Below are 103734 nucleotides of genomic sequence, written 5' to 3'. Positions count from 1 at the left end.
TCTTCCCAGCGGTAGGAGAGGCCTTCCCTGGAATTCCGATCCTCCCATCCCCTCTTCCCAGCAGTAGGAGAGGCCTTCCCTGGAATTCCGATCCTCCCCGCTCAACCTCTCACGTCAACAGCTCCTGCCCTCAGGTCCTCCCGCCTCCTTTCTCTTCATTTTTTTTTAAACTTTGTGGTGTCTGTATTTGCCTTTTCTTAGAAGCTTTGTTTTGAGGAAAAATGCCTACCTACCGTTGTAACATTTTCAAGTTGTACATTTTATTTAATTTGCATGTAATAAAAAAAAACAGTGATGATTGAAAATATATATAAATATAAATATATATATATTCCTTATTGAGAAACCACTGCCTTACTGTACACTTAAACCAAGAAAAAAAACAAAAACAAAAAGGTGCTCAAAAAATCCAGTGTACACCTTGTACATGAAGGGCATTAGCCAAACAGAGTTACCTGCGCTGCCACTTTTCTCAACTTGTACGTTCTGCTTGCTGCTGTTTTGAAAAATACTGTCTCATTTAAAAAGTATATATATATATATATAAAAAAAACAATAAAATCTTGATACTTTACAGTGTCTCCATTTCCTGTTTTTCTGCTTGTGTAAATATTTCTGAACTGAGAGAAGTTAAAGAAAGTCAAGTTACAAAAGTTCCACCCACAAAATAAATCCTAATTATGGAATGAGGTGGCTGCTGGAAGTGTATTTTTTTTGGCTGCCTTTTCTGGTTGTTTACAGATCTCATAAACTTAAGTTGTACCTGGGCTCATAGCACTTGAGACTGGGCAATATTTACTTCATTCAACAGTTAGGTGAATTTATTCAGTGCTGGTTATGCCTCTGTAGGTAGACAGATGAATAACAAGTCATTTATCTGGGTTTTAGAGCAGAATCTGGTAGGCAATTTCATCTCCATGCTGTCATTTTGGATTGGCTTAGCTTAATTTCTAGCACACCACACTTGTTAAACTGTTGGTTATAGCTGAGTTAGCCCCCTTTTTTTTCTTTTCTCTCTGCTATAGGAAAAAAGAACATACAGGGATCATGATGCTATTTTTATTTGAGTATAAACTACTTGTTTTTGAACTACTGCATTTTTGATGCATTGATATGTGAAAGTTGATTGTTTTCTTATGGGAATATATATTAAAAAATACAACTAGCATGAAGAGGCAGTCTGCAAAGCTTCAAGCAAAGAGACAGCGGGATGGGATGATCCCTCCTAGAAAGCAAATATGAAATGAGCACAGAAAATCCAAACTGGCAATCTGATCACCTGCGACTACAGATCTTCTTTCTCTAGTTGTTTCTTTTAGCCACAAAGCAGCATTTTAACATATTAATATATTAAATAATGCCATCTCTTACAAACTATTATTCCCTAATTATTTTTTGGCAAAAATCCAGGGTCACCGCAGCAACTAGATCCCACTTTATCTACGTGTTTCACTAACAGGTCTGTTATTGAAGATAGACCGATTTTGTGCTATGAAATGGGAATTTTCCTGCTACCCAAGAGGAAATGAGACCTGCCCGCTGCTCACAAACTCTCCCAACATCTTTTCAAAGGTCACCGTCTCTTTTGCACTTCCCTGCGCCTGAGCCTGCTCTTCGTTTCAGCACGAGCTCCCACATCACAGCCTGGAGCGCTGCCCTCAGCAGCACGTGGCCATTGGTGAGTCTGCAAAATCCCTGTTGGAGCCGGTGGATAAATTCTCTCTCCCCCATCACCCTTCAGAGACCTTGGCTGGAAGCAGAGCACGCTGTATTTTTCATGCCGCTTTCATTAAGGAAAGGTCTGAAAGGAAAACTCGCTGTGCTTCGTGAAGCTCGGGGAAATTAAGTCTTCAAGGAAATGTAATCTCCAGGTCTTTATTTGCCTGCAAATGTGTTAATTTAATTGTATCATCTATCAACAGAGTACATATAATTATTACCGCTATATAATGGATTGGAAAAATTTTACTGTCGCGCCTGTGTAATCAGATATGCTCTTGTTACTAATTTCTAAACAGCAGAGATGGAAAAAAATGACCTTCCAGGCTTAATTTCATGCCCTACTTCCTGAAATATTAAATGGAACATGAACACGCAAAAAAAAACCCAGCACAGATGTAGAGAACAAGACTGGTAACATCTGCCTTATGTGCTGCCCCCTCTGCCATTCACATAACTGAACTCATTTCCCTGCCCTTTGATACTACATTTCAAACAAAATCTTGAGCAGACCTCATCAAAATAATCCTCCGGGCATTCCATTTCCATTCCCGCTGTCTTGCAGGTAGGAATTATTATTTCATTTTACATGCACAGGGACCCTGAAAGCCCTGAGCAGAAGTATGAAATAGAATATTTAATGAAAGGCAGCAGCTGAGCTCTCCGAGAAATCAAAAAGCTGCTGAGCTTCAGGATTCATTGAAGGAATTTTTATTAATCTTATTACCCTAAAGAATTGCTTTTTATATATATTTTTCAAAGAGCATCAAACTCTCATCAAAACAGGCACTATAATGAAAGCAAGAGACCTTCTGCTGTTGACAGAAGGAATACTCTATTTGCACATGCTTTTAAAGATATTTAATGAGGCCGACAGAACGTGACTCGAGCAGTACTGTGGTAATTTATTATCAGTATTGTTATTATCGGTATTTATTATTTAGTATCTATAGGCAGCAGCAATCCAGCATGGTAGGAAGCACCTCTGCTTCCTATTAGAGCTTGAGGCCTTCTGAACGCCCAGAGCTTTGTGTGCACCAACCTAGCTCTCCTAGCAAGCGTGTTCGTGTACGTGTCTACATATTTATGTCACATTTAAAAGCCCTGGATGTTCCCCTAGCAGCAATGCCACCCTCAAAACTTAATCTTTTAAAGTCAAACCTTAAACCAGGAACCTTAAAGTTGGTATTAACCTGACGGCTGCAGCCTGACGACCAAGGTGGCTTAGGAGGGAGCAGCTATTGCCCAAGAGCAGTGACAAGGACCGGGCTGCAGGTCCTTGGCTGCCAGTTTGTGACAGCTGGAGCTGGCAGGAGAGGCCATCGATGGCTGCGTGAGCCAGAGAGCGGCACGAGAGAGCAGCAACCGCCTGTACAGAGCCCAGGGAAGGGACGCCGAGGCTGCCAGCTGCTTCCAAGTCTCCCACATCCCTTCGTCTCCTCCGGACGTCCTCTCTTCCGCCACGGTTCCACATGGAGTTTTCTCTTCTGATAGGCAGGACGGCTCCAGGCTCACTGCTGCAGAGAGCAGCCGGAATCTGCAGGGAATGACACAGACACAGGGGCCACAGAACAGGGACAAGATTCCTGCCGCGGTCGGAGCTGCCCAACCTTCATCATCACAACAGGAGCGAACGGGTGTTCGTCCAAACACAGCTACAGCCAAGCAGGGCCGACCCCGTGGAGACGGATGCTTTACTATCCCCCAAAAAATGTTTTTGTAATACACATAATCTACAAACGTAAGCTAATTTATTCTCATATTAAATGAATGCAAGAACAACATGTTTGAAATAACATTTTCTGCAAAAAAAAAGGATAAAAACTGGCAGTACTTTGTTATGACACCATACTGCACTGAAAACATTTTAACTGAAATCACAACTCCTAAAGCAAAATATATAATATCTGCTGAGGTCCTGCACTGGCTGGAAGTTGTGCAGACACAAGTTCAACATCACATCCAAGGTAACAAGCTGTTCCCAGACACAGGGCACCTATAAACCACACAACTCCTGCCTGGTTCAGGACAGAGGCAGAGCTTCCTTTTGAGCACCCTGGCCTGGCATCCTCAGCATCACACCCGTTGCTATTCACCAGATGGGACTGCTGGTATTTTTAGGAAAAAGCCTAAGGTTTTAAATCTTTCCACCAGGAGAGGGCGCATCTAAAAGCCATGTACATAAAATACTTAAAGTTCAGGAAAAAAAAAAGTGTAGAAAACAATCACCTTACGGTATCCAAAATTACAATTATCATCTACTGCCTTGCTTTGGCTCAATGTTCTCTATATTCAATGACATGAAGTTTATTCCTATTGCTTCTATTAACTTCAGCACAAATCTGATGAACGTAATAAAAATCACTTATGACATGAAATTAGTCCTACAGATAAGCACTATTTGGGCAAAATTATTTCACTACAACTATTCCATCCCAGTCCCCGGGAACAAGTCACCTGAGCTGTTATTTTAAGAGACCATTCATTTTCTGTAACTTGCAAAAGAAATTGAATTAATATGGATTTGGGTGCTGGTTTTAGTAAGAAGTGGCCTGAAAATCAATCTACAGAGTTAAGCTCCTTCAAACACTTCCAGAAGCAGAACGCCACAGTAACCTCAGTGCAGTACTACAGGTATAATGAATTACCAAACCATGATTATTTTTCAAATAATAAAACCAAAAATCACCCACTCTGGGTCACAGACACTCTTTTTAGTTGCAGCATCTCATATTTAGTAAGTGGCAAGTGAAATTCACCTTTATGGAGACAGTTCATGCACGGCCCTTTGAACTAACTCTTCATATTAACTACAGAAACGTGATAATTTCAGAAGGTCAGAATCACTCAACATACTTGGTCCCATTTTGTAAGGTTCTGCTAGAAAGATTCAATTAGAGCGATAAAACAAGAAAACTTAGACTTGAGTGAGAGTCCCTATGCTTAGTTCAAGAACACAACAGCAAGGTTTAAAATCAGTTTTTCCCAAAGAAACATTTTTTTTTCCAGGGAAACATCAGTTTATTTTGGTGGGTCTGTATTAATTCCATATTTTTCTTTGAGAAGCTTAAGCTGTTCTTCTTTCTTCTTTGTATCCATCTTCTGGAATGCCTGTAATTAAGAATAAAACAATCTCAGTACATACTATTTCCCAGGAACTGTACTTCATCCTAATGAACTAATCATTATTTCCTACGAGCAGTGCTGCTTAATTCTCAACCTTGGAGAATGCCACAGTGCACTGGATATTATCAGTGCCAGAAAAGTGTCAAGAACTTTGAGGATTTTCTACTTTTAAACAAGATCTCACACCCATAATCACACAAGAAATCTTGGTGTTGCAACTGTTAAGCTTTTAGGTCCCCGCTACCTCCTCCTCCAAGTACTCACCAGAAGCACATTTTTCATATCCTCAGTCCCAATGTATTTTTTGAACATCAATCAAACAATCAAAAGTGAAATCTCTAACCAGCCCCTTCCCCTACCAGTCTGGATTTATTTCTTAAAAATTATCTGAGCATCTGCCTTTTCAGACTGAAAGGAAAGTTGTTTATGTTAAAATAGGTGCACAGGTATCTCAAAAAAAAATAAAAAAGAATTAAAATAAGAGTGCTTACCCTGTTTGCGTTATAGTACAAAACGACAAGGTATCTGTTGCACACGTTGAATCCTGACAGGTGATCACAAGCATTTTTGGCATCAAAGATGTCTTCATAGACAACATACGCTGTTCCTCTCGTTTCAGGAGTGTTCCCACTGCACAGCAGCGTCAGGTTTAATATTAAGCAACACAAATATAAAGCACCTCTATTAGTATTGAGCAATGACAGGTTAGATCAACTAGTCTGTCTTGGAAAAAGATTATTTTTAAGTATTTCTTCTAGGTACTGAAATGTAGCCCTGCTTTCCAAAATGATCTTCCTCTACAATTTAGAGTCAAAAATTGCATCAAAACCTAACAGGATTAACAGCCCCACACCGGATGGTACTCCAAGGACAGCCCATCGCTCCACAGAGAGCACTGGAAACTGTTGCCATTAGCAAATTGTTTTAACAGTAATTAAGTGGTTAATCAGTTCCCTAGACAGCAGTTCCCTAGATCAGCAGCACAACCTGTCCTAGGAATGGTGCTTTTTGCACATCACAAGTTAATTTAAGACACTCACACACCAGCCACACTGGTGCAGCAGTGCTTGGGATGTAGCAGTGTCACCTACCAGCTTCCTTTGCCTGAGGAATATGAGACATCTCCAAGCACAAAATCCTAACTGCCCTGGAAAGGTCGCAGAGCTGACAAAATCACTCAGATCTCAGCAAAAAGTGAAGATAGTTACAGGAAAGCTGGTTATCAGAACACTGCTCTCAGGTACTCACTATGTAGGTTATAAGCAGAGAGCTCCTGAGGACAGACAACAGGGCACAAGCCCACACCGGGCTGTGGAGGAGAATTAGGATAGACTGAGAATCGAGCAAAGTGATCAAAATTATTAAAAAAAAAAAAAAAAAAAAAAAGCTCAAATGAATGATTTTACCCAGTTTTACCCAGTTAGCTGAGAGGCTGCCAGGAGTTTCCCTGAGAAAGCAGATTGCAGCAAATCTCACCTGATGGACCATCCCTCTAATACTCACACTGACTCCTAGTTAATGTGAGTTCTCTTAGTGAGAGCCCCTTGTCCCTTCAGCCACTTCCCCCATCACTTTAGTTGCTCTTTGCTATGGAAGGCAAGACTTAATCAGCTACACATTCCAGAACAGTATTATATAAAGAGCTCATTTCTCTCTCTGTTCTATTTGTTTGCTGAAAGCAACTATATAATTAAGACACCTTTGTTCTACACACTGAATAACTACTTTTCAATTTTGACAGCTCTGACTAAAAGAAGCCTCTCTATCTGGAACCGTAAAGCTTGGCCTGCTTAACTGAGCCCGTATTTACGTCCCGCGTGGTGAAAACAACTAAAACGTTTGGTATCAGTGCACTGGTATCAGTCACTCCAACCAATCTTTCTACCGTTCTCAGCAGCTTTTCCAAAACTGCAGCCTCAGCAAACTCTTTCTGCCTCAAAATAAACCAAAAAACTCAGAGAACATCAGAGCTCAGATTCACAGAATCCCAGAATGGCTGAGGTTGGAAGGGACCTCTAGAGATCATCTAGTCCAACCCCCCTGCTCCAGCAGGGACACCCAGAGCACGTGGCACAGGGTGGCATCCAGGCGGGTTTGGAAGATCTCCAGAGAAGGAGACTCCACAGCCTCTCTGGGCAGCCTGTGCCAGGGCTCTGTCACCCTCACAGGAAAGTTCTTCCTCACGTGGAGATTAAATCCTTAATAACTGAGAGCACTAAATACTTCCTATTTTACTTCGTGGGGAACAGCTTCAGAAACAGCAGAAATGGTTATTTATTTTTAATTAGGTTGGCATCTAGCACTTACAAAACAGAAAAGGAAAATTGGCTCTGCTCAACCTCTACCTTTGCTTTGCAGGCTAAGGTGGTGCTTACGCAGGAGTCTCTTATCCTTATGAAGTTGTTTAGTAGCTGTAAGAGATTCCTGGTTCATCCTATGGTTCCTACGGGAGCAAATTTTCACCTTTTACTTGCTTTAGCTTTTTCACTTGTTTAAGGGCCATTTTCTTGTCTAAAACCATAGCGCATAACAGAAAAGCCACACGGACAGCTTTGGTCTCTGGGGCCCCCAATAAAGCGCTGAACTTTTCCACCTCCAGCTGCAAATCGCTGCGAACAGGCCAACCCGGGCACGCTGCAGCACGGGCCACGTCGCACCGCGCCACCAGCGCGGCTTTCCCGGCGCGCGGGCACTTACACCCTGATCTGCCGGATGGGCCCGTACTTCCCGAAGATGTCGTACATCTCCTCGGCCGTGATCTTGTAGGGCAGGTTCCTGATGTAGAGGATCCGGTTGACCTCGGGGGGCAGCCGGATCTGCGGAGAGACAGCGCGTTAGGGCCGCGGGGGTCGGGATGGGCGGTCGGGATGGGCGGCCAGGGCAAGCGGCGGGGGCGGGAGGCCGGGGCGGGGAGCGGGGCGGGCGGCTCGCGGCTCACTCACGTTGGCGCGTTTGGCCGCCTGCATCGCCATGACGGCGGTGCGCGGGGGGCCGAGGCCTGCGGGGAAGCGACGGAGCCTTGAGACGGCAACGAAAGCGGCGGCGGAGGCAGCGGCGGAAGCGAAAACAATCCCGGCCTGCCCCACGGCGGCGCGCGGGGAATGACGTCACGCCCGGCGATAGGGCGCCGGCGGGTGGGAGAGGTCACGTGACGCGCGCGCCGTGCGCGACCGCGCCCCTCAAACACACCCCGCCCCTTCGGAGCGACCTAGCCCCGCCCGCAGTCTCCGGGCCCCGCCCCGTCAGCGATCGCCCCGCCCGCCAGGGATTGCCCCGCCCCTCCTGACTCGCCCCGCCCCTTCTCCACCTCCCCACGCAGCGCCCCGCCCCCAGACACGCGTCACGCCCTCTCGTCCCGCCCCCAAACAGCGCGCCCTCTCGCCCCGCCCCAGACATGCGTCACCCGCTCTCGCCCCGCCCCCAGCCCCGCCCCTTCTCCGTCGCCTGAGGCGGGAGCCACCAACCGTCCCCGAGGAAAAACCCAAGAGGGGAAAAAACCCCGCAAATGAGCCCAAATCTGGGGCCGGGCGTGCTGGCCTCGCCACAGAGCTTGCCTGGGTCACGCTCCTGCCTCCGGGAGGCCAAGGCAGCTGCTCATACCCTTTTATTAGAGCTGTGGCTTGCTGCCAGGCTCCTTCCGCACAGCAGGGATGACAGCTCCCCCTTCCCCAAACGCCGCCAGCCACCCTGCCTGGTCACGGCTGCCACACTGCGCCTCTCCTTAGGGCGCAGGTGGCATCTCCACAACGATTTTGCCAGTGTTCCTGTTTTCTTCCATGGCCGCGTGTGCCTCGGCGATGCGGTGCAGGGGGTAGATGCTGTGCACCAGTGGCCGCAGGCGAGGGCTGGCGCCCGTGCAGAGATGAGGCAGCACGGTCCTCGTGAAGGCCCCAACCAGCCGCTCCTTGTACTGCCAGAAAAAAACAGAGTTTCCACCGTTATTCCCAGGCCTTTCGTGCCCTGAGGTGTCCCTGTGCAGGGCACCCCATACAGGCCCATTTCTCAGAGAAACTCTTGACTTTCTGACCATGTTTCAGACACAGAAACACTAAACTGCAAAGAAGAAACCCCTTAGATGAATTGCAGTGTCATGGGATGAGGTTCTCTCGGGTTAGACATATTTGAAACTCCTATAAAGCTCTTGAGACAATTACAGATGATCTCAAGGGCAAAATCCAGCCTAGGGCACCTCTTGGTGTGATATCGGGGGTGGTTTCCAAATAAAGTCTTTTTAGTTTATACTTTCTGGGCTTCCAAATGGGCCTGGGCTCTACTCACACGAATGTGGCTGCAAGCCATTTCATAGGGGTTCTTCTCTCCCTGGCCCCGACTTGAAGCAGTCTGATCTTTTAAAATTTGTTTCTTTTAGGACTAATCTATCAAGGACAGTACTTAAGAAATACATATATGCAATTCTGTATCTAATTCCCTTGAATTTAGCAGTTATAAATGGGTAGAAAGTAGAAAGAAAAGGGAAAATATAACTTAATTTTGCAGTGCTTTCCCTGACAGGTAGTAATAGCTCAAGGTGTTGCTTTTTCTACTTTAGCACAGATATGAGAACACAACTCTCAAAACTATGAGAGAGTTTAAGACCAAACTGTTCTATATTATATACGCTGTTGATAGTCATCACTTGCCTCTTTTTCTCGGGATCTTAGCTGACTTGTGTGGATGCTCCCTCTTTTGGCAAACAACCTTGCCAAGAAATCTCCGTGCACTTCCCCGCCGCTCAGCAGTCCGTATAGGATCCAGCGGCCATCAGTCTTCAGACAGTTGAGATTCTTCTCCCAGTATGAGGCAGCAACACAATCTAAGATAATATCTACTCCAGAACCTCGGGTGGAAACAAAAGAGTTTAGAAAATGTAGGGTGAGCACAAGTTCTGCAAAATTAGTGTCTTTGAAAAGACGATTGAACCTCCTGGTTGAAACTGAGTTGTTGCCTTAGGAGGCCCAGCCTGTTCCTCAACGTCTTCCTCTTGGAGGATCTTACCTTGGGTGAAAGCCAAGACCTTTTCACTGAAATCTTCTGTCTTGTAGTTGAAGCCCGCAGCCGCTCCAAGGTTTGCCGTCGCTTCCAGTTTCTCCTGTGTTCCAGCTGTTACAATGGGAATGGCCTTGGCCAGTCGGACCAGCTGAATGGCCGCTACTCCAACTCCGCTGGCGCCGGCGTGGATCAGCACGGTCTCACCTTCCTGTATCTTAACTGATTAAGACAGGGAGCTGATTAAAATTTGGCATCACCCTGGGACTAAAATGTGATCAAGGGGCACAAAAATGAAGAGCAAGCTGAAAGAGATGTCCTTGACCAGTGTAGAGCAACAAAGATGATTAAGGGACTGAAGCATCTATCGTATGAGGAAAGACTAAGTGAGCTGGGCCCGTTTAGTCTGGAGAAAATAAAAATGAGAGGGAATTTGATCAATATGTACAAGTACCTGAGGGGAGAATGTAGGGAGGATGGGGCCAAACTCTTTTCAGTGGTGGCCTGTGGCAGGACAAGGGGTAATGGGTACAGGTTAAAACACAGGAAGTTCCATCTCCATGTGAGGAAGAACTTCTTTCCTGTGAGGGTGACAGGGCCCTGGAACAGGATGCCCAGAGAGGTTGTGGAGTCTCCTTCTCTGGAGATCTTCCAAACCCGCCTGGATGCCACCCTGTGCCACGTGCTCTGGGTGTCCCTGCTGGAGGCTGGGGGCTTGGACTAGATGATCTCTAGAGGTCCCTGCCAACCTCAACCATTCTGGGATTCTGTAATAGGATTTTCCAGTAGTTTGGAGACCATGTCACTTATTTCAGGGTTTAGGCGAAGTGGAAATTGTGATTCAAGCCAAGAAACATAGATGCAAAGAGATGTCCATCTCCTTCCATTTTCCTCCCTGTGAAAACACAATCTGTGGCTGGCGTTGCAGAATTGGGGTCTGTGGCATGCCAAAAAAAAAAAATAACCCAAAACAGAGTGTTTAATCAAGGAAATGAAGACCAGCTGTTTCAGTGGGATGGATTTGCATGTACAAAATACAAACCTACAAAATGCAGCAGCTGGAAGGCGGTTAGCCAGGCTTCGGGAATGGCCGCGGCCTGAGCGAACGTCATGTCGGCTGGCACGGGCATGAGGTGGCCCTCGGGGACGGTGACGTACTGCGCGTAGCCGCCGCCGGAGAGCAGGGCCATCACGGTGTCACCCACCTGCCAGCGGCCCTTGCAGCCGCCGCCGAACCCGGCCACCGTCCCAGCCGCTTCCAAGCCCAAAATCTCACTGGCTCCTTTGGGCGGAGGGTATTTCCCCCTCCTCTAAAACGAAACACAGCGAGAGACAGGGAGGTGTTAGGGGCCCCTCTGGAGCCTTTCAGCTCAAAATGGAGCAGCTCGGACAAGAGTGGGACAGACTGTGATGTTCTGGGATTCTGTTTACCATGTTGGACTTAGCCAAGGGAACATTTCTGTGTTTGAGTATAAAGTAAAACCAGGAAGTTCCACCTCCATATGAGGAAGAACTTCTTTCCTGTGAGGGTGACAGAGCCCTGGCACAGGCTGCCCAGAGAGGTTGTGGAGTCTCCTTCTCTGGAGATCTCCTAAACCCACCTGGATGTCACCCTGTACCACGTGCTCTGGGTGTCCCTGCTGGAGCAGGGGGGTTGGACTAGATGGTCTCTAGAGGTCCCTGCCAACCTCAGCCATTCTGGGATTCTGTGATCTCTAACGCCCGAGGAGCTTTCTGAGCATCCAGGCAGACCGAGGCTCCCATTTTACATCTCACCCGGTCTCTTGTCAACATTTCAGGTGGGGACTTGCAAATCTGAGGTCATTTTCAGGCACGTAAAGCCACTTAATGTGACAAACCTGGAGTAAATCAGCCCTATTGAGCGCGCTGGCAGCGACCTTCACGAGCACTTCCCCTTCTCCTGGATGTGGCTTCGGCACTTCCTTCACATAGAGGTTCTCTGGGCCTCCCGGGCAATCGAAATGCACAGCCAACATGTTCTCTACAAAAAATAAAAATTAAAAACTAAATAAAGGCAGCAGGAAGGCAGACACACTTTTACACAGATAATATGGGAAATTCCTTGGATTATGCTACCCGCACAAGAAAAGTTTGTGCTTAAATGATCGCTATTAAGACTAAATACTAGACCAACGTGGAAACCTTGGGAACGTCAGCCCCCACGGGGTGGTGCTGTGTGGCTATTTTATGGTGAAAAAGCAATTGCCACCAGCGATAAAATTTAAAGTAAAGAAAGGCTTTTCTTTCGGACAACTGTTTATTTGTTTCCAGCTACAGCATTTAATCTAATACCACCAAATTTGCCTATTTTAGCACAGAAGTGGAATGGGAAGCCAGCTCTGCTGCGACAAGAGCCCTTTGGCTACCCTCGCATAACAAGTGCTTCTAGGCTCTTTTCCAAATTAAATAAATTAAAACACATAGGCAAAATGAGTGTTTTAGGGTCTTACATCTACCCCATAGTCTCTTCGCTAAAGGCCATGTTTTTATCAATGCTCTTATTTGCTGCTAGAGGCTGAGCCACAAAAGTGTAAGAAAAATGAGCAAGATAGCAAGGCTGTGTTGCTTTCAAATACAGGAATAGCAAATGTTGCTCACTCCTGTTTTTGCTGCACCCCTTAAATTCCAGAGATGGGCAGTGATAGGAAAACTGTTTGAAAATAGAGATTGATTTCAGTCAGCACTTTTCAAAAAAAAAATTCCCCTCAGTGCAACCATTTCAGGTCATCCGATATCTTAGCAGAGGCCCAAAACAACAACTTAAAGCAAATATTTGAGTCTTGTCTACTATTTCCGGCTCACCTTTTTGCTGGAAAGAAAGGAATACTTCCTCTCTGTGGGACGAACCCCAACCCGTCCTTGGGAGCAGAGTTTGCTCCCGTTTCCCCTTCTCCAAGCTCAGCCCCTTGAATCAGCTATTCCCAACCCAGCCGAGGGGGTGGGAAGGAGGACACTGTGCTTTACGTCGGAGTAAAACCCACAAACAGAGTCAGAAATACTGGCTCGTTTCACCCTTACTTCTCCCTACAGACCTGCTTATTCCCCCGATGGAGGCAGGAATCTCCTTTTCCCTTTGAACAGGAGGTGAAGGTTTAACGCTCCCCCCGCGGGAAGCAGGGAAGTTGGGTCTGGTGCTTTTACTGTTTTTCCTGCTCTTTGTATGCTCCTAAGCAAGTGTTCAACTGCTGCTTTGCCCTCTTGATTTTGACTTTTTTTTATTCAGGTTTTTAAACTTTTACTTGAAACCAAACTCATTTTAAAATCAAGGAGCTAAAAATTTGTTGTCATAGGGCTCCAAGAGCTGGTACCTCACTAGTTTCTGCAGAGGACATGATCATGGGGCCTGCTCTTCACCTGGTACAACCAGAACCTCTATTTTACCTCCTACAGAACCAGGGATCACTCCCACGTGGATTCCTTATGGTCCAACGCTTAGAAAAGACTCATTAAATCCTGGTAACAACATTGTCCCTCCTCCTCCTTATCCTTTTTCTCCTTAGAAGAGGGAAGAGAAAACTCTGCAATTCACCAGTTTTCAAGCTTTGTAGAGCAGTTGATGACAATGCAGATCAGTATGTTAAAATGTGTTTTATTTGTAACATTCCAAGGTACACAGGGCACTGAAAATTTGCTAATATAACCATTTTCCTCAGTTCCCTGAATATGTGGGGCTGGGCACAGCTGAGAGAAAGGCTACAACTGTCTCAGCTGAGGCAAATTCTTAGTTTTCTGATCTGGAAATAGGTTAAAAAAACAACATACGAAAAAATAAGCATGTTAAACCAAATGTCTTGAGGACATCACTCCCAATTCTATTAAGAAACTTACTTTCAGGGTAGTCCTCTTATAAGCAGGTGCTATTCAAAGTTGTTCTTTACTTGCTATTGAAAAAAAATAGCAAAAAAAAAAAAACCAGAAAAAAAAGAACCTCAGACCCCAAGGAGGAAATAAAAAAAGTGGGATTTTGGCTGATTGTCCCTGACTAAAGGCTTCCCTCAGCACTCGGGATGTTGTAAAACACAAGTTTCCTTCTTGAATTTAATAATACTTCAAACTTCTGTGTTGGATTTTCCAGCGCACTGTCCTTACGAGTTTGATGAAGTTTTCTGCTGATTCAGCTCCCCTTCTCTCTGAAGTAGTCCGCTACAAAAACAAAATTAAAAAAAGGGAATCGAGAATTACAGAAATCAAACACCTTTGCTGTCAATGGAGATGCATTTTTCAAGTTCAAATCCATTGCAGATCATGATGTAACTGAACAGACAGCAGCATTTCGAGATGAACATTAAAAATATTATTATCTACACACATGAGGTTTTTTTTCTATTCTACAGAGTAAACTACTGAGCACTTTAAGCGTAAATCATTGGCAGAAACTTCCCATAACATGCAAAGAAAAGTCACTGCTATTTTATTTTCTCTGCACAAAGAAATCACTCAGAACAGCAAGAATAAACTCCAGAAAAATGGACATTACCTAAACCTCTAAAAATCTGACCCTGAAAAGAGAACATCAGAAACTTCAGAACAGCAACTTCATTCAAGAACAGCCACTACAGACACTGTGACTATTTGCAAGACCAAATGACTTGTGTGCCAGTTGTCAGAGGATCTTGCAAGTGTTGACATTTTTTGTGGCCTCCAAACTTTCTGCCTTCCTTCCATGGCAGCAGGGAAACTAATCTGAATTTGGACATGGCTCCAGAGTCAGCTAGACTGACACGGTGCTCATTAACACAGCAGCACCGTTAGGAAATGCTCCAATAGATCCACTCTGAAATCAACTTAAAATACAAGGCCCAGCTTTTACATTTAGTAACGCTCTTTAACCATGCCCTAGATGGAAACAAGCTGTAGGGAAAGTTTAAAACCCTTAAAGAGCTCAAGTGTTTCTGAATAGACTGTGAATAAGTATCAAAGCTGATGCTCTGAGACAGCATCTTTAAAACACTGTGTTGATTTTATTTGTGTTATTACAGGGCACCAAGGCACCATTTGGTTGAGGGGAAGTAACCTTGTCCCAGGAAATGTGCCACATTTCCAAGGAAATGTCCAAGGAAAGAGAGTTCTGCAACATATTTATACATGTAGAGACCCTGGTGCACGTGCACATCGCCCAGTGGGATAGAGGCTCTGGAGAGGGCTTGGCCACATACCAGCAATTTCCCAGATTTCTGGGATTTTGTCGTTTGTCACATTAATGGCTGCAGCTGTGTGCAGGGGCAGAGCTAACCCGTGAGCTGCTGGTGCAGACGCTGCATTTCTCTCACCTAGTTTCTCCACGGCTTCGACACACACGCTGGGATACATGCCCGCTCTGTAGGTAGCGATCAGGAGGAAAGCGTTTGTCTTCACAACTATCAAGCCTCCATCTGGCTAAATAACAAAGAAAATCAGCATAAAATTACAAAGTTCAAAAATAAAATGGATGTATAATACACACTGGTTTACATTTTTGGCTAATTCCAGGCATTTTCTTTGTCAAGATACCTGTTTTCCTGCAGGAGAATACTCTCTGAAAGCCTAGCCCAGAATGCAGACAAACATTGACAGTGCATGTTTTTTGAATATTATTTACTATTAAATCCATCGAATGCTTTATTATATTGCATAGTCTCGCTTGTATTGATTAATGTATCACTACGCAGCATTTTTGAAACGTTTTACCTTAGTACTGCATGTAATATGCAAATGTTTTATGAACCCTGCTTGGCAAACTACCTCACTGATCTGTAGTAATGAGTGGGGAAAAAAGCCACTGAAAAACACCGCATTTTCTGAAAAAGGATCCAAATTTAAGAGTTGCCTAACTTGAATTGAACAGTGTTCCTGTTTCATTGGTGTTACATAGCTGACAATTTCTGTGCTCTGCACTGATTTCACTCCACACCTGGGAAGGTGGTAGCAACAGAAAGAAAGGAACACATGAAGGATTTCTGCTTGTGTTCAGATATTCCCATAACCAGGCGGTGAGGGAAGAAAGCAGGAATTCTTCCCAAGCGCATTTCTCAGGAATGCAGCAGCTCTTGGCAACGTACATTGTGGAGATAGAGGGAATGCTCATCTGCTCGGACACACTTGTAGTATTTCTCCTTGAAGTAGAGGCCTTCCCTCCTCACTTGCACCAAGTCCTTGTAGAAGGCATAGATGAGGTTTAAAACATTCTCTTCGGGCACCTGTGTTTATAAAAGGCAGCGTTATGGACCAACCATATGCAATCACAAACACATTTCCACCCTCCCACTTTCATGATTTGCTATGGTTATAATTGTGGTATCTTAAAGGGAAGATAAATGTGCCTGGTTTTGAAGCTAGAATTCTAGCCTCCGTACAGTGAGATGGACTGTGCACTGTATCCTGCTTTTCAGTGTCTCAGCTGAATTATTCCGCTTGGCCTCTGGTTACTGTCCAATTCCTCCTTGCGTCATTTAATTATGGTACAGGACTCTGTACCATAAATAGAGCCACAAGGATGCCAATTTCAAATATTCTTTAATTAGGGAAGTGTAACTTGGAGGAGGCTAAAGCCTCACATCCCAGCGGAGCAGCAGACACAGGAGCCCATTTCGGGCCGTCACACATTGAAATTGATGAGCTCCAGGGCTTGGTTTATGCTTAACGGAGTGGCTGAAACGGCAGATTTATGCCCAGTTGGTCGGCTGGGATGATCCAATGATCCCTCCTGGCCGGAAATTCCTTCAAGCCAACGGAGCCTACGACAGTTGCCACCAGCAGAGGACTTTGCTCGAGTCCTTGGCGCGCAGCGCGCCTTGCTAAAGGCTGTGCTACGCATTAAAGACCCTCTACGTAGTGAAGACTGTGGCTTTTTGCACTAAGAGCACCCGGGCGCCGCGGCCGTGCGGCGCTGGCTCCCGCAGGGCTCCTCACGCGGAAGCCGGCGGTGGCGGCGCAGACCGTCCTGCCCTGCAGGCGCACGAGGGCCGCGCTCTCCACGTGCCGCGTTGCCAGCAGGCTGGCGTCGAGCAGGGCCTGCAGCTCGTCCATCGGCCACGTCCCGCTTCCCAGGAACCGGGCGACTTTGGGAGCGGAGGCCGTGCTAGAACGAAAAGGATGATACAAAAACTGTGAGAAAGAGGGAGCAGCGGGAGAACGGCCGCTTCCCTCAGGCAGCCTGTGAGCCCAGCTGCGTTTCTGTACTGTAAGCATTTCTATGTTCTTATTCTTTCCTTCTTTGTTTTCTGGTATTTTATTTTCCTCTCAGTGAGGAAACAGTCCTCAGTAAAAATACTAGAAAAAAAAAAAAAGGAGGGGAGGAAGAAAAAAAGAAAACAAACAAACAAAAAACTCGCTACCTTCAGCAAAGCAAAGCCGAAAACTCAGGAACTCAGTATTTTGTGACAATGTAGCAAACCCTACTGCATTTAATGACAAGATTAACTCTGGATAAACCCTGCACCCTTACCGCTACGTATCCTAAAGGATCCTCATATATATATGAGGGTATAGAAAAATAATATCACAGTCAAATGAAGCTGCGAGGCTTCCACCGGGGCAGCTGTCACGGGGACGTCAGACTAGATAATTATTAACACCAGCCGCCGGCTGACGAGGATTTAAATAATTAAATAACTGAAAATGCAGTGCGGGGGAGGGCGCGGGCCGCTGCCATGGCGACCGCGCCTGCGCGCCGCCCCGCGTCCCATCCGCCTGAACTACGATTCCCAGCATGCAGCGCGCGCTCCCTACCAGGACTCGCCGGCGGGGCGGGCGCGAAGGATGCTGGGAGCTGTAGTCCCCCAGCCGCCGCTGCGAGGCTGGGGAGAGGCGCCCTTGTCCGCTCCCCTTTCCCACCTGGGCGCCCAAAGGGGAGAGCGGTCCTCGCTTCTGATTGGCTCGCTCGGCGCGGCGCTCCCTTTCTGATTGGCGGAGAGCGCGGCGCGGGCGGGTGGGCTCCAGTCGCCATGGGAGCCAGGGACGCTTGGCTGGCCGGGCAGCGGCGGAGGGATTCGAACCGCCGTGCTGCTCGTCGCCCCGTCATTGCTCGGGGTGGCCGCCGGGCGGTGCTCGCCCTGGAGACGGAGCCCTGGCTCGCTCTGCGTTCCCCCTTTCTCCGGCTCCTCCTCCCGCCGCTTTCCCGCGGGCATGAGGGCGGCGGGGAGGGACTACTTTCTCAGGCGGAGGGGCACATCACAGCGGGCCGAGGTACCTCCTGAGGCGGCGCCATCTTGCCCGCGCCGCGCGGAGGGGGAGTGGCGGCTCCGCCATGAGGCGCTGCCGCCCCCCTCCTGGAGCCTCCCCGGAGCCGGTGAGGGGCCTCCGTCCTTGGGGTCCCCTGTCCTGATCTCACCTCCCCGCAGGACCTGGGTCTCCCTCAGGACCCGGCTGGGGCGGGCGGAGGTCGGTCTAGTGTTACTGGTGCTGCCCTCTCTGCAGCGGGGCTCGTGCTGGATTTGCTGACCTTATCCATTAGCTTAATGTTCTGTCTTCCGCCCCCAAGCCATGGGCTGCTGCTTAGCTGCTGGCGTTCAAATCTTGTTTTATCCATTCAGACTTTAGAAATAGCTCATGGTGTTTCTATCATAACAGGTGGCCAAATTTTAAGACCCGCAAAACAGCGGGTGTTCAAACAAGTAGGTCCTGCCTTGGTTAATCAAGAAGAGTTGCCATCTTCTACTAAAAGTCCAAGTAAAATAGAAAAATAGTCAACACTTGGCGACAGCTTGATTTTTGAAATTAAGAAAACTGCTAGAAACTTTATAGCTTGTGAATTCTTTAGCAGATAGATGCTTTCAGCAGGCTGATTTACTAGATTTGCTCTATTTTTTTCTCTCCCCTGTGGGATCTCAGTCCACTGTGATTTAGGATACTGTGATTTAGCATACTGTGTTCTCACAGAAAACCTCCATCTCTCTTTGTCAAGATGGATTAAGAGGGAGACTTAATATTTCTTACTGTAAACAGATGGAGGGGCTGGTCATGTGCTTTTTTGGGGTGCAAGCTTCAAAACTATTGAAGTGTGTATTTTCCTTATTCTAAGCTTGCCCAGGGAATTACAGCATCCCTGTCACAGAAGAACAGAAGCCTAAATACTTCTAGTGGAAGAAAATCTGCAAAAGATGGTCCAAAGCAAGAGCCCTTGCCACCTCTGCAGGTAGATAGAGTTTTATTGCTTATAGGAAAGTACAAGCACTTGTGTCATCCGGTCACCAGCATTTTTCACTATCTTCATGTCCATCAATCCTCAATGTTTTGCCTGCTTTATGTCATAAATGAGTTCAGTGCTAGATTGGGGTGCACTTGCTGTTCCTTCTAGTACAGGTAATATAATGCACAGACCCTTTGATCACTCATTGCAGTGTAAGAAAAACTTTTAGAAGCCATGAAAACTTCCTGCAAGTTTAGAAAAATTGCAGAAACCCTGAGATCAGATGTGTTTTACAGTCTGGGGCTTAGCAGTTTGGGGCTGGGTGGGAAAAGGAGAGATCATTTTAAGGGCTGGGGAGGCCTCATGGAGAACCCCCCGGGTCCCCCTTTCCTCTGTGGCAGACACAATACTCTGCATTTGCAGGCAAAACCCCTCATTTCTAGATGGAGGATGGCAGCGGGTAGTAGCTGCTTAGCAAATCATATAGTAGTTTCCTCATTGTAAACCCTTTCCGTGTGTGATTCTGCTTTCTCCTTGTTACAAATCAATCCAGAGATGCTGATACACATAAAATAGAGTATATGGAATTTCCGGGCTGGATCTCACAGTTAACGCTTTAGCATAAACTTCATCTGTTAGAACGCAACTAAAAACCACTAAAATGCAACCAGCCCTATGGTGGAATGCAGTAATTATTGAAAAGGAACTTTTATATAACTGCAAAGGGCACAAAAGAAAGAAGTAAAAGTCAGGAGGTGGAATCTCATAAGTCTTGAAATGTTTTCAGAGATGACAAGCATTCTGGAATAATTTGTGAACCACTCTGTTCTTTGAAACGGAATCTGCTATGCATTTAACATGGAGCTCAAAAAAGACATTTGCTAGGGGAGTTACAATCCAACTGAAAACCTGACATTTCATCTCCTTCAGTGTAATATACTGTAATAGAAAAGATATTGTCGTTATTAGTTGACAGCAATTAGAATTTCTTTGGAGATTTGTTATGTTGTTTGGCTGGAATTGTAAGAAAACCATATATATATATATATATATATATATATATAAGTGTTTATGTGGTGGTTTTGTGTTTTGGAATGTTTTAATGCTTCTCCGAGGCTAGTCCAACAACATTTAGTATGCATAGCCCAGGGTAACTTACTGGTTACTGAGGCTTGAGCGGCCAAGGTGTGTGACAGAAGATGATCAGCAAAATCTTTGGCAGGTGGATTGCTCTACTTGCCATCAAGTGTAAATTCTGCTGTGAAAAAACACAGTTCCGGACACCAGAAATTGAGACCCCAGGACATCTGGGTGCAGTTGAGTTCCTATGTCCAGACTGTTGACTCAAGACCCACCAAATTTATCTGCTTTCCAGGACTGCCTTTGCGGTGTGTGCCCGAGTTCATTCATGAATCCTGCTTAGATCCTGGGGCCATCCCTTTTGAAGTGTGTCTAAACCATTAAATCATTATTTTAGATTGGTGTATCCAATTTCCATCATTTTTGTTTCATCTGGGTGAAGTGTTCCCTTCTTCCTATCCTATAGTATTTCTGAGAACTGCTAAAACAGTGCTTTGTTGTCCTGACTGCTGTGTTATTTGAACACAAATAATAAGGTTTACAGGGCAACATGATGTTGAGATGTTAAATCTACAGTTATACTCCAGTTTGTAACCTGATTGTAGAACCTAGATGTGAACCCAATTTTTATAAAGCAGGTTGACTTTTAATATGGACCTTTTCCTTTTTAAAATCTGTTCAGAGATTCTCCTCAGCACCAGTGAAGAGCAGCACAGCAAATGCTTTTGGCTGCAGTGCTTGTTTGGGAAAGAAAAACACTACCAGAGATTGGCTAACACAGAGGGACTTCCATCATGTGAAGGTAGGAATGGGAATGTATCTTCAAGGATGGAATGAAAATGATTTTGTGCAAATTCCTGTAAAGTCTGAGGTGTGTATGTCATTGGAAGAGGAATGAAGATCTTTAAAACTGTTAAGATATCTTTTGAAGTAGCCGTATTGAGTTCCATGCAATTTGGGGTGTGGAAAGGTTTCATATAATGCCTTAAACAAGCTTCTGGCTAGCTCTGTAATTTTTTTTCCAAGAATATCATCCTTAAGGGAAGCTTTTCATTTTTTATCAGTGCAGAGTCTGTGTGAGTCTCTGGGGTCGAGAGAGGGCTGGGCTTCCCTGTGTTCACAGAATCCCAGAATGGCTGAGGTTGGAAGGGACCTCTAGAGATCATCTAGTCCCACCCCTCTGCTCCAGCGGGGACACCTAGAGCAGGTGGCACAGGGTGGCATCCAGGTGGGTTTGGAAGATCTCCAGAGAAGGAGACTCCACAGCCTCTCTGGGCAGCCAGTTCCAGGGCTCTGTCACCCTCACACTCTCTTTCACGTTGTGGCTGAGCTCTCTTCTCAAATGGCACAAGAGGGCAGCACAGCTGACTTCGAGTTCGCTCTGGAAGCCACACAAGGGGGACAGTAGGTGTAGCAGATGATTTCAGCCTTGCCTCTGGTTTAGCTCTAGGTTGCAAGTAAGGCTGAGTTAATGTAGGATTAATCTACTTACATTGGTGAAAATGTTTAGCATAGATGTACTGAAAGTAGTTTGAACTTTTAGTGATACCTAAGCTGATGTTAGCCTGAAATGCAAGGGCTGCTGGTCTTAAACCATGTTTAAGCCAGTCCTAATGTTTGTGGTGTGGAGAACAGTTTCACCCCAGTTTAATCTTCAGAAAGGGTGAGATGAGGACAGTGCTGGAGAACTTGGCTGACGCTGTGAAGGTCCTTGAGTTTTAAAATGCAGGCAAAGCTGTGAGCAGAGGCAGAAGCAAGGCAGTTTCCTGCTTTGGAAGGGTTTTTCTCATTATCTTCCCTTTTACATCTAACTCTTTTCCTCTATTTCCCTTTTACACTTGCATAAACTTTATACAGCTGCCATGTTGCTGCTGCTGTGTCTAACTGCTCAGAGTAAGTCCAGCAAGGATTTCATTGCCTGGCAATCTGCCTACCTCTGGCTCACAGCATAACCTTAACCACAGCACAGTAATTATCTTGAATACAAAGGTAATTCTAACTCCTCCTCTTGCTTCCCATTTTCTGTTGATATTTTGTTAGGCAGAACATGACGAAAGTCAAGACATCATTGCTTGTGCTCAGTCTATCTTGGAAAGAGAAGATTATTTTGTTAGGGTAAGGAGTGATGTCTCTTTTCTCATTTTCTCACGCTTTCCTGTATGTCAAAATGTTTTGTTACACTGCAGTTTACTGAATTTAGAGTCTGGATGCCAGAATCCACAGAAGGCAGAGTTTGGAGCTTAGTTATGGGAAATTGGGCTAAAAAAGAGCAGAAAGAAGGTCTGGGAAGCAGGACCTTGGCAGCAGGTGGGGTTAGTCAGGCTGGATAGCTTCACTCTTCAATGTGGTTGCCCAATAGGTTGGATTCTATTTTTCCATTCCTCACTTAGGAGGTGGACAGGTATTTGAAGCACAGTGATTTCTTGCGCCTGAGAAAGAAGGAGATCCTGTATAAGAAATGGCTTGGGGATGTTTCAGAGCCACTGCTGCAGAAAATCGAGGAGAAAGTTGACAGCAAATCGAGTGAAGAAATACGGAAAAGAAACGAAGAGCAACTCTCCCTATATATAGACTACTGTAACAAGAAGGTATCAACAAGGGGTAAATTTCTGTAAATTTCCTGAGGTTTGCAGACAAGTAAATGCAGACCCAAGCCATGGTTCTGTAGTTCCAAGTGTTTCTGTACTCTCAAAAATTGCAGTCACTCTAGGAAATACTTGCTGATCATTCAGACTGCCGTTGAGCACCACATGCCATGACTTAAATTGCAGCATCTCAGAATCAGATATATAGAGCAAAAAGAATAAGTACACCGTTTTGTCAGCCAAAATCATGGTGATTTCCTGCTGCCAAACGATTTTGTGCTGCCTGGCTGGGTTTGGTAAAGGTGACACTCTGGCCTTGTGCCTTTTTTCCTCTTTGTCCATTTCCCTTAGCTGTTTAGATTAACTGTTTGAAGTATAATGTTTCCAGTTCTAAACTTAAAAATCACATCCAGAGACCTTCAGAGATAACTGTGTAAGGATTTAGAGGGCCAGAGGCTGGATGCTCCTGGGACCTCTGGAATATTGTTTCCATAGGAAAGCCAGAAATCTTAGCTGAAAACATTTTGCAAAAATGAGACTGAGCTGAGATACTAAGTAGAACTACTGTGTGTGCCCCTGTAGCCATTGCTGATGGCTTCTGTTCTTTTAGGTTTTCTGCTTTATTTTCTTGTCTCTACAGCCCTTGTCAAATGCTATTTCATTGAGTCTAGTCTTATTGACTATAAACATTACAGTATAATTTGGAAACAAAAGGAGGTAATCAATTCCTCAGCATGTTCAGCTTTTTGACAGCCTGTTTGACCTGGGGCTTTTGGGGTCTTGACAGGAGCAGTGAAAGCTGGAGTTTGCGACCTGCTCCCTGCTTCTCTTGCAGGGCTACGTGGCTTTGGATACTTACGACCCTTCAGAGTACGATCCCCTTTTCCTGAAGACGTGTACGGACTGCTGGAAGGTGGGTGGTTATTTATGTTGTGGATTTTAGAATCACCCTTTGACCTGCATGAAGTTTAATGGTTAAAGAGGAGGTAACATTTTGCTACTGACTTGCTGCTCTGGGGCTGGTATAAAACAGCACGTCCTAGTTTTACTGGCTGAGCAAATATGGATCCCAGCTCCTTCTGCAGGAGTGTTTGAAAACGGGTGTCTCTGGGAGTAGGGTTTGGAGAGTAAACACAGGCTGGAAGGCACAGGAGGCAGTGGGAGCAGGTTTGTTTTCCTGAGCTCACATTCGGTGGGGTCTTGTGGGAAGCCTCCTGTCTAAGGAGGGTTGGCTGCCTGACAAAGTGCTTATGTAGCAGGCAGTAATTCTCTCTGTCACAGGTTTCAATACCAGCTTTACAGGATCCGCTGTTAAAAGACATGCAGAGAAACCTTACTGAGAAAGGCATCATCAAGCAGTGTGAAACAGGTATCAAGATCATCAGGAATGCTTTTTTTGGAAGCACTTCATAGCGAGGGCCATCCTTGCTTGTGACAGTAGTTGCTCACTCTGTGCAGCTATTATTTTCCTCTCAGGAAGGCGCTGTTCATCCAGAGACCTGAGTGACCTCCGCAGAGCAGAACTGCCGCTGCTTCCCTTAAGCCGCCAACACGTGGATGCAACCAGGTGGCTGAAGATCCTCCAGGCCTACATCGCCAGTGAGGTCCACCAAAGGAAGCGGTAAAAGCCAGTGTGCTTAGGGAGAGGCTGCCCAGGAGCTGCAGCACACAAGCTCTGTGCTTGGCTGCGTAGTAGAAGTGCTAAAAGTGCCAAAATTTCACGGTGACTGCGGCTTTTCACCCAAGAAAGGAGTGTTGGGGAAGGGAAAACCTTCAGGTATGGAGTGAAAAGCAGGATGTGGTAAAAGTCGAGCTTGGTGGCTAAGCTGAGCCTTGCAGTAAAGCAGCACTTGGTGAAAAGTTTCTTGCTGTTCGTGTAAAGGAGCTGCTTGTCCTCAGGTTGCTAAACAGCACCCCAGAAAGCCATACCCAGAACTCAAGTTCATACCAGGTTCTTCTTGGCTAGAGGGTACTTAGATTCAGAACACAGTAGCAGTCACTAACACTAAAAGGATATGGCAGAAGATAAAATAAGAAATGATGATTTCTGGGTCTGCCTGTGGGCTGAAGCAGAATGCTCAGCTGGGGTCCTTTCAGTGTCCTAGTTGCAGGTGAAGGGTGTTGAGCAGCTGCAGTGAGTTCTGGGCTCTTGTGACTCTGCAAGCACTGAACTGGCACAGTGATGGCAACTGCTGCTCTGCTCCCGAGCTGGGAACAGCAGAGAGCACCAGCTGGCCGGCCCCACAGGCCTAGAAGCCTTTGGGCTGGAAAGGCAGGTTCTGTTTTGTTTTGAAAGTCCCAGGGCTCTTATCCAGCCCTGCCAAAAGCTGCCTGGTTCTGCTTCTCCATACACAACATTTAGGGGAACTCCTCTTCCCCAGCGACAAGAGCATCAAAGCTGAACTGAGAGCCTGATCTTGCCCACTCTATTCCTGCTTTCCGTGCTTCCCCCCCCTGCACTTTTCTCATACGATAATTGTTTTAATGACTGTTATTGGCCCCAGGCTTCAAAGCTGTGTATTATTTAAAGCTGTTACAGGTAATGGCAGGTTTTGGGAAGAAAACTGGTCACAAAAACATGTTCCCTGGAGTGACTCAGTGGGGAAAAAGCTAATGCAGGCAGTTGTGCTGGGCTGCAATCACAGTGCTGAATGCACTAGTAATAGTTTTTATTTCTGCTTAAAGGCGCAAGGTTGTTGAGCCCCCCAAAGACAGCAGGAGCTCGGGCCACCTGTCCTCACGCAGCCATCAGTGAGAAGGTACCGTTGAAATATGTGTTAGAGCTTCTGCCAAAGCAAGTGGTAACAGACCAGTCAGTCTGGTAGTCTGCAATAAACCTAGCCCCTTAAACATGTGATTCTGAAGTATTTTTTTACACAATAGCCAAAGAAATGTAGGAGATGTTGCTCCTTTTATTTCCAGCTCTTTGTGTGGATCCAAAATAATAGTTTAGGAAACTTAATTTAAGCTCGGCCCTAGGAAGACATTGCAGAAGTTCTCTAGTTTATTATAAGCTAATGGGTGTCTTTGTATTAAAAGAGACAGAACTAATGAGAAATTCTAAGCCACTCTTGTGTGCAGCATAGACTCTCTTTCCCTAGGACTGGAGAGAGCTACAGCTCTGAATCTGCTGTACCTCATATTACAAGAATATTATACAGATTACAGGAAGTGTGAATCTAAGCAGCGGTCAGAGGGGAAAGCAGATTTCACCTCCAGCTCTTCCCATTTTGCAAAAGAAGCTCAAAAAGGTTAACTGAAGAACCAACCCTCTCTTTAAATGACAAGGGAGGTGCTCTTGGCTTTGTGTGTGGTTAGTGGACATGTACAAAACATTTTTCTTTAAATTTCTATCAGAATTCAATCACTGAATGTCTTGCAAAATAATACTAGGGCACTACTACCAAGGCAAGGTAGTTAGAAGGTTTTCTCTGACAGCATGCATGAAATCAACCTGTATGAAATACATATGCATTGCTTTGAGAGGCAGGAAATAATTATATGATCCACACAGGGAGATGGTGTCTATTCTTGTGGAGAATTCTGGTACTGTGCAGCTGGTTTCCAAACAATAAAAAACAAACAACAGAAGCTGCCAGTGCCCTATAAATTATTTTTTTCTTGTCCCATTAGGGTTCCCATTTCTCTGCTAGTTTAACTCATAGGAGCTCAGATGTAAAGACCCACAAGATGCACAGTTTTCTCTGTGCAGGTGCGGGAAGTTCTTATCTCCCCCTGTACAGACACGATCTCTCCAAGAGTTGCCGAGACTTCATTTTATTTAGGGTTAGAAATTCTGAGCCACCGAAAGCTGTCAGGAGTGACAGGTCTCCTCAGCCCTGTAACAGCAGGGCCTCAGGCAGCAGGAGCTCCTGCAGCGCCCGGGATAAAGAAGGGCACGCGGCGCTCGGAAGTGCGTGAGGTGCTTTATCAACAAAGCAGTAGAAGGAGGCAGTAAAAGGATAACAGTATCAAACACTTCATCAACAAACTCTCTTTTAGCATCCCTGACATTAGTGCCAAGAGAAAGATTTTGTTTTACAACCGCTCTCATTTTACAGATTTTTGCTGGGCTTAGCAGCTGCCCAGAATAAACATTTAAACTTATTAAACTTTTCTTGAAATCAATCCTTTAGGTTTTTCTCATTATTTCACATTCTTTTGTACAATAAAATATACTTTTTAAAAAAATCACTATGCATCAATAAACATCTGTAGACAAATTACATTAATAAACTTCATATTTTACTCTCTATATACATGTTGGCAATGACAAAGATTCAAGATTCACGTGGAGGTCTGCAAACCCGAGGATATGTACATAAATAACTTAGATTTAGGAAAAATTAAAAGCTGAAGGGTATTTTGCCACATAAATGTGGGTCACAGTATTTAAAATATTTTTATAGTTATTCTTTACAACATTGTCTCAGTAGAGAATGATTAATTAAACTGAAGCAGAAAGAAAAATCAAGTTGCAGTGACTGATTCAGTGCAGAACTAAGTAAAGAGCAGTCAAGTAAAGAACTACATTTGATTTTTAAAGAACATATAAGGTATTGGAGACTCCTCCAGTGCTAAGGCTTCTTGAGCTTTTAATCTTTAAAGTTATCATCCTGAGATGGGAAGGTTCCAGTGGATATCACTTTTCTGATTTCAAATGGAATGATTATAGCACTAAACTAAACCATTCCTCAGTCTATATGTTAGACTAAGTGGTAAAATACATACATCTTGATGCCACATTTCTACTTAATACTTTTTATGGCCCTGAAAATGGAAACATTGGCATCTAAAACCAATATATTTCAATATCATAAAAAGGCACTGAGCTATACTACTGTACACATACACGTATATAGCGTACATGTATGTATGCTGCATACAGCAACGTTTTTGTTTGCATAGATCAACAGCAACTTTGAACACAGCAAAGAACTCAAACACAACCTGTAACCAAGAGGAATATGGAAGCAGCAGGAATTCTTGCTCAGTAATCAGCTTAGGGCAAAGAAGCTTTTGGAAAAAAATGTTCAGGCTGATAGCTTCGTTTGTCCTTCATAAATTAAAAACGTGCTTTTAAAGGAGTGTTTTCTGCTCAAAGAGCTGCAGGTCGAAACGGATCCAGACTTCACCAGTGGGAACTTCATGCAGCAGCAAGTGTTTCGTTGTGGGTCCCTTGCCTTCTTGGTCTGCTCTGATTTTTGCTACTGGAATTTCCGTGCGACCCAAGAAATCTGTCGGACAAATGCAAATGAGTGAGAAATGTCATTAAACAAAGACCTGTTTGCTTGGAAGAGCTGAACAACTGGATGCCAGTATCGTCTAAAGAGGAAGCCATCCCTGACAGACAGCAGAGCTCAGGTCTACGCAGCAGTTTCTCCTGCTGGCACATGTAGCATCCTTACAATTTTTTTTTAATCTCTTTCTGCTTTTCATCTTTTGCTGCTATCATTAATGTTGCTGTACTATCACACTTCTGTCTGTAGCAACTAGAAGTGACAACATGTGAGAGTCTCAACATAAAAAGCAAGGCTATAGGCATTAAGTACTAAGTACCAGAGCACTAGCCTCAAGCTTCCTTGTGACTGGACTTTCACTCTTGTGTAAATCTGACAGTACTGACAAAAAGGGGGCTTTTTAGAAGACAAAATGCTATAGAATGAGAATGGAAAACATGCCTCTGTCACAGCTTGATCTAAGGGCTTCAAAAACATCAGTTCCCTTTTCAGTAATGTTGTTTGGAATGTCCTCCAGTCTTTGTGTTGGAAGAACAAAATTAAGTGATGAAGCACAAAAAAAAAAAAAACCCTATTTTGTCTCAGCCAACTTTTAATTAGACTTTTAGATAGATAAATAGATTGATCAATGAACCTGTCATGGTTTTCACAAGGACAATGACCCTGAAAAAAACACGCTAACAGGTTTACAGCCCTGTTCAAGAATGAGGTACCTTCTCTGTGGCCATTTCATACCCAAACGGGTACGTGCATGAGTGGATGTGTGTGGAAAGGTGCTGATGTGTATGGAAAGGTGCTGGTTCAGCAGGAGCAGCTGCAGGAGGGGGCAGCAGCGTCGCACTGCCCCGCGCGAGGACAGGGCCAAGCCGGGCCGGCACATACGGCAACTCCACTCAAGGCAAAATGATGTGAACTGTGTTAACCACCTGTGTATCAATGCCCCGAAAAAAAGGGTTGGCCCTTTCAAAGCCTATTGCAAACTGCTGCCTGCCAAGAATGTGCTCAGTTTACAAGGGAAGAAAGAACAGTCTGCAAATATAACCTAGCACCTTATTTTCAGGCATTGGCTGTATGATAGAAGAGAGTTCTGCTTTCAACAGTTCTCTCTGCCCAGCTTAACAAAAAATAATTCTGTTGTTGGTGCACAAGATGGGGTATGATGTGACTGCCCAGACCTCTGGGCTCCTCCAGAGGAAGGAGCCATCATTTTTATGGATTTCTCAGAAGGCTCTTGGTGACAAACTACAAACCCCAAGTCACACACACACAAAAAACCCACATTCTTTTCCTGAAAACAGATGTTCGCACTTACCATCAGGCGCAAACTGATCCCTGTCAAACATGGTGATGCAGAGGACATCCTGATAGAGATCCTTAATGAAGAACTGGCAGGTGAAGTTCCACTTGGGGTTGAGGGTGTCCTGCACGGTCCGTGTCGTGTAGCTCTGTGAGCCCATGCTGATCTCACAGTACGGGTTGCTTTTCCCTAGACAGAAATTAGGGAAACACCTCAGCAACGCGAGGCCACTCGGACCCATCAGCTCTGCTACCATCCAGAAAAATGGGCCTGTGCAACCCGTGCATCCTGAGGCAGCACAGAGCTCGTCCTTCGCCCGGTCCTCTAGAGCTCAGTGGTGGCCAGTTCGTTCAGAAGCTGTAGCTGAAGCCACAGGGTTTCTGAATCACCAACCTGCTCGCTACCAAACAGGGCAGGGATAAAGTCAGTTACCACTAATAATCCCTTCACTTACCATTGGGTTTACAGGCCTTCAGCTCCGTTGCCTCAATCACGTGCACCATCAAGCGACCTATTCCCGAGGTCTTTTGTGAGCGAGCTGGGAACAAAAAGGTGGAACTGAGCGCGTTGGTTGCAGACAAAGCAACACACGTAGCAACAGATGCAGAGTGAGAGCCCACACCGACACCACTGTGTCCTCCAGGAAAGGCCCCGCGCCGGGGGCAGGTGGAGGGGGGCAGGTACCTTGATAGGCCTTTTCACGTTTCTTCTTCTCCGTTTCGATGTACTGCTCTGATGCTGCTTTGATTTTCTGCACCCAGGCAGTCCTGCAAAAGAAGCAACCCCCGTGGTCTGGGCTGGACGATCCTCACTCACCAGTGACTCTATCTCAGTATCTTTTTTACCATTTTTGCCCCCACTGAATTTCAGAGGCATCACAAATCAGTCAAGTTAATTCAATGACTAAATTTAGTTATGGAGCTTTTGGATTTAGTCTTATGCCACATGTCCACATCAGCCTAAATAAGTGGCATTGGAGCTGCCTTTTCAGTCAAGATTGCCGGGCCACATTCAGCACTGACGAGGACTGTGGAAGAATCCTATGGAATGCAGGACTTGGCAGTCCTGAGCTATTCTCTGTACAACTAAAGCATCTCGGAGTGCTACTTGTATCTCTGGGCTCTGCTGCAAGAGCTGCAGGACAAGCAAAACAACCCGAGAGAATATTTCAATTCAAATGAGAGTCAATGAGTTTAACTTCTGATTGAGAAGCTAAGTCCTGCTTTCTGAGCCCCTAACCCCCCACTCTGTCCATAGGAAACGTTTGAAGCGTTTAATCTCCGAGCAGCGTTGGCCCCACTCACCGCTCGTTGATGTTGTCAGTTTTCAGTGTGTAAACCCTGTCAATGTGCGATATGTGAAAAACGGGTTCGTCGCTTGATGGGTCTGTTGGCAGCTTCACCAGGACCTCGTTCAGGAAGACAGGCTGAGGGAAGAGCAAACGTCACTGAGGCAGCGTCGCCCTCACCATGAGCAGAAACACTACACGGGTGTTTAAACAGCCCGCTTCACTGCGTGGAAAAGGAAGTCCTGGGACACGAAACCAACAAGCAGATCACTGTGTCAAGGTGCCAGGACTGAGAGGAACACTTAAATTCTGGCAATAATGTCTGTTCTTCTGGGTTAAGAGCTTTGCGAAAGGGGTAGCGATGCATAAGGGCAGCAGCAGTGTGGATCTTGGAGACCCTCTCAGGACAAGCTCAGGTGGCTGCTCTGAATGCAGCCACCGACTTGTCCTGCGGACACTGAGCATGACACTGTGGATACACACGAAGGTGTTGCAGAGCGTGGCTCTCATCTCTGTGCACGTTCCTAAAAGCTGCTTTCAAAGAGCGCTAGCCCTTCTGCTGTCTTCAGAAGCCCAGCTATTTTCACGCGAATGCAAGACCTTGCACAGCCCAAAGCTCCTGACCCTCTCAGCAGTGTTAGCACAGGCACGATGCTATTTCTGGCTTGTTCAACCCAAGCCAAAACACTTCTCCTGTGTGAGGGACTCGGCCAAGCAGCCTCTGCGTGTGCTGGCTGCCAGTGCATGGCCGTGTGGTCCGTGATCCAGCGGGGCTAGACGGCTAATCCCGGCAGACAGAACAGCATTCCTCACCGGACGCCAGATCCTGCTGTGTAAACATCACCCGGGAGCTCCTCGCTCACTCACCGTTTTGTACATTTTAAACTGGGAGTTGCACTTGGGGCTGAAGAGCTTATCCGAGCCGGAAGAGACGAACTGCTTCACCATGTAGGTGAGCAGCAGGAAGTCGTTGAAGAGGAAGCCGTAGAGCTCCTTGCTGCTCTTGGCCTTGTACAGCTTGCCACTGTGCAGGAGCTTCCGCGGGCCCAGGCAGTTGGTGAGGGAGTTGAAAACCGGTTGCTAGGAGAGACAAAATCCAGCAGCCCGTTAATGCAGGCACTAGTTCCTGCTCATCTTCACAGCTCCCTGAACTGTCAAATGAGAGTTGGCATCTCAGCTGAGCAGGTCAAAGGCTGTCCTGAAAGGTGTGTGGGAGTATTACAAGCACCTCCGAGGAGCTGCCAATGGGGGTTTCACAGAATCCCAGAATGGTTGAGGTTGGCAGGGACCTCTAGAGATCATCTAGTCCAACCCCCCCTGCTCCAGCAGGGACACCCAGAGCACGTGGCACAGGGTGGCATCCAGGCGGGTTTGGAAGATCTCCAGAGAAGGAGACTCCACAACCTCTCTGGGCAGCCTGTGCCAGGGCTCTGTCACCCTCAACAGGAAAGAAGTTCTTCACATGGAGGTGGAACTGCCTGTGTTTCAACTTACACCCATTACCCCTCGTCCTGTCACCAGCCACCACAGAGAAGAGTTTGGCCCCATCATTTGGCCCTACATTCTCTCCTCAGGTACTTACACATGTTGATCAGATCTCCTCTGAATCTTCTCTCCTCCAGGCTAAACAGGCCCAGCTCGCTTAGTCTTTCCCCATACGACAGTTGCTCCAATCCCTTATTCATCTTCGTTGCTCTACACTGAACCCTCTCTAGAAGCTCCATGTCCCTCTTCTGCTGGGGAGCCCAGAACTGCACCCAATATTCCGTTGTTGTAACGGAGGTGAGAACCATTCCCATTTTCCCCCCGCTGCCTTTCCAAAATGCCCTGCAGCAGCCCGTGCAGCCCTGCGGAGCGGCGCCGCGTTACCTCAGCCAGGCCCTCGCACTGCACGTGGCTCTGGATCCACTCCAGCCTGTCCGAGTTCTCCTTCTCGCGCACCCCCTCGTTGACCTGGGAGCAGAGCTCCTCCGCGCGCTCCAGGGCCAGCCGGAGATTGCTGTGATCGGGGTGAGTTTCCGGAGTGTTCTCTAAAATCTGGTATGAGACAAAAAGGGGGGAAACCAGGATCAAAACAAAGTCTTCCTGCTCCGCACCGCCAGAGAAATACTGTAAAGGACACGGCTTTATTCACCTTTACTACTGTGACCAAACTCAAATGCATCCCCACCCGGGGCCTCCCTTAGGGTACTCACACTCTTGATGAGCAGAGGGTAGCGGGTTATTCTTTGCATGGGTTTCAGGAGGAAGCTGGAGAGAGGCATTCCCTTGCAGCGTGGATCCACGGCCAGTTTCTGTGGGGCAACCCAGAAATTTAACAGAGCCACTACATTAATCTTCAAGAAACAGTCGTCTCATTGCACTGGAAAGTGCCTGATTAAAATTAAGTTTTCCAGACATTCATTAGAGAGGAAGGTTGATAGGTAATTATAAAGCACAAACACACAGAGTTATCATGGTCACCATATAAATACTCCTTGGCAGGTTCTTATCCATTTTTGCAAGACTTCACTCTTCTGGGTTATTCTGATCTAGGTGACGCTGGTTGGACAGGCTTCTGCCTAGGTCCTGCCACCAACAAAAGGAGAAAGTCCAGAAGCTACTGAACCAGATACCTTCAAGAAGTCTTTGAAATCAGAGTCCTCGTCAGTTTTCTGCTGCAGCAGCGAGGCCCCGTTGAGCTGGCAGCTGCAGAAGCGGATGTAGGCCTGCATGTGGGCGAGCTCGGCCGCCAGGATGTCCCCGATCATCTGCACCGGCATCTTCTCTCCTCCCGTTTTCTTACGCACCCGCAAGGCTCTGGAGAAGACAGAGATCAGCCGGGAAGGACGCGAGGTCCGAGCCAGAGGCCTTGCAACACCCATGTCCACAAAGGCACCAACAGGGCCCAGCTTCGACCAGGAGGCAGCTGTTGGCCCAGGGGAAGCTGAGAAGAAATATCTGCCTGGTAAGTCTAGATGACTAAGATTTTCCATTGAGGTTTTTGGGGAAAATGTCATTAATTGTTACAATTGAGCAGCAACCCACTCTAATAAATTATTATCTGCTTTATGAAGATTATTTTTAGAGAACACAAGGCTGCTTTGCAAAAAACAGGAGAACACCTCCAGTACATGCTCTTTCTGTAGGCTTTATTGCTAAGATACTAGAGTAAGAGTGCATCTGTTCTTGCTATTTATTCTTGTCCCTCTCACCACCGCTCCTTCTCTGGGAGGAAACCTGAATGCCCTTAGCTGCTCTGAACACACACGTACACAGAAAACAATGAGCACAGACAGAATATCTGCTGTAAAACCAGAAAACTTCCTGGGGAACAAGAGAATAAAGATCTGAAGAAGAAAATACAAAAGGTTAAGTGAGCTCTTATTTAGGAGCCACAAGTGTAGGTAAGTACTCACTTCAGTAACTTTGTATTTGACATGATAAGTTCCTTCCAGTTAACAAAGATCAGCCCCATCTCTCCTTCTGTGAGACAGCCCGAATCAGCCATTGGTTTCTGGAAAACCTGCAGTCAAAAGTTCAGAAAGGTGAGCAGCTCTTCATGGATAGAGGCAACTTGCTGCTTGTTTGGGCTAAAGATTCTGCTCTTTCAAATGCTGAGCATCCAGTTTACTGGGAGAAGTCACGGGAAGTCCCTTATTAGCACCCATCAAAGGTGCGGGCAGTCAATAAACTTTCCAGGTACTTTTGCAACTCATTTTCTTGAGCCTCCGCAGCTTTGCGAGCGAGCAGAGACTTAAAACTCATCTTAAAACCAAACTGTTTTTCCAAACGTGTCCTCATGTCCAAGACATCTCACCTCTATGACAAGCTGGAGATCATCCATGTACCTTTCTTCGGTCTGAATGAGTTCATGAATGTAGCCCTGTCTTTTCCTCTCCATTGGCTGCATAGTATCAAGGCTTTGGAGATCAGCACACCCTACAAGAAGCAAGCCAGGAGTTTAGGTCCCCGCTCAAAGCCGTCAGATCTGACGAGTTACATGAAGTCCCATGAGAATTCAGCAGCCCGAGCATCAGCCTATCTGCACAGCAGGTCTCTTCTAAAACCCTGGCCGTTAGTGAGTCTGCAAATCTAGTCACGTAGCCATTAACTCCCTCCCCCCTTCAGGTCAGTTTTGAATCTAAAACCTTTCTATTTCTTCAGACATTCCTTTGCTTGTGACACGTAACAAGAACTCCCCACTTCTTGTCACTCCGCCTCCCTCGTGATTCCTCTTCTTTCTCTGCAATGCTGTAGTCCAAGCTGTGACACTCTCTTACCTTGGGCAATGTCTTTGGTGGGATGCAGCAGTCTAGAAGGTGGCTGGGATCAATTTGTGACATTGCACCTCGAGTTCCCACTCTATTTCTAAAGTGTCCTGACTTGACTGTTGAGGTACAATACGAACCAGCAGTGTGAATGCACAAAGTTATGCTGCCCAATTTTAGTTGCCTAACTTCATAGCTGAGTTATTTTTTTTTTCCTAGCTCACAAACAAAAGCAGCCAGAGATGGATTATTTCTTATGCATTTGGACTGAATTAGTTCTTATGCATTAAGTTTGGAGAATCAAAAACATGCACAGGATCACACAGGCATCTAATGACAAAATAAACACCCTGTTTGCCGTGATAACATGCAATCCCTGTGGTTTCCGATTACTTACACCCTTTTTCTCTTCCTTGTACATTAGTAAACGTGATAGTTTGACATTTAGTAACTAAATCAAAACTGATAAAAAACAAAGCAAGAAAGTAGTGAACGAGTCTGTTTAGATGGGCAAGAGAATGGAAAATCAAACTGATCCATCTGCTAGACACCACAGGCTAGGCAAATACTGTGGAGTGGCAGAAAAAACATGATTAAGGAGTGTTCAGGAGCATCATACGTGTATCATTTGATAAGACAGCATCAGACTTTACTAAAATCTAAACCATGGATTTCTTTTTTTGGAAGAGGAGAAAAAGAGCAGACACTAGAGGAGCTACAAAACTCCTTCCTGAAACTTTGCAAGTATTTTGAAAAGCGGAATGGCCACATCCCCCATCACCCTAACGCATCCAGGAAATCAGAATGGGATTTTCTCCTGGCTGCCGAATTTTAGATTTGTTTGGGAAAGATGGCTCTAAACAATGAAACGAAAATGAGGTAGTAGCAAAAACACCAAAAAACAAAGTTAAGAAGTACTGAACGTTTAGAGAAGTTTGGTTTGATGTGAGCAGCTCCAGAGCAGTGCGAACGCTTGTACTTACGTCTCTCAATTTTGTCTACTTAGAGCTGCAATAAACCCTGGAAGGAAGATGCACCTTCTCTGCATACCTAAACCAGACCTGATTTTAAAAAGCTCAGCATCAGATGCAAAAAACCACAGTTCATTTAATCCATTCCTGCACAATCCGTGTATTGGAGCTGTAGGTTTTGGGGCTCAATGGACATTTCCTCTTCTGAGCTTAAATAAGCCCTAATAAAAAGCCCTGGATGGTGACGGGTCTGATGAAACCAGCGTAACATACTTAGGGTAAAATCCACACAGCTGATTTTAGGGAACTAATTTAGGCACTTGGGTCTAAAAGGAAGATAAGAGAGAGAATGGAAGGAGACACCCCAGATGTTTGCCTGTCGATGCCAAATCCCATGGTGGCTGCAGCAACCCCCTGGCCCCCGCTACGGAGAGCGGGGACCAAATCCTGCCCCTTCTCCTGGGCCGCTCCTGTCCACCCCTTTCCTTGCATCAGTTCTGGCACTTGTCTGACTCCCCGGGAAGAAACAAAAAATAAAATCTTTTTTCTTTGCCAGTTTAGCAGACAGGAATGTGTGTTTCAGTAGAATTGCTCTTTTGGCTGCAGAAAATCATCAGTTTGGCTTCAGTCGCAGACACCCTCATGGCTTTGGAAGACTTCTGAGATCTGCTGGGACACAAAGTGCTTTTGATCCATCTCCTAAATGGAATGAACAATGAAAAACACGGGAAAAAAAAAAAAAAAAAGACAGTGATGTTTCATCTGGTAAGAGGTGCTGAGCTCTAGCACTTTCCCTGAAGCAAGCCCAGCAAAATCACTGCTTTGGGCACCAAAACGAAGGCTATTTAGGGCCAGAAGTGGCCTATGGAAATTACACTTGTAAGAAGAGTGTTTTGGGTTTCTTTTAAGGCTCGAATTAATGGATAGAGCTGGAAAAAGCAGGTAAGGTTTTGAACTCCTGCCTGTATTAACCCTACTCCCCCAGCAAGGCTGGTTTCCATCACATCCTGAGAAGCAGTCTGCAAAAAAACTACATCCAACCTCCCCATTCTGCTACATGGACTAAGTGCTCTCCACAACAGCAGAAATTTGGAACTCAGTGGAAAGCAAAACTGCTTCGTCAGAGACAGCGACCCAGTGCTTGCCCCCAGCTCTTCGGACGGGGAGAAAGATGACCCAGATGACCAAAAAAAAACCACAGCAGACAAACGAGATCCTTTTACGTGTCCCTTTAATAAAATACATTTGCATAGTAATCTTACAGCTTCATTTAAAACAGAAGATGAGCAATTGCCCCATGCGAAGCAGAGCCGGCAGCTGCTGGGCTGGGAGAGCAGCACATGGGGCCGCTCTCCCTGCCGACCCCAGGGTGCAGGCAGCAAATCCCCCATCCTGGGCAGCAAATCCCCCATCCCGGGCAGCAAATCCCCCATCCCGGCGCCGTGGCGGGGCCGGCCGCGCTCCCTGCCCGGCTAACGCGTGACGCCAACGGGGCGAGCGCGGAAGCGGGAAGCGCTCGGGTATCCGGGTGCTCCAGGGGCTGCTGGGCTTCCCCAACTGCCGGGAGCAGCAGCAGGGAGCAGCAGCCCTGCAGCTCCCTCGTGTTCGCCCTGCCTGGATCCAGAGCCGGCCGCGCTCACCCGGCGCGGGATGAACGTTGGGACACTGGTTTTATATAAAGCAGCGGTGCTGACGGCCGCGCTTTGCTCCGTGGGGTTGTATCCACAGAAGAGGGCATTACAACCAACCCGGAAAATTAAAATTTTTTTTAGGTTAACATTTTTAAAACAAAAGTGATTTAAACGCAGTTTCTACTAGCAACACCTCTGCACCGATACAGAAAGTGACCTTCAGTCTGGTCTTCAACACAACCTCGGCCTGGCCCTTCCCTGGATAACGTCCCATCGTCCAACCCTTCCCGGCCCCACACAGGGATAAACACTGCAGGCAGAGACGGCGCCTTTCTTAAATCGGTTATTAACATTTATCATCATCGTGATCACGACTACAGCTAGAGAGTTCAAAGGGTCCTCAGGTAACACTGAAACACCAGAAAGCAGCTGAGAGAGCCCCAGGTGCCTCGCTGCAACACTCATCAGTTCAGCTGAAGGCAGCTGTTTAATAGTTATTATTGTTCACAGCCACATACCCAATTATAGGGCTGCTTGTGTGAAACTGTACTGGCCCCTATGCCTAATTTTGAATTGTAACATTAAAGAAGTGGGTAAAATGCCAGTTCCTTCAGTAAAACACCATAAAACTATTTCCTAGAACATCCCAGGCCAGATGTGAAATCATTTTTTACTTCTTTCAAAGGCAATTTGTAGCAATTTGGCATTGAACAAAAACCGTCAGGGACGATTAGGAAGTCAGTTTGGCTCCAATCCCTTAGGTTAACAGCGTATTTTGGAAATGGGAAAAATTCCCCATTAGATCATGGAGTTACAAGACTACAGTGAGTGCCTGTTGATACCCCCAGGCTAAAGGGATTCAGAGAAGGCAATTCCGGGCAATGAGTGTGTGTGAGTAGGAATACTTAAAAATGCACTTTCAGAAGGAAAACCAAAACCAAGTCAGCTGGACCGCGGCTCCTCGCGAAAGTGTCTAGCACATTATTTGCCTACAATAACACTGTTTCAGTCTATAATAAAATATTTAGAGAAAATACATCCAGAATAAAAATCCATGTGTAGTTCCATGTAGGCACATTGCTGTAGTCTCTATTGCACAAAAGATAAACCTCTGAACTAAAGGGCACATATACATTATTTGATCAAGTATATTAAATACAATAACATTCCACTCTTTTCATAGAACTTCTGGAGAAAGGCTTTTAAATCTCTGTAATTGGATTAACATTTTCCCGATAGTACCATCACAACAATATATATAAATATATGTGTATATATATAGTAAACGTATAGTAGTTTGTAAACATTTCCGCATAAGCCACCTTCGCTTTTTCATTGCATAACTGAAGCCAACTAAATTAAACACTTTGTCTGCTAGATTTCTCCTTTTGCTACAGGATCAAGGAGCTTGCTGCTCTATCTGCTAAATGAATCCTTGCATGTACAGGGGGGTCGGGGCCTGAAGCCCTGTTCCCCTCTCCGCGTACGGTTAATATCTGGGCGCCTTTAACTGCACCACATGGCAAGCGGGCCCTAACTGTACCTCAAAGGAGCATCTGAGATGACCGTTTAGGTCTGTTGCTCAACACAAATTCTTTGTTTTTAGCTCCGGGTATCTCTAGTGTTTGCCTGAACTGCATCTGCAGGGAGAGGGTCTAGTAGTAGAGACTGGCCAGTAACTAGTAGCTTTGCCGTATGCCAAAGTATGAGGTGTTTGAATAAAGGAATAATTTAGAGGAAGGTTGTTTAGGAATAGGATATATTGATCCCAAACAGCCTGCAATCCTTCTGTTGCACTATTGTGAAGGAAGAAAGAAATTAAAACATCCTCTATTCTAGTCTATATACTTCCTTCCCCACTCGATAGGGTATTTAGAGGCTGGACTGCATGGGATCTAAATCTTCTAAACCTGGATCTCGCGGCACATTAGTAATCACAGTGACTCTCAGCAGCAGACAAGGTAGGGTTGATTTTGTGGATGAACCTCACGGGCTGCCAATTTGAAAAGCTCAGCACAGAGAAGATTAAACCAAGTCCAACAGAGCAAGAATCAGCAAACATTTTAATTTGCACAGTATGAACATTACAACATTAAAGAACACAACTACCCATTCAAAACAGTTCAGATAAACTGTGCAAATAGTGGGTCTTTGTGTGTCTGCAATCCCACCATGCAAACGATAGCTGGATCTGCATGCTAATGCTCTACGCTTATCAACGTGAAAGAAAAACACTAGAGGAAACAAGAATGGACAGCAGTGAAAGCCACACAAAGACCCACTATCCTTCCTGCTTTTACAAACCAATTGTAACTGTAGATAAGAAATCCCCCAAACCACCTAATTTCTTGTCAGGATCTGACATTCAAACGAAGCCAAATGATTGTGTCAGAGATATCTGAGCAGAGCTGGCCCCCCTGCCACCTCCACGCTACAGTCAAACTCGGATAGTGGGTCTCTGAGGTGCTTTCACACTGGAAGACAACATTGGGTCCTAAAAAAAAAAAAAAAAAAAAGATGAAGGATAAAATGAACACAAATTTGAAGAGTGAAACACATGAGTTCTGCGGACAAAGACAGAATAACATCAAAAAGGTCAGAAAGGAATGGCTAACATTCAGCTTTCTGAAAACAGGCATCATGCACTTCTGCTCCTGCAATTCCATGTTTATCAACATAACTGGTATCAATTACTCATGACCAGCCACCACTGACTCAGCAAAACACTGATTTTTTAAATAAAAGAAAAAAGAAAAAACTTCTGTTATGCAGACTCAACATTCACAGTCAAACTCTAGTTTTGTTAAAAGCAATGGCAAAATTCCCTGAGATTTTAACAAGATTGCATCTTCCTGCACAATTTGGAGGAGATAGAAAGCAAAGTATCATCAGAAGCTACTTGCATCTGCACATGACATGAACCTGCTTGATTCTGTTCAAAGCCTGAAATGAAATAAGCAAACTTTGTCTATAAATGCTCATGAAAAGTGGGGACTAAGCACCGTGCTACTTGGCCTTCTCATCAGCACTGAGGAGGCACTGCTAGGACAGGGTTTAGGCAGATGCGCCCCTTAGGCTGCAGCTTATAGCAGCTGTGGGCTGTTCTAAGGAGAGAGGATTGCGGGCTCCGGACTCAGCCAGGAGCTTTAACAAGCCTGATGCTCACTGCTGCCCAACTCTTGCTAGGTAATGGTGAAAGAAGTTACTGAAGGGCTGGAATCCTTCAAGACGCGCTGTCCGCGCGGACGTGGAAATGTGTGTGCCACAAGCTCATCAGCTCCGAGGGTGTTTCCCTGGGAGCAGCAAGTTTGCATCCCCACCTGCTCACTGAGCACGTGAGCATTGGTGCCTCATTCCTGCTCCTTGGCTGCGGGATCCCAGAGCAGCAGGGACTGTGAGAAAGCAGCTATGAGAGGTGCCGATGATCCCGGAAAGCTCCCTCCTTCCGGAGCTCTTCAGCTCTCGGGCACTTCCCAGCCGTTCCCAAAGGAGCAAGAGGCTCCCTTGGGAATGGGTCGGCTTCACTAATTAGACAGGAACTCCCATGGTTACGACCTTCTGTGCATGGAGATGAAGAGCCAAAGAAGCTTTTGAAAATGTAGTTCCATGTTACATGCATGAGGATAGAACTTGCCTCGTGTCTGCGCTACCTTCTGGAAGGGAAAACAGGTATAGGCAGACCTGGTGACTGAGGTGCACTTCACTGTAAACATCCAGTTTGTACCTAAGGAAGTTATGGCTTTGCCGTATCTATAGAGAACAGTCTAGGGAGAGAGGATCTATTCCCAGGGCTTCCAGTCTGACCAACCGTCCTTGTCTTGGGCCATCTGCACAGAGAGATGGAGGGCGCAGCAGGCAGCTTGACACAGGGGAGCGAAGGAGCCCCTCAGCGCATGGAGACTACCTGCAGATGCATCTGTGCTGCAGGAGGAGGAACTGCCTGAGGACCCTCAGGAAGAGGAACGAAGCGCACGCGGCGGGTCAGAACGGGCTGTGCAATCCTTGAGCTCGACGAAAGAGCAGCCGCATGGAGGGAGACAGGTAGCTCAGATAGCAGGACATCACCTAGAGGTGAGTCCAGCTGGGCGACTTGTCAGCTCTTGGAAGGGCATTTATGAGATGAGGGGATCCCCAACACAAAGCAACCGAGTACCCAGCGGGAGCTGCAGCAACTCTCACCTTGGGAGGCCTCCACCTGAGGTAGATACGTGTGCATGAGGGAAAACCTCAGCTAAAGAAAACACCAGGGAAAGGCTCAGGCTTTGGATAAAAGCCTGGAAAAAAAAGAAGCTCTCTTGCTCAGAAAAGCCAACAAACAAGGTGAGGGAAGGTTCTAAGGGCACATGTTTAAGGCAGAGGAAGATGGCTCAGATGACTGGCCACCAGGAAGAGCTCCTGGTGCTGAGCGAGCCCACGGACCCCCGGCACATTCCCTGACGAGAGCTGCGTGACAGCCCACAGGATGCCTAGCAGACACTGTGAACACACCCCAGAGCTGACCTTGGATTGCCGAGCAAGAAAAAGAACAGCCGACTGCTCCTATCCCTTAAATTTAAGTCTGTAATGCTAGAAATATAGTATATATTTTAAAACCTCATGCAAAACTTATTCTTTGTGCAGGCCAAGATGATTTTTGTGCCAACCTCAGAATGAGGGCCACTAAAATGATGTCACGACATGAGTAACACTACCCACCACTACCACTGCTGAGTGCACGACTCGGGTACCGTGTTCTGAAGGTCACCAAGATTTGGGTTGCATTTAGAAGTCCAACTGTAAAAGCTCTCACAGGTTTCTTCTTGCAAAGACCCTATACCAAGAATGCAACTCCACCAGCACCCCCAAGAATCGCCTTTCTTGTCAGCACAGCTTAGTTTGTTCATTGCTCACAAGCAACGTGAGAATCATCTTGGTGATATAGATTATATCTTTGCTAGGGAAGTTTGCCATTACAGCTGTCACTAGCAAACCCCAGGAAAGATTCGGGGTACACAGGCAGTCCATTTAACAGAATTTAAATTCCAGGGAAAAGCAGAATTTTCATAAGCTGTATCTGTTTGAAAAAACACCATCTGCCCTCTGCCTGCCAAATGCCATGACATGTGGTGGGCCAGGACACAATCTTCAGCAGAAACATTGTAATACTCAGATTAACAATTCCTTGAAATAGAACATTTTAAGCACCATTTCTGTCCTATCTCAAAGCTGGTCTCTAGAAGGCCACAGCAACCTTTGTGTGGGACAATTCCTTAGTGATTTCTCCAGAGCACGCGTGATCATTTCTGCATTATGTTTAAAAAAAGGGCAAAAACATTCTGAAGAAATGGAAGGCAGGCTGAAGGTTCGATTAACACGCACTTCCATGTTTCTTTAGTTATGAAGAACAGCTTTAAGGCTCTTCCCACCGCGTGGAAGCGGCGCAGCCCACGGAGCTGTCCCAGAACCCGGTGCCGCTGCTGGCAGCGCACGGAGCTGCCTCTGCACAGAGCGGTGCTGCTTTTGCCTGAAGTTTCCACATGCAAATGCTCTTTGTGTCACATGAGACTGACAAATGCTAGCACAGAGCTGATAAACAAGGTAGCTCATCTGAAACACTCGGGATTTTGGAAGTTTTTTTCAATCTGTTCTTCCCCCCTTAGGTGAAGTCTCCTAATTAAGTAGATCTGCTTTGCAGAAAACAGCTTCTTAACAGCCTCGAGCGTAACGATCACGTCGGGATGACGTGCAGCATGTCTGCTCTTTGCTGACTGCCACTGGCTGACCTTGTCGATGCGCTTTCCGGGAAGAATTTTGTCGACACAGCCACAATTTGACTGGAAAATAACTATTTTTACTCAGCGACACTGAAATGTGGGAACAGGACAGCCTAATGACACATCAATGAAAGAGAGAAGCTTAATCGTCACGTCGGATGCTTCCAGTTACAACCTGATCTTCGCCTTGCTTTTGTTGAAAGGTAATGGCATGTGTAAATAGCTCCCACTCACCACAGCCAGCTACGTAACCCTCAATGGACACATGCCTGCGTTGATCAGCTAATGTTTGTATCGCTCTAGAAAATTTAGAGTTTTGGCACTCAAAACCAATCGCAATCTTACTCGCATAGCCTGGCTTGATTTTGCATATGCCCTTCAAAATCGACACTGTATCTAACCAAAAAGCACTTTCTAAATATTTTAATGATGCAGATATGCCCAATTTAAAGAATTTTAAGTTTGATCTAAATACAGGTGTTTTGACATAGCCCCGGTGGCCAGAAGCATTAAAAAAAATAGCGTTACCAAAAACATTAACACAGACGTAGATTAATCGAAAAGAAAGTCTCAGGGATGGTGCATACCATAATTTAGGCATGTACTGTAAGGAGCTACCCAGGCAAAACACTTAATTTTCCCAGCCTAAGCAGTATCTTCTTTGGCAGGTCTGCCAATACTGTTCTAACAATATAACTATGCTGACCAAGTCTTGGGTCGTGCAAGAGCCCTGATGTACAGGATGTTACAGGCCAGGCTCAACCAGACTTTTGGATTCTTTTCTTTCTACTGAGACAGCTCAAAATGCCAGAACACAAATGACAAAATGTCATTTGATACAACAGCTGCTGCCCAGGAGAAATAATAGCCAGGGCAGCGCTTGTTATATAAATGGAGAAACTTTTGCATGAAGGTACATTCCCAATCCCTGCAGCCTCACAGGTTGAGATTGAATCACAGTGCCCCAGGATGAAAATCTGAGGGAATGGAAACTCTGCTCTGAGGCGCCAAAACTGTTACTGAGGAGGGGGAAAAAAGGAAACCTTCATGCTGCTTATGTGCAAGAGAAAGGCCGAGAAACCTCCGACCTTCAGACAGGCATCTCTTCCAGCCTCCAGTTCTCAGGCTGCTCCTGATGACTCTTCAGTTTGTTACAAGCTTTGGTGCACACCAGGTTCCTCAACATTGTATGAGCACAGGATCGGCTGGGAGCCAGGACACACACAGTTACCACGGGCTAGACCACTTGCTAATGCTAGAGCCTTCCTGCTCTTCTCGTAGCCATCCCTACTGAACTGAGAAACACTTTCAGCTGGGGAGAACATGGTTGGACTCAGTGATCTTATAGGTCTTTTCCAACCTCTATGATTCTATATTTTAGACTTCTTTCACTTTTTATGAAACCTAGGCAAGACAAAATAACCATACTACAGCACAGCAGGCCTGCACAGACTGAGAGGTATCAAAGGTTATCAAATACCAGCATCTTTAAAGGAAGGTGACTGAATCTACTGAATCTAGTATTTTACCTCACTCTAGGACCCTGCTATTACACACTGGCTGCTTGTTAAAGTGCTGGGTTTTCTTTGTAGATTAAATAGAAAAGTGAACGTATGAAGTACCAGGAAATTCACCCGAGACTTGAGACTCCGAACACAAAGCAGAGGAACCGCAATACACCTCTGACATACAGTAATAAAATGCTTTTAAAAAAATCGTTTCTTACACTGCTGACTTGGGTCAGAGTCTGTGGTCATCTTGACGTAGTTTGAGGGAAAGAGACCCGTCACACCATTGATTTCTCCTTGCCACCAGTCAGCATCATCTTTGTTCAGCACATTAATAAGCTGCCCTTTGGAGAAGCTGAGCTCATCTTCATTGTTTGCCAGGTAATCATACATTGCTATGACTTGACATACTGCAAAGAAAAAAAAAAGAGCAGAAATACTACTTTTGCAGAAGTATTAAGGTTATTTTTGAGTATTTAACACAACCACAGAAAAGAAACGGTTCCCAGACACTGTTACAAAAGGAGGTAACCAGATGATCTTAGTTGATGTGAAACTGCTCTCTCTGTGCAGGTTTGCAGTGACTGTCAGTGACTGCTAGTGATTCCCACAGGACTTTTGCTGAGCCTGGAAACAAGGAGCTCACAGAAAAGCTCAGGCTCCTAAAGACCCATTCAGCAAAATTAAAAGGTTCTTGCCAGAGGAGAGGGACTGCTGATCCTCACAGATTTCTGAATCCTCACTGATTTCTGAACACAAACATCTTGGCATGCCTGAGGCTTTCTGCCATGAGGCACAATAAAGGGCATGTGCAGGAGCCCAGAAAGAACTGTTCTGATTAGGACACTGTGGGGTTTTATGTTTCTCAGACCTAGGTATTATCTGAACGGTTGGGTCTGTCCAAAGGCTCAGATTCTGACGAGGCCTTCCACATTCCCCAACGACACCAGTATAAAGTACAGCCATTAAGCATAAGTAAATCAGTTATGTAATTCACCTTGCTGTTTAAATAAATGGAACACTTGCACAAAATATTCTAAGTGAAATACTAACAAAGTGAGTTTTTTCACCTGAGGGAGCAGCAGATGTTGTTCTCTCACTGCTTGGACCCAATAATTTCACATGGCTGGCAGGAAACCATCCTTTCTGTCTCTTTTTTCCTCTTGCCTGTAAATGTTAAATGGTTATGACACAAATAAGACAATAAATAATCGATAGATTGGAAAAGTGCAACAAGTATCTCACCCAGCTTTGCTAACAAAACCAAAAGAAGTTGGTCTTCCACTATCAACTAAACGTGAAATATTAATTTGAACAGCTAAAGACAGGATTAAGAAAAAAAATGAAATTCTGCACCCTATATGTTTACCCAAATGTGTATGTTCACAGTTTTCAAGTGCAGCTAATGATTTTGGTGCACATTTTAATAGAAAGTCTGGAAAACAAATCACTCTATGAAAACTGGGCATGTGTATAGTCTATAATGAGACATGCAGAAAAAAGGAATCAGAAAACACAAACTGCTTTTGAAAACTTGACCCAATTGTTTGCTATCACTTTCTACCTGGAACACAGTACGATTGCTTCTAGTCACACTGAAGAAATAAATATTCTTCATATCACACAAAAAATAAAGCGAAGTTGTAAAACTGAACAAACAGAGGACAGAAAGCAGTATCTGCAGAGTGAGCTCTATTACTTCAGGGAGAAATTCAAGCTAACAATAACTGAGTACCCATCTTGGTTTTCCTATCAGCACTTTCTTGATTATCTGAGGCTTCTTCCTGGATCAGCACTGAGCTGAATTTTGTGAAAATGCTAACTATCGTTTTCTGTATTTTCTTATAGAGAAAATGGGTCATTGTTTGACAGCCGACTCACTAATATACAGAATTTGTGGGAAAAAAGAAAGAAAACCCCCACCAACAAGCTGCTCGGTGCGGCACTTGGTGCAGGGGGATCTCCCTCCCCTCTGGTTTCTCCCTGAACGGATGCAGGACGCACAGAGCAGCCCTGCATGGGGCTGAGACAGCTGGAGGGAGAAGACGGACGTAAACAACAGCATTGAGTCCAGGAGAGGATGTGGGGCAGCAGAGCACCTTGGGAAAGGCCAATGAAATGATACGAGGAATGCTATTTAATCCTAACATCAGAAATGGTATGTTTAAATTCAGGTTAAAACTACATGTACTTGGTACTTGTTCTAATATCTCTTAGATAAAGAGGAAAGGGGTAACAAAGAGATCTAATATCACGACTTAAATCTTTCAATGTTGCATCACGTGGTACCTCTAGCTTTAGGACTAGACTGTCATCACTACATGAGAAAAGGAGAAAAGGTGGGACCTGCAGCCTTCTCCATAAACCAGCTCCCTTCCAACTTCTAAGGGTCCTCCTTCCTTCATTAGGAGGAATTTATCATTTAATGTTTTATCAGGTAAACCCTGCCATTTTTATTAACATACAACATCACTCATTTCCATTAATATGATCATTTCCAGTTTTACTATTCCTTTGTCATGACAAAAATCAAGAACAGCAACACAAGGCTGAATTAAAAGCTTTTCCCAAATACAATTTATACAAAGTGAAAATACCTTTCTAGACAAGTTTTCAAACAATATGCTTTATTTCCCCCCACTCTTCAAAGGAAACTGAAGACCAGCTCCTCCCTGCTCATGAGGTCACATTTATTTTCCTTTAAAAAATTACCTGCAACTCTCCTTGCCACCAACCACTCGCATTTTTCTTCAGAATAAGTATTAGCTGTCCTGGAGCCAGACTAAGCTGTTCAGTTCCTGATGCAGCATAGGCAGTAGTAACTTGAGCAATTTCTGCAAGAGCAGAATATAAATTGTGCCTGTTGGTTTTTTTCATTATAATAGGAGCTAAATCCACAGAAATACCTGAGTATATACATTCAAGTTAAGCACATTAGCCACCATTAAAAACACTGTTGTGAATCTGGTCCTAAATGTTTGTAAGAACTTAAGAAGCGGTCCTAAATATTAAAAAGTTAGCATACAACTTACCGGGTTTCTTATTTATCGTTCCAGTTTTGCCAGCATTACTAGAACCCTGCAATAGAGGCACAAAAATCATCTTTTAATAGGCAATGCAAATAGTAGAATTTGCACTAGTTTTTAATTCACACGAACTGAAGTTTTCTTTTGCCTTAAATACACCTTCTTGCCTGAAAAAGAGGGCATCCTTTTTATCCCCTCTCAGTAGAGGTTGCAAGAGAAGTGGCATTAATTCTAACTTCACACGTTCACCCCTAATATGCAACCCTGAAACCCTTTGGTTTGAGGACATGACTCAGATGGTCTGCTTTAGATGTCTAATTTCAAATAATAGTAACTTTGTCCTAATAGTGCCCAATTTTTCCTAGTAACTAATCAGAAAATCTCATCACTGGTTTATAAGATGATGTTCACGTCCCATTAGACCAAAATGCTTTCTTTCTTAATCAAAATATTCATCTCAGATGCAGGAACAGAGACCTCTAACTTCTGCAGCTGACTATGCAAAGACAGGTTTTTGTACACAGACAAAAAACTACATGTAAATTTTTACTTTAAATTAGTATTTATTGGAAGATCATTGGAACACCTGTGCAGACAGAAGCAGTGTGACACTGAGGCTAAAGCACTGAATTAGGATTCAGGCACCTGGGATACATATCCAGCTTTTCTCTTTATCAGTCACTTTAACCTCTGCTTAAAACCACCAGGTAAGAGCTAGATATCAATAATATACAATCTAAAGAAAGCATCTTGCAGTGAAGACTCATAATACAGACTCACTTCTTGATCCTTTGGTCTGACATAGTTGGAGGGAAAGATTCCAGTCCTGTCGTCAATGCTCCCTGTCCACCACTCCCCTTCCTTCTGAGTCACTAGGATTTCCTCACCCTCCACGAAAGTCAGGTCACCAGGTTCAGCGCTCGAGTAAGAATAGAGTGCAACATACTCTGCACAGAAAACACGCACAAGGAAGGAGACAACAGGTCAGCTAGGAGGAAAAAAGCACATTAGAGGCAAGTGGAAAGCGTTTTTAATATCAGCATTCATCAACGTGTTCCTAACACAGATTGTGGCTTAGTAAGCTGGCGAAACAACCTACCTGCTCAATCATAATCACCCTGCCTCGTGCTTACAGCTCTGGCTTAATAGGTATTTTTCCAGACAAATCTACTTGCCATAGTTAGAGTTACTACTCTTCAACTGTCTATTTTCTGTTGCAGATCAACAGAAACCTGTATACCACAGCTAGAGAACTACCTCTTGGATGAAGCTCATCACCTCAGCTCCACATTTCACAACAACCATTTATATCATACACCTACATGTGACTAAACACATTGTTATCTGATTAAGGTGGAGATGGAAAACACCACATGAAATTAAAACATAATTGTGGAAGGATGTAGAATACACTAGAGGAAAAGGTCATACCTGTTCTTCTCGGTATTTGTGTTCTCTACTCTCTACTGACTAAAAGAGAACAGCCCACGCTTAGCAAACTAACAGTCTCTACAGTATAAGTCAGTACCGCAAACAGCAACAGGAAAAGAAAATTTCTCATGGGTATGAGACATAGTTTAGTTTTCAGAAGTATCTCTAGTTGTTGCAATTTAATACATGAGTCTTAACACAAAAAGGCAACAACAAAACCCTCACATACCCAAGTCTATGCTACCCGAAACAGTTACAAATTTTACTTAAGTTTTTATTTTAGGATTTTCATAACACTAGCTTGATATTTTCACTGTATCTTTTGGATGAGCATTCAAATATTTGCTCAGAATTTCTTCTTATATTCAAGCTTATTCTTATGCCATTAAGCAGAAAAAATGCACCATTAAGTGACAGAAACCACGTGGCCTTACCCTCTCCAGCTGTGTAAGACTGTGCATTGGGCTTCTTGTTTACAGCTGCATAAATAGCTTCTGGTCTGCAGGAAAAAATATATATATACATATATATTTGAGTAAGAAAGAAGGCTGATAAACCAGAAATGTCTATTAGGATGAGATTAAGCTCACTTTAGTTGTCTCAAAGTTGGCATTTTCTTCGGATAAAGGCTACCCTGGATCTCACAACTAGTGTTGAGTGTTATTGGTTTTAAGATGTAGGCAGAACCCAAGAGACTTCCCCTCCCCAAAGCAGTGTGATGAAAGGCCGGGCAGCCTATGAAGAAATTATGCCATCCAAAAGAAGCACAAATGAAAAGTTTGTCCCAATTCTCTCAGTTTAGGGAATTTCAAATAATTTCTACCATAACACATGAAAAGATCAATTCACACACAATGGTGCAGCCATTCTAGGACTAAATAGACTTTGAATAATTACTTGAAAAGATACCTACAGCATTAAAATAGACATAACTATCTTTTCAAGGAGAAAAACAACCACTGTTTCTGCAAGATGTGCCTTAGGAGTTTTTATGATGCGGGATGTTAAGGCATTCTTAGTAAGTCATTCAGTATTTGGCACCCTCAGAGTAAAGCAATTACCCTGCTAGAGGGTTGACACAGTAATGAGACAAGAAAAAGTTTAACAGTTGGTAAATAAGTTAAACACCACTGATTTTTCACAGCACCCAGCCTTGGAAGACCTTCTGCTTAGGCAGTAGTGAGCCCAACATTACTTAATTTGCAAAAAGGAAATAACAAAAGCCTGAAATTGCATTTTGCTTTGGGTAAATGGTAAATGCTATTTGGGGTCGGCACTGTAAAGCACCGCACAGGTTTTGCTCTCTAAACGTCAGCTTTTTCCAAACTGTAGAAGAAAACAGTAGCAAAAGTCTCACTCACTCCTCTTTCTTGAGTTCAGTCCCAGGTAAGAGCTTGACGTAAGATTTTGGGAACCAACCCCTTCCTCCATGCACCTCTCCAAACCACCAGTTTTCCTGCTGCTCCAGCACAGTAATGATATCATTTTTTGAAAAATTCAAGTGGTTTTCTTTTTTTGCAGTCCAAGAGCAAAGTGCTTGTGCTTTTAAGTTCTCTACAGGTTGTCCCTGTTAAGACAGAAGCACAGGTGCCTTATTACCACAGGTGTTAAAACCAGCTGCAACATTTCTTGCATTCCAAGACAGTTCATTCCTAAGTGTTGGCAGAATAATTTGATGCCTGGACAACATTTGCATTGCCTTGTTCATGCTGCTGATTCAGGAACAAACCCTCAACTCTTTCTTATTTGTCACAGTATCTCGTGTGTCAAGTTCCAGGGGAAACAGTAACAGAATTAGGAAAGAGACTGCAGGGTGGTGTACTCTGATCCACCAAGGCATTCTAGTGAGGGATTCAAACTAGCTTGAATTCAGACTAGTTTCTTTATTCTCTAGCCTTATGGTAGTCCAGTGCTGAAAAGGGAAAAAACAAAGTCCATATGACAAAGTGATTCTAAAATCATCAAGTTCACTCTCATTATACCTGTCCATGAATGGGGGAAACAGAGCCAGGGGAGACAGTGCGGGTAAAAGCTGATTTTTGCTGCCAGGCTGTGTTAACATTCAGGCTTGAGAAAGGTATGTTTTGGTAATCAGATTCTTCTGCTGATTTACTTGGTGAGAGTGGTCTGCAAATTGAACAGAAGCATATTTAACAGAGGACAACTTTGATTTAAAAGTACATCAAGTAGAAACACTATTTTTATATAAATAAAACTATTACTCTATACAACGCAAACCACTGTCAAAGATTTAGAATACAATTTCAGATAGATTCTTCAGTAAATTTTCCACAATTTTATTTAAAAACAAATGCATAATGATACTATATGGTATATAATATACAAATGTTGCCTTAGAAAAGGCAGCTTAAATGTAAAAACAAAAAATGAAAATCCTTACTCTGAAGCAGCTGAGGTAGTAGATAAAGATACTGTAGGAGGAAGTAAGGCCTTCTTAGGAGATAAAGATTTTTCTCCTTCTGATATTTTTTCTACATAATTGCATGGAAACCAACCAAAATGTCCTTGGAAACTCCCATATAGCCAACCAGGCTCTCCCACGGTTTTTTCATCAACCTGTGGATAGGAGGATAAAAGCAAAACAAACCAAAACAAACAAAAAACCAATTAAGAGCATGAAGCAAATGAAGTATCTAGTGTGTAAGCACCTCTTGGCATAACCTGAGCTGCAGCCATCTCATTTCCAGTCTCTTCCCTTTGAGAATTCAGCTGGTTTTGCCCAGCTGGAGCACGTCGCTGGCGGCTCCCCTGGAGGCAACGCTCTGAGTTTGGCCAGCCAATTTTGGTGAGTTTAAGACAGGACTCCAAGCTGTTAGACCCCTTCAAATGGGCCCCAGGCAGGCTGGAGAACAGGCACAAGCCCTGGAGCCATTCTGGCTTGCCAAAAATCATGATTATATTTTGCTGAACACGCTAGGCCAGCGTGACACCACTTGGCTGCAGAACACAAAGGCTGGTGCAGTTGATACACTAAATTATTCTGCTTACAGAACTGTCATCTTCTGAAGTGAAGAGCTATAAACATATTTTTTCAGTAGTTTTATTTAGAGGAATGGAGGGTGGATGTGCTGAGCCTGCAATTAACTATATCCAAAAATGTGACCAAAAATTCAAATCAATATTAAAGTGTCTATTATGCTGTACAGATTCAAACATACAATAAAAAAGGGCTAATATTAGCAGCTCCAATGCTAAGAATTAAGTAGTTCAGTTGGGATTTGGGGTATACAAGGGGCAGGAGGCTGTTGGCATATTTTTAAAAGAGGACCTCAGAACTTAAATGGCACCAAGTTAAATATAACTGAAGGATATATAACAACACCTACTTCTCTTGCTTCCTCTTCTATGCTTCACTATCATGAAAACGCAAATACATGATTTAATACTAATATTTAAAGGTTTTTAAATTGTGTAATTTGTAAACTCATCATATGCCTGTTTCACTTACAGTACAAGTGAGAGGGAACCACATATATATTAGCTGCATATCTATTACTCTATGAACACAGCTGTAAGTCAGTTTTCACAGGTCTACAGATTGCTTGTGCTTTCCAAAAATATTTATATGCTAACAAATGAAATAATTATATGAAATAACACAGCTTACAACCGAGAAGCCAGAATAGGCTCCCTGCCTCGTGTTCCTGCTGTTCCATTATGGATACCATATGCACCTGAATAGACACACACGGATGCTTCACAGAATGGACTCGGAATAAAGTACTGTAGGTGTCTGAGGTGCATTTTTAAAAGACAAGGTAAGCGACTCAAAAAGATTAGGTTAAGAATACACAAGGAGACACTATTTAGATGCCTGGATGATACAGGAGAGCCTTCCACAGCTGCTGAAACCTGTTTCATCTAAACTGAAATGCCATTAATCACCTCATCTAGCCATTCATGCCAGTGTTCACTCACATTTCAAGCTGTCACTTGGAGGCCTATCAGTACGTGTAAAGCAAACAAACAAACTGAAGTAACATCATTTCTGATTTACTAAGTTTAGGAAGTTTTTGTCTGGAGTTTATATTGCTGTTCTAAGCTGACTTGCAACATCTGTCAGATGTGTAAGTCTGAAAGAAAGACTTTCGCTAAACTAATCCTTAATTTCATCCTTAAAAAAATACAGTAAGTCTAAAATATATTAACACAATATTTTAACCTCATATATCTCAGGACTGGGGGGAGCTGTCTGCTCTTTTTTGCAGGATACATACGATTGACAAATACTTACCTGAATCACATCCCCAGTATTAAAGCTCATTTCATCATGATTCCTTGCTTCAAACGGATATAAAGCTCTGTAATTTACCAAGGCAACTGAATTCCTAGACTCCGAGGCATTAACTGCATTGCCTGGAAGGAAGAAAAATATAGTTACCCTTTTGATACAGCTGGAAGGCATGCATTTAGTTGGAGGTTTATCAATCTGAGCAACAGACGACAACAATGAGACGACAACAGCTCTTGTCCTGCAGATGCTGTCGTGGGAGATAACTAGGCACAAGAGGCTGAGGGGATGGACACAACGTAAGAGTTTAATATGCTGAGCATTGCAAATATAATACAGACAATAAAGTGAAATAAAGTGAAATAAAGACAATAAAGCGAAAGGCTTCTGAAGAGGGGGAAAAAAGAAAAAAGAAAGAAAAAAAGAAAAAGAGACATTTTTATCTTCTCATCCTTTCATGTTAAATAGTTTTGGCTAAGCCAGTGCTTTAGTATAGACCCTTTTAATACAATTATAATTTTCCAAGGTGGTAACACACTGATCAACAGTTAAGTGTCGGCAGCACATGTGATTATTTTAATTAGAAGCTTAAAATAGCAAATATCAGGTATTTCTAATTTCTAGGCATCTCGTGTTCTCTAATGATGTTGCTGAACAGCCAAGCGTTTATCAAGGTGTAGCTGAGATGTGAACAGATCTGCCAGTGCCACCCAAGTTGCTTCGTGCTGAATGCAGTGCTAAACCTGGCTTTAAAAAACACTGATGAGATATAACGAACGAGGGAACTAATCAAAATGGGCTTTAATATAAATGCTGCTTTATCAGCATTTTCCAAGGTCCAACAAAGAAAGCTAGGCTGATTTCAGATCTTTTTGCTAATAAAATGCTAATATAGAAACCAAGGGGATTGTAATGAAAAACAAGTCACCATTGAGTTACCTGCCCAGGCAGCCATCATCTAACCAGGAAAAAAAACAAACAAACAAACAAAAAAAACCTCTCTTTTTAGCATTTTGCCCCAGTGACACAAAGTTCAAGCCTTAATAGAAAGCTCAAATATTGCTGTTTCCAGCAGCTATGATTTATCAGCCAAGATCACTGGAAGATGTTGAAAACTGCTAAAACCTAACCAAAGTTAATAAAACTGGTACGACTTATACCAACTAAATACATGAGTATTGCTTTCCTACTAATATTCCAGATAAGACTGCTATGTGGTCATGTTAACAATGAAACAGTTAAAACAACAAAACAAAAACATTAAACCACATTCAAGAAAATAAGAACAGCTGAAACAAAATCCCAACAGACCTTCATTTTCATTAATTTACCTTCATTTTTCCATGGTGGCTTAAAAATTTTACTTTCTGTTGGTTTCAGCAGATCTGCAAACTTCTCATTGATGCTCAATTTAGAAATATGTTTCTCTGTCTCTTGAGAGTTGGTCACTTCTTTTCTCTTCTTCAGTTCTTCACTCTGCTTCCGTCTCTCCTCTGCTTCTTTTGCTATTTGTTCTTGTTTCCTTTTATCTTCTTCCAGTTGCCTCTGCCTTTGTTGCTCCGCTTCTCTCAGAATCTCAGCTTGCTTGTTTTTACTCTCCTTTTCATGAAGCTGCTGTTGATTTTCCCTTTCTCTCATCACAGCAACTGCTTCTTCAGCTTTCTGTTTTTCTTGGATTTTTTCCTGTATTCGTTCTTCCTCTAGCCGCTTCTTTTTCTCCTCCTCTTCCCTTCGGATATTTTCCTGCCATCGGTTCTCTTTCTCCCTTTTTGCTTTCCTTAAAAAGAGGAGGGAGGAGAGAAAAATATTCATGTAAAAATGCATGAGATGGTGTTCACGGGGTAAAAACTGCACTTGTGGGTCAAGCTGCGCCTACGGTGTTGGTGACTTTTCATTGTGGGCCATTCTTTGGGAGCAGACGATGCTTTGCCTAGCGTGTAGGCCAGTGTATTTCACATAAAATTAAACAGATTAAGAGTCTTCATGCAGAAACACTCTGATGTGGTTACCTGTGCAGGGCCTTTGTGGGCACTTCTGCTCACCTGCATTCTTAGGACCAAGAAGAGAGCTCTTAATTTAACAAGGATGCTTTTAAGCTTTCGCCAAGGTACTTTGCAATCATGGGATTTAGATACTAAGATATCCGAGCAGATTCAGTGACAGAATTGGTCTCTGGCAGGCACATAAAGCTCATTTTTACACACTGATCTGCTGCTTTGCTTCCTCGTCTGCAGCAGTGGTAATTTGTACTCTACATCTTTGTTCCCTTGGCTACCAAATCACCCTCTCTAGCAGAGAGAAACAATCTGGAAATCTTCCTGTATTCTATGAAATTACCCACATTTTAACCTGCGCCTCACCTTGCTTGACAAGACATTACCTAGTTCAACACACTAAAAGACACTTCATCCTGGCTAACAGGAGACTCTTCTGGTCTCACCAGCTGCCCTGGGCCTTTGGGCTACAGATTTCTGAATTTCCATTCTGAACAGTCAGAGCAAGTTAAGAGTCATTAGAAAAGAAAATTTCAAATTAAAACCACAAAATAGAGCAACTCTTTCCTCATACTAAAAACCTGATTCAGTGAAACTAGTACAACGAAAACATTTCAGAGCTGAGGGCTCAGCACGGAGCACACTCATCCACCCACTCCCTGGCACTATTTCAGCCTGGGACTATTAAGCTCCACCACCAAAGTTACAGCAATGAAATAGCTGGCTGATAGTAGAAGGTCCAGAGAGGCAATATTCCAACTAAAAGCTTTGATTTCTTAATCAGCAAAACATAGTAAAAAATAAAACTAACTGCAAATGAGACCAGAAGAAAAGAAGAAGAGAGAAATGTAAATTTGGGTGTTTGATACAAGGGTTGGCTTAGCAAAAACAGTATTGCATATAAAGAATGATCCTTTCCTAACGATGTATGTGAATTTTCTTACTGCTCTTTTAAAAAAGAAGCTAAAACTGAAAACTAAATACTTGCTCATCTCCCAGCTTTCAATATTTAGGCAGGAATGAAGCAGTTGGTCTCTCTCCCATTTTCTTAAGTACCAGGGGACTACACTTGCCTTAATAGGAATTTCCATTTCTAAGGAAATGATCAGATAAAAACAGATTGGAGAGAGGAAAGTTGAACCATCTTGTATCACTGGTATTCCATACTAAAGAAATACTGGATGGGTTTCTACCAATCAGACTTCTTGTTCATTACAATTAATGTCTTAAGTGACCACAGCAGTATTTTGCTTTGGAGACTGCAATCCTTGGACATGGTACCTTGCGGCCTCGTCTTCCAGACGCTTTTTCTGTGCAAGTTCAGCTCTTCTTTTTTCTACTTCTCTTATTTTATCCTGCTTGATCCTGTGGAGCTGCTCCAAGGCTAATTGCTGCGTGTTATAACTTTCTCTCAGGTCCTAATGAGGGAACACAATGAAATACATTAAAAGAAATAAAGCTTTTTTTTTAATTATTAAAAGAAAAGCAATGAGGCATTTTAATGTTTTGTGAACCAAGTACTAATAGAAACGGACAAAGTAATATTAAGTTATTAATAACTCTTGAAAGTCACTGTAAGGAAAGTCAAACAAACAAAAGTATGAGAATGGCTGGCAGGTTTGCAAAGCCCTTTATGTAACTCAGGCTTTCAAGGAGCCCTTCCAGTCATGCACCTGCTGGAAATGGAAAACAGAGGAAATGGGAAAACACAAAACCAAGCAGTGAAACACCATGTTCCCTAGGGAACATATCTTACATAACCGGAGCGCACACTTGTTGAGGAGGCAGGTTTAATGGAAGCCAACACAACACCATAAACCTGAGGTCACACTCCTGCTTTTCTTCCTCTTCATTCACAACTGTAAGACCTAACTGAAGGGTGGTTAAGCTCAAGTAGAAGACTAAAGTAACTGAGGCAGGACTGGGATGATCACTCGCATATTAAAATTAAAAAAAAAAAATAGTGAAAATATTCATTAGGCTACCGCAGGGAAACACCTAAAGCCACTAACTCACACTTCATGACTTTGTTCTGTTCCTGTTGATCCTGTCCTTCAATTTTTATTCCATCCCTTTGATTACAAATATTTTCATGCAAAACATCAGGAATTTTTTGTTTAATTAAATTTACAGAAGAAAATAATACCACTACTAATTTGGAATGTACTTCTCAATGTCCCAAATGACTTGTAAGATGTTACATGCTTTTTTTTTTTTTTTTTTTCTTTTAGGAACTCTAGTGCTACACATCATCAATAGGTGCATCTTTACCAATAATCACGTTGCCTAAAAAATAGTCTAACTTATATGAAAAAGGCAAATTCACAAGACTTTTGTGTCAGTGCAGGTCTGTGCAACAAACTAAACCCAGCACTTTTTAAATTTCCTTTCCCCCCTCAAACATATTTGCCTCAATGCTTTTTATTTCTCATTTTGAAGACCACTATGGAAACAGACTTCATCAAAAAAAAAAAAAGTGTTTTTGTTTTAAGGAAAGAACAATCCTTTTGCAGGATAGAAAGGTCAGTTAAATAATTCTGAGAATAATTTATGACAATTTATGAGATATCTAACCCCAGGAGGCAAAAATAGTGTTGAGGCAAAGCAGCCACTAAATTTGAGTGCTGGGTTAATCTGGAGGTTTAACAGCACTGCATTTGGGATGCTCTAGGTCATATCCTGAGCATTGACAGGATTTTCTAGACTCTTCTGAACTCAGAACCTAATTCCTGACCTTAAGATGCATACACACAAGATGGAGCAAAGATGGAAAGGTGGAGGAAGACACTACGTCCAGAGACAAATTCCCCCTGCCCCCGATGCCATCTTAACTAAAAATATCTGGGTAAAACAAGTAAGCGAACACAGTCTATTAACATACAAGACGGCTATCAGTGTTTTGCAGTTTGTATTTCCAGGCAAGTAACATTTGAAATTTGTAAGAGCATTTATAAGCAAGCAAAAAGAAAAAGAGCCTAGCAATTTTCTACCAGGAAAATCTATTTAACAGAGGTCACATATGCAAACTGAAAGGGTAAGCAGAGAAAAACTGTGAAATAATTAAAAGCAGAAGAGCCAAAGATTAGAAAATAACCTTAAGTAAGAGGAAGAGGTTGTTGAGACAGCTTAGCAGAGACAAAAGGCACTGAAGAACAGAATCATCCAGATTCTCACGCTGTAAGATAAGGCAGATAAAAAGCCAATTAAACCTTGCAATGTATTTTTAAAAACATGTTTTAGGGAAGACTCAATGGTGGATGCAGCCACTGAACACAGCAAAGCCATGCAAGTGAACAGGTAACTGAAAAGGCATGTAACCAATGTTACATAACATCATCTTTTAAAGAAAAAAAAAAAAAAGCTATAAAAATATCTATGATTTTTCCCTGCATTCTTTTTAATGAATAGTATATGGCCCTCACACTAGCCCAACGTAAAAATCTTACTTTAGAACAATGCCACTGTGAAAAAGCTGGTAAATAAAGTTGTGGGGATACATGCAAGCCTGCCTGAAAATTGCATGCGTTTTTAGGTAAGTCCAGAGTCGTCTCTGAAACACAGATGCCTTCAGGTTCAATAGCCAATGTTTATTAACTTCTACACAAACAAGTGCTTTGTATTACTTAAAAAACAACACCTGAGACTGCCACCAGCTCTTTCATGATGTACTGTGAAAGCCTGTATTTTTTTTAATTAAAAGTGAAATACTAAATTCGCAATTCAAAAGAGGAAGTCAATAGAACCTCAGTATCCTAAAGGCAGAAATCGCAAGGCGAGAAACTCTGACTCCAAATCAAACCGAGTTCTAGAGGGCACAGTTTGAGAGTGAGCAACAGTTGATTCATGCAAAGCAATGATTAGCAAAATGTTAGTATTTTAATGAATTAGCTTAAAATGCATTTTTATTGCACTATTTATTTGCTGTATGACCTTTGGTGACTCTTATTTGACATTCAAAGATGGGAAAGGCTTTTGAAAGTGCAGCTGTGTAAAAGAACAGCACAAAAACCCACCCTGTTGGAGGTAACATCAATCTTTATGACTAGACACAATATGAAGATAGTGCTTACCTGTGTGTAACACTGTATGTTTAGAAATGTACCTACCTTAAGTTGACTGTTAAATGCATCCATTTCAGAGAGTTTAGAAGCAGTTTCTTTTTCAAGGGCATCCAGCTGTTCCTTAAGTCTTTGGCATAATTCTTCCTTTTCTGAGGACTTCTTGTGTACTGAACTGATCCCTGTATCTGCAGAAAAAAAAAATAAAAGGCCTTTTAATGGGATCTGCATTTTCATGAATTATGTTACTTGCTCCTAGTATACACACATTCCAAATTCAAAATATCTGTCCTCACAAAAACTCCCTGATTTACTATTCTGTTCTTTTAGAGCACAGGCAGGAATTGGACCCACTACTTAACTTGAGACACACAAATATTACAGGTAATGTATACAAAAAATAATTTGCAATTTGTTTTTATATCATTTTCGACTGATCCATAGGAAGCTTCTGGGGATTTCTAGAATGATTTAGTGTAAGTTTTATGTAAATGAAGTCTCCTGATTTTACACTATCAAAAAACACAAGGTTGCTATGCTAAGAATCATAGTATCTGCACAGTAAAGACAAAAGTGTTAATAAGGATCAAAGTATCTGCACGCTGAACAGTCTATATAAATAGAGTTTCATGCAAAACCCTGGCCTTTTCAGAAAAACATATGTTTAATCTCCAATTAAAACATGGAAGAGATAATAGAAAGTAGTTATAACAATTTTAAGTTACCCTACGCTTAAGACATAACTGGTTTGATTAATACTTCCTTGGCATAAGTTTTCTCTACATAATTAGAAGCTGGCAATGCAAACCAAAGAGAAATCACTTGCAGACACTTACTCTGAGTGTTGTCAAGCTGAGTATTTTTAATTCTTTCACTTAACAATTTCTTCTCAGGAACTAAATAGATTAGTTTATTCTGATAGTCCTGTGGATATTGGAGAAAACATAGGTTTTTAATATTGTTAAATATCAGTAACTAAAAATGGGGTAAGTTTTCAAACATAATTTAAATAAATGTTAATTAAACATCGTTATATATTTTTGTTGTGGGGGAGAGGAAAAATGGACTTCTTTTATATCCCCAATACACATACTATTAAAAAAAATAACCTTTTCAACTCACAAACATTAACATCACTGGAAAAAACACTTAATAGACTTTGTAAAAGTACAAACATTATCATGAGACCATTTACATTGACTGCCTCACATCTAACATGAAACAACAACATGCTATGACCCAGAAGGGTGGATGGCAGTTAGACATTTTTAAATAATTAAATGTCTTCTTATTTGGAGGAGAAAAAATATCCCCCATAACAAAATCTTAATTCTGTCTGAGGAAAATACTAACTTAACCTGGTGTTTTTTGCTTTCCATACTCAATTTTTTTTATGAGGAATATTTTTCTGTCTAGAGCCATATAAGAATTCATAACTGAAAGAAGAAGTCACTATGGTCTGTTTATAAACAGAGCTGAGGTTTTGATTGCTGTCATTATTCTACTATCAACTTGTAGTACATGTTAGCATTTCTTTAGCACTACAAAGAAAATTAAGAGCCTCTGGAATGTCGATGGCTTTGCCAATTTCCTCTCTGCACAGCAATCAAAATGATTCATTATTCCTCCCTATTGAGACTTATTAACATCATTATAGACACAGAATAGGAAACAAAGAATTACCAGCTTAAATGAAAACCACATACCTGAAGCTGCTGTTGTAGCTGCTTGACTTCCATAATTCCTTGGTCATATTTTTTATCTAAAGCCTCCAGCTCAGTTTTTCGAATTTGCTTTTTGCTTCGAATATCTTGCAATCTGTCTGAGATCTGATGATGTTTGTCTGTCTAGAAAGAAACCAAAAGAAAACTATACATGAGCAGCAATTTTTAAAACAAGCCAAAATATCTGCTTTAAATTGCTCATCCAAAGCAAAGCAAAATTCGTGACGTGTTTTAAAATATTTCACTTAAAGATAGGTAATGAAATGTATATCTTACTAGGGCTTCTAACTCAAGATTAAGGCTCTTTTTCCTAGAGGTCAACTTGACAATTTCTTCTTGTTCCCTGTTACGTTGATTTAGAAGGTCTTGGCGACGAATTCTTTCCCATTCCAATCGTCGCCGGCGCTCAAGTTCTTGCTTGGCTGCCTAGAGAGAAATGAAGTCAGTTTTAATTACAATGCAGATACAAAACAGAGACCATTATTTGATATTATATGCTTTGCTTCTAAATAGAGTAACAACAATGTAAAGAATTTTTGTTCAAGTGATTCCATATACTTCAGCATCAAAGAACAGAGGAAATGATGCTATGGGACTCCTGATGGACCTAACTCCTGGTGAAGAGTGGCATAATTCAGAGATCAGTTCACCTTAGAATACTGCCTATAAATGAGCATATTAGTGACAGATAATACTCACAACCTCTGAGGATTTCACACAGCTACAGAGAGTAGGCAAGTCTTAGCATGCCTAAAGACACAGTAAAATCAAATCTGTCTCAGAATCAGCAGGCATAATACAACATCAACTATGAGGTTCAGTAGAATCTTGTTTAGAACAGATTTTTTTTTTTTGAATTCTAAAAAAAATATCCATCCAATAAAATCTCACCTGTGCTATCTGAAAACTTTAACACAGGCCTCATTCGTTTATAAGAGATATAACATTTTAAGACAGAAGTGATACTCTCCAGAACAGCTTGCCAATAACCAGGCAGAGAGAACATTCAGGATTTGAGTGTTGTATCTATTGGGCACTGCATGTTCACATTCATTAAAGCATTAAAATATAATTTCAAGAAAACAACCTCCCGCCTTTCTATTTCTTTCCTCCTTTCTTCTTCCCTTTGTCTTTCCAGCTCTCGTTGTCTCTCCAGCTGTCTTTCCAATTCAAGTTGTTTCTTCCGTTCCTGCTCCTGTCGTTCCCGCTCTCTTTGCTCCTGTTTTTCTCTTTCTTTCTGAGCTTTACGTTCTGCCTCTCTCTGCTGCTGCTCCAACAGGACCTGGCGGCGTTTTTCCAGCTCCATATTTCCCCTCTCGTAGTTTGCCTTTCTTTTGTCCTCAAATGTTACTAAAAGAAGGAAATGTAGTTCAGTTCTGTCCTGTATAAAATACTGCTCTCCAACAAGTACCTCTGCTATGCCCTTAAGGATATATATGTTCTTACTGGTGAGCTGAAGCTGTTGGATCATGGATAATGTAAGCATATTTTTAGTATTATTTTGTCTTTCAAAAATGTGTTACTTTTAAATTTTCAGAAGTCTATTCCAATGGCAAAAATTTAAATATCACAATTCAAAATTGATTGACAGAACAGCTTGCATTTTAGAGGAAACAGAAAGGAATAACTTCTATAAACTAACAGAAGACTCTTCCTGAAAGGAAACAGGTATTCCATTATGCAAGAAACATTAATATACAGAAAAAAAGTCTCCGAAAATTCTCCTGGAGTTAAAAACAGCAGAAAGCAAAACAGAATCAAGCTCAGTTACTGCAGTGCAGGATAAAAGGAGATACACAGGAATGACCTAGGCTTTAAGTAATCCCCCTTCCGTAAGGAGAAGCAAGTCAGGGACATTTGCTGGTAGCATCTGCAATATGACAGCAGAATCTATACTGTGTATATGTTGTTTTCAGATAATTGAACAATATTGGCATCTCTTGGTTTCAGAATACTCCACATGCAGAACAAATAACATCAATAGCTTTTCCACAGCATTAAAATACTTGGCCACAAAAGATTTCTTTTCCAAAAATACATTATTAATGGTACCGGGAACAGCACACTTCTTTTCCAAATATAGTCCCTATCTCTGCTTTCTCAATTTTATTAGCTGCACCTGTCTGGCCGTATCTGCTCAACAACCTTTCTTCCATCCAGGATGGACAGCATCTGGCTCCTGAAATGAAGCCCCTTTGGGATTTCATTATGTCTTCTACTTTCTAAATATCTCAGTACCCTTTGAAGGCAAGCCTATACATTAAGAATGAGACCACAAAGCACATTTCACCTGGCTGTTTTTTCTGAGGCTCCTCCTCTTGCACAGGCTGGTAAGATGGCAGAGTTCCATTTATATTTTCAGTGTATTTTCCACTTCTGGAAAAGGAAAAAAGAAAAAAAGAAGTGGGAGAGAGAGAAATCAATTATTGTATTTGTAGAAAACATTTCCATTGAAAATGTATAATGTTGCACTGTCCTCAGTGCTTTACCTGAAAGAAGGTGGCACCAGTTCAAGAGGCAAAGTTAGTGGCAGAGGCTGTCCAGCTTTGGCCATATCAGTGAGGTGCATGGCTAACACAAACTCATCAGCTTTCAGCTGTCCATCACCATCAATATCAGCCAGGGACCTGCCCAGTTGTAATAACAATTCTAATTACAACTAAACAAAAACTCTAAACTCTAATTACAACTAACATCACAAGCACAACTGGCAGTTGAAATAACTTATTGTAAAATATTTTTTCAACTGAGAATTCCTGTGAAATGATGTGTAAAAATAATTACAATTACTAAAATGAGCAGTGGATAAAGAGAGACACCATTCTATTTAATAATGTGTTGTTTAAAAAAAGCTTTCAGAGAATATAGAAAAAAAAATAAAGAACAAAAGGTAAGTGAGGATTTGAAAGGTGAAGTGACATCTATCATTTGTTGCATAACCAATATTGGAGCTGGGAACAGAATCCAAATCTGTTCTTAAACAGCTCTACATGACAGAACCCATTTTTTTAAACTAATTTCTGCCTCAAAGAAAAGAAAAAAAAAAGAAAAAAAACAGAAAAAAAAGAGTATTATATAAAATTACATGCAATTTGCAGAGCTGGAATCTTTGTATAAAATTGTGCCTTCTTGGCAGTGCAGCTGTCAGTGCTGCAGGGAAGATGTGAAATACTGCATTTCCCTGCAAAAGGCAAAAAAAGGATCACCTGCTCTCTCTAACAAGAAGGCAGAACACACAGTCACAACATTAGCCTACTTGTACTTAAAATGCTTGCCACACAGGCGAAAAAGAATGAAATGCTTCCGGAGATGCAGGAAAGAAAACAGGAACCTCTCTCAAAGAATAGTGTATGTACAAATAACTGCAGCTCTGTGGCCTTCAACTGGATGTAGTTGAATTTTTTAACGAAAGCAACTGCTCATACCATTTTTTTTTTTTAAACCATGCGCAATTGGCCAAAAATATTAAGCAAAAAAATTAAATCCAGAGAAAAAGAAAAGCATGAGATGATAAAATGAGATTTTTATTAGGCCGACAGACCAAAACTACTAACATATAACATTACTATTATACAGGCACTCCTATGAACACCTGATACCAGTACAAATACCAGTATTTCTTTGCTTGGGACAAAACTGTGACAGCCTGTTAATCCTCTGAATTGGTTCATGGGCCTGTACTGGACAGGTGGTGTCCTGCTGCTGTGGAGTCTCCATCTCTGGAGATCTTCCAAACCTGTCTGGATGCCACCCTGTGCCACATGCTCTGGGCACAGGGACTAGAGGATCTCTAGAGGTCCCTTCCAATCTCAGTCATTCAGGGATTCTGTGACCTCCTTGCATTGGCTACTGACATCTTCAGTCAAGGCATGTTAGTAAGAATCATCTAGGAGGAAAACAGCCACTTTGTACCCGCTTTATTCATCTATTCCAGATGATGAACACAGGCTGATACTCCCTTTTGGCCCTCACAGCATGCAGCCAAATCAGATAAACTAATAATCCCAGTAAAGGCAAGTCTTAACATATGTGTAATATGTGAGTATCTACAGAAACTACAGGAAACAAAAATTTGAGGAGCCACTACTTTTACTCTCATTATATATTAAAACTAACAAACATGGACTACTGTTTCTTTCAGTACTTTACTTCTGAAATAAACTCACCTTCAGCTGAACTTAAACAGCTCACTACTAAAATTGAGGTCAGTATCTGTGTCATTATATAGAGCGTAACAGAAGGCAAAAACACTGATCTTACTAAGCAGAGTAGTCTGCAGAAAATTTACTAATTAACAAAGAAGTTAATAAGTAGCTGAGCTTCAGTTTAGGATTTTAGATCTATGGTGTCTCCTCCATTCAAACTCTTGTTGAATAAGGTACCTTTCCTCCCTAACGTCACAAGTGCCATCACTTTGCCATCAGTGACCAAACTTACCAAATAGTAGCCAACTGCGTCTGTGAAAGGTTTGATTGCAGAAGGGCATTCCTTGCCTGAAATCCTTAGTGAACAAATTATAATATTATTCAAAAAGCAGTACTTTGAACAAAGATTCTCATGCAGCAAAAAAGGTCATGAACAATTATTTTTTAAAATATTAATCTAATTTACTTTCACTAATGACTGACAGTATTGTTCACAGGCTTAACAACAGGTACCGATTCAATCAATAAAGATTTTAATATTCTGGGTGTTTTTTTTTTTTTTTTCACTCAAAGCTCAGAACAGAAAAACTGACACGAAAATAAGTATTTATGGTAATATGCATCAGTTGTGTTCGTGTAACAGCCATAGTCTGCCTTGAGTTTGAGCTGGTAAAATGGAAAGCTGTCAACTTTTATCAGTTGAAATCCCCAGCCCCCAAATTAGCTGAATAAGATAAAAACCAGTAAGAGTCTCTTTCGAAAGAGAGAAGTGTCCTCTCCTCTACAGACTAGAAAACTAAGGCAGAGGCTTGGAAAAAAGAGGCTTGGTAAGTCCTCAAGATGAGAATTCTGGACTGCTACACAGATGCAGAGTGACTTTATGCCAAACTCTCTCCTACTAAGACCCAAATATTTCATCAGCTTTCAGGTTACATGCAAGTAAAGCTTCCATAATTTCAGCAAGCCAGGATTCCACCCCAAGTCTTCTAGGTTCCCGAGGCAGAAAACTCTGCTGTTTCCCGGCTCCAGATCAAGAGTCATACTCACCTGACAAATATCCACTCATACTTTTATCAAGACTATTAAATTTCTGCCTGTATTTTAATCTGGAGGCCTGAGGAACTGCCCAGTCTGAGGATACAATCTTTGGTGAATTCCCAGTTAGCGAAGCACTAGAGGAAGAATTGGAACTGCAATATAATAATAATAAAGAAAGAAATTACATAATAAACACACACTAAGATGCAGCATCTTCTGGAAACATGAAAAACGCTTCCACAAAACTTTAGCTCTGCTAACTTACTATAAATATTTTTGACATTAATATGAAATACTACTGTGAAATTAGGAATAAATATATAAAAAGAAATTCTTGGCTTAAAGACTCTATACCCTTGGTATCACAGGCATTTGTCATGTATTTCACTCACGGATCACTGCAACATAGTATTACAGGAAAGCATCTTAGCTTTCACAAGAATGTTTAAAAGAACTGTGAAGCATGAGAGAGATATATATCAAAGTAAAACAAAAAGAAGAATATAAATGAATAAAAAAAAAAATAAACCATGAAAAAAAAATCTGATAAATTTGCAGCCAAAAGCTGCTTCTAAAGTTGCTAAAAACCACTATTTCATCTCTCTGACTTTCTATTACAGGCTAATTCATTCTGGTTCTGCAGAATAGTGATGATCGCCTGCATGGTTATGCCTATATGCCCAATTAAAAATAATAATTAAAAAGAGAGAAAAGATATTATACCCCAAATCAGCCTATTAACATCAGGTGTCTGTATGAGGAGTCCAAATCTAGATGTATATTCATCCAAGATGCCTTGTATAAGCAGCAGAGAACCCTCTCAATTGCCTTTTGGAAGATTTTTCCTCAAATACCCAATTAAGTAGATAAGTCACTTTGTCAATAATTAAGCTGTAAAAATCAATTAAATGATAGAGCTTTACACTTTTCCATTATTCATAAAACGAATTCATAAATAACTAAAACTCTTCCTACATGCTTGTTAATTATGTGGTGTGATTTATAAGGAATGCGTGCATCAGCTTATAAACATTGCTTCTGTACCCACTTGCTGAGTTTTACTTCTATTTACTCTGCTGTATACTCCCTCATTTTTGACATAAATTCTTCTTTGGACTCCTCACCTACTTGAAACAGTTTTGTTAAATTTACCAAAAATAGTATTCATTATGATTTAAGACTTTTCTTTAAAAAAAAAACAAACTTAAAAATATAAACAAACATACAACAATTTTTAAAAGGCACACTACTCAAGTTTAAGATAAAATTATTTAAAGCTTAATTGCCATACCTGCTAGATCCTAAATCAATCAGTGATTGTGCCTTCTGTATATTAGTGCCACCAAGCCCTCCTGCCATGGGAGCAAAAGAACCTGTATGGGGCAGTGCTGAGAGGAACAAGCGACAAGAAACACAACAAAAAGTTAAAAAACAAACTTGTATAAGGTAATGCTTTGTAATTACTGAGTAAGGTTTGAGTTAAAGTAAGAAAAGCTAATGAGATCTTCTAAGATTGACTAGTTATAACTGATTCTATGAAGGTAAACATAGATAAAATACATTTAAAAAAAAAATCTTACGCGATGACTAGTATTTCAGCATGCAATTAATCAGAAAAAGTCAGATTCATATTTCTGAAACTGAGTACTGGACTATATTAAACTCACTTGAGGAGAAAGGTATGGACAAAGGCTGGAGGAGGCTGGACGTCCCATTTGGCAATGACGAGGTACTGACAGAAGGCACCAGGGGAGCAGAGAGAGCCAGCGGCGGAACGGAGGGCACCGAGGTCAGGGAGGACATGGGAGCTAACGGTGCCATCGCAGACATGGACGTTGGCATGGACAGATTTGGCATGCTACCCATTCCTAGAGCAAATCCAAACAATTCAGCATTTAATACCATGGAGGCTCCATTTTTCTAGGCAGAAACTACACAAAGCAACTTGCATCAAGAAAGGCAGCAAGCTACAATGTATGCTCATGTAGAAAGTTTACTTCGTCTCTAAAGTTCAGACAATACAGTTCACAGAAAATGCACAAAGGACTGAAAAATACTGTATTATTAAATTTCCACAACGGATGAAATTATCAGAAGTGTGGAGAGTTCTTTCAATATCAAGAAAGAGGTTTTGGAAAGTTTCTAATTCAGAATATCTTTGTTTCTTTACTGATCCATGCAATAACTGAGATTAATGCTTAATCTGACTGATTTCAGATGAATCTGGGGATTTTCATTTGTGAATATTTTTATGTTCATATGTACCAAAGCGAGCAGACATTAATGGCGAAAATACTGGAGCTTGTTTCATGACAGGAGGGAGAACCACAGGCAAGTGTTGTCCTTGTAACTTCAGCTTGATGAGCTTCATGGCTATAGAAAACTCCTGTTGATCCATTTTTCCATCCTTGTTCAGGTCTGATAGGGCCCTTAAAGAGAAAGGAACAGAACCCCACATGAAAAAAATTTGAATTCTTTTTTTTCATTTAATAATAAGCTTTTCTATCATTTTTATGTGTCTTTTTTATATATAAAAATCAAACAACAAATATTACAACTATTTGATTCTGAAACATGGTCATTCAGAAAACTTCTGAAGACACACTGTGCCACTATGAAAAACTGCATAGAAATTAGGCTTTTAAGCCTGACATATATACCCTCTTCCTTTGGCATTTTTCCAAATCAACTTCAAATAAAATCAGGAAATATATGAAACAGTGCATACACCAGCAAATTGACAAAACTGCTGATAAACGAGACATGAAATCTGATATCTTATTAACACTTAAGCAGACCAGCTGTAAGGATGTGAATAAAAATCACAAGAAAATGGTCAGAGACTTAATATTTAGCTGTATTTTCCCCTTTATTGCTTCATTCTCTTACTGTTCATTAAAATATAAACTAAAGCACTATAGAAACATTTCACAATCATTCTTTTTAGTCATGTTAAATATTTAGAGAAGAAATTAAGTTTATATTTTATCAAAACATGTATTTTCTTAAATATTCCTTCATAAGTAAATTCCTCTTACTCCTTAATTATTAAGGGCCTTCACGCCCAGTTTCTATTAATGTGTGCACACCCTGATAATAATGAAGTACCCTGAAATGAATACAACGTTCTGGTGAAGTCTGAGGAGTTATGAAAGAAGAAAATCTCTGTTTCAGATGTTACAACCTCTACATATAATGCTGCAAAGAACAGTATTTTTTTCCAGTTCCTGTACTATGGTACTGGGCTGATATAGAACAGTCTATTACAACTGATCTTCTGCTAACATAATATATTGTTTTCCAATTTCTCCTTTTTTTTTTCCTTTTTAAAAATATTTTCGTATATTTTCCACTCTCCTTTTAGCAGCATATAACTCTTCTGAAACTTAATTTTATTACAGCTTTTTAGTATTATTAGTTTTTTTGAATAACATTCAATTTGGTACCTCCAGAAATTAACTAACCCATCATTTACCTCTTTTACATGTTATTATTTAAAATACTGAGGCAAGGCTTAACAACCACCTATGTGGCACTTTAACAGGCACTTCCCTCTAAGAATGCTCTGGAGTTTGTTATTACCTTTTGCAAAAAGCATTTACTGTAGTTTTAAAGACAGCGTTCAAGAAGATCCAATTTAAATTAACTTTGTTCCAGCACTGACCTAAAAAGGAGTATCTTTCTAAATTCTTATTATAAGTGTGGGTTCAATTCTTCTTCTGTATTCAGCAAAATTCAGTAAAATTCAAATACAGATTCAGACAGCATTCCTATTTTGCTCAAAGCATCTTTTATATTATATTACATACTGAAGAGAACACTTTCATGCTACACATCTCCCATCTTAAAAAATGCAAAAGAATGACTTACCATATTTCAGCTAGAACTGAAGCTGGTAGACCTGACTGTAAGAAAAAGGTACGTGCTTGATCACCTATGATAAACAAGAAAAAAAGAATGAAGAAAGACTCTTACGCTAAACCCATGAATATTTACTAATGTCAGAACTTTCAGAAGACCCCAGTACTCTCGGGGAACCCGACCTTAGCAGGGGAGCAGCAGTTAAGCTTTCTGGAGTTGAGCACCACAGAACTTTGTGGTGACAGCAGATATCAGGTTCTGATGCAATCTCTAATTGTAATGTTTTGCTCTGAGAATACGTAGTGCCAAATAGTTTTAAGCCACAAATCAACAGCTGCCAAGACTTTTATAGATGCAAGATTAAAATAAACAAACAAACAAACAAACAAATATAATGTAAAAGACTGAAAATTTAATTCTGATCTAACTCCTTTTCCAGGAAAGGATGTGCATGCTATTTCTTTCTCTCATCCAATCTGACTTGGCCCAGTACTGCCTCTTTAGAAAACCTTGGAAAAAATAACATGTCCCAAATAACATGCAGATCCCAAGAAATATTCAATAGTTCAACATTTCTGAGAGGGAATGGGAGCTTTGAGCAAACCATACTCAGGTTCCTCATCAATCATTACTGATTGTATTGTTAGAGAGACATACAATAAAACATGGATAATGCTGTTTTTGCTTATCCAACAGTGGATTATGTATGTGTAGAACTAAGATTTCAGATTATTCTTCCTGCATCTTTTCATACAGAGCCTAACATTTTAAGTGCTTTTCAAATGAACAAAAAAAAAAAAGGACTGAGAAAAGAGTGGGAAGGCTTTGTGGTCCACAAAGGGCAGAAAACAGAAGCACTGGAGTCAGCAGCAGGACAGAAGGGTGGGGAAATGAGGCAAGTCCAAGGGCTCAGGGCTAGTCTTCGGTGCCTATCCAATCTCAAGGAGCAGGGACATCTATTAAGTCATCGTTGTACACTGAACTTGAGATTTTTCTTGATTATTTGTTTTTAAAGCTGCAATTTTTAAAGAGCAAACCAGCATGACCCAGCTGTTTTAGAGAAGAAAAAGCAGAATGCAACTGCAATTGATGGTTGGCAATTGCAACACACCATCAGCCTACCCAGAAGTTGTGGATGACACGAGGGTTAATAAATGTCCAGTGGTCATTAAGGAGAACAAGCTGTCATGATCTCTTCCTGGGCAACAAAGCTCTCTAAGAGCACAGTGCTCTCTAAGGCTGTTCAGTCAAGAGAGCCACTTCTTGTGTCCCTGCCCTCTCTTGCTACAATAGCTGCTGTAAGTGCTCCTTGGCAGCCTCCCATCAGAACACAGATTTAGCCTGATATTCCTCGGGTCTGAAACTGGTCAGAGTGACAGCACTAAACTGCTGGCTGCAGAGGTGGCTGCATTAATAAAAGAGAACTTCTAGGCCAGATTTTGGTCTTAAGCTTGCAGAAGTTTAACAGTAGGAACCTGTGGCTTTATGCCCTGAGTAATGTGGCCATCTTGGTCACATAACGAAAGGCTGGAAAAGGATATTGCTTTCGAAGTGTTTTACAAAGTCACTTTGCATGTACACATAAGTCAATGTATAACACAGAGTCCCAGACCAACCTGTAATGTGGCCTCCTGTGGGTTTCAGGCTATCAAACTGCTTGTCGTGCTTTGCCCGCTCTTCCGAGGTGATGGCCCATATGTTTGGGCCTCCTGAAAAAAAAAAAAAAAAAACAGAGATGGAAGATGTTTAAAAACAAAGCACGTCACTCGTGAAACCACAGCTTAGTTTTTCAAGAGGCAGGATCAGCCTTGGGCACATCCAGCTCCTACCAGTTCGACCAGGATATGATGAAACCCAGCCTGGCTTCCGCGATGTGCAAGCGGTAGCCAGGCCCATTGCCCAGCCCGGTGGCTCTATCCTGGCCTTTCAAACAAGCCTTTCCAAGTTGCTTTCCAGCTGATTCCGGGCAGGAAGCACGTTGCTCCCCCTGCTCTGTGTGATCCCACTGAACAGTCGTGCTGTGATGGCCCTGAAAGGTCCTCGGAGGGACGGCGAGGGCACCGTGGATGCCATGCACCAGCCCGCGCCCCAAAATTGAGACTGAGACTCCTAGCAAAAACTCAACGCGGCAACATTCTGCATTTTCCAAGTAAGATATGACTTCCACTAACTATATGTAGAATATTATGGCCTCAAAGTAACAAAGCTAAATTGCAAGGAATAAAGATGTTTACCGAGCAGTGTTGATAGACCAGAAAGAACCAGAAATGACTTTCAAATATATCCAAACCTACTGTAAAGGCATCTGGGCACATGCCCTTTGCAAGGGGGCAATTTGCTATTCTCTTAAGTGAATCCACTTGCATTTTAAGAAGCTGTTTTAGCTGGGAAGCTTTTGAGAAAATCCAAGTTTCCAATCAATGAATTAGTCAACATTCTGAATAAAAAACCCCACAGCAACACTGAAGTTGTTTAAAAAAAAAAAAAAAAAAAAAAAAAAACTACTAATACATTATTTTCAGCATTACTACTTTCAAAGAACTCTTAAGCTGCTCTCCAATATTCCTACTGGTCGCTAAAAGCACCAGTAAAATAAATAAATTAATTCTGATAAGACATTAATAATCTGCTTTCAAACACACAACATTTGGAAAGAACATTACAAGAAAGTGCTGCTGCTTCCCACAGAAGTCTAATTCCAGAGCTGAGAGAACTAATGATATCTTCTTTAAGAGCTGCTTTCATCCTTTTTTTTCTTTTTTTTCCCCCAACCAAATCCTTTCCCACAACAAGGTTAGCAACTGTCAAGCAAACATACAGCCCAGGGCATACACATCACCACTGTGACCCACCTCTCTATTCAGGCACATATGCAAACACCCTTTCCAAAAAGACCTAACGCTGCCTCTTAACAAGAGCCTGTTAAGCCTGTCACCCTCCTTGCATATTCACACATGGAAATCCTCATTAATATGTAAAGACATTCAGTTTACGACAAGAAAAGAAGCAAAAAAGAAACCACAGCATGAGAGCCATGAATATGAATGATAGAAGAGACTGGGAGCACATTAGGATGTAATTTTTAAGCACTTGACTTCAAAGTTTTGCTTCCATCTTCAGCTCCATAGAAGAAAGGCTGCTTAGGGCACTTGATGACGCTCCACTTGGGAAGGAAGGAGGATGAGGATGGGATAGAAAACACGGCATCGGGTCTGTCACTTCTGGCTGCTTTTCTGTCTACTGTCCCACCACCACTGCAGCCAGACACCTTGTTCCCAGAGCAAACCTGCCCTTCGAAACAGATTCCTGAGGAATTTTTCACTATTTTTCCAAGAACGGACAGGGTTTGTGGAAAGAGCAGGGAAGGAGAGGGAGAGAATCACAAAACACCATGTTGGACTGAGGACCTCCACCTGGCTGGTGCCTCCATGAAGTAGCCTGAGCCCTGATGAGATGCTCATTCTACTTCCAAGAAGGTGGTAAGCAGCTCCAGGTACCTGCCTCAAGGATCTATTCTTTTTTCCTTTTTCAGTATAGCCTCAATTAAAGAGTCTTTTTGCACTTTGGAAGACAGGGGCTTACTTCTTTCTTCTGATTAAAGGAATCTAAATATAAATATATGATATAAATAAGTCGCAAAGGCAGGTGGAACATGGCAATCAAATCTGAAACTCTCCTCACTTCATACTCCAGCACAAATTCAGCCAAACATTCCTTTGAATACAGTCTGGTAAAGGAGCTCTGCTGCTGTTTTACGTGGTATTGATTTAAATGCATCTAGACTAGGCACTTTAAAGAGACACCAGATCTTCACACCTGCAGCTGTAGGACACAACAGTCTCTGAGCATCTTCAACATCTCATTCGAGAAGTGTTTCCATAGTTGTGTCCTCCTCTTCACTCGTGTTTATGTCCTCCTCCAGAGAGGCAGGGCTAAGCCTCTCCAAGGAGCTACTATCATGTCAAAGCTCTAACTCTGGCACATGTATTATCACAAGTACCTCTCATAGGTGCTTCAGGAAGCTCACTGAACACATACCCTGAGAAGATGAACCTGCAAATAATTTCTTTGCAAAGGTAAGAAAAAAATTCAGATTTTTCCTTTTTCCAAGACAGGGACCAAAATTGTTTTTTCTGATGCCTGAGTAATTCCAGATAGATATGCTCTCATCTACCAGGGCTTTTGTAGAGCTAGAAGAAAATGAGGTAATGTAATAGACCTTAAAATACCAAAGCAACTCCCACATCACTCAGCTGTTCCACTTCAAAGTAAAAATACAAAAATACATATACTTTATGAATACACATAAGAAGAAACCATTCATTTCAGACAATTTTAGCAACATTGACCTACAAGCATCCAGTAATAATTCAAAATTTAAGATGCTTAAAAGGAATTATCACAGCAGGGAGTTTCTTAATTCAGAAGGTCAAAGAGAAAACATTTACTGAATTCCAACTGGAAATGAGAAAAGCACTGGAAAAAGAAACAGTATCCAACCAAAGTCCTTACAAAGCTGTGATTCCTTACACGTGGCTAAGCCTGAAAAGCAATATTTTCTTCAGCAGGAAAAGGGATCTAAACAGCAGCATGTCTCAGAGAGAGCACAGCAAACCAGGTCCAGCAGTGTGTTTTTTGGTACTTGTCTACAATTCAATGTAGAAAGCCCCATAAAACCAAGTTTTAACCTAAAGCAATTAAAAAAAAAAAGAATAGAATACATCGTTGTTTTATGAATATGGGTCAACAGTCACTGGTCACTCAAAAAACTTGTTAAAAATCAATCCTTATGGTAGAGATCCACTACGTGTGCTCAAGTCTCCCCAAACATAACTTGTAAAGGATTCACTGATTTCTCTTTTCCAACTCATATCCCAATATGCAACAGATACCAACCCTAAATTTCCCATTTTCCAACCTGTGCCTGTCACATCTTGTGCTTTTTCTGTGCACTGCTGAGACGAGTTTGGCTCCTTAGGTAACTGAAGGCAGCAATAAGATCCCCCTCCTTAGTTTTCACTTTCTAAGGAACAAAACCACCTCTCAGCCTCTTCTCGCACACCACGAACTCGAGCCCTCCGGATCATCTCAGCAGCCTCTGCACCATTTGCTCCAGCATCTGCCTCGTACTGGGGAGTCCAGAACAGCACAAGGGAGTCCAGATACGGTCTGTAGCCACCAAACAGAAAGGAAGAATCATTCCTAGACTGGCAAGTGTCGAGTTCCAACAAGAGAAGTTTGGATTCAAGGTCTAGAAATGCCTCAGCTTATTCCTTCCTACAACATCAGATCAGAAAGCCTGGGAGAAACCACCACGACCAGATTAAGCTTCCCTACTTGCCCATTCCACTTTTCAATAACATGTTCAAAAATCCCAAGTCGTATGTGGATTCTACATACATAAAAAGTATAGGCAGGATAAGAGACACACACAGATAATCCAATACACATTTAAAGTACCTCCAATACTCACTTAAAGCAACTTCAAGACCTCTTAAAGATGACAAAACACATATTGCCTTGCCTTCCTAAAACAGATACTGTCGTCAGATTCAATGTATGTGCTCACAACTACATAGTGTTAGAAATAAGCAGCTATGCTGCGGCTCAGACAACATTTTCTGCTCCTAAAAGCTCATCTAAACAGAACACCTGAGGGTTCAGTCATGGCAGGATTATGGGCTTTGGCATGATAGCTCTTCAAATGCCATTACAACCCCACATCAGACTGCTCATCCTCTGAAAACAGCAAAGGACTTGCTTTGATGGGCCACCAGCATGAAGGAGGGAAGAAGAAAACCAGCATTCCTAGAAGAGAAGGAAAAGACTTTGAAAATGTTGTTTTAAAACCTTTGCTGCTGGTTAGCATTTCCCGCAGGCAAGAGGTAGCTGCATAGAACCCAGTATCACTAGTGAAAACAGTAAAAGTGCCATTTTCACTTGTGGAAAGTTGCAAGACATTTCTTGCATTCTGCAAAGCTTGTGTGTGTTTTTGCTGATAGTTATTGCTTGTTTGCTATGCTGCAATCAAAAACATGCTCCCACAAGCTACAAAGTTAATTAATTGCACAGAGATAATAAACGTAAATTGGAAGAGCATTCCTTGCACACACAAGTCGCAAGGATTTGTAATTACACGCCACCTTTATAACCATCAAAAAACAGCATTGAAGCTTCATAATGATCCTAAATAAATATTTATCCTCATATTAAGGACAAGGAAGCTTCAATACAGGCATGCAGGAGCTTGCTGGAAGCTGCGCAACATGGCTTTCTTTGTAATTCCACCACCTATTGTATTACTGTCCCAAACTGGTAGACTCAAGAGCACCTTTTGGTGTGAGATAATCCTGAAAAATCACTTACTTCAAATTGGATTTAATTATGGCCACTAAGGCACTAATTCCACACAACTGAAATGTAGACTCATACTTCTCAGCTCTCCTCCCTGCTGAGTAAATTGTAAGTTTTGATACGTAAAGAACAATTGCCAGGATTCTGAATATTCCAGATTCCTCTTTAGCCTTTCTACTTTGGAGGTTTATTTTTTCCCTATGCTGCTTCCTTCTATTGAATGTAGAAAATCCAGTACCAAGCACTTTCTTCCAATTTAGGAGCACAAACACGTTAGGAACTGCTGCTTCTGGCGCAGGAATCGTGTGTATTCTTTGAGCATCTCTCCCAAAATGCTGCCTACCCTTCCTTCATGGATGCACCCATGCAGCTAAAAGGAAACACCTGTAAGTAAAGCTCAGTTCAAAAGAGGAAAATGACTCCCACGTTTCCTTTATAACTTGGGTTTTAACTAAAATAATAAGAATTGTGCCCAGTGAAGCCAAGAATACACTTTATTATTTTCTTTTTCTTTTTTCTTTTTTTCTTTTTTTTTTTTTTTTACATTTTGGAAAGTCTCCGACTGTGCTATTCAGAAGTAACCATTACAGACACATGGGCTGTCACACAGCGCCAGGAAAGTGCAGGGCCACACAGATTTGGCCAAGAAATTCTTGCCTAATTCAAGAACATGCTTGTGGCGTGCAACCAAAGGAGCAGCAGACACGTACGTTACAGTGCAACTCATAACCTCTCCATTATGGATAGGATTTCTAGCTATTTTAGTGCATTAGAAATCTGTAGGGTCAACAATTCACTAAAATCAAATTCTGTGACTTTATAAACTAATAATGTGCCCTACAAAACAGCAGCATTATTCTGTATAATGCAATAATTTCTTTGATGATACAGTAATTGGATTCCAACTTCAATTCATCAAATCTATCTGTAAAATAAGAACATTAGAAGTTCTCTGCCATGCAAGGATCTCAATGTATAAATAGAATTCTTACTTTTAAACTGAGAATAATCCCTAATACAATTTAAAGATACATAATATTCCAGTGCATGCTAACAGCAAAGATGGTTCTTTTATACTGTAACTTGAGGATTTCAAAGCACTTAAAATATCAGCTTGTAGCAATGGGATAATAATTCTAAACTGCTTAAAAATCATAAAGTCTTTTGGTTCATTGGCTATCCATTTTCAGCAACTCTAAAATCAAATTACTGCCAAGCTCAACTGAAATATAAGGCAACATACCAAGCAAGCAGAATATTTAAAAAACTAAACAGAACATGCATAGTAAATAATAACAATTTTGCTTTCAAATAGGTAAATGAAAACCTTTTAAGAAGTTTTTTTTTAAACTACACATGTAAAAATATATTGTGAAACATGAGTAAAAGTGACTGTGCTCTTACCTGTGTATTAGCATGCTGCCTTTTGCACTAGCTTTGCAGTGTTTATGACAGCTCATTCAATAGTATTTTATATTAAAAAAAAAGTTTTTAGGAAATAAGATTACTATAACCTACAATATTTTCAAACCAGTACTTCATTCCATAAGGAAAGCAACTCTTTCTTGCAGAATTAGCTGGCACACCCAACTTGTCTTAACCTAAACCTTCCCCACATCCAGATTTAACAGGAAAAATACCAGCAGATCTCCACTCACCTGTAAGGATTGTCTGCCCAGCCCAGGAAAGCCAAAGCTACTTCACATTTCTGACCAAAATCACCTACATGCACTACTTGGCTAACACTGATGCGTATGAAACAAGTCTCTCACTCCATCCACTGAAATTTCCACGTACTTGCCCATTATTAATACTGTCTGGTGGATTTTAGACATGAAAAAGAGGGAAAATAATTTATTTTTCAAGTCATACCAAGGAAAGCCTTTTTGCTGAGAGGCATGAAAATTATTAAGGCGTAAATTATCAAGACATAAAACTTATCAAGAAATTATCAGAAAATTATTAAGATATAAAACAGGCAGCTTTTGCCAAACTCTCCCATACCCAGCTGCAAAACCCATCCTCAGTTGTTCTTAGTTGCTGGTACTCCCTGTTTCTCAACATGAGGGCACCAGGACGACAGGCTCATCCTGCAGCTTAGGGCAGGTCAGAAGCTCTGCTGAGTGAATCCTGCCACCTTATACAAAGCATTCAAGGAGGAAAAAAAGTTAAGATTACAGCTGAGGAGAAAGCCTGTCAGAGTTCAGACTAAAGTCTTCTCAAGTCTTCTAATTCTGGAAAAAAAAAAAGTATTGTTTCAAGATAATTTATTTAATTATTGTCTAGCAACTCTCTGTGGAATGCAGCAAAACTAGTAAGATTCAGGTCAGGTTCCAGCTGCAGCTGCTAGAAAATCTGTTTGCACTAGAAGAAACACAGGCAGGAAAACATCAGAGAAGAGGACACAAAACAAGCCCTGAAATCCAGTGAAGTACTTGAAAAGATGCTCTGACAATAACATGCACTGACTTAAAATCAGAGCAGAACCATGCTCAAAGAATACTATATCCTTGTCATTTTCTGGCTATTAGAGTAAAAATGACATGTTCAGCTTCCCATAACAGCGGGCTTGATGAGGAAATCCGGGACCAAGAGGAAGCCTGATGGGATATATTTAAAAAGGAGCATTATGATATAGACTTGGAAGAGGAAAAGAGAAGAACAACTGCAAAGAAAAAAATACACAGGAAGGGTGGGAGAGGGGGACAAAGGGGAGGCATTTCCTGGTCTCTGGAATAAATAAACTAGGAGATAAAGTAGGAAAAAAAAAAAAAAAAAAAAAAAACACTGGTGACCAAGCCAGTTCAGACCTAGCACTCATCTGGCTAAGTACTCTGTTCCCAAACTGTGAACACCCACCAGAGAATTTAAGAATGAGGCAAGTGGTGTGGTGATATTTCCCCAACATGTTTTCTCAGTCTACAAAGCAGCTCCTGAATCAGAAGTTGTAGCCCATTAACAGAAGGAAAATCCAACTATATCTACAGAATCCAAGAGTCTACTGTAGCCATCGTGTCAGCTGCTGCTTTTTCTATTCTAGCTTATTTAATCATTCCTCGAGTGAAAGATGTGCCATATCCTTGATCATTCCTGTTACCCCCCTCTTTATGATGCTAGGTCTAATAGCAGGCATGTAGGGAAAAGCTGGAAAAAACCCAAGCGACACAAAAATAAGAATAAACCAGGTTGTCTGAGCAAGACTCCTTATAAGCTGGAATTACTCCATAGTGGCTCAGAGTGGCTACTTAGAGACTAGGAGAATAGCAGTTCTTCCATAGGTATTCCCTAGTAACTTTCAGAAACTAGCAATTTGGGAATTTTTTTGAGCCCAATGAGGCACCTTGTCAACTGCATTTATCCCCTAAATTCCCATTCCACGTACTCTCAACTTCTGATTCCATCTTGAGACAAGTAACCCCAAAATCTGAAATTCAAAGGGTTCAATCTTCCTTTTCTGCTATGAAGAAACCAACAGTGAATATTCTTTTTTTATATTACTATAGCTTTACAGGCTTCTGTCACACCCTCAGTGCAGCCCTCGTCTCTGAACAACTCTTATCCATTCAGACCCCCTAGCCCTGGACTCATTCTTTCTTCTTGGCCATCTTCATCATCCTCCATGTCCCATTTCCAGGCTTTTCAGAGGAGAAACACGGAACCTGTCAACAGCAGGTAACCTTTAGAATGATAAGCTTAGGGGGTGTAATTTTTCCAAGCCAAGTTAAAAAGCACTGTCTACCACTTTCTTAATCCAACCTGAATGTGAGAATGTGCCGGCATTCCCATATTCATCATCCACATTAGAAATAAATAGTTCAAACGTAACTCACACCTGTGGGATTTTTCTTTCCCTCACAAGCTTGAAGTTATCTTGTGAAATACAATGTTATGAAAGCAACTTCACTTCTGCAGCAACTACTCAGTTGTAAGAAAAAACAACAGATGTCTTAAAGGACTGATCCAGTGTATCAAAGAGCACAAACCTGCAATATTTCTAATCAAAGTAGCCCAGCACAGTATAAATACATTTGGCAGACTATGAGCCAAGTCTAAAAATGGGTTTATTCTTGCCATAACAATTGGAGGGCTAAACCTGACCTCATTCTGCCAATACCAGTTAGTACCATCTCTGCACTGCCCAACGTGGGCAGGCCACGATGGTTACAGAAGACCTGGTATTTCGTAGAGGTTACCGTGTGACATAGTGCCAAGCAGCCCCAGATTACAACTGTAAGAGTGGTTTATCAGTGGAGTACATTTCCCAACTTTCTGAGCTAATCCTTTCTTGGAGAAAATGAAATTTTTTTTATCAATCGAAGCCCTTCACAGCTCTGTTCTGTGGTTGATTTATGTTTGTGTGTCCCTTCAGCCGAGCCCTTGGGCTCTCGATCCATTTTGGAAAGCACACATAGATCTTTGCAACATGTTCTTCTTATGGTTTGTGTGCTTTGAAGAACAGTAAAAGTCACTATGAAGTCTCACTGACACCCCAAAATAAAGCAGCTTTACACTATATAACATTGCTGTTCTAGATCGAACTTGTCTTGGCTCTTCACAAGATGTAATCTCACCTTATATAAACTACCACATAATATTAACAAAGCAAAATCTCAGCAAGACAAAGCAGTTATAGGCTTAAGGTAGGTTAACAGATGCAGGATAAACACTCCACTAGGCTGTTATCTTTTTTTTTTTTTTTTTTCCTACTTCCATTGGGTTGAAAGGAATTTCCAAGGTCACCAGGTCCACTCTGGCACTGCTTCTAGAAATGATAAGGCTCTAATTCCTTCCCAAACTGCAAACTCCTCCTGAAGACAATCAGATTTTTTGCTTCCACTAAGTCACCTAATGTCACTGCTGACAGCATCACTCTTGTTTGCAACCGAACTACACTAATGGCCAATTAATTCCTATTTAACCTTATGTTAACATTGCCTTTAAATAAAAGTTATTTTCCTTTCTTAATGTTTACCTTCTTAATAAAACAACAAAAAAGGTAAACTTATTTATCACAAAGTAAATAATTTTTAAAAAAGGACAACCCCCCTGTAAACTTTTACTTTGGTAGGCTAACAAAGCCCATCTCTTTAGCCTTCTTTATATTTTTTTCTATTGGGTAACACTGAGGTCTATCCCTGTACCCATTACACTTTTTGGCCTCCCCCTCCTGAGGAGATGACCCAAATTCTACTCTGCACCTCAGAAGATGTCTCAGCAGGACCTCATACAATAGCATACATAATTTCTTGCTTCACCCAATCCATCTTAGGATGCGTTTCCTTTTCCTCAAATCACATAATTACTATGTGACCATTGGATACAGCCAGTTATGGCCAACCACTGAGTTCTCACCATCCAGCAAAAAATTCTTTTTAGCCATAAAGACAGGACTAAGAAGCTATTTGAGGACAGTGTAATTGAAATGGGATGACATTTAATCAGACAGCGATATCCAGTTCATCCAGCATAATTCTGGCTGGGCAATGACTCCTAAGTTGGTGTCGTCAACCAATTTAACAAATATGCACTTTAAAAAAAAAAAAAAACACGATACTGATATTTATCTTCCTTTTAATAATTTCTTAACCCATCTTATTTTTTAATAATTTCTTCATCTTCCTTTCTTATCATTCCTCTATTTATTGCCATGTTCTCCAGATAACTAGAAATGTTTCATGCTGCACTATTACAAATCATATCCTCTACTAAAACGTAAACACGGAATCTTTCACACTTTATCTACAAAATCTAGTTGTGGAGAAAGGTGCAGTTGTCCTTCATTAAAACTTGCCTCCATTTATTCAACATTTCCCTCCACGTCTAATCATACCTTCCTTCCAAAATTTCATGATGTCTTGCATCTCAATCAGATTATTGTCATGATTAAGCACTAATAGCACACTCTGCATTCTGCAGTCCCATAGCGCTATTCTTGACTTGTCAGGTTTCAGGAAAACATGTTAATATGGCACATACCACTGAAGATCTGTATTTTTTCAGAGTCTGATAAAGGAAGCTCAATGTCTCTCCGACTTGAGCATGTGAATTTTGCTTTATCTCAATTGATATCACTGTCCTCACTGAAAACTAAGAGTAGGATTACTTTGTAAATCTAAGCAAAACCAACGAATTTTCTTCACCACACTTGTCTCCTCTCCTCCTTCAAATGTGCCCAATTTACTTGTAAGCTCTACTTGATCTTAGCCTCCTTATCTATCCTCACTGACATCTAAGCCATCTAAGTTCCCTTACCTATGATGCACACAAGGTAAAGAGTCATGTTGCATTTATACAGTTTCCAGCTGAACTGAGAGGACCAGGGTTCTTCCTAAGTCGAAATGTTTTGAACAACGGATCTTGAGACAGCGTTTAAAAAACAAGAGAGAAGATGCAGCTTAACTTAAAATCCGTGTACCCTTTGCCCTTGCCTTCAGTGGAACCATGGCCTCATTCAATCAGCTCCTGTCTAGCCTAGTTACCAAGACACCTCAATGCAAGACCAAGAAACACAACTCTTCACAGAAGCATAAAATCCCCCTTGACTCACAGAGGTTCAGAAACACGTCAAATACGAGTTGCAGGTACCATTTTTTGCACCTCAGTTTACCAGATGCTATTTTCCTGCTGGATCATAAGAAATTATATCGAAGGAAACAGGCAGTAGGAAGGAAGTACAAATAATAACAATAACAAAAAAAGGACAGCCCAGAAATACTGGTGATACTTAAGGAAACAATCCTTTTAACTGTTGCTTCTGGTGTATATCAATCTCCTTCTTTAGAAATATGATTGTTTCAAAGTAGTCTTGATTTATTTTACTAAATGCCACCTGTACAAGCTTTTATGAAACTTGAAATGAATTGTGAAGAAAGCTTTGTCCAGATGGAAAACTACATGTTCACCAGAAACTGGGTTTTTCTCATCATTTTCACATAGCTAAGCAGTATTTGGACCCTCTGGACGCTCACAGGATAAGCTGAAATCCTCTCTAGAGGATCTTTGATCTCTTGTTTGCAGACTGGAGAGACAGATCTACCTGAGTGGCTGCCTGATTGACCTGGAGTCCACAGAGATGCACTTAAATCTCTGGGATCCATCTGGTGCTGGATATATGTTTTATAATTGGCAGCCTTTCCTTACAAGGAGAAATGCATTACTCAGTCTTGCTTGATCACATAAAATGTCACTGCAATCTCTGCATTTTGCACAGGAGTTAAGTTTGCAAAATTTGGCAGATATGTGCCAAGTTTGAGAAAAATCAACACACACACTTTTAAATCCTGTGTGCCCTCTTTGAAATTCCAGCATGCACAAAGGTCAGCCTGCATGGAAATGGAGGGTCGAATGGAACAACTTTGCAGATCTTCACTGCAGAGAGGGAAGGGGGGTGGTTAGCAAGAGTGTTTTTCACTAGAGCACACAACATCTCAACAGGATGAAGCCTTCAAGCACCACATAATTAGAAGAGAGTATGTCCCTTCAGTGTTACATTCCGTTTGGCCTTCAGCCACATGCTCAAGGACCTTGGGAGCCTGTTGTGGTGAAGGTGTATTCTGAACAACTGCCCAAGGTGTCCTCATGAATCTGAATCTCTGAACTGGAACTCGAACACACAAAGTTAAACGTCCTTCCTGTTGGAGGTCCTGGGCAGGCCTCCCTTTTTCTGCTTCCATTCGGATTCATAATGTCAGGGTATCTTCTCTCAGAGTCAAGATAATCCAAGGATCTTGCTTTGCCATGAGCTCTGCAGTTCCTGAACTCTGTACCACCCTGTATCATGTAATTTCTCCCTTTTTCTGTTCCACATTATCCAACTCAGCAAGCTCAGCCCTAACCCTGAATGTCAAAAGCAATCCCAAAACAGAAACCACTTCATGCCTTATGCAACTAATGAACTAAAAGTTAAGTTTATTGTACCTTGGTAAGAATAAGAGGTTCTCTCTCCAGAAGAAAAACACCATTTTCCTCCAGTAGAATAGAAACGGAAAAGGTCAATTCTTTGCTGATAAAAGAGGTGGCAGGCAGCCAGTTTTCTCCTTTCTTGTACCCAGGCTGCAGCAACGCCTAATGGTTTAGTTGCCTCGTGCATAACCTCATTCTTCATCTAATGCATGAAGTCACTACCAAGGTCTAATATCTTAATTAGAGGTTTCCACTGAGCAATGAATGGTAAATGCAGGCGATCTGGTTTGAATGGAAACAACAGCAGTAACAAGTAGGAGGGAAGAGAAACACAGATTACAAATGAAGAACAATTTCAACAGCCAAGGTTGCTCAATATTTATCCAGAAATGAAGTTAAGACTATTCTTCCTTGTTTTCCCCTTGACTAGCTTCAATTTTAATCAATTCCGATGAGAAATATGACTACTAAAAATCATGCAATCATTCAGTATTCTGAAAAGGAGGAAATTATTTAAATTCCTGGTATTCTCTTGCTGAGAGGGTTTTTCAACATAGCAAAACCCTGTAAGGGGAAACTGCTTCCTTGGGCATAACCCTTTTGAGAGTGCTGGACAGTATCATCCAGGGGATTTTGTAATCAAGAAAAGGATCACAAGGATCACACTTTCCTGAACCAACACACTTCTGAATTCAGAAAGTCAAATACATGCTGAGTGCTCCCAACGCCCTTGCAGTCCTCTATCAGTGAGAGTTCAGAGCTGAGCCACAGACCCAAAACACAACACATAAATCAACTATGGGGGCAGCAAAGATGTTGTATCTGGATCCTCTCTGAGAAGTTTTCTAAAAAGGGGGAGCAAAAAGCATATTAAAATATGGCAATAAGAAAAATGTGGTTTTGCCATGTTGAAGAAAGTAAAGTAAGATCTCATAGTTAAAACTTTCCCTTCCATATATATACCATATTGGGTCCTTTTACTTCTAATAGTTAAAGCCTGTGAAATGGATTCCAGGTGGAACTGCACCCAATGATGATGATCACACTGATTTTTTTTTGCAGTCTTTTATGTAAACACAAAGCAAGCATCTAAGTCAGAAACTGAATTTAAAATAGGAACATCCTTCTTTTGCATAAAAACCACTTCATCTCATTAACTCTAACTCACCTTAGCAGTAATGAGCTTCCAAATTAGTTAAATATAGACCTCCCAGCCCCCTGCAATAACCTTCACAGATAAATGACACAAGATGCACTTTTTTTTTTTTTTTTTTTTTTTTTTTTTAACTCAACTGGCAGACTTCCCTATCTGGAATACCTGAAGTGCAAAGCATTTTTCCTGTATTTGTCCTTTCATTTTGACAAGCTCTTTAAATACATACACAACATTTTTCTCAGCAGATATAGCCACCTGTGCCTTTACAAATAAACTTGCTTTAAACATAGACAGCTCCAAGTAGCCACCACATAGTGAACATATGTGCACACACACACACACACACGAGTTTTAAGTATCATCCCATATATGTCTTTGAGAGGAAATCACCGAGAAACAAATTCAAAACTTTCTATGGTAACTGGGTAAAGAACCAAGAAGAAAATTCTTACATTTTCTAAACACAACTTTGATCATTTGTAGCCAATGCAGCAAATTGGTCAGCATATCATTTGCCTTAAAACAAATAGTATATTAGGATGAAACACACTTTGTGCCAAGTTACATAACAGAAAAGGTATGCAAGTTTAATCAACTATTACTTAGCATATTCCTCACTTGGAGTCAGTCAGTATTTAAAATAGTCACACATTCCTCAACCCCTTAAATGACAGGAGATTATTACCAGGTGCTCCAGGCATAGCTGCACTCCAAATTATACTGCAGCAAGGCTTGTACTGAATTTCTCGCAGTCCTACAGTACAAATGAAGCTACGGAAACAATCTGCAGCAAACTAACCATAATACTGCTGCAGGAACTACAGTCAGCTGTTTGTAATACCAGTATTTCCTTAAAAAAAATAAAAACATACACCCCTAAATCCCCTAGTTGAATCCAAGGGAGCTACTCACCGTTCAGGGCTGTGGGAAACTGAGCCATCATGGTCCCCAGTGTGCCTTGCTAGCTGTTTGCCATCTGCAACGCAAAAACATCGTGCCATTAATAATGCAGCAAGGGCAAAACGCAGGGGGGGGGCTTGGGGGCCGCTCAGCTCGCGCCTCCCATCGCGAACAATGCAGGGCTCGGGGCTGCTGCTGAACAAGCCCAATTTACACCAGGAAGGGGGTGGGGGATTTTTTTTTTTTTTTTTTTAATATGCAGTGCAGTCTCGAGCCCATTCTTAAAGGAAAACAGGACCAACTGTTTAGCAGCTCCTGCTTAACGCACACAAACAGCCGGCACCGTGTCGGAACATATGGAGCAGGGAACGATCCTCGCCCGGCAAGACGACGGGCTCAGCGTCCGCGCGGATCTTTTCTGCTTCCCCCGGTAAATATTTATGCCGAGCATGAAAGTTTTTAACGCATAGCTCTGTAATGGAGTGTTTCTGCCTAGAAAAGTGCAAAAACGCCTACTACTGAAATTCAAGCATTCAGCTACTCCAGGCAGATTTTACAAAGAAAATATTATTGCATTGTGCATTCTGGAAAAAAAAAAAAAAGCCTGGTTTTATAAAAACTTGCACTCTGTTCTCTGTGGATAACACCATGAAGTTATTCCTTTTCTTTCTGAGTTAGTGTGTAACACGTCAACAGCAGCATTCAATACATCTTACTGTCATAAAAGGAAACATTAAGAGTACTACCACTTACATTACTTCTCTAGTCAGTAGCATTTCTACGACCTGTAGATGTTAGTAATTCTTTAGAACTGCAAAGTAGCAGCCAATACTTGAGAAGTACTTGAGGGAAATGCCCAAGAGCTGTTTTACAAATGTGAAACTCAGACACGAGACAGTCATTTCTCTGAATAATTGTGGCTGAATATGGAAATTTATACATGATTATCCACCACTCTAAACAGAGAATGAAGCCACAAAAATGCATTTTTATTGCATTTTTATTCATTTTAAAAAGAAAATAGCCTGGAAGGGTGGAAGAAAACCTACTCAGAACCTACTGCCAACTGTCAGCAGCAGCTTTGCCACACACTTGCTCACTCTTAATATTTTTGACATAGGACATTTCAGATCCCTCTGCTACTCCCCCTACAGATATGAAGCCTTCCCTCTTCCTCCCCCCACATACAACCCCTGACTGCAGCAATAAGCACAGAAATATCAACATCCTCCACACTAACTTCTGCACATCCAACCGGCCCTTTTTGCACACTCTATAATAACTAAAATCAAGCACTATCATGGAACATAAACCATTATTTTAATCAAATCATTTGTAAGCATCACGGCTACATGCACATTTCACCCTCTCTAACCGAAGAAGTGTATTTTACCTGAAGTTAACTTGCTCTACATTGCTTATATAAGTGCCTGGGGAAGAAATAACATATGTCTGTATGTGTATGTAAAATTGAAACTATATAGTTTTTTATATAGATATGTATATATATAAAATTTATTGGCAAGTGGATGACACTGAGATCATCTGCAGAAAGAAGGAAATAAAGAAAGCACGGTACCTATTCCAAGAGAGAAACTGTAAATCGAAATTGGGTATTTTTAGGTTGCTTCCCAGACCTTACCAGCAACCTATCATGAGACACTTTCAATCTATAAATAGCTTTCCAGACAAATGCTTCCAATGTTATTAAGTGTTTCTATAGCATGTTTCTCTGCAAAAGCTGTTCTGTGAAGGAAGGCTAAAGGAGAATTGTGAAACTGAGCTAAAGAAACAGGATGTTGAAAAACATCCCCAGAATCAGTAGAGCAAAAGTCAGCAGCTCAGTACGGACAAAAACTCCCACCACCTGTTCACATCTTGTTACAGCTTTATATAGTCCACGCATTTCGTTTTTCCTCCAGCATACTTTATTATTTGCAGACCACTTCTTTAGTTTCTAAATTAGTATGTACAATGAACAATAAAAAACCAATAATATACTGATGCACTAAACTCCCAATCTTATGTATTTTAAAACAGCTAGGGCTATAGAGAAAGTCAGACTTTGCATTCCTTGCTTTTGCTGAAGGATGCAAAGAGCTCACATAGACTGAGCTTTCTAAACTCTCAGCCACTGACCATATAAATGGGAAAAGTGACCCATTTTACACATATGCACATGGGTAATTCCCCCGTCTACCCCCATTCTGATACTTCTAGAGTCTCAAATTCATCCTACCTTAACATCAACTTAAATAGTACAGTTCTGCAGACAAAGCCCTGGTGTATTAACCTGGTGCAGGCCTTTCCAATTTGCAAAAATCTCTGTATCAAAGGAACATGGATGGTCCCAATTCATTTCCACCAGCCAGTTTAATTCTAATAACTCCATACAGGGCAACTCTCATTCACTGGCCTGTAAGATAACAAATCACACAGGTCGCTTCAAACATAATTAGAAACACTACTCAGGCATTTAACTGGGAATAACCAAGCTGTCCTCTCAAAAGGAAGATGCCAAGATCCCAAATTCCCAACCTCTGCCATTCAGAAGAACCATCTCATGTATGAAAGCAAAAGGGACTCTGCCCAAGAGATCTGTGTTAAAAATACATTATATCCATGCTTTTTGATTAAATCATGATTTAGAACAGGCAAATCTTGTTGTATTTTAAAATATTAGACATGACGGTCACCAGAACCTTGGTGTAATGACTCCTCGCCAAATAATGCAAAACAAGAACCTTATGGGAGCAACCAGGAATCAAAGATTGGATTTCTGCAGCATTTCAAAGTGCACCAGCATTTGGGACTCCATCCCATCTTGGAGGACAAATCCGTTTCACTGCAGCTCCACAGTTACACCAAACACACACCTGCTTTTCTGGTGACAAAACCAGGAGTAGAGCGACAGGTTACGTGTATCTGTATATATATACACACACACATATATATATATATACATATGTGCAACATCTCTTTGACTTATGAAAATGTTCTATGGGAGGAGGGAAGGAGAAAACTGCAGTAACCTCCCAGATCACACATCTTTCCTCGGTGGTCTGCAGAGACAAGCATTTTCAAAGAATAAGCCTTGTTCCCAAACAAGTATTCTGTTTCTTAAATTTCCACAGCAGTGGAACAGTTGCCCCTGAGGCTTATAATCAAAGCTTACTGGAGTTTACTTTCACACATTTCAAATAAAATTGCTTTAGTTACCATCTGTAAAAAAATATCTTGCACCTTTAAAGCAGTGCAGAACACTATTCATTTACCAAGAGAAATCTGAGCAAAATGTTTTAGTTCTAGGCTAAATTTATCTTTTAAAATGGCTCTGATGGCTTTTAACCATTAATCACAACACAAGTTGTATATTTCCGAATTATTTTATGACATCACACCACAGAGAAATTCACTGAAAAAAAAAAAAAAAAAAGGCACTCCATAAGGAACACTCTCCATAAGGATGACTATATAATCAGTACCCCAAAGAGATCATATAGACCAGTTAAGGGTCACTACAACTGCAGTATTTCACAGAAGAGATTTCCTTCTGCAAAATGTTCTGGAGAAAGTGTTTGGTGAACTAATTTACCCGTTTCAACCACGAAACTACAAATCATATAACAAAACAGTGGCGTGTATCCCCTTCCAGTGAACACTAAAGACTATGTCAAATCCTGCTGCCACTTGCATGAAAACAGGAAAACTTGGAAATCACGTCTAAACAGAAGAATTGCAAGTTCTTGTAAACAAATTGTCTGACTAGTCCCAACACAGTAACTGTTCTCACAACCTCATCTGCCACAATGCAGTTTCTACTCCTGCTCTCAGTATTCATTATAGCTGATACAAGCTGGGAAAAGGAACCAAGGAAATTGCAAGGAGGAGGGAATTTAAGACCATGTTGGGAGCATTAAGGGATCTGAGTTGGGCAGAACACAGAAGAGAAATAAAAGATTCATTGTCATAAAAGGCATATTTTTGCTTACTTTTCATGAAGAACAACCTCATGACAGTCTTTGTTAATATTTGTATGTAATTCAACTTGAACAGAATATTTCTAAGAGCAACCAGAGCCACGTACTTTCATCAGGAACAAGGCGCCGGTGCAGCAGGATCTGTCACACCGGCTTAACTAGAAGCACGAACACAAATACATAGGAACAGTATATAAGGGCATACTGCTTTCCTCCTGCCTCTCCCAGGGGCAGAAAGAAGATATATTGCCTATTTTTGCAGTAAGAACCACTCATCAGGAGCAGAGATCTCAGTAACAGTTAAACTGATTTACTGTTTATAGCACCTGTAAGACTGGGCAATGCAAAGACTATTCATTAGAATTGCAAAGCAAACAGGGAAAATGTATTAACTCGTGTGGCTTTTCTGTGCCTTTTTGTTTTTGTTGTTGGATCAAGAATTTATTTCCTTCATACTGTGGAGCTGCACACACTGACCTGGCCTCCTCCAAGTGCACCTTAAGCAGCTTTGCCAGGTCCAGCCAGCCTGATGGCAAATGATCAATATTGGTAACAGAAATGAAGTAGATCTCCTGGGAGCTACCGGATCACTGACTCTTCCTGCTCTTCTGTTAATGTAGCAAGTCTTAGTTAATATTTTGACAGTACAAGGAAAAAAAAAAAAAGTGGTAAATATTTGACTTCTAACCCTACCTTAAGTTCCGCCCTTGCTAGGGAACTAACTTCCAAACAGTGATCATTAAGGCAGAACATGAAAAATATTTTTTCTGACAAATATTTTCTTTTAAAAAAGCATAATTACAGTTATTATATACAGCTAATTAACTAATTATGTATAATTTTCCATTCCCTTTGATTTGTACCTTTTGCTTTATACACTTCCGGGAGTAGTAGGTTCACAGAACACCACCCTATCATCAAGGTGAGGCCTTCCATGAATTCAGCATATTTAAAAGTCACAAGATATTTTAAAGGAAAAAAAAAAAAAACTTTAGAAAAAGTAACCCTATAGACTAGGGTCAGAGAGACTTCTGGTTAATTTTGTTTCCCCAGAAAGTGCCATGTCCGCTCTGTATTGGGCTGTGAATATTCAGGAGCAAGGACTGCTTTCCACTCTCTTGTTCCATAATCTTCTTTCCCAAGGGGATCCAAACTCATGTTCTGACCCGCCTTGGTCTACCTTTGTGTCCTGGTTACACAAAACCTGATATCAGTCCTTTCCCTCTTTCTTCCAAGCAGTAAGTTGCAAATTTGGGACTTTTATCCACAGTTAAGCTTAAAACTGATATGGAGATCGGAACTGCTTCAAAAACACATTTAAGTGGTTCAAATACTGGCCTAGGAAACTCTGCTTGAAGAACTTACTACTTCATACTTGTCACAGATAAAACATGAAACAAGTTTTAATGTTTAGGCCTTCTAAATCAATGGTCTGGGCCTCAACCATAAGGCAAAACATAAATGAACTTAATGGAAAAAAAAAGAAAAACTTTACCAATGCAATAATGGCATATAAAGCAGTAAGAATAATCTCACTATAAATTTCATAGGACTTGGTTTGTGTTTGGTTACTATACTCCAACTTAAAACGCTCAAAACCTCTGCTCCCACCTAATTTAGCTTTCAACATGAAAAATTTCCAAACACTTAAAAGATTTAGAAAGGCTTAGATCCCATTAAAATCTCCCAAGAGAGCATCCTGTCCACCATGTCTGAACCTAAAAAGCTCTTCTGAATATACTGACCAGGCTGGAGCCTACGCAAAATACTGGAGTCACTGTTTTTCTGCTTAAAAAACAGAATTGCACTGTCAGTATTGGCAGGTTTATTCTTCATTCAGAATATCCAGACTCAGGTCAATTCCCTGCTCTCTCTCTCTCTGGAGATTTAACCCATCTCTTGTTTCCTCTGAGAAGGTTTTCCCTTATTTTATTGCACAGCCACAATTTAGTGAAAGCCACACACGATGTCTGGAGTAGTAACATGATTTCCAGACTTTAACCTCCCATGTGAAGTTCTCTATCTTTAAACCACGGAGTTTTGGGTTCCTGTCTGCAGTTTTAGCCTTTTTTTTTTTTTGGAAAAAAAGAGCAGGTTGGAAGGAGCAACAGGGAGGAAATTCCCTGTTCAAATTTCACTTCATCTGTATGAACTTTCCACAGGAAAAGAAGGGAATCAACCAGTTCTGACACACGCTTGAATAATACACTTGCTAATCTGATTCCAGATAAGGAGAAAGATCATCTCCTTTGCTTGGTGGGTTTGTTTGTTTGTTGTTAAGTGTATTTTTCCAAGATTTTTTTTTTAAAGGGTCCTATCTGCAATTTTCAAGAAGCGATTCCAGGCTTCATAACCTTCCCAGAGCAGTAAAATGTATATGTGCTCCTAAATAGGTGATACTTTAAAGTACACTCGTGTCTTTTTCGCTTCCTGTTTTCCAATTTACGTCTCTCCACTCTATACGCTGTATCTATAGATCCTGTTCCGAGACACAAAATTTTTGCATCTCATTCTTTGCAAGCACCATACAAGCTCCCTAAGGTGATATGCTGGGAAGTCCCTACATCCTAAAAACTGCAGTTGAGTTTCACTCAACTTCTGGATTGTAATTCCAGATTTATATTCCCGTGACCTTAGACAAAACACAGAGTTTTGCATATTTTATTTTTCTTATTATTATTTTATTAACACTTTTATTACGTATTTTCTGACTTTACCCATGGGTGGAAGCATTCAGCACATGTTACTTAAGTGCTTATTCACTTGAAATCTTTTCTGTTTTTCCTCAGAGCTCTTCTTCCATTAGGAAATAAAAGTGAAACCTATTTATTGACAGAGCAAAACATGTAATGGCAAGGATGCTTTTTTTTAAAGATACAACAGCTGTTATTAAACTTATTGGTGAGGTTTCAGTCCCAGATAACAGTACAAAATATGTAGAATTCCTGAAAAAACTGCCATAGCTAAACATAAAAGATACAGAATAAGAAAACAATCCTCTACACTCAGCAGAGAACAATCTTCATACTTATAGAATTAATGAAGGCAAAATATTCAGCAAACTTGAATTTACATTTTAAGGTATCTGCTTTCAAGTCGGGCAAGTGCACAAGGCCATTGCAGGCTGTCTAAAACACAGGTAACTTCGACAAGACAAGTGACAAGTATGGCAGAAAGACCATAAAATGCCCATACAGTGCAAAAACATAGCTTATCTTTGACAAAACAAATTTGGAGAAACCTAATTGGAGAAATGCAAAGATCAGCCTAATGTGGTGTAAGCACAAAAAATGAACTGTAATGATGGGCAACAGAAAAGCCAAACTGCACTGGCCAAAGCCAGGTAAAAGTGAGTGGGTGTCCCTTAGGTCCAAGAGGATCAGGGTTCAAAAACAGCCCTGAAAAGCATCTGCAAAACACTAAAATACCAGTCAAAAATACACGCAAAGCTGGAAAGCCATCAGAGCGCCTTAACACAAACAACAAAATATAACCTTACACATTAAGACACGTGAGATACCTACAACAACCTAATCTACAATATTAAGATTGTATGATTAGTGGTTAAAAAAACAGTAGTTTCCAGAATCTCCAAAGTTACTTAGATGAAGTCTGGCAGTGCTAACCAGAGAAGAACATTTCTTCCATGTCATAAAAGAAAGAAGCAGGAGAGAAAAGGCAAACGGAACTTTAGACTTTGATTAATCTACCAATCCAGTCTTTAATTCTTGATTTTTGAAAGACTAAAACCAGTGCATCACAGAAACAGAGCTATTTTACAGTCACATTTATTACTATAGCCATAATAGGTCATTCTTTTGCATCGCAACTGCAATATTTTTAGAAACAAAGACGAGTAACTCCCATTTCCTGTTCCTCCCAAGCATTACTTCATATATACAAAGTGCAGATGTCACTCAGGACTTACGCCACATCCCCTCACAAGTGGAGCTTGCATCAGGACTGGAAATTTGCACTGGAAGGGCCAACTTGGAATTCTTTCCCGTTACTGCTAAAGCAACAAGACCCACATCAACACATTTCAAGTCATATTCACTGCTCTTCTAGCTACAGTTCCAAAAGCAATGACTTATCTAGATCAACAGGGGTTTTGAACTACTTATAACTGCTAAAATAATAAAAAAAACTCTCATAATTGAGCTCCATTAACTAATTCCTGTGCTTTGTGCTGCTACTGTCATCAGGTTACATCACTTGAATTTCACCATGGTTTTCTGAAAATGTTACACAACACTGTGTTCACTGATGCAGTGATATTCAACCAATTGTATCCTACTTTAACTCTGGGATACAGTATAGCAAGACAACTTAATTCTGTACCATCCCTACACTCACAAAAGCAAAAAAAACCAAACAAACAAAAAAAAAACTTCATCAGCCCTACATGTCTTTTACAATATTTACAGTGCTACAGGTCAGAATGGGGCACTTATAATTATCTTTTAATTACTGACCTGCTCTGCATCTTTTGAGCATTTGCTGCTAATGGCACAATAGTCCCTAGCAGGGAATTGCAACATGCAATACTACAAAGTACGTGTGGTTAATAAGATTAAATACAATTAACATTAACAGACAATATAGGAACCAAATCAGACCTTGCTCTCAGAAGTCCCTCTTCTACCAGTGCTCCGTGACAGTGCCCTAAAAGCTTAAAACTCAACTCACGATAAAATGGCATTAATGAAAAATACAGCTTCAGTTATACACTTTTTTTTTTAGGAGTAGACATGCTCATGAAGAAGTAAAGATATAATTTCAAGAGCTATTATTCAGAAAAATCCTCATATGTTGCCCATCAAAACAAACTAAAGCCTTCTACTGACTGTAGCTAGATTAGCCACACACTTCTGGGACCTGCTTAATCCTTTAAAAATTCTGTATCTATAGAAATAGCAGCCCTAGGAAAAGACTCTTAAATAAATCTGTGAATTAAAATAAATTTTGTGAATTAAAAAAATGAATCAATGGAACAACATGCTAGTAATTAGCATACTTACATTTTTAGCTCAACTTTTAAGCATATGAGATATGAATAGTTAGCATGTGCTTTGACTAATCACATAACCAAATCTGACAGAAAAGCGCAGGTTGCGCTGGTATGAACATCTCCAAGAGTGATGAAAACAGGCAGGCAGGCAAAGAAGCCATCAAAGCTCATGCATAAATCAGACCCCAGAGAATCCACGTGCCTGAAAGCTGCTCTGAACCATGAGAAAACTAACCATGAGAAAAAACTCACATGTGACTAGACGCAGACAGCCGAAGCCACAGGAAGCAAAGCTCTGTGCTCGCAGCTGGGTCAAAACTCTGCCTGCCTTGGGCCCTCGTTCAAAGGAAACTCAACTTGCAGTCCAAGATCAGCTTCTCAGTTCCACAGACATGGATCCAGAAACTGATTTCCAGAGGTCTTTAAGCATCTACATTTGCTACGAAGCATTTCAGAATGCCAAGATCACTTAGAACAGCTGCTTAAAGCACTCTGAAAATCCATCCAGGCATTCATGGCTTGCACTCTAACAGTGTTTCCTTCCCAAATCATCTGTCACGTCATCTATCATCGATCAGAGCACAAAATCTTATTTTTCAAGGGTAAAGTTACATGAGAATAATGTGTTTTTAAAGTTGAAAAGAGTGCCCTTCTTCACCCCAAACCTAAGGTCCCCTTCTGCATCTCAGATTGTGCTTTGTTTTGCATTTTACCAACAAGCAATGGCACTTGAAATGCATATAATAAGTTCATAGAAAGCAATACCTTAATTAACTTTCCATTATCTTTGTTACCTTTGCAGGCAGCTCTGATCACCTAAGATTAACTGAAAGGGGAAGAAAAGGCACTGACTTTCCCATATCATTCAGCCAGAGAAGTGTTCCTATCTAAAAGCAACAACAGCAATTCTTAAATTTAGCAGCCTGCTGCTCTCTGAATTTTCAGAAAAGGAGTGTTTATCAAACTACCCCAAAAAAGCTTAGCAATATGGTCAGATCCATCACGCAGGACCCTGCCAAGAGACTGTGGCATCACACTGAACCGAAAGTGGTTTTCAGAAGTCAAAATAAAGTTGTTTACATATAGACCAAAGCACCGGGTCAGTGCTGCTGAGAGATGATGTCATTACAAAAAATTACAAGAGAGTACTCTTGTAATTTCTTGTAATTTTTTGACAGGGTATGGCTAGCAGGGAGCTTGAACAAGGTGAATGGGTAGAGCCAGCAGGCATTTACCCAGTGCAAACTCTGCCCGAGCCACTCCACAGCTTTCTGTGATGCTCTGCGGATGAGGCTGCGGGTGCTGCATATTTTGACTTTAGGAAGGCTTTCAACAAGGCCTCCCACAGCATCCTTAGAGCCAAACTGATAAGATACAGACTGTAAACTGGGCAGAAAACTGGTTCAACCACCCATTTAAAGGGCTGGGATCAGCAGTGTAAAAGCCAGCTGGAAGCCTCTTACTAAGGGTACTACTCGCAGGTTGGTACCATGGCCAATCCCCACTGAATTCCCGCTTTTGCTGACAGTTCGGGCAATGGGACGGCTGTTCCCACAGCACCTTTGGAGGACACCAGACCGACAGGTTGACACGTTGGAGGATAAGTCACACACCAGAACAGGCTGCCCTGAGAGGCTGTGGATTCTCCACCTGCCCAGATTTTCCAAACCCAACTTGCCATGACCCCAAGCAACCTGACTGATGCTGGCCCTGCTTCAAGTGCGGCTTGGAGCAGATGATCCCAGAGGTCCCTTCCAATCTAAACTATTTTATTTCTGCATTTTAGGTAAAGAAAAGCAAATGGAAGCAGTTAAAAGCTATTTTTAAAAACGAGATATTTGAGATATTTCCTTTCAAGTTAGAATAGGCCAGAAATGAACATTAGAATTCATCCAAATTGGGCCACTTTAAAAAAAAAAAAAAAAAAAAGGCACAAAGAGAAGTCAGGATTTCCAAAGGAAGTCAGATGGAATGTTTTTGGTTTTGTTCTGGTTTTTACCCATTATACAAACTGGCCCAACTAAATCATATAAGGCAATACAGAGTTTTTACCTGCAAGCTGTTAAATAACAGGTTATGTCTCTGGTCAAAGACTTCAGACTGAATTTGCAACAGGATCCTGTGATCCAACTACTGCACTTTTTCAGTGACTAATCATATGGTCTTTTTCTGACAAATAGCCATTTTTAAGAATTGTGAAGCTTTTTATTAATGCCGCAACCGAGGCACCTAAGATAGTTTTCACTTCTAAAATCCTGTCCCATTTTTCTCCCTCATCAGGTTCAACCAAGTAGCTGAATTAAGCTTTACCAGACACAGGATTTAATTTAATTTCACAGTCAAGAAGCAGCTAAAGGTGAAGTTAATTCTCTTTTCAATATTAAAGAGCCCAACAGAAATATCTGTAAAGCCTCCTGTAAGAGCCTGCATGGTCCCTATCACTGTAATACCTGAAACTCCATCAGTCTTCTCAGCAACACAGTTGAAAATCATTAACAACCCCTTCTGCCTTGATCTATCTCAGCTTGCCTGCAACAACAGCGGAGGGGAAAAACCCAAACACGGGCCACATTTCACTGCTGGCGTAACACCTCCTATGTGAGATAACATGGTACAGTGATAAACACAAACGAGCTCCTTACTGTTAGCCTTATAAAGCATTTTTTGTATTAGTCACAACTGAGAACTCACTCAGGGACGCATCTCATCCCTTAGATCTTGTATAGAAATAGTTTAAAAAAAAAAAAAAACTCCCAAGATAGTAATAAAAAGGGAGAGCATATTCACTTGATCTAATTTGGGTATCTGTGTTAGGAGGCTAATCTGAGCAAAACTGCTATCTACCCGAGAGCGCTGAGCAATCTAAATCCATGTTTACAGGGACCAATTTCTCTCTGAACTTCATAGGGTGCCTGACACCTACACGACTCTAAGAATCCAGAAGCATGGTGGCGTGACTCCCCGTCCCACCTTAAAACTAAATAATAATAATAAAAGATAAAACAAGCAGAGATGGTGAACTGGAAGGACAAGGAAGAAAATGGACAAGCGAAGTGTTAGTTGCAGTGACAGTTACAGGTCAAGCGAATTTCGGAGGAGCAGACTGAAGGTAAACCCGCCCTAGGAGCCACCAGAGACCAGCGCACGGCGGCGAGGCCGGCCGCGAGCGCTGCCTCCCCGGCTCCAGCGTCTTCCTGCAGGCACCGACCGCGGGAACGGCTGCCACCGCAGGCCAGCGTGGAGGAAGCCAGCACAAAACGCAGGGGCTTCCGCAGGGCTGCCCAACGCCAGGGCCAGCGGCTCCCGACAGCTTCCCATGCCCAGGCTTCGGATGCGGAATGAATCCGCTTCGGGGGACTGCAGGAGCAAAGGTTAAAGGCGCCAAGCGCCACTTACTGCACGACCTGCTCTCAAGCTCTGCGGGGTGACAGGTGTTACCCGCCTGGAAACCCACCTTAATTTATCTAAAATGTTGCTTATCGCCATGGTGCGGAGAGAACGGAGCGCTCCGCGGCTCCATTTTATTTCCCAAATTCCTGCCCTTCCCGGCTTAAAGGGGAGAGCAGCCCCGTTACTAGGGGAGCAGCTCAGGAGCCTCCGGCTTTGAACCCCAAGGAGGGAAATGGGGAGAATCAGCCCCAGTTTCCCACCCTTCGTGGCCTCCCCTGGGGACGAACCGGACTCTTTGGTCCTCAAATTGCATCCCCCCCCCCCGGCCCCAAAACACCGACGGTGGCAGCGTGAAGGCCGGCGGGGGACGCGCGTGGGTCGGCCGCGTCCCGCCGCTGACACCCCAACCCCCCTCCCCCCCAAACGCAGCCTCAACCTCGGACGAATGGGTTTTGCGGCAAAACGCAAAAAAAAAAAAAAGAGAGAGAGAAAAGAGAGAGAGAAAAAAAACTCCTAAAGCGGAAAACCAAAGCGCCCCGGAGCCGCCGGTACCTGTTGCACCGCCCGCTCCCTCCCGCGGCGGCGGCGGCGTCAGCCCCACAACATGGCGGCGGGGGCGGGGGGCGGAGAAGGGGACGGGGCCGGACCCGGCCCGGTTCGGGGCGGCCCCAGGCCCAGCGAGGGCCGCGGGCCGCGTCCTTGCTGCAGGCCTCGGCCCGGGGAACGGGGGGAAATCTGCAGGAAGGAGACTCGGGGGAAAAAGATAAATGGTTCCACTTTCAAAGGTTAAAAGTGAAGTGTATTTGTAATTGGAAAACCATTTGGACGTATAAATACCCAGGATTTTATTAATCACTTGGACTCTTAGGCATTTTCAGAGCTTTTTCAATGACCGTGTTCTGCTATATGTGAAAGATTAAAAGTGCTTTTCTGCTGTATTTTTTTTTCTCTGTATGGATAATTACGCATCACCTTCAGATACAGAGCAGATTTTTCTTGGCCGTGACTCATCCTAGGTCTCCCAAGGACCTTTCCAGTCTGTGGTGCCTTTTACAGCTGATGAATCCAGACCGCTCTCGCTGTTGTGCCACGGCCATAGCGGCCCATGCTGCTTTTTGGTATTTTTGCTTAGCCACCCAGCATGTGTGCTGACAACTTGCGGTCATTTCTTTACCTTCATCTCATCCTCTTTGGATTTAAGGCTTTCTAAAAGACAATATTTGCTTTCCTTACAGCCCCCAAAAGCCTGCTCCACGTTTGGGTTCTTGCACGCACAGAGTACCATTTGGGTGGAGATTACAGCACACACTGTTCAAGCGACTCTTGCTCACTCTGTGATTTAAATCTCTCAGTGGTGACTGGTCCATCTAGGCCTGAAATTAGATGCTAGTTTTATGAGCAGTGTTTTAATTTTTGCCAAATAATTGATTGAGATAATTGAATAGCACTGAGTCAAGAAGGATTCCTTTCGAATTAAATTAAAAACTCTTCTGTATGACAATTCTTCATTTAAATGGCTTTCTAATAGCTCTTAATAAGCAGGCTTTAATCAATTCAGTATGTTATAGTGATACTGCATAGTTCTATATATGACTTTGTTGTGTAGACAACACCTACGGCCTCCTTTGGATTTAAGGTAAATGCATATATTGAATATAACAGGCTTCAGATATGCAAACAGGGAGTAAGGAGATAACTGTGAAGAAGATAAGGATATTCCTTCTCACAGGAAGAAAAAGATCAGGTTAGTGATTATTATCTCCATTCCCTATGCTGCAAAATTTGACAGAAGAGCAAGAGAGATACCTCAAAGCCTCAAAGGATACATCAAAGATACATCTTAAGCACTGAATTCTACTTTACATTGCACCACTAAGTGCAATTTTTGTAAACTAACGATGTTTACAGCTACTGGTTATGTGTTTTATGATCTTATTGTTAAAATCCTTCTTGATTATGTAAGCGCGACAGATGGGGGAGGACGCATCCATGTTATTGTTATGTAAGATGCCTTCAGAGAAGCAGCACTCTATCTTATATCAAGATAACTACAGATGTTGCCTAGTACCTTCTTTATGATAGAAAATTTAAGCTATGAAAACCTGAAGTAATATAAGCCACAATGCCTGGGAAGGGAGAAGTTGGGAATTAAGCACAATTCAGCTGAGTCCCCAAAGAGAAAACTGTATGTGAGGAATTATCACATAAAAGCTTTGTGTGTTCTCATTCTAGAAAAAAATAAAAAACACTGTTTCTTCTGCACTGTCACAAACAACCAGAACTACTCAGAAGTATTAGAACAGTAAATAGCTGTAAAATTAATTAGCAGGAAGAGGAACAGGACTGCTGGGAAGACACATCTGCATGTAGCAGCCCCTCAATGATTTTTTATAATTAGAGCTTGTAGGCACCCAAATTTAATGTTAGAAAAATGCAACCTCTAAGTGAATCTGAACTCTTAATTCCCTAAATGGAGATGACAAAGAGATTTTGTTAGGGATGGTTGAAGCAAAAAAAAAAAAAAAAAAAAAAAAGTGGTAGTATTAAGCGTGTTCAGAAGAAAAGCAGTTTACTTTCATGAAGATGGAATTTATAGAAACCCTTTTACAGACTCTGCCTCTGGGTGGCTCAGAGCTTGGGAGGTGAGGTGGTTTTTGCAAGCTTCAGCAGGCACCGTTGGGGGCTCATGTAAAGCAGGAGGTGAAATAAAAGTCCTTTCTGGAGAGCGTTACTGCCCTTCTGGTAAGAAGCAGACAGTGCCAACATGATTTAAAACTGCAGGAATTAATTTGCTTGTGACAGAAAGCTGTTAAGGTTAGGAAAATTACTTAATAATAACTGATGAGTAATAGGAAAGAGAGCTGAAAGGAGAAAAACCAGTGATAGGATAGCACAGAGACCTGCTCCAGGCATAGGGGCAGGGTTACAGCAACTGAGAAGAGACTAGTCAGATGAAATGTGGAACAGAAGCAGAAAAGGAGAAGTAGAGTTTAGTATAAGCAATACCTCAACCTTTAGAACTGTCGTTTTATTGCTTCCTTTTCTGCAAATACTTCTCTTGTAACATGAGCCTAAAACAACTTGCAGAAAACCTACCAAGAATTCTGAAGATGAATAAACTAGACATTTTTAGACAATTTTTATTATTATTTTAACACTTTATAATCATTACGTGTACTCTGCCATCAATTCTCAGTTAAAAGCCATTTTGCAATCTGTAATCAGGGAAGATATCCACTGGTAGCAAAAGATCATGAATGTTGCTCAGTCTGAACTGGGCAGAAGAAAACATGACCTTTTTTAGTTTTTCTTTTTTTTAAGTTTACTCCAAAATACTGCTTATTTTCTCTGCAGTGCTGCTGGTAGACAGACCAGATACTAATGCTTTATTCTCCCACTCCAAACTCTGAGCAGGCAGGCTCTAAGTCAGACGTGTCTCTTCAAGCGCATGGCAAAAACATTGGAAATTAAACAAAGAATATAAATTTTGAACACCAGAAACCAATTGCTGCCAAGAAGAAGCCACATTTTGTGAATAATTACTGATTAGGGATCAAGAAATTTGAATTTGAATGAAGTGGCAACTATTTCTGAATGGTCAAAAAGCAGTAATTGCAGCATGCTGAAGTTCCATCTCCATGTGAGGAAGAACTTCTTTCCTGTGAGGGTGACAGAGCCCTGGCACAGGCTGCCCAGAGAGGTTGTGGAGTCTCCTTCTCTGGAGATCTTCCAAACCCGCCTGGATGCCACCCTGTGCCATGTGGAGCAGGGGGGTTGGACTGGATGATCTCTCAAGGTCCCTTCCAACCTCAACCATTCTGGGATTCTGGGATCTGCACAGGTTCCACTTGTGGTCTCTTGCTAATGGGAACCATTTCCTAAACTGGAGAGTCCACCTTGTTGTCCTACCTATTTAAAACTAATTCACCAGCCACACCTCTCTGATGAATGATAGCTCTGCCCCCTTTATTTGAATAAATATTGTCATTCATGCTCCCTTTTTTTCTCCCAAGCTTCCTCCTTTTCCCCTCAGCTACTATGTAAGCAATGAGCTGTCACTTAATGCTGCAATATTTTTATACCAAAGTGTTCAAAGGTTTTCTTCCTTCTGAGCAAATCTTTAATAGTTTCTTTAGCCTAGGCCTTATTTCAACCTGTACGCAGGCAACACAATGGGATAAACTGAAGGACAAGTTAATATTTACACCCAGCACAACAGGGGTGGTGCATTTCTGATGTTGATTCTGACTAACAGTTATCAAAAAAGCATACAGGGTACAAAACACATATTGCATCAAAAATGGTATTTTTAAGAGATCCCCTTTTGAATTCTGAACCAGAAACCCACACAATTCTAAAACAACAAATTTTACAGGCTACTGTATTAGTCTGCAGGATTTTCTGCTAGTTAATATCTATATAAAATAAAAAGTTCATGTCCCAGCTATGTTCCCTGCCAAGGACAAATATTATTTTGTAGGGGAGGGAAAGCTGGATTGTACTTGTTCAAAGTACAAGAGCAAAAGACCAAAGCTCCTTTGGCCAATCACATTGAAATTATTTTGAGATTTATAAAGTATCTGTATTAACTATAGCAAAAGTAGATTTCCAGACAGGCCAGAATGATATGTGATGGAAGCCCTGACTCATATAGACTGAACTTTGGGAAATAAAATTTGCCAATTACAGCACAGGAATCAGACACTTACAAACACACGTAAATTTTGCAGGTTCAGGGTGCTGACAGTAGCACATTAGTGGTGTTAAGCAAGGTTATTTGTTGCAATTTGTAATCCATATGCTGTAGCAACTAAAGAATACCTTGGAAAGTCACACCTGCAAGTTCTTCTCAAAAGCATTTGTTTCTGCACTCTCATGTCTTTCACTACAATGAAGTGCCCCAAGTTGCTTTTAAAGGAGAAATAAGGTACGAATCAATTTTGAAATAAAT

At 41.9% G+C, this 103734-nt stretch overlaps 4 protein-coding genes across 5 annotated transcripts; 1 reads left to right on the top strand and 3 right to left on the bottom strand.

The window, feature by feature from the left end:
- Positions 1–4468: 4468 nt before the first annotated feature.
- SF3B6 (splicing factor 3b subunit 6) lies at positions 4469–7859 on the bottom strand. Its single transcript, XM_088520128.1, has 4 exons — positions 7788–7859; positions 7543–7661; positions 5337–5475; positions 4469–4830 (listed from the first exon to the last, which is right to left on the bottom strand). The coding sequence occupies exons 1-4, from the start codon at positions 7815–7817 to the stop codon at positions 4741–4743; spliced, it is 378 nt and encodes a 125-aa protein (XP_088376254.1). The 5' UTR covers positions 7818–7859; the 3' UTR covers positions 4469–4740.
- A 707-nt stretch (positions 7860–8566) lies between these two features.
- On the bottom strand, positions 8567–16857 carry TP53I3 (tumor protein p53 inducible protein 3). Its single transcript, XM_010221851.2, has 8 exons — positions 16741–16857; positions 15891–16028; positions 15123–15228; positions 11691–11833; positions 10874–11141; positions 9841–10053; positions 9486–9682; positions 8567–8755 (listed from the first exon to the last, which is right to left on the bottom strand). The coding sequence occupies exons 1-8, from the start codon at positions 16855–16857 to the stop codon at positions 8567–8569; spliced, it is 1371 nt and encodes a 456-aa protein (XP_010220153.2).
- Positions 16858–18076: 1219 nt separating this feature from the next.
- FAM228B (family with sequence similarity 228 member B) lies at positions 18077–25618 on the top strand. Its single transcript, XM_088520138.1, has 9 exons — positions 18077–18118; positions 18851–18964; positions 20721–20840; positions 22079–22153; positions 22429–22626; positions 23459–23536; positions 23905–23992; positions 24100–24244; positions 25309–25618. The coding sequence occupies exons 1-9, from the start codon at positions 18077–18079 to the stop codon at positions 25376–25378; spliced, it is 930 nt and encodes a 309-aa protein (XP_088376264.1). The 3' UTR covers positions 25379–25618.
- Positions 25619–26384: 766 nt separating this feature from the next.
- ITSN2 (intersectin 2) lies at positions 26385–99391 on the bottom strand. Of its 2 annotated transcripts, XM_088520132.1 has the most exons (40): positions 99336–99391; positions 86415–86478; positions 71707–71799; positions 70100–70163; positions 68495–68658; positions 67897–68097; positions 67521–67617; positions 66239–66381; positions 65484–65547; positions 63536–63673; positions 63337–63422; positions 62134–62396; positions 61323–61472; positions 61029–61169; positions 60159–60246; positions 59371–59510; positions 58359–58439; positions 56546–56682; positions 54602–55047; positions 53274–53395; positions 51420–51595; positions 51001–51145; positions 50380–50585; positions 49453–49517; positions 48368–48534; positions 47594–47639; positions 47274–47395; positions 45632–45728; positions 44780–44971; positions 34248–34369; positions 33847–33953; positions 33064–33247; positions 32644–32742; positions 32318–32485; positions 31316–31528; positions 30465–30586; positions 29845–29927; positions 29615–29698; positions 29176–29349; positions 26602–27860 (listed from the first exon to the last, which is right to left on the bottom strand). In XM_088520132.1, the coding sequence occupies exons 2-40, from the start codon at positions 86443–86445 to the stop codon at positions 27703–27705; spliced, it is 5379 nt and encodes a 1792-aa protein (XP_088376258.1). In that variant the 5' UTR covers positions 86446–86478; positions 99336–99391; the 3' UTR covers positions 26602–27702. The 2 variants fall into 2 exon arrangements, with proteins under 2 accessions (XP_088376257.1, XP_088376258.1); XM_088520131.1 differs by lacking the exon at positions 58359–58439 and having other exon boundaries at positions 26385–27860.
- Positions 99392–103734: the final 4343 nt, after the last annotated feature.

Source organism: Tinamus guttatus, unplaced genomic scaffold, assembly GCF_059628265.1.
Source record: "Tinamus guttatus ecotype Peru unplaced genomic scaffold, ASM5962826v1 Tinamus_guttatus_pri_ptg000080l, whole genome shotgun sequence".
Lineage (NCBI taxonomy): Eukaryota > Metazoa > Chordata > Aves > Tinamiformes > Tinamidae > Tinamus > Tinamus guttatus.
The sequence above is the reverse complement of the archived record's forward strand: the minus strand, read 5'-3'. Positions and strand labels throughout refer to the sequence as shown.

Excerpts from the sequence above, each read along its gene's own strand:
- SF3B6 (XM_088520128.1), bottom strand. The coding sequence starts at position 7,817 with ATGGCGATGCAGGCGGCCAAACGCGCCAAC. Across the intron at positions 7,662-7,787 it reads AGGCGGCCAAACGCGCCAAC|ATCCGGCTGCCCCCCGAGGT; the intron begins GTGAGTGAGCCG and ends GTCTCTCCGCAG. Across the intron at positions 4,831-5,336 it reads TGTACTATAACGCAAACAGG|GCATTCCAGAAGATGGATAC; the intron begins GTAAGCACTCTT and ends TCTTAATTACAG.
- TP53I3 (XM_010221851.2), bottom strand. The coding sequence starts at position 16,857 with ATGGACGAGCTGCAGGCCCTGCTCGACGCCAGCCTGCTGGCAACGCGG. Across the intron at positions 11,142-11,690 it reads ATAGGGCTGATTTACTCCAG|AGGAGGGGGAAATACCCTCC; the intron begins GTTTGTCACATT and ends GTTTCGTTTTAG. Across the intron at positions 9,683-9,840 it reads GGTCTTGGCTTTCACCCAAG|GTTCTGGAGTAGATATTATC; the intron begins GTAAGATCCTCC and ends TTTCCACCCGAG.
- FAM228B (XM_088520138.1), top strand. The coding sequence starts at position 18,077 with ATGAGGCGCTGCCGCCCCCCTCCTGGAGCCTCCCCGGAGCCG. Across the intron at positions 22,154-22,428 it reads GAGAAGATTATTTTGTTAGG|GAGGTGGACAGGTATTTGAA; the intron begins GTAAGGAGTGAT and ends TTCCTCACTTAG. Across the intron at positions 23,537-23,904 it reads CGTGTACGGACTGCTGGAAG|GTTTCAATACCAGCTTTACA; the intron begins GTGGGTGGTTAT and ends TCTCTGTCACAG.
- ITSN2 (XM_088520132.1), bottom strand. The coding sequence starts at position 86,445 with ATGATGGCTCAGTTTCCCACAGCCCTGAACG. Across the intron at positions 58,440-59,370 it reads CATTTAACAGTCAACTTAAG|CGTGAGAATCTGGATGATTC; the intron begins GTAGGTACATTT and ends CTTATCTTACAG. Across the intron at positions 53,396-54,601 it reads GCCACCATGGAAAAATGAAG|GCAATGCAGTTAATGCCTCG; the intron begins GTAAATTAATGA and ends TCTTCCTTCCAG.